At 29.7% G+C, this 118,216-nt stretch overlaps 10 protein-coding genes and 2 non-coding genes across 13 annotated transcripts; 7 read left to right on the plus strand and 5 right to left on the minus strand.

Annotated features, from left to right (window-relative positions):
- Positions 1-3,108: 3,108 nt before the first annotated feature.
- LOC112940846 (U1 spliceosomal RNA) lies at positions 3,109-3,269 on the minus strand. The gene has a single exon (XR_003245086.1). It is a non-coding gene; the product is annotated as a U1 spliceosomal RNA (small nuclear RNA).
- Positions 3,270-4,828: 1,559 nt separating this feature from the next.
- On the plus strand, positions 4,829-5,050 carry LOC112940814 (small nucleolar RNA U3). The gene has a single exon (XR_003245079.1). It is a non-coding gene; the product is annotated as a small nucleolar RNA U3 (small nucleolar RNA).
- Positions 5,051-11,214: 6,164 nt separating this feature from the next.
- On the minus strand, positions 11,215-13,002 carry LOC101267940 (probable carbohydrate esterase At4g34215). Its single transcript, XM_004230322.4, has 2 exons — positions 12,065-13,002; positions 11,215-11,635 (listed from the first exon to the last, which is right to left on the minus strand). Exons 1-2 carry the CDS (start codon positions 12,677-12,679, stop codon positions 11,444-11,446), a joined length of 807 nt encoding a protein of 268 aa, XP_004230370.1. The 5' UTR covers positions 12,680-13,002; the 3' UTR covers positions 11,215-11,443.
- A 19,202-nt stretch (positions 13,003-32,204) lies between these two features.
- LOC101268231 (transcription factor MYB61) lies at positions 32,205-34,323 on the plus strand. The gene is made up of 3 exons (XM_004230323.4): positions 32,205-32,616; positions 32,777-32,906; positions 33,001-34,323. Exons 1-3 carry the CDS (start codon positions 32,484-32,486, stop codon positions 34,016-34,018), a joined length of 1,281 nt encoding a protein of 426 aa, XP_004230371.1. The 5' UTR covers positions 32,205-32,483; the 3' UTR covers positions 34,019-34,323.
- Positions 34,324-48,090: 13,767 nt separating this feature from the next.
- Positions 48,091-53,220, minus strand: LOC101268518 (pectin acetylesterase 12). The gene is made up of 12 exons (XM_004230324.3): positions 52,742-53,220; positions 51,933-52,015; positions 51,344-51,473; positions 51,186-51,259; positions 49,950-50,036; positions 49,747-49,868; positions 49,570-49,630; positions 49,249-49,302; positions 49,081-49,158; positions 48,833-48,938; positions 48,603-48,748; positions 48,091-48,490 (listed from the first exon to the last, which is right to left on the minus strand). The coding sequence occupies exons 1-12, from the start codon at positions 52,938-52,940 to the stop codon at positions 48,383-48,385; spliced, it is 1,248 nt and encodes a 415-aa protein (XP_004230372.1). The 5' UTR covers positions 52,941-53,220; the 3' UTR covers positions 48,091-48,382.
- Positions 53,221-62,222: 9,002 nt separating this feature from the next.
- Positions 62,223-64,569, minus strand: LOC101252031 (protein NRT1/ PTR FAMILY 4.5-like). Its single transcript, XM_026028963.2, has 4 exons — positions 64,372-64,569; positions 63,868-64,287; positions 63,660-63,784; positions 62,223-63,287 (listed from the first exon to the last, which is right to left on the minus strand). Exons 1-4 carry the CDS (start codon positions 64,567-64,569, stop codon positions 62,312-62,314), a joined length of 1,719 nt encoding a protein of 572 aa, XP_025884748.1. The 3' UTR covers positions 62,223-62,311.
- Positions 64,570-67,611: 3,042 nt separating this feature from the next.
- Positions 67,612-75,876, plus strand: LOC101268807 (flap endonuclease 1). 2 transcript variants are annotated; one of them, XM_069288953.1, is made up of 19 exons: positions 67,612-67,754; positions 67,841-67,957; positions 68,059-68,117; positions 68,364-68,423; positions 68,517-68,570; positions 68,661-68,709; positions 68,906-68,953; positions 69,912-69,977; positions 70,144-70,194; positions 70,853-70,972; positions 71,044-71,128; positions 71,420-71,501; positions 72,448-72,562; positions 72,654-72,710; positions 72,800-72,846; positions 73,044-73,095; positions 73,900-74,065; positions 74,922-75,048; positions 75,584-75,876. In XM_069288953.1, exons 1-17 carry the CDS (start codon positions 67,743-67,745, stop codon positions 74,059-74,061), a joined length of 1,236 nt encoding a protein of 411 aa, XP_069145054.1. In that variant the 5' UTR covers positions 67,612-67,742; the 3' UTR covers positions 74,062-74,065; positions 74,922-75,048; positions 75,584-75,876. The 2 variants fall into 2 exon arrangements, with proteins under 2 accessions (XP_069145054.1, XP_004230373.1); XM_004230325.5 differs by lacking the exon at positions 73,900-74,065.
- A 3,951-nt stretch (positions 75,877-79,827) lies between these two features.
- Positions 79,828-80,805, plus strand: Mdip1 (germin-like protein). The gene is made up of 2 exons (NM_001246932.2): positions 79,828-79,992; positions 80,073-80,805. Exons 1-2 carry the CDS (start codon positions 79,863-79,865, stop codon positions 80,615-80,617), a joined length of 675 nt encoding a protein of 224 aa, NP_001233861.1. The 5' UTR covers positions 79,828-79,862; the 3' UTR covers positions 80,618-80,805.
- A 2,790-nt stretch (positions 80,806-83,595) lies between these two features.
- LOC101243830 (germin-like protein 5-1) lies at positions 83,596-85,628 on the plus strand. The gene is made up of 2 exons (XM_004230326.5): positions 83,596-83,948; positions 84,908-85,628. Exons 1-2 carry the CDS (start codon positions 83,636-83,638, stop codon positions 85,444-85,446), a joined length of 852 nt encoding a protein of 283 aa, XP_004230374.3. The 5' UTR covers positions 83,596-83,635; the 3' UTR covers positions 85,447-85,628.
- A 3,111-nt stretch (positions 85,629-88,739) lies between these two features.
- LOC101244124 (germin-like protein 5-1) lies at positions 88,740-91,376 on the plus strand. The gene is made up of 2 exons (XM_004230327.4): positions 88,740-89,325; positions 90,631-91,376. The coding sequence occupies exons 1-2, from the start codon at positions 89,202-89,204 to the stop codon at positions 91,167-91,169; spliced, it is 663 nt and encodes a 220-aa protein (XP_004230375.1). The 5' UTR covers positions 88,740-89,201; the 3' UTR covers positions 91,170-91,376.
- A 1,825-nt stretch (positions 91,377-93,201) lies between these two features.
- Positions 93,202-102,118, minus strand: LOC101244420 (glutamate--tRNA ligase, cytoplasmic). The gene is made up of 6 exons (XM_004230328.5): positions 101,710-102,118; positions 100,623-100,719; positions 100,300-100,453; positions 96,560-97,680; positions 95,680-96,147; positions 93,202-93,766 (listed from the first exon to the last, which is right to left on the minus strand). The coding sequence occupies exons 1-6, from the start codon at positions 101,844-101,846 to the stop codon at positions 93,521-93,523; spliced, it is 2,223 nt and encodes a 740-aa protein (XP_004230376.1). The 5' UTR covers positions 101,847-102,118; the 3' UTR covers positions 93,202-93,520.
- A 7,206-nt stretch (positions 102,119-109,324) lies between these two features.
- LOC109119809 (uncharacterized) lies at positions 109,325-109,630 on the plus strand. The gene has a single exon (XM_019212824.1). The coding sequence runs from the start codon at positions 109,325-109,327 to the stop codon at positions 109,628-109,630; it is 306 nt and encodes a 101-aa protein (XP_019068369.1).
- The last annotated feature ends 8,586 nt before the right edge of the window (positions 109,631-118,216 follow it).

Below are 118,216 nucleotides of genomic sequence, written 5' to 3' on the forward strand. Positions count from 1 at the left end.
TTATGATTATAAAAATTAAATGCTCTTTAAAGGACATTCCTAACAATCGAGAAACTAATTATATGGGTCTTACATCTTCTAATCTTGTATGTTATTACAAGAAATTTTCCTCATTCACATAAGAAGAGGTGAATCGAGAATTTAGGGCATGAGGCACCTTTAGTATGTCAATTACTAGCTGTAAAGTTTTGCATAAAAATATAACATTTTTTCGTATTTGAACTCCACATGTTTTCATATTTTGAAAATGATCGATAATAGTATCATTGATAGAAAGAAATTAATTTACGAATTAGAATCAGAAAAAAAAACTTTTCTTTCTTCTATTAGTGTTAACGTAGGGGAAGAACATAGAAGAGTAGATTTTGGTTTTTCTTTTTTTGGTGGGTGTGGTTACGGACTCAAGAATTAAAAGAGGGAGAAATAAAATAAAGCAATAAAATAAAACCAATTATAACTTACACCGCCTTTCATGTTTTTAAAAGGACCAGTTCTCGAATACGTGCAATGCACGTGTATTTCACATTAAGTAATTTCTTTTAAGAAAATAATATCACTTATATGAATTTGAGAGGAAGATTATTAAAATCAATGTTTTTCATGCATTGCAACACCACATTAAACTAATAACTTCAAATCTTGTATTAAACCTCATATAATCTCATATATAACATTTTTTTTCTATAGTAATACATGCAATTACGTATATTAAAGTGTAAGATAAATTAAAGAATAAAAAAATAAAGACACAATAATTTTACTAATTAATCAACATCACTTGATAGGTAAACTACCACGAAATGGTTCTTTGACATTGTTGCCTCAAATATGCAATCGGCTATAAGAATCTCAAGTTTTCAATTGTATGATATAATTTGAATAGTAATACACTTATCAAAATTATTGTGCAAATCAATTGGAACTATATTCTTTTTTAAAAAGAAAATGTTATGTGTATTTATATAAAACTTAATAGAGTACATGAAAAGTTTTCCAACGGATGAAAATTAAAAGAAATAACAAATTTAAAATTAATGGGATAAATGCATATATAATTAATTATATAGTAAAAGATAAACTATATTAAGGGCTTGACAGATTCATGAACTTCACATTAATGTTTCATAATTTCAGGAAGTTGAAACGGAATCAAAATATTGAATAGAGGACAATTTTAAAAAGATGAAAAAGCTAGCAATTTCAAAACATTGAATATAGGTTGTTGTAATTTGAGTGATAATTAAAATATTACTCCTATTTAATTAGCTTGTGTAACAATTTGAATAATACTACTAATTAGATTAGTTATTTTTATTTATTAAATATTTTTATTAAGTAAAAGGCAAAAAAGTAATTCAACTTTGATAATCAAAATTCATTGAATTTCGAAATAAATATTAAACGAAAAAATAATATATTAAATAATTTCAAGAAAATAAATTAAATTTGATTTTTTAATTAAAAATTATTCTAAAGAAGTGGAAAAGTCATTAACATTTTTGATTAAAATAATATAATTTAATATTTAAATTAAGCAATTAAATATTTTTATAATATTTTAATTTATAATATGGATTAATCGTAATTTAACTTTTAACTTTTTTTATTCTCTCGTAATAATATATGATGAATATTAAAGTGGTGACTTTGAGTCGTCAAAAAAGATGTATTAGAGTTTTGATTGGAGGTTTACTTTGACTGTTCTCTATTCGCAGTTTGTAGTTATTATGAGTCTTGAAAACATTAATTAATTGTTGGATTATGTACTTTTATTAGTTCAAAAGTAACTAAAAAAGAAGTTAGAAATGACTTGCAGTAGGGTAGTCAATCTACTAGTTCAAGTAGAACGGTAGGCAGATAAAATAGGTGAGAATAGTTTAATTATAGCAAATGGTTGGTACGTTAACTGCTAGAGGTGTTTCGACAAAAATATTGAGCCTGTTACATTGGGTTTTGACAAATATATTCCCTATGGTGATATTTTAAATTTAAAATTGATTTCGATATATCCAAAGTTAAAATATCGAAGTCACATATATTGTGATCAAGTTGGACGCATCCAATTATCCTTATCAGTGAGCTGGAATTTGGTGGACTTATTTTATATATAGTATCTGTTTTAGTTTTCTTATTACAAGTAGGCCGGTGTATTTGGTGTGTCAAAAAATATTTTCAAAAAAATAATTGAAGGAGATAGTATTTGATAACAAAAGGTATTTACAATTATCATCACTATTAATTTCAATCTTCATACCGCTGCTCTCTGCAACACTTTAGCCACTATCATCAACGCAAAAATAAACAAAAATAACTTTCTTAGTTGTTATTTTCCTTCTTGCTTTATATGGCACGAGTCAGAAGTACTAAAGAATAAACTATATATTTTTCGCGTTGAATTCTGATATACAATCTTTAAGTTTTTTGAAACAAAATTAACATGTCTTAAAACTAGTTAAAATATAAAACCTACAATAATCGACTATTCAAAACATTTGATAATTATAGGCATATGAAAAAACTGCCATAAAAAAAATACTTATTTCATCCAATTGTGGCAGTTTGGGAACTCATGTAGAATTAAGTTCAGGCAAGGGAATGTGGTGTGTGAGGGAATGTGATGTCCTTCATCACTATATTTTTGTTCAGACAAGAACACTGATTTATACGTAAGTTGATATTCAAATTTTAAGTATCAATATCAAGTGACGGATCTAGTATTTCGAGGTTCTAGGTGCCACACGACCATACCCTTTGAACAGTAGTACAGTTCCAATACTTGCATTAAACAAGTTTCATAATGGAGCTTTGTCAATGTCAATAGCTTTGGCTGATTGGTTTTTCTGAGTCTAGTTCAGTAACTAGAATAAGTATATTTTTACAGCATCCCCAACATTTATCGTCCCTTTTTCCTTCCAGGTAAACCTTAGTACCTGTGCTTGACTTATTATATTTACCAAAGAAGCAGAAAGTCATGTCCCAACAAGAGCAGAAGCACTACTAGAGACCAGCTAAGTAGAATTTGAACCCCAAATTGATGCTTAACCCCCTCGAGCACTTAAATATTCAGAGCTAACACGCAAAAAAGAAAAATTTTGAGCTAAGATTTGGGCAGGGGCTGCGCGTACGCAGGCCCCCACAGCAACAAATTATGACGTAGGCTCGACCACTTGGGCCGACCTTAGGCAGGCACCCCTCCAAAGTGCAATGGAGGTCACAAGCCTAGACCATGGGCCTTATTGATCGCCCATTGACCCCGTCCAGGTAAGTATGTTATCATGTAAGCTCAGTCCATTACTAATACTACCTGTTTTTGCTACACCTTTCTCTTAGATGCCAATGTGGGAGGATTATAATCAAAATGGGAACCTTTTCTGTTTGGAAATAGAAAAGGAAAATTAACAAAGCCTATACATAATACTCTTTGAATACAAGAAGAAATATGAAAGAATATTTTTCTTATAATTATAAAATTGTGCTTCAACATCTAAATCGATTGCACATGAAAAATATGCATGAATGAGACCCTCACATATAATCCTTTTCAACATTGGGAATTCACATGGAAGTGCAGCCACCTCTGCTTAACTTACTGAATGGTTTTGGCAAAAACAGAGCAACTAACTTCTCCGAGTAATTTTGATCAAGTAAGTTCTCAGAGTTATTATGACATACAAGTGGCAGCAAAACGGCACCCGTTGATGATAATTGTAAGGTTCATTCAAAGAGGCATAAACATAGTTCCATGTGAGTTGCAACACAAAGAGTTCTATACATACGAACCACATGATATTTATCGTTTTCGTGCACATTAACATGTACAGAGGATGTATAAACAAGGCTGAACATAAAAGCTGTAGATTAGGCCATTGAAGATTGAAAGGAAAAATTATTTTTCCGCTCTACAGGTATACAAGCAAAATAAGTGTCTTGCTCTTCTTTCCCAACAAGGATTGAAGCATACAACAGAAGAGCTGACAAAGGCTGAATTTTGTGAGGCATGAGAGACGCTATAATGACTTTGAACATTGTAATACTCAAGCTCACATTCAGAAGCCAACAAAGAACAAGATAGATACAAGAAGCATCAAAATCAAGTTCACAAACAACAGCAAGTCTGGAGAAATAATTTATCCTTGTGCCTTTGATCAAAATCACAATTGACCCTCATTGCACATTCTTACAGTTCAAGCAAACATACACTGTGACGCTCGATAAGCAGGATACCCTGTTTATAGTGATAGTTATAACCTTAGTTTACATCCTACTCCAATACCTTCTCTTACCCTTCCACCACCACTCAATTAGCAAGATACCATGCTAAGTGAAAGTTATTCGCACAACACCTTACACTGGATGACAAGAATATACAAGCACGGTTACAGGATTTTTCTTTGTCTCTAGAAAACACTATATAAATGTGAAAGATTCTACTATGAATGGTAAAAGTAGCTAGACCAAGTACCTTGCTTTCAAGGAGAGCTTAATTCTGTCTCTCTTCTTCTTTTCTTTTTTGCTATTCAACCATTTTCTTCATCTCATCGATAAAATTGCAAACTAATAAAGCAACAAGAACAACATTCAAAGCTAACTCTTCCAATTTCACACAAACAAATACATAGAGAATTCTTTCCGGCATTTCATTTACAATTCAGAAAACCCATTTAACACCAGACTTCTCCTCTTTCCCATCACTGGGAATTACTCAAATTTTCAACAGGATAAATAAATTTATAACATCAACGGTTAACTTTACTTCAAATTTATCCCATATCGACAGCACAGTGAGGGTGAGAATACTACTTAATCAAGTGAGATGAGAAGTATGGGCACGACCTTACTTGAACAGGATCTGTTCTATAGGCTCGTACCATTGCATCCTTGATTTCTAAGGAGACAGGAAACCAAGTCTGGTGGATGAATCATTGCCATTAGACTAGAGCGTGATTAAACAGCACCAGTGCCCCGTTGGGGCTCATGGGTGCGGTAGATGATCGTTCTCAGCTACTACAATCATGGTGCCTGAGATGGTCTAATGGTTATCTGACAGACTCTTCCAAAACCTTTTTTTCTTCTTTTTGTTGGTGTTTTGGCATTACCCTGCTCTGGTTTTTGAAGATAAGCAAGGCTCCCCATGGCTTCTGGGCTCAGAGCTGCGATAATCGCTACAATTCTTTTCTTGCAGCTGAACCTATGAAATTTCAGATCTTCCCTTCTCCCTTACTTTTCTTAATTTCAAAGAATCAATTTTGCTTTATTGTATTTGTTCTTTTCTTTTTTCTTTTTATATAGCCCAAATGAATTGTCGATTTAGCCAAATTGAATTTTTACTAAGGAATTCGGCTAAAATATAGATAAGACGAATTAATATAATTTATTAATAATCTTATTAATCTTTAAAAAAAAAATTAATTTAAATATAAACTAGTGATTCAAAAATAAAACTATAACTTAAACTAAACTAATTTAATTAAATACTTACTAAAATTAAAATCTGCTTGAGATGATTTTCAAATATTTACGAAATATACCAATTATATTTATAAACTATATAAAAACATATTTACTAATTATAAATTATAAAAAATCGATTAAGATTACTTAAAATGACTTTAAGAAGTATTTGAATTTTATAAAATAAATTATTCTAAATTGTTTGGAAATTAAGAAGCTGAATAACTTTCACGTTTTCACAAGTGGGTTCATTCAAATTCTTTGAGATTGCATCTACCAAACGCATTTTACAGTGTCGAAAATAATTTTTATTGTCTCTTGCTAAATGTTTGTTGTCTAAACAAGGATTCAAAAATATAGCATTCAAAACATTTATCTTTGTTGGATCAGTTTGTTCCACTTCATAACATTCTAATATTCTACGATGAAATCTGTTAAGACAATATATTTTGAAAGCTCTTATTATCCCAGTATATTTTGTACTTTATGTATAATATTTTGTACTTTACGTATAATATTTTTTAATTTTTATGTGAAATCTATAAAATGATACATAAATTAATAATAATATATAATGATTTTAATATAATCAAAAATTAACTTTCATTAAATCTCAAATCATTCTTTAAATAAATAAATATAATAAATATTAATTTAGCGATTAAATAATATCTCTATAAAATAATAAAATTTCATGATTCTCATTCTTTAAATTAATAAATATTAATTTAGCGATTAAATAATATTTCTATAAAATAATAAAATTTCATGATTCCACCTATATTAATTTATAGAGGTTTTAGCGAGCGTACTCATAAAAGGCGACGATGGTGAGGTTTTAATCAGATAAAATGTATTCAAAACTTTCTGCAAAGCGAGCTTCATCCCATTATATCATTATGCATCAATTTTTGGTCAATTTTGTATATACATCTTTCAAATCATTAAGGTCATTCTTATATATTTCTCTGTTAATGAAAGAAAACATTTCATCAAAATTATTTTAGGAATACAAAGAATAAATCGCTGAAATAATAGAGCCTGTGGTTGTGGTGTATTAATACGTTTGTGGTAACAGGAAGCATATGTTTGTTGTTTAAACAAGGAAATACAAATAATCTACTCTACTCAAATTCAACTCAACTGAGCAGTATTTATGATCATAACGAAGTAAAGAAATACTATTAGTTTATGTAGAGAGGTGAAATGAAAACGAACTAAATGTGCGGAGTATTCATAATTTTTGGTATACCTTTGAAAGTAAATGTGGTTTTGTTATGAATGAGAGCATGGGCTCCTCTGAGGCCATCCAGGACTCGTAACGTTCTTCGCTGAAGATGGTAAGCCAATACTCCTCTCCGCAGCCAACTTATTATCAATTCCCCGTTTAACATGCCAACCACTCTTACCGCTAAATTGAAAGAACCATTCAAGTGATATAGCTTAGTATCAAGAATGATTGTCTCACTACTTGAACTCCATCTGTATTCATCTTCCAGATCCCACAATTCCAACTTTACTATTTCTTCAGCGTCAAAAGTCATCACACAGAATGACAGCACCTTTTCCTTTTCTATGAGATCCATCCGAACATTCTCTTGTTCTAAAACTTGGCAACAATATCTCTCTCCCGGATGTGATATCACATGAAATTCTTCCTTTTTAATGTCAAATACGATCACATACACTCCGCAACAACCATCATTTCCCGACGGATGCATTTGCTCAGCCATCCAATAAATAGCATCTGTTTTCACAATAGGAGCAGGGCAAGTTGGCGTAGGAAATAACATATAATTAAGCTTTCTCCATCCCCTTTCAAAATCCACCTCATTCGATAAAACCGACCTAATTCTAAGTAATATGAATTCTTGATCGGTTGTTCCCAAATATCTACCCCCAATGCCGTAATATTCCTTGTGGACTGGATGGTAATAGAGTGCAATCACAGTAGTATGTGGGATTTGAAAACTAAGTTGTACTCCAGTTATAGGGTTGAAGATTACATGCCTCATTTGGGAGCCGTAATATATAACTAGGAGCAAACCATGATACGAAAAGATATCACTCAACGAACAATTCAATACTTCACAAGTGCAAGTACGTCTCAATTTTTTCTTCCTTTTAAAAATCCCTCGACTCTTTTTATACCAATCATCGATAAACAGTATGTTTATGCCCCACTCCTCTTTACCGTATTGGCGCACAATAACTCTACGGACGGCAGCACCGCCATTTAAATACATGTCGTTGAATTGTGGCGTCGAGATTAAACAATTCCATTTTTTGCACACTAGTTGGCAACGGAGCAAGTCTTCTGCAGAGAGTCCGCACAGAATTTTAACCAATATATCATCAGGAAGAAAAAGACTCTTATTTACTTGAAAACAAAACAAGCAAGACGAAAACATCATGTATCATTAAACTGTTACATCTTATTATTTCTTGGGCGTTATATAAGAAAATGGCATATAATCGATAAATTATAAGGGCATTAGGTGTAAAATAGAATTGGAGTAGGACTCTACTACTTTGTAGTTATCTATAAAGAGAAAAATGAACTTTAGATAATTATAGCTCTTACCTCATAAGCTCTACTCTTTCTACGGATTCATCAACTTTGTTACCGATCTCATAGGCACTTCAACAGGTCAAAAACAATTTACCACCTTATTTTTAGGAAAATCAAACTTGTCAAAATAGTTTACCACCTTATTTTTAGGAAAATCATTTGTAAGTGTAAACTATCTTTATGATTTAAAAGGTGGGTAAGATTCTCCATAAGAATTTTATTTAGGAAAAACTATATAACTATCCTAAGTACTATATTTACCTCTAGTTTGAACAATTACATCATTTTAAATATTTATATCATATATTTCAAAAAATTTAATAGATATACAAATCTCTTAAATATAATAATTAAAAAATTATCTTAAATTTAAACTTCTTAATTAATGATCCAAATGAACAAGTCAAATTTTTTATCTTCACATAAATCGCATCTCAGGATGTCGTTCCCCACCCAACTCGTCCACCAACCCTTTTCTTCCTTCATCTTCTCTCTTTCTTCCTTCATCCTCTGAATACATTTTTGCATCTTCAAATCAATATTATACCTAATGTTCAAATCAATAGTATACCTAATGTATCTTGGTTTTATATTTGAGTTAAAGTTTATAATGTTCTTATGTTCAATTTTAAAAAGCTATTCAAATTCAATTTTATATTTTATATTTTATGATTTCTGAAATACTTTAAATGGTTGGCTATTCTCAAAATCAGATTATTGTTATTAAGGGGGCGTTTGGTAGGCTGTATTAAAAAAAAAAAATCTATGTATTAGAAGTGTAATAATTTAATACTGTGTTTGGTAGGAATGTGAGACTATGTATAACTAACCCATGGATTAGTTAATACATCTTACATGCATTAGCTCTAATACCATGGGACTATTCTAGGTAAAGACAAAAATACCCTCAAATTCTTTTAATATTTTATTTATTATTTTTTGATTTTATATTTTATATTTATACTAATAAAGATATTTAAATAAATTAGCTTACAAATTTTATTATTTAGATATAATTTTTTGTTTCTAAAATATGAATTACTTAATCTATTTATTATTAATATAAATATTATAATTCGACTAATATGTTAATGTTGATGTATGAATTTAAGAACAATTCATAAGTAAAATATTGTCTTTTAATGAAAGTTCATTAAACATTACACAAGTAGTCTATGAATTTAAGAACAATTCATAAGTAAAATATTGTCTCTTAATGAAAGTTCATTAAACATTACACAAGTAGTCTAAAACAAGAGTGTATACATACACACACATCTGAGTATAAAAATAGTTTAATTTATTCTTCTATATTTATTTTATATTTTTATTTTGTTTTATGATAAAGAGTTTTTTAAAATTTATTGATACAAAACAAAGTTCAATAAATTTTCTCTATAATCATTATAGTTGTGTGACCTTTTTGAGTTATTAACTCTAATTTATTAAGATGACAATTATTTACTCTCAAATAATTTAAGTGACAAAATAGTGAACATGACAATAAAATTTTTATTCTCCTAACTAGTTGAAAATGTTATAAAAAAATAATATTCTCCGTTAAGTATCTACTTTGACTCAATTACATGAAATACAAAATCTCTTAATAACTTTAGGGTATAATTGGAAAGTTTTTTTAAAAATTTTTTTTAAACCACACAAAATTAGATAAGAAACAATGAACCAAACACTTGATAAAAATAATCCCTGCATTACTAATTCTTGCATTGTTAATCCCTGCATTATTCATTTTTGTACCAAACGACCTCTAAAGGTACTACACATTAACAATACTATACTAATTCAAACAATTTTATTTGTTATTTTCACTCATAAGTTTCTCATTGCAAGACAGACTCTTCATCCGTTAGTAATTAAGTCGAGAATAGATCTAAGTATTGAAACTGCTTAATCAGGGAAGAATTACGTCAAGCTTTACTTAACATAACACATACATCATATGATATGCAACAATGTTGGATACACATCATGTATCTAGTTAAGAGTTGATGTATCTGAGATACATGTTTTTGAATATATGTATGAAATTGATGTTTGATACATTAAATTAATACTAGATACATGAAATTAAAATTAGATCATATAAATAGATACATAGAATTAATAAAAGACATATATAACAAATACACGAAATTAATACTAGATACTTCTATAATATATATGATGTACTTGTAATAAAAATAAAATCAATAAATTTATTATTTCAAAGAATGATACATAAATAATAAATGAAATTAATGAGACATAAATACTCTCCTTGATTTCTTCCCTATATTAAGAGATTTGATTAATTTGATATCGAGAATTAATTGTCATGTACTCTAAAAATCATCAATTACTCCTTTAATTAAGTAAATTAGTTATAAGTAATTAATTTATATTAAAAAAATCGACAGATACATGTATGTGGCGGATTCAAAATCATGTTCCTAAGCTTAAAATATGATATGAAAAGTAATATTTGAAACTATCGAGAGTATTTAGAACCTAAACTAGTGTAATTTATGTAATTTGCCTTTACATAATTTAGTGACTTTAGTAAGATAAAATTATATCAATTTACTGATTATTATTGCTATAACTGTTAAAGTTTAATGACCACACATGAAATAAATCCGATGAATATATTTCATCATAATTATAAGAAAATTAAAAGAGACGTCTTCCTTCCTGAATAGCAACTGAATTTGTTTAATTATATTAATCAAATCTGTGAGGATTAAATACATTCTATTTTCATGGATAACTTTTTAAATCATAATTATTGCTTATAAGAAAATGAAAAGAGATGTCTTCCTTCCTAAATAACAACTGAATTTGTTTAGTTCTAATAATCAAATCTGCGTGGATTAAATAAATTCTATTTTCATGGACAACTTTTTAAATTCCCTCTTTCTGTGCTACCAACAATTAGCTTTTGACATAAGTAGAGCGGCTGATTTGTTAAAACAAAGGATATGATCATATAAAGTTCGGTATTACTAGAAAGGATGGTAGTAAATCTCCTTATTGCAAAATTGTTTATATGTTAAAACCAATAAATATATAATTCACATATTTTGCTCATTATGTAACGATATTTCAAAAGATTCACCAATAGACAAACTTGGGAAAAGTTGACTTGCATGTTACTGGTGTGTGTGAAAGGAAAAAAAACAATAGAAATAATATAAGATGAGGTAAACCAATTATATATTATATTCGTTTTGTGAATGAACGAAAACAATAAGCATACGCTCACTGCGTGTAAATAGAGTTGTTCACTCTTTTTTAATAATGTTACATGCGGGGAGAAAATGTGAAGTAAAAGAGTAACAACATTCTTCTATCCCTCTAATTTCTTTGCAATTTTTCAATCGCAATCTGGAATTACACTATTTTTAGGTGAACCAACAGCATCTAATTGGGGCGGAGGAAGGCATCAGCGAGCATCTGTCCAAGCTGAATTTGTGCAGCAGTAGTAAGGTGCGTGTAATCTGGTCCGATCTGCAGGCCTTTGGCATCCACATATTTCAAATTCCCAATATTTATCTCACGCTGAGCTTCCCTCACCAGCTCCATGTATGGCCCTAGTGCTGTTGCAATTCCCACCTGCACCATCCAAAAAAAAAATATCCCACCTTATCTCTTCGATCACACGTTTATGAGTCACTGCACCGACATTTGTTTTTTGAATTTTCCTTTAGATAAATTCAATTATGTTTATCATCATCTAATAAAAGTCATTCAAATCATAAGAAATGAAACTGGGCTAGCTAGTTGTGATGAGGAAAAAAAAAAGGGTTAATGGGACCTTACGCATTCTCATATTTTATTTCAGACCCGAATCCACGATCTTCAGATTTATTTCAACTCCAAAAACACTAGTCAATTTTTTTTAATGAAAAAACTCGTCAACTTCAAATGGCCAAAAGATTGTTAAAGGAAAACAGAGCAAACGTTCTAGGCCACAGCTAGGAACAAAGATGGTAAACTCATAGTATTTGCATATATCCAATAATTTCCTCAAAGAAGACATACCTGAATCACAGTTAAGTTAGGCATTCCCAGATCGTGGCGCACATGGTTGAAGAATCTCTCCAATCTGACCTTATACATTTTGGCATCTTCAAGTGTCTTTGTATCACTCTCACCTTGGAACCACAACAATGCCCTGATCTTTCCGCCGCCTCGAGTGGCCGCTTTTGTCCTCTTTATCATACTCCTGTAAAGGAAGCCGCCTGGAGCCCATTCAGTAATACTCGTTCCTCCAACAGCACAAGGAACCAACCCAATTACTCCAATACTTGGATCTTTTTTCAAAACAGTATTGGCAAATGGCATCCCTGGACCAATCCCACAAGTGTTGTTCACATCTATGTCCTTATGAAGGGGTTCATGAGCCTCAACCCATTTAAGTCCTCCACTTAGTCGGAGGATTGATGGGTTGGACTCGCACTCACGTGGGATGACACCATCCCATGACTCATTAACTACTCCGGGACGGAGTGAGTGATTAATCACTCCGCCTCGACCGGAAATGTTGCTCTGCCCTGCTAAAATGAATATGTTTTTAACTAGTGAATAATTTCCTAGATCTGCTGTCGTTACCCAACCAGCGTGTGCTAAAATCAGCAATAACAGATAAGGAAGCATTGTTTTTCTGTGATAAAAGGAATTCAAAATAATCTTTTATAGATTAGATCTAGAAAACTATGGGCTGAGAGTGGGGTGTTGGGAATAGAGGGCGAGCTATTAAGCAAAAGTGATTGGATCCTTTATTGAAAGGACTACTTTATGCAGCCCCACCACTAACATACAAATTTCAAAGCGGTACCACTGCACTGTACAGCGTTTTTTCAGTAATCATTTTCATTTTTATAAACTTATCAGCGGTACTGAGGAGCCCGTGATAGATAAGCAACTTTGATTTATTAGGCCGTCTAAAAAAGTACAACTCTGATTCATAGATAATAGATTGATATAATAATAAAGTTCTGTCAAGCAGCGTTATATTACATAAAATAGTAAAAAGAAAAAGTGAAAGGGTTAAATTAAGAGTGACTTAATAAGGTTAAAATATGTATTTTAATTAACGGAGTGACTTAATAAGGTGAAAATATGTATTAATTGATGATAATTAGTTGAGAAATGAGAGCCTCATGACAAGCATTTCCTCTTAAATGGTGCTCAGAGTATCCATCCACATATGTCCTCCGGAAGAGGTTTACAAAGCTCAGTTTTGGAATATAAGGCAACAAAGAATGAACCGTACTCATCATCTTGTCTATATCTAAAATCTCAACTTATCTTCTGTTTTTACTTCTCATTGTAAATGCATACATGTTGTTTCTCCTTTCTACAACTTATATTTGATTAAAACTTATATTTTGCACACTTGTTGGCAACGGAGTAAGTCTTCTGCTGCACAAAATTTTAACCAATAGATCATCTGGAAGAAATTCACAGTGATTTTTTGGAAAACAAAACAGGCAAGAACAAAACATTTTATCTAATTTCTTGCCTATTATAACATAAGAAAATGCCATAAATTATATGTTTAATTTGAATAGGTGTAGGAGTATGTAGTTATCAAGAAAATGCACTTAATTAGGGTAATTTGTATAGCTCTTACTTAGATAGCCCTTAAACTTTACATGTTCTATGAGATAGAAGACACAAACTTTGTTACCGATCACAAAGGCACTTAAGAGGTCAAAATAGGTTACCACCTAATCTTTAGGAAAATCATTTGCAAGTAAAAACTATGTTTATGATTTATTTTTTTTGCCCTTTCTTTATTTTATTTTTTATTTTTTACAATTTTTTCCTGAAACATACAAAAGAGAATATTTTTTGTGCTTTCTTTTGTTATAATTTTTATGTTAACAGTTTTATCGCGAAACATACTAATGAAAAAAAAGTTTAGTTAAATTTTGATATTGGTAAATGGGTATCACGAATTGCGTTTTTGTGGAGTCCTACGATCAAACAATTTTTGAGTTTTTCGTTATTATTACCTTAATAAGGCTCATGCTTAATTTTTTCATACGTATCTTTTATTCTTAAAACACATAAAGCATTAAACTTCAAATAATATTATTATTGTAAAGATTGATTTGAATTAATAAAATGTTAGTCATGTGTTTGTAAAAAAGTACTAAATATAAAAGTACAATTGATGGTCAAATTTATTAGGTTTAACTAATTTTCTTGTATAATTTATTAAAATGCCCAAATTCTTTTACAAATAAAAACTAAATTACAATATAGCGAAAAATAATTGTTTTAAATTACAATAGTCATGATAATCAGTTTTGAATTCTTTTCTCTATCGGGAAGAATGAAAGAAAAAACAAAAATGAGAATAAAAAATTCTAATAATGATAATCTAAAAATTCAAGAAATTATTTTATGTATAAAAAAGAATAAAATATACTTTGAATCTTGCTAGGTGGATATTATATATTCGTACATGATTATTTACAAAATTAAAAGTCAGACTCCGTTACATGAAGGATATATGTGAGCACCTTTTGTAACAATAGAGATATAGTGAGTCATTTGTATAATAATAAGTATATATTAACTTCAAATGACAAATTTGAGTGTATGTCATACCTTTTTCCCCTTGTGAAATAAACCATAATAATATATACCTCGGACCTTGTTTCAAAGATAACTTTAAATAGGCAAACAAGTTGGGTCTAGCCAGCCCAAATTTGCTGCCCAGAAAATGGATTTGAGGCTACAAAATAATTTTGGACTTCTACATCATCTTTTCAAAAACTAACTTAAGCAATTTGGACAAAATTGAGAAAGGGGGGCCTTTTGTAACTAAAGTTTAAAAACTTTTCAATTGGTTTTTTATTCACATAAAAATCTGCATTATTATTCTTAAATAATGATGACCACGAGCTAGTTCTAAAGGGAAGAGAGAAAGTCGTCAATTATTTATAATCATCCTTGAATTTAAGCAAAAGTCATACACACATGAAGTCAGTAACAATAATCACAAAAATTATAAGTATTTTTATGAATGAAGAAACAAAAAAATGGAGTCCAATACCTAATACTAGGCCACTTAGGCTATGAACTTACATGGACCAAATGTGTTTGTAAGCCCAAATGTGCTTTTAAACCAAAATTGAATTTCAAGTGCAACTCTAACTCACATGTGTACATAAAAGATAAAAGAAAAAATAATAATCAAATATCTCACTTTTTAAAAACTTAATAGCGACTAAATACTGTGAACGGTATAAACCAAAAATGCAATTAAACATTGACCAATTTATCGCATAGAAAAAATTACAAGTCAGGTTAAGTCAATAATTTCGAATGTTAACCAAAAAAATAAAAAATTCCAATGTAGTTTGGTGCTCTTGCATACTAACGGATTTCTCTAAAAATCTTTAACAACAACATGGTTGAACATTTGGGATTAGTATACAATATAATACATTTAAATGAGTATTAGTGGTAAGCATCGATCAAATCCTATTCTAATTTATTTCTTAAATATAGTCTAATTATAATTAATAAAAGGGATTAGTTATTTCAATAATTATTTGTCGAAACGCAGTGTTAAAAGGAAAGTGATTTGAATATAATTTGGATCTGAAAGGAGTTATATATACATGAGAGCAAATTACTTACAATCATGTCCTTTGATTAGCCAAATCAGCCATTCTACTAATTAAGTCAAATGTTGATGCAACAGAAAAACTGTGTATGATAGATAGAACTAATTTGGTAAGAAATAACATGACAAGCTGATCGACATGAAATGAAAATACTTTTATTGTGGGAATAGAATATGAAGTGTATTCAGATTTATCTAAAGCCTATATTAACTGAGGAAACATAAATAAATAAATTTGACCATTAAAATAATAAATATTCTGATAATAAATATAAAATTGTAAACAAAACAGCTGATGGCCCAATTGTGATTTTTGGGCCAAAGTTGAGTTTCAAGAGAAACTCCAACTCTCCAAGTGTGTGCATAAAACAAAAAAAGAGAAAAAAAAAAGAAGATAAAATATCTCATACTTTTTAAAACATAGACCAATTTATGCATTTGATGAGTGCATAGAATTTCTTTTTAAGTTATGTTAAGTTAAATACCTTGAGTTTAATGTCCGGAGTATTTTGACACTATTGTAGTAACGAATTTTGTATGTATTACTAGGAAAATGAATTTGCCCATTTTTCCGGGTCTCAAAGGAACGCGTAAATGCATAAGAACTCTTGAATGGAAAAGAGATGCAATTCTAGTTCCTCCGAAATCGGTAGTCAAGCCTATTTTCGATAGGGACAATTTACAATTTATCCGTTATTTTTGTACTGGTAATAATACGAAAAGAAGATTCAACTCCAAGTTGTTCTATAATAGTGACATTGAGTTTCTCGACTCTTTGACCTAGGATTAGTCAAATCTATTTCTTAATGACCCGGGGAGGGGATATAACTCAGCAATAGAGTGTCACCTTGACGTGGTGGAAATCATCACTTTGAGTCTAATTTTCTCTAAGCCCGATATAAGTTTTTCTAGTTGAATTTGCTCTCCGCGGTCGTTCAATGAGAATGGTAAGAGGTTGAACATTTGAAATTAATGTACAAGTCATTTAAATGAGTTTTACCCACTCTGGTCATCCCTAACACCTAGTGAGTAACGGCTATGCTAAATTTTAATACAATACTTTAGAATATTAACTTCGGATTTGCTTGGACTGTTACGTATACACCTTTGAAGATAAATATTTTTCCCAATATATACATTTTCGAGAGTAGATTATGAATAAAATAATAAATATTAATGTGGAGGATCATGAAATGGTAAACAATTTCCGCATTTAAAAGCAAAAATGTTTCTTCAACAAACTATAGTTAAAAAGTTATTTATTTGATGAGATGGATATTGAATATAAATATTGCAACTGCCTATTTTTATAGCGAATTAATGAAATCCGTTGTTAATAACTTATAGAAAAAGATTATTAAGGTATGATAAAAATACGTACTTAATTTCATATTATTGTAACAATTATAAGTTACAATAACTGCAAAGAAAAAAAGATGTTCTATGAAATTTGGTGTGATCTCATTTTGATTTGATTTTTGTGATTTTTTTTATGTTTACCATTTTTTTGTATTTTAAATTGAAATAAAGAAAAAAATGTTCTATGAAAAAAAAATTTAATATTCAACTAAGGTTTTATAATTAACTTATTTATTATAAATACAATAAGATTTACTTCAATTTTGTATGGGTATGACAACCAAATAGTTTCTTCCAAGAGCAAACATCTATATTAATCTAGTCCTATTAGTATGTTTGTAAATTTGAGCTATTTTCTGAAAAATCTATTTGCACAATCTGTACAGATACGATTTTACCTCATATTGTTAAAGCTAAACTATTAAAAAATAAATGTTCATTTGTCTCAACATTCTAACTATATAACATACAAGGTTACATTTTTAATATATAGTTTATTTACTATAACTAATCTGATTATCAACTTAATATAACTCATATGTAATTTTTACATATTATTTTTAGTATAGATTTCTTAAAACAATCATAAAACATTTTACTTTAAATAGTAAAATTATTATTGTAAAGATTAATTTGAATTAATAAAATGTCAGTTATGTGTTTGTGATAATTATCTTAGATGTTGTTATAAAAACTTTCTATATTAATATAAAAGTTTGAATAGTGTAATCTAGAGTTCTAAAATAAGTCAATTTTTTAAAAAAACACACATATATATATGTGTGTGTGTTTTATAGCATACAACTTAAATTTTATATAACTCCAATTTTGTGTTATAGCACATGGATAGAGGTTTTTATATTCAATTTTCACCATACTATTATTACGTGTTTGACTCATTTAAGAATAAAATAAAACCCATATATATATATATATATGAGTGTGTTGAGTAAGATAATTAACTAAAGTGTGATCAATACAAGAGAAAAAGAAATAGAAGACTAACATAGAAACATTCATGTTGTTTTCACAAATCAACGTCCACACACGACGTATTTCTGCTCCGCTATTCTTTGTTCTTTTATCTATTTAAATTATCATAACCGAAATATTAAAAGTGAGAGGCTTCTAAATGAAGGAGAATGAAGAAAAAGGGCTATGAAATAAAACAGAAGAGAGGGTTTAAGAGAAATTTTATACACTACTAAGCTTAATCATTTTTGTGGTGTATTTTAATAAGTATCTAAATAGTAATAACAACAAATAGTTGTATGTTAATTCTTAAAATAATAATATTTCCGATGGAGAAAAAAGAAAAAGAAGAGAAGGGAATAAATAATAAAAGAATAAAACGAAAACAAGAGTGTAATGGAGTAGTTGGGACATAGAGAAGAAAATAAATTATGAGGAGGTACATTTTATTAGACTTTGATGAGAGATGGATTAGATATATTGCTTAGGTAATTATAGTAGTTTTCTATTAAAACTCTTTAATTTCACCCCTCTAATAAGTGTTTATCAAGACTAATGAGAAATCGACATCCCTCTAAACATATTTTTTCTATTGACAAGACTCAACTCAAAGAGAGTCTTCCCCACCCCAATTAGAATCTTTAATAGTTCATTATGGGCAATAAACTCACTACCAAAAAAATTTAAAAGTTAATCATGTAAATGTGAGAAGAAAGTCCTTCATCATTTGTCCACTACAAAGGGAAAAAAAACCCATATATTTATGTAATTATTTAAGATAAGAAAGGGGGCAGCCCTTGGCATTTCAACGACAAAGCTTTGGGTAATTGATGAAAGTTAATTAAAGTCCTTATAATTAATAAGCTTTTTTTAGATAACGGAATCTATTAAAAGGAGTGTTTTAGACACATTATTATATTAAAAGTGTAACACAAATAACAATAACAATGATTAATCTAACTTGCCTTCTTCTTAAGGCTAATTTTTTTATTTTATTTTTCCTGTTAGCTTCTATCACATCTTTTTCAACTTACAACTGCAAAAAGGTTAGTTAAAACTCCTTTTGTTTATATTTATTTGGCGGGTTAGTTAAGTCTATTAAATTGACTAATTAAAGTGATGGATAAAGCAGTGTATTAGCACTAATTAATCATTTAATATGATTTTAAGTTTCCATTTATGGTAAGAAAACCTTGTGTTATTATGCCTTGTTGCTCTAATGGTTTGAACTTTGACATGACATGACATGAGATAATTAAGATTTTAGTTATTAAATAACTAATCTTATAAGGATAAGCATGTGATTATGTTTCCTAAAAATGTGAAATGTCCTGTATATAGGCTGGATTAACGTCATCTCATCTTCAAAATGGACCCCCTTACAGTAAATAAATTCTTTTCATTTAAATGCTCTACATGACCGACATGGAATGTTTTTTTTTATATCATAAAAAAATTTAAGTGGTGTTAAAGTAACAATTTAATCCACAAAACTTGTATGATCAGAATTTCACCTCGTCACGAGAAATAAATATTTTACATTTTTAGATGAAAAAGTGCAGTCACTTCCAAAAAGAGAGATTAGATGAATATCTTTATTGTCATCATTAATTATAACTAATTACAATCAAGAAAAATAGTAACAATAGTAAAAGAATCATATTTCTTCTAGAGGATCCTTCTTTTAAATGATACAACTTTTTTTTAAAAAAAAGGGATAATCTTGAAATTGTAGATGTGTGTGTCTTAATGAAAATTTTCTTTGAGGGTTTGTATTATTAAATTATTCTTATTTACAATACTTAAAATTTTAATTAAAAACTTTTCTTTATTAATTTTTTTTAATTATTTTTATGGCTTGAGAAACTAACTCTAATTTCTTCTCAACCCTTCTTCTTGAAAGGTGGGGAAAATAAATTTAAAAAAAAGATTTTAAAAAAATAAAATAAAATCAAAGGGTGAAAAGGTGATTAAGAAAGAAGGGCAGAAGGGAGGATGAAATAGACATTGACAACTGTTTAGTAATAATCGAATTAATGAATTTAATGGAAAAAATTATCTTAAAAAGTAAACATATCGAAAGCAATTAAGTACACTAATTAAGATTTAAACATAAAGTGGAATCCCATTATATGTGTTATTGTTGTTCTTTCTTGTCAATTAGTTGTCCTTCATTGTATGTAAATAGTGTTTAATTAGTAAAGATAACTCAAAAAAGCATCACTTCCATTTATTCAAGGACACAAAGATTATGTCCCCTTACTGCTATAGCCTTTTTAATATCTTTCTTATAATAATCTTCATCAGTTTCACTTCATATATATACTTTCACATCACCACTTATAACTTCCTTGTAAAGCTCTTTGATTTTCCCAAAACTTTAGTTTTATCTTCAACCATCATTTCTTGTCCTCCTTTTTTTAAAAATTAATAATAATTAGAGAAGAAAAAGAGAAAGAAATTATGAGGCGGAAAATTAAATGTTTAACCGATAAAACAAATATTTATATAATCAATCAATTGAGCTATTCAAATTTTCTTATTTCTTACCTATTGTCCTTTTCACGGTTTTCATCGATAACTATTTTCTTTCACTATTAATGAAGATTATATCTACTTATTCTTAAGCTATCTACTCATTGTTTAGTGGAGATGCACGCTTACCTTTAATTAGATTTTTAAGCATGTGCAACTATGTAAATTAATATTTTTTTATACCTTGATGTATAATAAGAGATTAATTAGTATCATTTGTCAATGTAATTAATTGTTAACAAGAGATTAACAATCAAAAAAATTATTTGTTAAAATATTAATAGTAAGAATCTATCATCATTATCCTCCTAAAATTATGTGTGACATTTTCTCTACATAGGCTTGCAATTTACTGAATCACAAAACATATATATTAGATTTGTAACTTATTTTTTCTTTTTGCATTGCATGATGACAAGTTGACAAGTGAGAGAGGGGAAGGTGGAGAATAGATAGAAAAAGGGAAGGGTACATTAATCATCGGCAAGTGTGTTTCAATCAAATCAAAGTTTTATCATAATTAATCACACATGATATTTAATATTCTATTACATAATTTTAATTTTAAGTATCTCAAATTAAACTTTGACAAGTCATATCGCTTAGACATAGTTGAGTGATTACAAAATGAAATCACATCTTGTACTCATTGATTTCATAGAAACATGGAGTGTAGCTAAATAATTTCAATTCTATTTCTTATAGCAGCACATCTTATTAGAAAACAAGAATTACATAATTAGTGGGTTGGTAGGGAAGGGGCCAATTTCACACAATTAAACGTTAGAGAGCAACTGCTGTTACAGAATTAAGGGTGTTTCCAAAATTATGAATTTGGCTTCTCTCTATTTTCATCAAGTTTTTATTTAAGTTTCAGAAATTACAAAAATAAAACATAAGAAAGTTCTATAGTTATAATTTTAATAATTGTGCTCCATATAGCTAATAGTTCTGTTTGCTATGGTCTATGGAGATTGTATGTATATTTCTTGCTCGTTCGTAGATTTTGTTTGCAAAAATATAAACATGGTAAGTATATACAAATTATATATTTGTATATTTAGAAAATTTTCAAGACTCCATTTATATATTGCATTTGGCAATATATAAACATAGTAATCTATTATGAATTTTTCATAAATCATATACAAATAACTAATGTAAGCATATATTAGTTATGAATTTATACAACTAGAAAATCGATTAGTGAAATTTTGCAAAGATATAGCTACAAATTAAACATAATCAAAATTATACTTATATTACATAATATACTCTAGATGACTGTCATTTCCGTAATTTTTCCAAAAATTAATTGTTAAGATTAAATTAAAAGAAGGCCCTAACCATGATTTAGATGTTTGATATTTCATAAATTTCTTTCAATTTCTTAGTAATTCCACAATTATGGAGATATATATTATAGCTCTATTACCAACTCAGAATCCATAAAAGAACTTTATTAGTGATATAGGTAAAAGGTGTTATTGCCTAAATTAATTTTTTTGCAAAAGAGAGAAGGTAAAAATTGATTTTTTTATAAAAAAGAAATAATTAAATTATCTAAACCACTACTAGGGCTTTGTTTTTTGGTAAATTAAATCTTAATATTAATATTAACTTATGTCATGTGTTCTCAATCTGCCAGGAAAATGAAAAAAAAAAAAACTTGAATTTAAGAATCTAGACCAAAAGTATTACCTACGTATTATCCGGTATATCTAAAAATTTCAGAATCCTAATTTATTACATTTTCTTCGCCAAAATCTAAAAATTTGGATACTCTTTTTTTTTATTATTATTATTTCGCAATGTTACGTTAAAAAGGTGATTTGGATGAAACGTCGTGTTGTTTAATTGACGCGTAGCACAGCAACGATGGGGCAAAGGCATGTTCGAAAGGGGCAAAATAATTTGATTTGGAATTTGGATGCGTCTTGGATTTCCCTTTCTATTCTCGTACATTGTACAGCTATACTTCAATCATGTAATAACACACATAAAAATTTGACTTATATATATGTGGTCACTTTTTAAATAATTCTTAGCCACACGCTGAAAATGACATTCTGATCTTGCTTCTTTGAAAGCTATATGGACTACCCCATATTCACATGTCACACTTCAATTCTACATCTACTACAATTACTTCTTGCCCCTCCCATATCTTTAAATATATATAGGCTCATAAGCCTACCAATCAAACTTAAGGCTAATTTAATTTATTCGTTAATTACAAAGGGCAGGTGAGTTTAATATATAGTATTTTTGGTGTAAACAAGCTCTCGACTTACCTAACACTTTATCAGTAGTCGTTTGATCATAAATTTTATAAAAAAAAAATCATTTTATTTGAATTTTATGAAGTTGTACAAGATGAATTCAGGCGATGGCTCCTCTGTTGCAACGAGGAGTACTAGACAACAATTTTTAAAATATTGTGTCAACTTAATTGAGAAGCAAAACAAGTCGACTCAAAATGATAACACTAAGAGGAAAACAGTCGAGTTGGAAGAAAGAAAATTCTTCAAACGAATTTAATTTAAGTGTTTTACAACTATAAATAATAATGGGAGTAAAGTTATAGAAAATAAAAATAGAATTAAAATTTAGTTATAGTGTTACATAGTAGGATAATCAGTATAAACTTTTTATGCGAAAGATTTTGGGTTTATTCAATCTAGGGAATGAAAACTAAATTACAACTTTGTGGAAGATGGAAGACTACTTTTATGGGTTTTCTTCACCTCCGTTGGTTGGTTGGTCATTAAACATGCTTAATTCATACTTCCTCGGTTTCAATAGGAGTGATTAAGTTTTGTTTGGCACGAAGTTTAGAAAAATAAAAAAGATTTTTAAATTTTTATGTTTCTAAATTAAAGTTATGTTAAATATATCAAAATATCTTTTAATTTTGTGACTCTTAAACATTTCATTTGAAAAGGATAAATTAAATTGTTGCCAAAAAATGAAAGATATAATCTTTTTTTTATTAGACTAAAAAGGATACTAGATAAAAAATGAATTGAGTTATGACTAGTCGAATTTAACTCGTTTAATCTCGATATTTTTAATAAATTATTGTTTATATTTTATAATCATGAATTTAAATTTCAACTCAAGAAAATAACTTTAAAAAAATTTCAAATATAAATAAATCCTAAAAGATATAAGATAGATAAAAATTTGTACGCTCAAGATAGGGACATACATACAAATAAGGAGTTTTAAAACAGATAGAAATTAGACAATAAATGTCACGTCCCGAGTCTACACCCTGAGCGGGACTGACACTAAAGAACCATTGTTGTCCCCAAGCGACCTCTTGGCCTGACTTACTTAGCAAGAGACTTTAAAACACAAGTAATACTCTCAAACCAGAACTTATGAAATAACTTAGAATGTCTTAAAAGAAACATTCAAACTAGCCAAGATGACAACTCAAGTGTCAAAACACAAGTCAATAATAAAATAGTGACAAACGAAATAACCGAATATTTATAAAGCCTCTAATAACTAAGATGGATGTCGGGACAAGATCCACGATATCCTAATGAACTAAATATTGAAAGCAATAAAAGGGATCCTTTAGAAGCAAGAAGGCTCACCAACAACGCTGGAGCTCAACTAAAACTAATGATGCCCTGGATGCTAATCTTGATTACCTGTATCTGTATCATTAGAAGATTAAGTCCAAATGGTATCAGTACATTGAATGTATTAGCGATGGACAAACTAAAACAAGACATAAGTTTGAAAGGAACTGAAACAAACAAACTTGGTCTTAACTCAATTGAACTGAACTAAACTAATTTCAATATAAAAAAAGTACAATACGTATAGTATAAAGAAAAGTTTTTTTAAACACAATTATTAACTTTGTGTATTTAGAAATACATTAATACTATGTGTAAGCAAAGATATAATTTTCAGATTTTTCATTCTTTACAAATAACTCTGTCTAATTCTAGCTCTTCTTGTTAGGGGGGTGTTACATTGAATTAACCTCAATTGAAATTGAGTTAGAGTCTCAAAAGTTGTGATTAATGAATCACCTATATTTGGTCCCGTAGTGTAAAGTAGCTTCGAGAGCTGAGAGCTTTTGCCGTACAACTTTAGTAAATGTTAAAGGTTGATTAGAAAATGCCATACCTCTAATACAAATAATTAGGTCGCTATTAATAAAGGCATTGGGTCTATTTATGTATGGATTCGACCAATTTTTCATTTTGGGTTAATTAGGTCCCTATTAATAAAGGCATTTGGTCTCTTTATAGATGAATTCAACCAATTTTTTTGTTTTGGGTTAATTAACTTTTAGGTCTAAGTTAAATTTAGATTTATTTCTTTTTATATTATCGGCTCAAACCAACAATATAAACCTTAGATGCTTTCGTAATTGGGTTGCCTTTGCCAGTCTTGCTCTTGTTGTATACGGCTGCATCATTCGTCCAGCTACTAAGACCGTTTCTATGAAATAAATTATATGAGTTAACTTAACTCAAATCTCTATTAAAAAATTGCAGAATCATTCATTCTGTATCGATGTGAGAGCCTTTAAAGCCCTACGTTATGATAGATATAGAATAAATCTTACTCAGTTTTAAAAAATAACCTATTAAAGGAGAATTAATCAAATTTATATAACGAAACCAAAGGACCCATCCTCGATGTGGGATATTAAACCGTTTTCACCCTATTTCCTTTATAGATTACATTATTAGAAACACGGACATATATTCATATTAATTTACCATTTTAAAGTTAAATCAAATCGTCATTGGATGTACTATAACAGTAAAGAGTCAATTGAAGTTGAAAGGAAGTGAAAAACTTTTAATCTTTAAGAGAATGATGTTAATAAAGAAAATCAGTTAATAATTAAACCCCACAAAAGCTAATAAAAAATTATAACAATAAGGAAGGACCGACATAGAGTCTATTAAGAAGAAACCCCACAGAGGGCCAAAGCCTCTCCTTTTTAATGTAATCTTCAATCGTTGTCTAAATAAATTTTATTTGTGATTATGTCTTTTGGTTTATAGGGACCACAAGCTTTTAATGTCAAATTAATTAAGGACCTCTTTGTAAATGTTCATCCTCCCTAAAAAATCGAATCCACAGCTAAGCAATTTGCATTACAAATATATACTGCTTGTATATAATGAGGACTAAAACCCAAAATTATTATGTACTATTTTATTTATTTATTTATTTATATGGATTGCATTGGATATATCCCCACATCACCCATCTGCCTTGTAGACCTTCCTTTTGACCTCTTTTGTTGTACTTCTTGTCGTTGGCCTTATTCACATTTAATGCACAAATTATTATTATTATAGTCATAATAAAAATAGAGGGAGGAAAAGAAATGTTAATGAACATTGTCATCAGTGACCTATCCCTCCTCAATTATGTTTTTTCAAAGAAATAGACTTCTTTTTTGGCATAACTCAATTTTAAAAGTCACTTCATGAAGTGTTGATTGTCCAAACCAACTCTTCATAGCCCTTCTCGTATATAATATAATATGGAGGAAATTGACATTGAAAATGAGAATTAATCAATCGGATCATGCTTTAATATCAACATAAACGAAGAATGTATTGTCTAAGTTATAATTAAAAAAAATACTGTTCTAACATTTCGTGAGAAGAAAATTTTTTGAAATTAATTCAATGAAATATCTAGTTTAAAGAGTAAAAATTATTCGAGTCATATAAAAAGACAATTGATTACTTCATTGACGTGATGTGGAACTTTTCACAATGCACTACTGGAATAAGAACAGGAGAAATGTACTATATGTGTGAAAAATGTTCAAAATTTTAATTTAACTTCCAGAGTATATTTCCTCACTAATTAGTGTCTAAAGCACAGTAGCTTCTTCTATTTGTGTAAAAATATATAAATTTAAGAAGTGACAAAAATTAGCTGAAATTAATAGACACATCCTTGAATTATCTAAAAGGTTACAGCATATGTATAAAATTAAAAAAAAAAAAAAGAGGGAAAAAGTTTAAAATGTCAAAATAATTAATGGAATTAAATAAAGAAAGATATCCTCTGCAAGGCGGCTAAAGCATGGAAGTACAAATATTCTCTTTTGAAATGGAACTTAGAATTAATCAAATTTGTCAGAGAGATCGAATAAGTGGATTTATATGAAGCACAAATTAAATACAAACGACAATGCACCATTCATGCACTTCAACTTGGTTTAAATATTTTAAATTAATCAATTAAATCCTATAGTTTTATTTGAAACATCTAGTACGGGGGTAATATTATTAAGTTACAGCAAAGCAAAATTGAGAATTAAAACTTTGTCGAGCAATAAAAAACAAAGGGAATAAGCATTGTACCCCATAAATAGTTGACTTGATAAATAATGATAGAAACAGCTCATACAGTACTCTTCTCTAGAAATTATTAAGAGATAAGCTCAGATGGAAGATTACAACTATCTCCCTTGTGGGATCCTTTTTTATTTTTTATTACATACTTTGTTTAATTATGTATTTCGTTCATTATTGTTTATAACAAGAATGGAGTATATTTTAATTAAGTAAAAAGTAAATGAAGATAGCTTAAAATAATCTCGTGAAAATATTTTAAATTAGGACATGGCTAAGGTCAAGGAAATTTCGTGTTATTATAACATAAGACAAACTATTAAAGAAAAATAAACCTTATTGTACTTATCATTATATATAGTTCATCTTGATATATTTCAATTTTTATTTTGTTATTTCAAAAGTCAAGAACGTGCTTAAAGTAAAAGAAGGATTAAAGAAAGGTTGTGAAGTATTAGACGTGTCTACACACGTAGCTTTCATGGAATATCTATCCATTAAATTAATTAATTGATATTAAAGAAAGATGCTTATAATTAAGAAATTATTAAGGGATGCTTTATACTAAAGAAACCAATTATGGATGCTACAATTTTTTACTTGACATATCTCTAAGTCTTTTATGTGTTGTCTCTTTGTCAAAGCTTAGCCCATGTTATATTTAAATGAAGTCTCGAGCCAGACGGCAAGTAAAAGACAGTTTTAATAACCCCACATGTTGAATTTAATTTAATTTGCTAAAAGCGAGGGACAACATAATTTGTAAAAAAAAAAAAACTTAAATAATTGTTAGTAATATCAGTAGTTGTTTTTGTTATATAGTTTTGACCGATTTTCACCTTAAAAACTTTTTGAGGTTGAATTTGACATGAAATATGATATTTGAATAATAATTACTTACATTTATATTGCGATCGGGACGTATTATTGGTCATACAAATGACAAAGAAATTAACGCAAGACGATGCCTTAAAAAAGAGTTGTTTTGTCATGAAATACGTATGATTGGAAATACACAATTGTTTTGGTGATGAAAAAGTCTCCTAAAAGTGGGGAGAGGGGAGTTGGGACGTGCGGTTTTAAGACTGTTGGTTGTGGCTTCCCCTAAATAGAAAGAGCCACATTTTGTATTTGACCCTACTCGACCTATCAACATATGAAAACGAATGAAAAACTGGCCACAACTTAAATATTATAATTTTAAAAATTACAAAGATCTTTTTTCGTCTAATTTAACATTTTAATTAATTTAATTTGGTGTAACGCAAAAATAAGGATCATGTACGACTACCTTTTGGGGCTATATAATTGCGTAAAAGAAATTTCCATTTACACACACAGTATATATGCATGAAAGTTGTTTAAATGTCTGCGCCGACTATAACTGTGGAGCTTTTCACGAATGACTTTGCTAGATGTAATAAAGTCAATAAAAACAAGAAGCCATAAATAAAAGAACACAAAGATTCTACTGGAAATTTGAAAGGTAATAAATTGTATAAATAAATTCTATTTTTATGAGGACGTGTGCATATACAGCTGTTGGAAAGTATTCCATTGACCAGAAATGGTATCAAACAATTAATACTAACTTTGTCACCTTTTATATGAAATTTTTATTAGAAAAAATAGTGTATAATAGCAAATTAATAATCTAAAATAAATGGAGTAGGTAGAGTTGATTTAATTGTACTTCATAGTAAATGTTTGATAGTGTATAATAGCAAACTAATAATCTAAAATAAATGGAGTAGGTAGAGTTGATTTAATTGTACTTCATAGTAAATGTTTGTGAAAAATTGTCAAGCGCTTTTTTTTCAAATATCTTGCTCGCCACTCTTTTCCAATTTATCGCTCGCTTCCTCACTTTTTATACAAATATAAGTGTACAAAAATTAGTTCTAATTGTATAAAGCAGAGAAAATTGTATAAATAAATATATTTTCGTTCCCCTCTTTCAGATCTCGCTCGCCACTCTCAAATCTCGCCTGCCACCCTCGCCTTTCTCACTTATACAAATAGAAATGCAATGTATAAATTGCATTTCTGTCTGTATAAAGCGTGAGAAAATTATATATACACATGTAAGTACATATATTTTCGTCTTATTCACTTATAATTATAAAATAAAAATACTCCCCTGCTCATTTTCTTTTGTCTTTCTCTCTTTCTCGTTTTATACAATTTTCAAATTGTATCTAATTTCTCTCTTTCTCGTTTTATACAATTCGATTCAATTGTATATTCCTTGTTCAAGTCTCTTTTGTCTTTCTCTCTTTCTCATTTTATACAAATTCAAATTGTATATAATCGTTCGATACACTTATAATAATACAATTCGTTTTTATTTAGTTTTCTGCCCAAGGTCTTTCTCTTTCTTATTTTATACACTTCGTTTTATACAATTTTCTTCAACTGTATATATATAACGAATTATACAGTTTCTATGTTTGCTATAGAGCACAATTATGCAAACTTTACTATAGCATACAAATATAAATTTTTTATTTGGTATGTGTGAAAGTTGCCCTTTTTATTAATACTCACTTTGTCACCTTTTATATATTTTTTTTTTGAAAGTTAAACAGTCTTGATCGAATATTTATATATTAAATTTTTAATATTTTTGAACTAAAGTTTATATATTTACAAATTATTTAAAATCTATTATACATTATAATAATTAATAAATTAAAATATATAAAAAGTTTATAATTAAAAATACAATTTATAATTTGAAAAGTGATACATATATTGAGACTGAGACGGAGGGAGTTGTAGTATTATGTGAATTGATAGACGGAAGAAGAGAAAGCAGCCACATTTGGTGTAAATTTAAAACAAGTCCCATCAAGAAGTGGCCTATTGAATTAAATGTAGGATAAAGGGTTGTAGTTATTAGTACAAGTAGTAGTATCTTTGTGGTGCAGGGTGCTATCATATTGGGTCACCACGTATATGCAACTTTGCATGCTTTAACATATACATAAGTATTAATTAATATTATCTCCAATCTCATTCTCAACTATCTCGTACAAATTATCTTCTCCAAATTGAATATTTAAAGTTTATAAGTTTTTAACAATTTAATACTAATAAATTCATATAAAATTTTAATTTTACAATTAAAAAAAAAACATTTTATTGTTTCAATTAACGCAACGCACTTTGTTATATAAGAATTCGATTAATTTAGTTAATAACCGACTTTAATCCAATTTACTGGGTTCAGTTATTGGGGCCAGCCTAATTAACACTGTAGTTTCATCCTGTACAACTCATTTCATAGTTTGCCTTTTCTTTTATAAGTTTCTTTTCCAATAATTTGTTCCTGTTCCTTAATTATATGCAATGATAGAAAAGAAATTTGTGATTGCTTAATGCATTTTTTATTTGAAAAACATATTATATTGAAATATTGATCCATTATATCTTCTTAATCTATTTTATTCGAGCATAGTTATTATTCCCTTTGTCTAACTACCCTAATACTTTTATATAGTGTCTACACTATAAGATCAAAAGCATGCTGTCTAAGGGAAATAAAAATCAAGGCTTTTTCTTAATTACCCTTTTTCGGAAGCTCTCACCGCTTCAATTTCTTGATAATTTAAATTTTTAATTTTAAAATTAAAAATGAAAGATTCTAATCATCGATACAATTCTCAAAATCGGAGAATTTCTTTTTTGAGTAAATTCTAAAGAAAAATAATGTGTAATTCAACAGAGTTTTTCCGTACTCAAGTGTTGGGCATTCTGAAAATTCAGAGTTAGGACAGCTATATCATTGTCATTGTCGGCTATATTTAGATGAAAAACACACCGTTTACTACTTTAAATAATTTTGATTTAGTCACACAAATGATTAGAGGACAAAATTACTTCTTTTTTTTCTTTATATTCTAACAAATGGGAAAAAAAATAATCTTCGAATAAACAATATTGAGAAGGAAAAAAAATCACAATCAATCATGGGAAATTTTATAGTATTATTTGTTTTCTTTATCTCATTTGATTCTGTCTACAAAAAAAAATAAATTAAAAATGATAGGGGAGTTGGTGGAATAAGATGATAGGGGAAGATACCATACATGTTCCTAGAAAAAATAAATACTTATAAACTATTTGCATATTTTTAAATTATTCATTAAACTATAATGACGTTATGGAAAAAGATTATAATCAGTTCACAAAAATAATTCACGGACCAATACTGCAAAACAAAGAAAATAGAAAAGACAATTTCATTATTTGAATTCCACCTGGCCAATATCCATATAAAATTATGTGATAAGAGTTTAGGGAATTTTATATTGTGTCAATAATGAAAGACAAGGGAATGTATGATGACAGAAAGTTTTTTCTTACCATTAATTAATTTAGTTTACCCTAATTGCTAGCTTTTACTAATCATTGAGATTTCTAGTCTGCAAACCCCTTTAATCTTATTCAAATGTTCTAACCCTTTTTTAATGCTTTGGAATCTTTAAAATTAAATTAATTCAAAATCAATACTTTTTCCGTCACAAATTATTAATCATATTTTGATATACATGTTTGCTAACAAAACAATAATTAAAAGAGATTTTTGATGATTTTATTCTAATTTATATTTTAAGATATATAATCTATTGAAATGATTATTATCTCTAAAAATAATTATTATTAAAAATATATTTGAATTCATTAAGTTTTTCTTGAACTTTAAAAATGGAATAGTTTATTTGAACCCACAATATCAAACTCAATAAATTTCTTATCTTAAACAAGTTCATTTAAATTACAACTTGTCTCAAATTTTAGTTGAATTTCTACAAATCTTTTCGAGTAATAGTTATTGCTAAAATCATATTGTGGCCATGAAATAAATATCTGTCTTGGTGACCCACACAAGTGCTGTCAAACTCATTAATTTCTCATAACCCTTTGATAGGACAAATGCATGTCAGAATATTGGAGCTCCATTTCCTAATTTCAAATGTAGCATAGGTAAAATGGGATTTTAAAGGGAATAAAATATACAAGGAATAAGAAAAAAAACTCATGCCATTAAATTTTATATCACATACTTTCTTCTCAATTTATCTTATAAAAATCACATCCTAATGTTAAAAGATTACATAATTAAATTTTTTTAACCTATATTAAAGTACTAATAATAATATATAGGTATATAGATGTTTGCGATTTGTTGAATATTATTATTTTTTATCTGAGAAATCTTTATTTTTATAAATAAAATATCTAATAATCTATTGTGCTTCAATTTTTTTAATATCAATTTAAATAGTATCACATAATTTGAAACGATGAGAGTATTATTGAACAAATAAACCTCAAAAATGGAATCATCTGCTGAATACGACCTTCTTTATAAGTCTCCTCCAACCTCCTATCCATTTCATTTTCCACAGCTTCCACTCTCCTTCCTTACATCTTTCTTTTTCTCTCTCTCTCTCTTTTCTTTGCATCTTAGCAAGAGAAAAATAATATAATCAACAAGCTTCACTTAACATATTCAACTTTAAAAAAATCACAAACTTTGCCCTTTTTGTTTTTTTTTTTGGTTTTCCAGCATTGCAAGTATCACATGGGGAGGCATTCTTGTTGCTACAAACAGAAGTTAAGGAAAGGCCTTTGGTCTCCTGAAGAAGATGAGAAACTTATAAAGCATATTACTAAATTTGGTCATGGCTGTTGGAGCTCTGTCCCTAAACTAGCAGGTCCACTATCACTACAACAAATAATATTTCGCAAAAATTGCATGATCAAATTGAAAAAAATAATATATTTTATAGTCGACATTAACTTGCTTGAATTGAGACATAATTGTTGTTATTTTAATTTTGTTTTTATGATTTTATTTATTTTCAATGGTGACAGGTCTCCAGAGGTGTGGAAAAAGTTGTAGACTGAGGTGGATTAACTACTTGAGGCCTGATTTGAAAAGAGGAACATTCTCACAGGATGAAGAAAATTTGATCATTGAACTTCATGCAGTTCTTGGGAACAAGTAATACATTTATCCATCACCAAAACAGTATAATTTGATTCATTCCATAATGACAATACTTATTAAACTTTTTTTTTGTGTGTGTACTTGTCAGGTGGTCGCAAATTGCAGCTAGATTACCTGGAAGAACAGATAACGAGATAAAGAATCTGTGGAACTCTTCAATTAAGAAAAAGCTTAGGCAAAGAGGAATTGATCCTAATACACACAAGCCACTTTCCGAACTAGAGAACGAAGAGAAAGCGTCGGCAAACAGTAACACTAAGAACAATGACAAAGTTTCAGAAAGTTCAAATAATGAATTCAATTTTGTTGAGAATGGATTTTCAACAGAAAAACCAATTAAGCCGGCCGTATCTTCAATGATAAATACTTTGGAGCGTTATCCACTTATTCATGAGCCAAATAATATTGCCCCACCAACTCATGAATTTTTCACCACCAATTGCAAGTCTCCTGATTTGTCTAATTATCTCTCTTTTCACAATTATTCTCCCAACACGAATATTCTCTTCAATACCAAAACCTCTTCTTCATCTGCTGCTGACAATATTATATCTGATCATCAGTTCAATTGTAGCACTTTGACAAATGCTACTTTTTCTACTATGTCGAATTCGATTCTCAGTACTACCATATCGCCGTTGGCGCGTAATTTTAATATCAACAAGTTTCAGAATTGGGAAGCGTGTACGATCAGCAGCAATGGCAGCAACAATAGTAATGGTACTAGTAACAGTATCGAATTACAAAGTAACTGTTCATTCTTCGATAACAATGCTGCAGCCGCTTTCGCTTGGGGATCAGCGGGCGCAACTGCAGCAGCAGACTGTACGGGAAAATCGGAGAGGGAAGAAATCAAATGGTCTGAATATTTACAAACACCGTTTTCACTAGGTGTTAACAATAACACAATCGACACTCATCATCAACATCAAATTCCTTCGCATCATGAATTGTACGACGGGGAAACAAAATCAAAGACACAATTTATGACCCAAGGTTCATGGCTTCAGAATCAAACGCCGCAGACTTCTTCTCTACAGACTGCAGAATTATACAGTAACAACAATTTCCAAAGGCTTCCAGCCGTTTACGGACAATTTTCTTAGCCGATTTTCAATGGCTAATTATCTCACTTATTATGATGGATGGTGTTACTTAATTTCCTACAGGTGTGTGCTATAGAGTTTTCGTTTTATTTTTCTTAATCTGTAAATAGGTCTTACACATATTTCCTTCCTTTGTCTAAAAAACACTTTGATGATAAAAATATTGGATCATCCTCCTTTTGTGGATGGTATATGATAGTATATGTACTTTTTCTTTTCTTTTGCTTTTGTGGTTTGTAGATCTTTTTATTTACAGGTTGTAATTTTGGTTTGTTGATTAAGCATTCAATCAAAAAGTTTTATCACTTTTCTAGTTTTTACCGTTGTAGCCACTTATGTATTCCTATTTAGAGCCTGTTTGGTTCAGCTTAAAAGCTGGTTTTTGATTTATTTAGCTGTTTGGCAAAGCTTATTTTAAGCTAAAAAAAATTTATTTTAAGCCAAAAGTTAAAAGCTGGGGTAGGGGTGCTTTTTTTTTTAGCTTATAAGCTGTTTTAAGTTGACCACATTTTTATCTTTTTGTGCTTACTATTTTTGTACAATCTCCAAATTACTCATATAACCCTAACATTTCTTTCTTCCATTTTTTCCTTTTCACGTTTGACATAACAACTTCAGCACTTTTATCCAAACGCATAACTGCTTATTTTAAAAATAAGTTTCAGCACTTTTAAAAGTATTTTTTTAAAGCTATTTTTATTAAGCCCATCATCCAAACGGACCCCTAAACAAAAAAGAATCCTTTGCAGAAAGCGACTATCAGCTAAGATATATAGCCTAAATGGGTGTCTATCCTTGTCTCCTACGGATGGAGATAGTTTTTACTTTTAACACTCTTCAAAGTCAATTCCACACTCCTTAATTATTTTTTCGTCACTTATTTTAATCGATCAAGGATCGTGATAGAGTTATAAATATTCATTTCTCTTTAATTAGATCTGTGGTGTTCAAAGCTCTCTGAGGTGAGGAATAATCTTTGTGAGAGAGTGTTTTAATCCCAATATAGGTTATTCCGGCACGAATTTAAATGTTGTCGGACCCCAATGTGAGTACCGTATACCGCGTGAAAAACTAAAAAATCTCCTGTGATTTTAGTACCAATTACTTAAACTTTCTCTTTGTCATTGAGGGTTCGATTTCTCACTTTGTAATCTCCTTCCATGTTTTTTCCTTCCCCGGCCTACATCTATGTAACAAAAGATAAAAAAGAAAAAGTATCTTCACTCTTTTATATATTTTAAAAGGATGAACATATTTTTATATTCAGATTTTTTTAAATTTGATTTTATCCTAATTAACTAACTGTTAATAGCCATAAAAATGTCATGGCAAATTTTCTAAGAGTACATTTAACATGTAACAAAACTTGTATATTTTCTAAATTCCATGTCCAGACATCCCATTATAAAAACATAGTTGTACTTTCCCCCCAAAAAAAAAAGGAAAGGAAAAATGGTGATAAATTTCACGAGTTTAAACACTATAGCTATTTAGTCAAATAAAAAGGATTAAAGTAGTGTAATGGAAAACATAATTTCAATGTGTTATATATGATATAATACTTGAGGTTCAAGCACTAGTGAGAATCACCAAGAGAATCAACAAAATTTCCAACTCATATCTTTGGGAGGTGAAAGATATCCATCTAATTGCTTAATGACTTGGAAAGCCACAAATAAAATGCAATTTGAAGAATATGGACACTAATAATACATCCTCTATGGTAACTTAACTTTATCTATTTTTGGGAATAGGAGAAAGAAATCAGAGGGTCCCACACCTATGATAGAATCAGATAAATCAAAGACTCAAAACTGATAAATAGAGTAAAAAGAAAAAAAAATCATATCTTTCTTACAACATAAAAGATATGCTAGAGTAGAAAACAGTATAAGAGAGGAAAAAACCTCCTTATTAAGTGAAATTTTCTAAAGAGACACCATTTGCTTCTACTGAAAAAAGATAGCTATATACCTTACTTCTATCAAGTTATTTTTTTCCCCATTACAAGTCCCAATTTTCACTTATAGCAAATGGGCCTAGTTTGCATGTGAGCAAGCAATATCTATCTTTCATATTCAACCTTCACTATCACCATAAAACTCCATGAATTAAAGTCTTCTCATTACATGTACTGATCAACAAACGGTCCCTCCATCAACTTTTTCATATCTCATCCGTTCTAATTTAAGTGTCTTAGTTTTACTGAATATTAAGATTTAAAAAAATAAATAAAAATTCTTAAACTTTGTGATCATCAATTAATGATATGTATAACCAACCTTTAACTCACATGATTTTAAATTTAAGACACTTAAATTGAGACGAACAAATTTATCTTTATTCTCATATTTTACATAATAATATTCATGTACAATCTAGTCATCTAATATCTGTACGTAAGAAACTGACAAGTTATCTTTACGTATAGAAACAAATACTCCAATAATTTGCTGATGAAAAAAATAATTTTCAATGATGAATAGCTTAAGGATATTAAAAGAATCAAAAAAGAGAGGCCCATCCAGATATATATATATGAATGAACCACATGAACATGTATGGTAGGCCCTATAACCAGAGTCTCCTTCCCACGTGCACCCAACGAAAAATTATACATAATCTTAATATTAATTGAATATATTTTTTCTTCTAGCTGGCCCTGGTTTATTTTATTTTTGTTAAAATAATTTAATTACGTAGAAACTAGAAAGTATTGTCTATGAAGTAGTATATTAATTGGGAGGTCACTTTGAATGCATGTGAACCTAATTATTGAGTTTTTTTCTTGGACCTACATTCTTTCTTCTACACAGAACAGAACAAAAATAAAGGAATTGACATCTTAAAATAATTTATCAGCATTAAACAGGATCGGTGAGAGACAGACGAATTTAAGATTTTATTTATTTTATGATATTGAATTTACAGTATACCAATATGTAGGTTTATTTAATAAAGTCTCAATACATGTACAAAATATAAATCAAAATTATTAAATTTTACAGAATTCGTATTCTTCTGGTGTGATTGCCCTAAGCAATTATTAATGATTTATTTTTTTTCAAGAACTTAAAAGAAAAAAGTAAAAGAAGGGAGACATAAAAAGATAAAGGAATAAGAACCATATGTTGACTAATAAGAAGAAAAATGGAAAACAATGATGAAGGTGATAATTGGGGACTGTGACAAATGATAATAAAGGTGATAAAAGAATGTTCAATGTAGTACTTTAGTACGTAATATTTTTTAGATTAGAATTTTATTGGAAAGGAACATACTATAGCTATATATTTTTTTTTAAAAAAATAATATGATTTTATAGTGTATTAAAAAGAACCTTTATTACTAAAGAATTAACTTGTTGGGTGTTGAGGAGCAATTGTTTTAGAAGTAAAAAAAGTTAACTCAATCCACAAGAAAAACAGTTCTATTTTATTAGTATATGTTTGGTTAAGAGTAACAAATTGTTGTACAACTAGAAAAGATTGTTATGATCAATGTCTTAATGGAAATAATTAGAGGGACAAAGTGTGAAAAAGTAGAAGAGTAGAAAATTGTTTCCACCAACTTTCACAACTGTCATTCTCTTTTTTCTTTATCAAAATGTCCTAAGTTTTAACTTTTAAAATATAACTATATAAAAGATCACTGCACATAGTTAGTAGAATGAGTGTCTTGAAAATCTGTTTTAATAGATTAATGAATTACACTGATAATATAAATTAAATACATTTATGTTATATGCATTAATAACAATAATATTTCAGGTGTACTATTATCACAAAAATAGAAATATTGTGTTTGATAGATTTTTAGTTTAACTATGTATCCTTAGATAGGGTGACGCGCTGACGATCAATAAACTACGAATGAATCATGTTCATAGTTCAAAGAATTCTTCGATCTATTTCTAATTTTGTTTATATCGATTCTATATAGTCAACCTCTAACACTTATTCACTTAAATATATATATATTTTTTTTTTCTTTCACAGACGTTAATCATCTTAGTTTTGTTTTTCTCAACTCATTCATACGGAAGTTACTCTTTATCTTGTCTTGAATAACTTTGATTTATATAAGTTAAATCAGTCCTTTTCTCCATTTAATTACCAAACTGACTATCACAAGTGCAGACATTCCTCCCCATTGACGTTGTACGTAATTAAGTTATTTATTTTGATTTTTAACCAAACTGATTGTCACAAGTGCATGCAGACATGCTTTGCCCATTCTTAATTTCCATTTGCATCCGTCAAAATAGAAGGAAAAAAAAAGAGAGCGGTGGGCAAATATTGCAGTACACTAATAATTAATACATATATTGGCTCTTCATAGGTTGACTAGACAACAAAGGGATCCACTTCTCTTTTTCCCTTTTGAAAATAATTTCGGTGAAAAATTAAATTTTTATTGTTGAGATAAAAATTAAAATCGTTGATCAATTTATCTCATATGTCGGCAATGATTTGATTTTTTTTCTCTGATATATGAAATCGACACTTTCTAGCTCTCTAATTCAATAAAGATAAAGAAATGTGAAACACATATTAGACCCCCTTATTTTTCTCTTTTTTTTAAAAAATAAAAATAAATTGTAATTAGGGATATCAAAGTGCACGAATTGAAATGAACTTGGACGAATGAATTCAATAAGCTGATTAATAAATAAATGAGCAAATAATTGATTTTGAATTTTATAATATGGGACAAATAATAATCAAATCGGATTTAACAAGTCTCATAGCAAAAGTATACACGTGTAATGTGTCGAGAGACTATTACGGTATTTTTATCAACATTATTTTTTTTAGTATATTTCTTTGAAGAGTATATATATATGCCAAGAATCATATTGAGTTGTGTGATCCTACTAGCTTTCAGTACATTGACCCAATGACACATTGTTTGTCTTTTGTATTGATGAGCCTCGTAGCACTAACTTGGATCCAGGCTAAGTTGTCGTAGGGACACAACAGGACCCTCTCAAGCTATCTAATAAGATTCATTAACAGATACTCGACCTAAAACAAAACACAGTTTGCTCGTCTTAGATTTAAATTTATTCATTTCTAAAAAAATATTATCAAGATATAAGATTTGCTTATTTATATATATAATATTTTTATTAAATTTTTGTATAAATAAGCAGGTTTACATTCTAGCGATATGTTAAATCGTACCAATATAAGGGATTGAAATATCTCTTTTATTTCGGGAATCCAACTCATATATTTTGAATTCTCTAATTTCAAAACAAAATAAAAATAAAAAGTATCACGCCCCCACCTAAAGTACTTTCTTTACATATGAAAAACAAAATATATTTTTCCTTCCGCAACTCATAAATTGAATGGGACTCAGGGACGAGTGGATGGTAAAGAGAGTGACAATCAACGTCAAAAATTATTTATGAAATTACAATTTTATAAAAAATAAAAAATTGACCCATCAAACGTGTAAAAAATTTATTAAAACTATGTTTCTATATTAAAGTAAAAACAAAAATCAAACGATACCTTTGGCTTGAAAGAGACAAATATACGTTGGTGAAAAATAAAAATTACAACTTTTGTCGGTTGAGGAAATAAAATAAACAGACAGCTGGATAATATCTTGGCTTTGGAAGTTACACGTCAATAATGGGATTCAAAGTAAAAATGATCAGTCAACTAGATTGGTACCATACAAATGTTTATATACTTTCTTGCTTCACTTAAAAAGATACATATTATTCTTTAAAGCAAATAACTTTTCTTGTTTGAATCTAAAAATATAAATAAAAAATACAAGTATTTTCAAGATATATTTTCTTTTTTTACGTTTAGAGAACATCTTGATTTAGTAGTCATCTCATAAAATATGTTATACTCTTGGTTCACTTTCAATTGTAATATTATATTTATTAAAAATTAATTTGATTCATTTCTAAAATTAAATTATATTATATAAATTTAATATCTTAAATAAAAATATATATTTAAAAATTACATAAAAATATTATAAATTTTAATTTTTAATATATTAATATGATAAAAAATATACAGCGTTAATATTACACAAAAAAAATTGTTGTCATTTGACTTGAGAGAAGGAAATTGTGACACGAAGATGATAGTAATGATTAGGAAGGAATTAAATAGACATCCAAAACACAACATTTGCTGCTTTTAATAAGTACTAATCAATGATGATAAAAAAAAAGAGTTCTCAATGAAAACGTGTAGCCCCTCAATCTCCAAATGAAACTGGAAGTTTCTCCCTTAAATATTTTCATAATATTTATATTAATTAATGTTAAAAGTTTTAAATTTTAAAAAATAATTTGAAGAAAAAATAAAAACAACATTTTGTTGATACGTTAAAAATTACAAATATAATAAGAAATTATTTTTAAAATATTGAATAAGAAAGGATTAACTAAGGGAGTAAGTACTTAATGATTCTAGAGGGATAAAAGTTATAATTGTGTCGAGAAAAGGAAAAGAAATAGTACTACTATTGAGTATTCACCATGTGCGAAATAATGAAATTATCAGTGTGATTTAAAAGTTATGATGGATCATAGCAACAAGTTACTTTGTCATTTATTTTAGATTGTCACTTCATACAATACCACTTAAATTGATTTACTCTCAATTTAAGTGACTTGATTGTAAAAATTTACTTAAGGTATGTATCATTCGATTAATTTCGTATAAAACTTAAATTTTATATCAAATTAACTGTATAATAATCTAAACAATAATTTGAACCTCTATTTTAGGTAGGGACCTCAGCAGAAAATTAGGCTGTGGTTGAAAGTTGAAAGTATTATTTGCCAAAAAGTACTAGTGCAATAGTACTTCAATTATGAAGGATTCTGTAAAGATGTTAGTACAATATTTTGTTGTTTATTTACAGAGAAAAACGTACATGTCCCCTATTTACTTCTTCATACTGTATGTTTTTTATTCTGTTTTATCTACCCTCAAACAACTAGTGCCGACTCAGTCAATAATGGATCATTGGTTCGTGCATAATCAAAGCTAGCGTTTGATCATAATTATTCTAGATTGAATAATATTTATTGTCATTATTATTACAAATCGTAATATTATAAATAGGTAAATTTGACACAACATTATAATGTTTATAATGAATTATTATGTATTTATACTGATTAACTACATCATACATTATCAAATAATTATAATCATGATATTTTTAAAGAAACTGCTTATAATCAATTAATGTCTATTATAATTCGTTAAATTAAAATTAGTTAAAGAAGATTTATTAGTGTGAAAAAAGAATAATAACAACAAAGGGAGATGATAAATCTCATAAATTAGCAAGGGTTTACGAGCCTAAAAAGAGTTATGCATTACAAACCAATTTTATTTAATGTAGGAGATGAAAAACCTCATATATTGGCAAGGATTTACAAATTTAAAGAAAAATTTATATAAATCAAGCAAAACAAATTTAAAGTAATAGCTAATCTTTTTTTTTTTCTAGAATATGTAAGTTTGGTGCAAGTTTGAAAATTTTAAAAGAAAACAATGGTTATAACTTGGTCAAAAAATAGGTTTGAAGTAGATCATGGGATTTGGAAACTAGTCTCTGGAAAATTACATAATTTTGATAGCCAAATATATATTTGACGAAAAAAAATATTATTTTTAAAGTTCTTTCAAATTTATGGCCAAACAAGTCATAATGTAATGAGAATGAATCCTATATATGTGTTTAAAACTTAAACATAAGATTGGAACATGCTTAAAATCTTCTTTTTTGAGGCGAGAGTATCTAAACTAGTTTTTTTAACCTCATAAAAAATAGAGATAAGGTTAACGTATATATTGTCATCTTCAGCTATTCTTATTAGATGATCACATTAGATATGTTATCGTTGTGTATAAATATACTTTGGAACTCATCCTCTCACATAAACAAGAACCTATAATATCTCTTATTTATCACTAAAAATAAATGATAATTTTACTCGTAAATACGTACGCTTGGTGAATGTGAAAATACAAAAACTAACGCCAATAGTGATGCAGAATTAGCCATCTAACTGTATTTTTTTAAAAATACTTTTGCTTAATTGAATTTGGCTTGTTATGTTCAGAAGTACTGTTAATTTGTCCTTTGATTGATGTGAGAAACTTTTATTTTGGGTTCTACTTGATTAAGAAATGTGAAATAGAGGTTCTAAAAAGTTATTAATTGTATTTTGTGTACAAAGTAATCAACTTAAATTTAAGCTTAAGCTAGTACATATTATTTCATTTTAAATCAAATCATTTCAAACTCAAGCTTTTCCAAATCAATATGTCACACGCTAATTAATTCCTACACGGACCGTTTAACTTTAGCTAAACGTGATTTATTTTAAAATCTTGTTAAGAATACAATTTCAGACTGCTTAATTTGTCGTCATATTAAGCTTATTATGACAATAATAATAAATAATTCCATCATCAAGAATATTAATTAATATGACGATTATGATTTAGACTTTTGCATCTGTCGCCTAGACAAAGCACAAACCCTTAATTTTTATTTATTTTTTAATTAATAAACGGTAAATTTTTTTTATCAAAGATTATTAAACCTCTCAAACCCCTAATTAGTTTTAATGAATAAATTAATAGAGAAATTTCATAATTGAAGTGTGGGGAGAGACTATCAAGCAAACCAGTCTACTAGTAATTATTTATTAATTATGAAGAAACTGAAAACAATATTTTTTTTTTCTAAATGTTTTTTTTCTTTTAAATGTTATAGTAATGTTATAGAGATTTTAATGCAAGTCTTCTTCTGTGTAAGAGAAGACTTTGATAAAAAGAGATTCGATTTCAGTAGGGACCACAAATATTTTATTTTTTTAAAAATAGTTAATTAAGGTGCATGATTAAGTAGTGAATTGATAATAATGAACAACTAGCATTATTAGCAAACAAGTTTAAGAAAAAACAATTTAGTTTAATTGAAATTTGTTTGTCAGCGATCAATTACAACATTTCATAAGGGAATCGCAGTTTCCAGCAAAAAAAGCATATTATTTCCAAAATTTCCGTCATATCATGAGGCACAGCCGCCTGATTATTTTTTTTAATTATTATACATAGAAATTATAAAAACTAATCTTAGAATTTTATTTTAGTGGATTTGTTTGTTTTTTTTAATAAAAAACACTTCTACTCCTTTAATCATCCATTATTATAAAAGCATTTCTTTAGAGATTTTTTTTCTTGTTTATTTTTAAAGCTTGAAATTGAGATCAATCATTTAAGAGATATTATCACTCTCACATCTATTGATTATTCGAAGGCTTTCTTCCAAACTTGGTTCTGCTCGTTTGTCTGTATTCGGGTACAATAATACGTTAATTTTGAAATGAGGGTTCCTTACTTATATTAAAATTTTAAAATTAAATTCGCAAATTAGTTATTTATCATAAATTTTTGTGTAAATATAAGATATTATATAAATTTAAGTGTCTTGTAAGGTCAAAGTATAGGGATTAAGAAAAAAAATTAAAATAAAATAATTTCTCTCTTTTAAATACGATAAAAATGAGAGTGTATACACATTGTCCTCTAGTTCACTCATAAAATAAAAAATTATTAATTATGTTCCTTTTCTTTGGTGTCCAGCCCATTTACGTTTGGCCCAAGTTTCTTCCATTCAAGTGTCCAAAGTTCGTGATTTTGTAAAATATATGTAATCAAATGAATCTATGCATATAGTTTTATACAAACAAATATGACATGGTAAAACAAACGAAAATGTCCATTGATTTTACATGTTGAAACCGTCTAACTCAACTATATTAATTTCAATGTCATACTCTTAAGCTAAGTGTACTAAAGTTTCTTTAGAAAGTTATCTCATTATACATGTTCTATAAAAAAAATTGTTTATTTTTTTAACTCACGACTTGATTCTTCGGTTACAGATGAAGTTTAATTAAATTTTACAATAAATATAAAAGAAAAGAAAAATGTTAACTTGACAAAATAAATAAAATTTCAAAAGAAACCGGAAAAAGTGTACATGAATATGATGAATACGATAAAAATGAGTAAGTGTACATTATTTGATAGAAATGACCCATGACTTTATTCTAAAAATGTCTACCTATTTATATTTATATTCTATTAAAAATACAAAAAAAACTCAAAAAAATATTTATACAGGCTATTCGGCTCATTCTATAATTAGTCTATACAAAAGCTAATAAACCAATTTACAAGTTCTTCTATACAAAAATATAAAATAGGTTCAATTTTTCTCGATTTGCTATTAATATTGAATCGTTTTAACTAAAAGAAAACATAAGGAATATGTTAGACTCATATAAACTCTAAATAAGAGGGATGCACTAACTTGTTATCCTATATAAATTCCAAATAAAAGAGATATTTATTATTTATAAGTTCTAATTTTAGAATTTTATAACATTGTTAGTTTTTAACGTTGTAATTCATTTTTATATGTATAAGTGGTGTTCGAAATTTTGAATGTATCTTTAATTTGAACATGATAACTTTGTTCCATCTCAATTCTTAACCAAAACTAATTTGAAAATTAACTACACTAACCTCTATAGCAATGTGTACATATATAAAGTTTAGCCGATTCAAGGTTTACGTCAAATCACGGAGGAAATCCTTTAACATTTAGTATACATTTGTCACCAAATTATGACTATTTATATGTAAAATTTTACTATTTTAATATTTACAGAAGGTTATAAGAACTTAAGTTGGATTCTAAATTTCTAATTGTAAACTAAATTTTGAATTCATGTAAATACAACAAACTTACTAAAGAAAGTATAATTGTTATTAGAGTTAATATCCTCCAATGGTAACTCAACTATGAGGTTTTATCACATAAAGTCACTAAACTTTTATTTTCACTCTAAAAATCACTCGCTTTTTATTTTTAAAAAATCGTTCAACTATAAATGTTTTACTTACGAAACTTTGATTTTTACTTCAAAAGTCACTCAACTATAAATGTTTTACTTACAAGAATTAATCAATCTATTTAATTATGTTTCCACCTAAATTTGTTCATATGAAATTTTTACATAAAATCAAATTTTAAAAAATAAAATAATATACATTTAAACGATTTAAAGTCATCGATTGATTTTAATATTTATTTGATGAAAAACACTACTAAATAGCGTATTTTGATTATTAAGTAATTTTATTTAAATGAAACGCAATATTTTCTGGTAATCAATTTTTTAAATAGGAAACAACTGCAAACATACGGTAAAAAATTTAAAAGAGGCTTAAATGAATTATTTTTTAAATTGTAAACATTTTAAAGAGGTTTGGTATTTTATTTTATATTTAAGAATTTGATTTTAAATAAAAACTTCATACAAATAAATTTCAATGAGAAAAATAATCGAATAGGGTTGACTTAATTTGTGACTAAAACATTTAAAATTAACTAATTAAGTAACTTTTGAAATAAAAATAAAAGTTGAGTTAATTTTCGAGTTTTTGGAATAAAAAATAAAGTCAAGTGACTTATGAATTGTCGGTATACCAGATATAAACTACCAATGTCTTCTACATCATAAATAATTTTCCTAAATGTTTTCTTGGCATTATAACTTGTAAGGTATTGTTACAATAGTTACGTAGTGTTTATATTTATATAATATTTTTAAGTCATAAAGTGCGTGTGATACACTCCAGATGACATGACAAAATATTTAATGAAAAAATAACACGTGATAAGTGGACCCCAAAAAATTATAAAAAATAATTTTTAAACTTTAAAAAATAAAATTTATTTCAAATACATTTCAATCTTTTTTCCTTATATATAAAAATATTTAAAATAATAATCCATGCTACCCACCCCACCGCATGCTACCCCATCCCCATTTCTTCTTCATCTTCTTCCCAAATCCCTGCAACATTTCCTTTTTAAATCATAATAAAATTTAATATCTGATCAAATATTTACCGATTTAGTAAAATCATAGTCCATGTCCACATTTCAAAATTCAAATATGCAAAGGCATTCAAAGATCTACTTATATCTGAATTTGAATTTTATTGCAACAGAAAATTTTCATAAATAGATATTATACTAAATCCTAGCTTAGCAATAATACAAAAGTGTTGGTCAATATTTATAGCTAAAGCAATTATATTGGAATAGATTTACTCAAAGTAGACTCTTTTTGGGGGAACATCTAACCAAAGAAGGCAAATGAAATAATTGGACAAACCCACCTTATGATACACTTTACAGAGTATTTAACGATGTGAAAAGATTGACAAAATAAATATCATTGAGAAGATTAAACTATGTACAACCAATAATAACAAAGAAATTTTATATATTAAAATATGAATGAAGAATGTAAAAATAAGTTATTATTGGAAGATGAAAGATACATGAATCTACTTTAATTTCTTGTCTTTAAGGAATAATTACTCATTTGTATTTTTTTAAAATTTGCGTGAGAAATTTGAAATGTCAAGATTTTCGGAACGTGCTTTGCACGTATGTTCCATACAATTACTATAAAGTTGAATTATTAGATAGAAAATGTTAAATTTAAAAATATTAATTTTACTAATTTATATTTTACGTTAAATAAAATTCATAATAATTGAATTATACATTGACCATCAAGCAAGAATATGGAAACATAATAATATTAATATATATAGCATCTAATAATATGAATATATCTATATGGTTTATCCTTAATAATCTCTGATTATGCTCCATATAGTAAGTCTACAAGTAAGTATCTACTTAAAAGAAACTACATCAGTAAGGAAAGGATAAAAAAAAAAAAATTATACAAGTATATTTAAAAACCAATATAAAAGTCATAAATTTGTAATTTCAGCACTAATGAAAATATACTTATAACATGCATAATTTAATAGAGATTAAATTAAAGAAGTATAAATCGATAAAGAATACAAAAAAATTAAACAGAAAGGAACAAATACAACATTCATATCCTTCTTAAGACTTTAATTATAACAATATATAGTAAAAAGAAATACATTAGGAGTAGAGTTCTTGATGATACCTTCTCCGGTAACCGAAAAAAACAATCCAAAATGGTAAAGATAAAATTATGATACAAAATATCATTCTAATTAGAATCAAACAAATATTAATATTTATAACAAAAGTACATGAAAATTGCCTAATGATTTACATCAACAAGAGGCAAGTGGTAAAAAAAAAAAATTCATGATACACATATATAGCTAAAAATTTATTGGATAAGATGAAAGCGTAGTTTAAGTTAATTTTTAGAAGTTAGAGATCTTAAACATGAGGGAGAGGAAAGGTTAGTTGTTTTCACTAATAATTCAAGACATGTAATTATACTAATTATAATGAAAGGATAACAAATTTAATCTATTTAACCACACTAATTATAGAGAATGAATAGAGAAATTTTTGTCAAAAAAAAAAAGTAATTCCTAACAATTTTCTATGAAATATTTTTGTCTTTCAAAGTTTGAGTTTACAACTTCTTATTTTTAGTATTTAGTATAATATCATATAATTATCCCTTATATTAGTATCTAAATAATTAGAATTTGAACCACTGTGTCTAGATCCATGTATTTAAATATGATTATTTAATATTAAATTAATTATATATTAATATTTAATTTAGTTTAAGAATAAAATAAGAATAACTTTTAAAATTAGATGCTTCCCACATGTAATAATATATGATATGATGATTAATAATGTTTTAGGCGTGATAGAAGGCATACACGAGAATTTTATGGGGCTTGCGACTTTCAATTGCATTTGATTCCTTTATAGTTAGAAGCACTCAACAAGAGCTTTTATTCATTTTGTTGGCACAAACGTCCAACTTGAAAGATTGCAACTTGGAGAAGCAAGTAACCTTATATATACGTTCATCTGCTTGAACGAATGGATCAATGTCGAACAAAAGAATGAAATGAATTGATAACTAGAAATTAGCTTCAAGCCACACAATGGCTGCAACTTAGCATGAACTATTAACTACAACAGTTAAAAGTAGCTGAAAGTGAAACAAACCACATTGTTGGGCTTCATTGAGTTGATTTGTTTTACAATAATCCAATAAATTTGGGATACATACATAATATGGTAAATGAAAAGCTCTTACACTATTAAGGGACACATATGGATTTTTACTGAACTAAACTTAGTAGGAGATAAATCACTTTACTTTATTGTCTACAGTGAACTTTGTTACACTGCAAAACATCTTAAGCTACTTGGGAAGGGTATATGACTATCAAGATGATAACATATTTCTGCTAAGTTTGAAGCAGGAAAAGAATTTGATTATATGGCTCACTTAAAGACCAGGTTGTGACATGTTCTGTCACATGGATATGCACAGTCAATCGCCTTCACACCACTACGATCAAAGTACCAATCTCCAACTGCAAGTGCAATCGGCTGCATATTGATGGTTCCAAGTTCAAGTTACAATGATATGCTTATACAGATGTGTATATATAAATCTTTAACATAACGAGAAGAACAGAAAATAAAGAGAGAAAGGAAGCACCTTGTTATTAATAGTTGGGGAATTATCCGAGAACCATGTATCTTGCCTCTCAGATTGGCAGTGGGCAAAGCATGAGTTTATAAACAAACCATTTTGTCTTGAAGCAGCAAATCTTTTAACCGTATTAAGCATATGAATCCTAAAACCTGTTCAATGTGTAGTTGTTAGCAACAGTGAGTTCCTGATCTCCAAATATTTGAAAAATGGTTAACACATTGAGTAAGGCATACCTTGCAAAAATTGAATTTGAGAAGGAGAACATCTTTCATTGTTGAGTGTACAGTCATGCCATAAGCCGTGAGGATCAGCTGTATGAGGAGCTAAGCTTTCCTGAAGCTGTATAAGTGAAAAAGAAAGAATTTCCATCACTATAAGGACAGTCCGAGAACAACTGCAGTGTATCAAACAGGAACTAAAAACCCTCGAAAATCGTTTTCATATAGAAGAGCAGCGAAAATAGATAGAGTTAATAACTTACTTGCCAGGAATCATAGGCAGCATTCAGTAGAAAAAGAGGAGTCCTGATGTTGTTGATCAAATTCTGAGGAAAGAAACACTGGAAAGGAAAAAAAGACGCAACTTTTATTCAGTAAAAAAGGAAGAAGCTTTCCAGATGTTAAGAGAAAATTACTAATGAGGGACTTACCGAGGTTGCATCAAGGTGGTTGGTGCAAGTTCTTGGTAGCGTATTCTGAAGACCCTGTTCCAAAAAATGCATATGTCAGCTGCACATAAGAGTTCTCTTCTAACAGATAGATATCTTTCATTTAATGATCCATTTAGGTATAAAAGATACATTATTGTCGTGGAACAAATAAAATTCCTGTTCAGGAATGACATTTGACTACATTGTATCCATCTTCTCTAACAAACAAATGCTTCAGATGTTTACAGCATTCCATAATTGAAACCAGCCAAGTTGACGTGCTGAAATTGACAAATAACGAACATGATGTTGGCTCATTACCTGTGTCTTAACCACACCCCCAAAGAAATCTCTGATGGCATGTCCTCCAGATACATCATTTCTGTAAGAAAAGGTCATTATATCAATTCACTAATCACTAATTAGCAAAAGAGTCAAAGTGCAGGCAGGATTTTTAGTTCAAAAAGTACTTGAAGGATTTATAGAATAGGAAATTACGCGTCCATAAATAATCCAGCATCACTCAGGCACTTCACTTTAGTATGTGGGAGCGAATTGCTGAAATCATCACAATGCATTATTGAAGCTAGACCACCAGCAGAACATCCAGAGAGAAGAGCCTAAAAAAAGCAGAATCTGAGATCACAACACGAACGACAAAAGCAAATGAGATGAGAAGTGTGAATTGTGATTCCTTCTACCTGCTTGGCGTATCGCATTCCTTTTGACCTTAACTCCTCCATTGCAGCTTGATATATGCGCTTGCCTCTATATTGCAACCCTGCAGCCTGGGGAGAAATGCATCGAGTCAAACACAACTATTGCAGACAAACAGATAGCCAACAATCTCTTCCTTGAAACCATGTAATGCATTACATGCAGTCAAATCTCCTAATAACTCCACATGAAAATCCTCTCATTCTTTCTCAGTTTTAAATTTGTAATTACTACACAAAAAATGATTTTTAGCAGCAATGAATTAACGAAAATAGCTTAATTGTAGCTAAATATGTTCTTTTAGTGGCAATTAGCACTACTTATAAATGTCCCTGAAGCCTATAATGTCAATTAACTAATGCTGGTAAAGACTTTAGCACTCTTTGTTAATGTGCATATTTATTACCGCTAAAAGCTATTTTGTTGTAGTGAATGTATGGGGGCAACAACTTCTGGTGATTAGCCTACTTAGATGAACTTGTTGAAATCATCATGTTATAAAGTAAAACAAAAATAAGGAAATTGTGAGATGTCATCATCAAGCAGACGTATATTTCTTTAGTCTCTTAAATTTTTATAAGCATAAGATTAGTCAGATGATATAGCAGGAGATACAACAAGGATGTTATCACCATTGCACAGAATCTCTAGTTTAAGATTATTTTCATACTTCAACCAGGATTTGTAAATGGTCCAGAAAGTTTAACATTGTAATCTGAAGCATCAAAATGGGAAGGTCTAAAGTAGAAACATGTACACCACCTTGACAAAAGGCTTCTACTCTTTCACTTTCACAGAGGAACCATGTAGTACGGGAAAAGTTAAGTAGGAATATAAAAAAGTTCACGGACATTCATTTCATTTCCGGTTAAAAAGATAAAAGGGAGCCAGCCAAAAGACAACTATCTCTTTTCCTAACCTCAGGGAAAAAGAAGAGTATTACTTTTATGTCATTTTCCTCCACTAACTCTCCAAATCAAAAAGGGAAGGAATAAAATTGCAAGAACATGAAGAATGTGAAGATGCAAAAAGATAAAGTAAGCCTATATCAAGAAGTGCGCAAGCACAACAGTGCGGAGCCATCATGATGGTTGCAAATTGAGAAAGCAACATATTACAGCTTTTATTAAACTGTCCACTCACTTACTTTTTCGGACCAATAGCACATTTGCATGATAAGTGAAATCTAAAAGGAGAAATGGGCAAATGATCTGACAAACCTTATCTTCACTATCCCCGGTAAATGAGGCACCATCACAGTAGCGAACTTTTACTCTATTCCAGTTATAAAAATCTGCAAACAGAAAAATGTAAGGAAATCTCCGCAATATGCTTAAACTCGTAGAAGAAATGGTGTCATATCATCAACTAAACGGACCTGGATTTTCTTCAGCCCTGTTACTCAAAATCCCAACAAAAGGAATCTGTTTTTCCATGTAATTTGATGATCCTCGTCTTGTTTTTTTGCGATAAACACAGCTTCTAACACTGTTGCACCATCCTCCACCCTGCCACAAGAAGACACTGAGTTTATAATCTGAAGCAATTAGAACAATAGCAAGCTGCAAACTTTTCTTCAAAAGCTTCACGCCACAATTCCGTTCCCAACACATTTGAAAAGCATGCATACCAGAGAGGGAAAAAAAAAGTCAAATTCCACAATCATGTTAAAAAGCAGGCCATAAGTACCTAACATAATCATCAAATACAACTTGTCTCCAATATCTATTTAAACAACAGAACAGAACCACTCTGCTACGGACAAGAACAAGTAAACATAAAAAATTAGGAAAAGGAAAAGAAAATAACGAACATCACAAAAAAGCAGAAACTCAACAAGTAAAAATATTTACTAAATATATACAAACAATTCAAAAAGTTGACTACTGAGACAATTAAAATTGGCAACATTAAAATATTAGTCCTAAAAATGTTTTAAGTTAATTAAGAAAAGTTAATTGGCATACCTCCAATTGAATAAGCCAACTGTTTGCCCCAGACCCATAACCTCTATGGATATGGTAACCTGGTAGTGTTCCATCCAGACACACTGTAGAAAAAAGTTTAAACAAAAAAGTCAAAAACAACTTAATCACTTTTTCAGAAATAATTTTTAAAATTGCAAAACCTTATTAAGCTAATTAGCCAGAGCGAGAGAATTAAGCAAATCTCTTCATCAACCACTTGGCCTTATCATTCTCACACAGATCACAAATAAAACACATTACAAGTTGTTGTCAAATTTGGCTAATTCTGTAAGCAACTTGTTAAAATTTGTTGACAAGAGTCAATTATGAGTGGACTAGATTAATTAGTTTTTTTTAATATAGAAGTTCAATAACAACACTAAAAATAACTCTCCTAGAAGTTCACATTTTGTGACATAATAAGTAAAAACAAAGTTCACACTAGTAACAAAACCAAAATAATGAAGGACAAAAATTAAATAACAGGTCACAAAAATATCAAATCGCCCCTAATAGAAAATTGCAGATGCTTAATACTACCAATATATAATACAAATTGACAAAAGGGGTAAGTCAGATGCTATAAACACTCTCCACTTCCAAACTCAAGAAATTTAAGATTGTGAATAAAAAAATAATATATAAATTAGAAGCAAGAAAATCTAATGCAAGATCTCTAACTGGGTTGTTGCAAAATCATCAAAATACAAGAAACTAAAATAGAAAAACAATTAAAAGATATCCAAATCAAATACAAAAATAACTTTTCATGAATTTTTTTTTAAAAAAAAATGAACAATGTAGCTAACCAGCTCCTCTAGCAGCAGCACCATGGATGATTGTAAGACCAATCATAAGTGGAGGAGGAGCAGCAGCAGAAGCTCCATACACACTTTCCAAGAATGCCCCTTCAGTTTTATTGTAAAAAAACTCTTCAAATTCATAACAATCAACTAATTTTGTAAACACAAAAAACACACCCAAAAACCACATCAATAGCTTCGCCATAGCTCTCTCTCTGTTTCTCTTTGTGGGTGTGGCCACACAAATTTGGGGAAGAGAGAAAGCAAGGAGTATTGATGGAGTTTTTGTAAATGTGAAGGTTTTTGTTCTTTTTTTAATTGGTGTAATGTTTTTAGCTTTATGGGAATAATAACACGGAAAACACGAACAAATGTTTAAGTAACAATTTTGTCCCTCGGACAGAGATTTTCATGAAACGGTGTTTTTCTTCAAAAGAATATGGGTGGGGGGGTGGGGGGTAAATTCAAATATGCAAATGTTACATGGGAATGATGTAATGATACGACTATTTGAAGAAAATTGTACTACGAATGTCATTTTTTAATAAAATTTATATTTATATTTTAAATGTGAATTTTGAATATTGAATAAAAAAATGAGACTTTATTAAAAAGTACATTAATTTACTAAAGAGAAGCATATCAGTAAATATGAAAAGCAAAATGAAACATTATGACTCACAGTCGTTAAGTGATTACGTTCACTTTATTAAGGGTACATAATTTACTAGATGGATAGACTGGTTATTTCTTCTTCTGACATTAAGGATGGTGTCCCTCTATTTCAAAATAAATATTTTTTGGGTGTGATTAGTGATATATTCCTTAAAAATATTAATTAAACAATAATTTATTAATATTTTTCTGAAAAATTTTCTTAAAGTTAAACTTAAAAAGTCAATAAAACCACTACTAAAGAAAGGAATAATTATAAAAAAAAATAATTAGATACATTTTTGGACTTAAAAAATGTTAGAAATTTGTTTATTTTAAAATGCATGGTGTAGGACAATTATTAATTTTAATTTTGATTATTTAAAGTAATCTAATTTAAGTTTAAGTGACTGCTAATTTTGACGGAAGAGGTAGTACTTGTCAAAGTTTAAAAATTAACATAACACAACATGCATTTAAATATTTTACTAAAGTGGCAATTAAATTAAAATAAAATAAAAGATATGCAAAAGTTAATTTGGATACCAAAAGTAGTGAGAGAGGCACACGCATAGAATCTTAACAAAAGTAGGGCAAATACTAGAATGACTTGCAGTGTGCAAATTGTTGTGATCGACAAAATTTTGGGTCACACTTTCCCACATGACCTTGTTTTGGGTCAGCTGATTCACCAAAACAATTGAGATTGTTGATTCAATATAAAACAAGATTTATCGAATCCGTAGTGTTATAAATAAATATTAGAAATTATATATAGTAGTGTTATGTTTGTGAAAACAAATAAATAAATATAGAACTGTAACCTCATGCACAAAATATCATATAATATAAATATACGATGGTGAATGGGTGTACCTCTTTTTAAAAATTAGGTAATGCCTCTCTAGTTAGTATTAATAGAACCGTTGGCTTCGAAATTTTCAAGTCAATCACATTGAAAAATCTTAAATTTTTAGTAGTGCAATTTTTTTTATATAATTAATTAAATTATAAAAATATGTAGATTGAAACTAGTAGTATCAGATAATATGGCATATATAATCAATTGATTCAACCTATCTCAAGACTTCTGAAAATATTTGGATCTATAATTATAAAAAAAAAACTAGTTTAATGAGAAAAATATAAATATTAAATCGATTAAAATTATATTTTATATGTATTTTTTAGTAATAGTACATTCACACTCTTAAAATCTTGAATACGTCTCGTCTCTGTTAATTACTAACAAATGTTAATACATAAATAATTAATTAATCAATCATTTTTTATTTTTCTCTATCGATGAAATTAAATTAATTTACAATTGTACAATGTTGGATATATATACAAAATATACAGTCCAATAAATTTATATCTAAGTTGCACAGTTTAGTATACATCTACTAGTATTTTAAGAAAATTGATTCAAACTACACCTCACAAAAGAATGTTGGTCATTATATATATATATAAAAAAATTAAACATTTTAAATTGTCTCTTTAGTGTAATTAAATTACGACATATGTAACGTCAAATTGAATTGGTTAGTTCTAATCAACTACAATTACAGTATTATTATTAATAATAGAGAAGTTAAAATATTTATTAAGTACTATTAAATTTGTATGTGATAAATAAAAATAGATCACCTAAAAAAATTTAAGTCAAACACCCCCAACAACAGTACATGGAAACCAATGAGCGCGTGCAATCCACTAATCCTACGGTGATAGTTGAAGACAGCTATTTTCTTGGATTGAAGGGCTGATCAAATCAAGGCCGTTGAATTTAATTGATATTATAATAAAAGTGGTCCCGTGACGGTGTTTATTTGTTCCTATTGTTATACTCCATTATTTTATATTATATGATCTAATGTGCGGTGACCGTGTTCTACGCTGATCGCGCCAAATTCATCAAATTTTCAATTTCCTTCTTCTTTTCTTTTAATTTATTATTTTCTTCATTTGAATGGTGATATTACGTTTTTTAAATTTAAATTAAATTATATTAATTTAATTTTTTTTAAATAAAAAATGAATATTTAAAAGCTATATGGAATTTTAATATTTTATTTCCTTTGTTCGAAATTTATATGATACATTTTAAACTTTAATAATCAAATTATTTAAGTATGATCGTAATTTATATACAATTTTTAATTTTTGTAAAAAAAATATATGTGAAAAATAGTATAAATATTTGAAAACTATAAAAAAATTACGATGAAAACTAGATTCGTTTGTATTTCCAAATTTGAAACGTATCAAAGATTGAAAAATAATAAATTTTGATTTTTTTTTTCTTTTTCTTTTGAGTTTACAATGGGTAAAGTGCATGGCATGCGTCACAAGTCAACGCATTTACGTATCAGTCAATATCATGACCATTGTGTTGTTACCTTAGCCAAATAATAATAATAAAATTATACTTATTCTCAAAAAAAACAATTGAGACAAGAAGGAATAGAAATTTCTCAAGTCTCGGATTTTCATGGCACACAGCGTATCTATAGTGGGTTATTGTGTTCGATTGTGCTGCATTAATCTTTTTAAAAGTATTTGCGTACCGAACTAATAATAGCTAGGTGTGTGCAATGGTCAGAACGATTTGATTTTATATATTATTAATTTTTTTATTTTTAAATATGTTAATTTGATAATAAATTAATAAGATATTTTTTATTGATTTTGATAGTTATTTATCCGGTTTTTGATTTACCTAATAAAAAATTACCCGTAAAATATTATATGAGTTCTTACCTATCTAAATACGTACGAAGGTCATAATTACATTCCACCACCAAAACATAGTATGAGATTTTTTATGGTAATCAAATTACGAATCTTTACAAACTTATAAATGTTATAACCTACAATTTACAAACTAAAACTAAAATCAAATATTCCAACAAGGCTAAAACTAAAATTAAAAGCTACAATTTTTTAAACGCTTATATTAGTCTTTAGATTTTTAGTAAACAATAAAAACTAATAAAACGACCTAGTGTAAAACAATAGCACTTTATCTATTCGATTTATCGATCGATTCAGTTTTTAAACATCCCTAATAAAAGCTCATATAACATTAGTAATGGTAAATATTTAACGTTATATTAAAAACATATTTTTTTTTTCATTTCAAATTATTTGTTATGCTTCTCTTTAAAATGTTTTATCATTTTTTCTTTTTTATACATCCATTATACGTCCATTAAGCAAATATTAATTAGGAGTTTTTTACTAAAAAAAATGTTTTGCACTTATTTATGTCTTAAGATATACTCCATTAATTTTCAAGAACAATTACTGTTGCAAGTAGCTAGAATTGGAAAAATAATTAACTTTATCTTAATATTTTAAGATGAAAAATAATTTTGAGATAATTACTTTTAATCACGATAATTGTTGATAATAACTTGGATAGAGTACAGGTTTGTTGATACTGTTCCCTTTTACTCGTCTAATTTAACTACTTTTTAGATTAAATTAAATTATATTAATTTAATATTTTAAATTTTAAATTTTAAATTTAAATTTTCAAAACTATACAAAATAATATTATAAGTTTCAATTCTTTCTCATAATAATATAATAAAAAATACATTTAAAAATATTAAAAGTTCATATATTATCTTTGGTCAAAATATAACTAGTTAATCACTCTAAGTGTCTTATTCCTTTTTTTGGCTTTCTTTTCTTTTATTTTATTTTCTCTTTAGCAAATGGAAATCTAAAAACACACAGAATCGGATACTATAGTTTGTCAATTATACTAAAAAAAAAATTAAAAAAATTGTCAATTACTTTAAAAAGAACCAAGAGATATAAAAAAACATTATTAGAAAAGATAAAAGTGGAAACAATAAAGAGATTTCTGAAAAAGGAAATTCAAAAGGGAACAATGTGATGAGGCTTAAGTGGGATAATTAATATTATACTACTTTATAAAGTACAGACGATATAAACAATGTTGGATTTATAGTTGGAAGTTAGTATGAAACCGGACTTATCACTTATTATAAAAGAAATCTCACATAATTTCAAAACTAGTAAACTTTATTATAAAACTTGCAAAGTGTCATCATGTTACATTAATATTCCTCAATTTTAACTATGCCAAATTGTATATCTATATCACTTTCATATTCTATAAACTCAAAGTCGCTGAATATTTTGAACTATGTTTAATTTAGGTTTGTAAAGTAAAGTAGCAAACCCATTTATTCACCAATAAATCGACTTGAGTAATGTAATTAGGAAAAATGTGGATGGAATGGTTTGGTGTCTTATTCAAGGAAATTATCTTATTAATTATCTACTAACGCTTGATTTAGCTCGACATATTAATATTAAAAAATTAAACACCGATCGAAGAATTTAAAGATGTCTAATTCCATAGGACTAAAATAGTCGGTTTTAATATATTTGTGTGCTCTCAAAAAATAAATTATAATCGATAGATAAATATATATTAGAAAATGTGTAGTAAGTACTAATTATAGAGTTAATACCTCAGATGGTCACTCAATTATGCATTCTTATTCAAAGTTAAGTGACTTTCTGAGAAAGAAAGCAATAGTTGAGTGACTTTTGAGTGAAAATTGAAAGTTGAGTGACTTTCTGTGAAAGAAAGCAATAGTTGAGTGACTTTTGAGTGAAAATTAAAAGTTGAGTGACTTTCTGAGAGAAGAGTGCATAGTTGAGTGACCATCTGAGGTATTAACTCACTAATTATATACAAAAGATACAAAAACACACATGTTTGGCAGCTATTATTTTGAAAGACATTTTTATATACATACGTATGTATACCGTAAAAACAAAAGAAGTATGAAATATATTTAATTTTTTATCGAAAATTGTTATAACATTCAAATTTTAGGCAGAATCTATTACCTTTCGACATAATTTAATAATGTATTTTAAATATATATCAGTGTCCAACTGTTCGATACTACAACAAAAATAACTTTTAGTGGCATTAAATATTGACATTAATAAAGGTTGCTAAAATCGTTACCAGCATTAGTTAATTGTCATTAGAATCAATGTCGCTAAAGGTTTTAGAGACATATACAAAGAGTGACAGTTGCCGCTAAAAATACATATTTAGCGGCAATTAAGAATTAAATGTCGCTAATGGTCATTTTTATTGTAGTGTAAGTAACTATTTATAATAATGCAATATTTATGATGTTCATGTGGACACCTACGTATCTTTAAAATACGTTATTAAAAAACGCATAGAGTCATAGGTCCTATCCAAAATTTGGAATTATTATAACAATTTTGGATATATTTAAAAAATATTTTTTTAAAAACATTATTATGAATTTAAAAGCAGGTGATCCAAACCGTGAATTAGAAAAATTGTAAGACAATTGAATAAGACAATAATAATCCGTATGAATTTATTTGTTTAATATAAACACCATGCAATAAGATGGCCAGCTATATATATACTAGTGGAACATGGAAATTAAAATGGGTACACATCTGAGGTCTTAGATATGGGTGTTTTTTGTATGTACATTTTAAGACAAATGATTCTCTCCTACGTGGGTTACCTTCCATCTGCCTAATTTTTAATTATCTAATATTAAAACTCCACATTAATTGTCAGAAGCTCATCATGGAAATATATTCAATATTTTAACGAAAACAAAAATAGATTAACAAGTATAGAATATGAGATTTATACGCAACATAACTCTATATTTGCGTGTTGCATTTGAGTTTGCAACTCTACGCATCATGAATAATTGGAGCTTCGACATTAATCAAATGAGACACGAGATGTGACATGGGAAGTTTTATATTTTTTTCCTTACAAAAAATACAACATAGATGGCAATATAGCATCATAGTTTGTTTAACGTTATTCATTGCGACTTTAAAATCATGTCTCTCATAAGCAATAGCACATCCAAAATTGTCATCGGAATAAAAATATAATTATGAGTTTTTGATGGTTGTAGTAAAAAAATATAGTCCTACTAGCTAAGACTAGAACACAACTTCAAGGAGTACTTTTCACAGCACCTTAACCATTAGATTAAGCCTTTAACTTGTATTGAGTATTGACATGCGTAAATGCTTGTATAGATACTCTCTCCATTTCATTGAGTATTGACATGCGTAAATGCTTGTATAGATACTCTCTCCATTTCACCTGAATAATGACCTGGTTTGACTTAATACGGGGTTTAAAAATATAAAGAAGACTTTTGATTCTTTGTGATTTTAAATTAAAATTAGGTCAAATTTATAAAATTATCTCTTTAATTTGTGGCCGTAAATATGTCACGTGAAAAACTGAAATTTAAATATTACCAAGAAAAAAGAGATCATTTTTTTAAACACACTGGAAAAAAGGAGGTCATTATTTTTGAAATAGAGGAAATATTTATTAAATCAAAAGTTAAATAATGTTATTTTCCAATGAAGATATGTCGTTTTTTTTTTTTTTAATATGGGTGGATCCGCCCCTGCTTGCGTGACGTGCGTGGATACATAAGTACCTCTGGCCGATCCCTTCAATTTTAGATTGATGATGATTATATCATCCTCTTCTTTGAAGCAATGTTTATCTGATCAATCGTAAATTATTCAAATATATTTTTGAATTAAAAAGTTAAATTAATAATCCTTCTTTGAAAATGATTATTCACACTGATAATTTAAAATTAATCTTCTCAATATTTTATAAATCAAGCATGTCACGCTAAAACTTGCTTAATACAGTTCACTCCCATTATTTGCATGTTTCATATTTTAAAACAAAAGGGTAAATATGAGTAGTTATTTTGGGAGTAGTCGTGCCGACAAATGAAGTTTCTCTTCTCATAAACTCCTTTTTGGTATAAGGGGGTCTACTATGGGGACTCATCACAAACTCCTTTTTGATGACTTTTTCCACTATTCAGTATTTAATTCATGATTCATATAATACAAAAATATTCTCCTTTTTATAATCCCTACAAACTTTATGAGCTGTGTAACACCTTTATTCCTATTTCTTCCCCCTTAATAATTAATCTGCTTAATTATCACGCAAATGGCGGAAATTAATTGTCGAATTATATTTTGTAATTAACAAATATTGTATCAAACGTACATCCTTTATACAGTAATAAATTGGTGCAGGATGATATGATTGAGGCAAATATAATATAATGCTCTGCATCATTTATTTTTGGGGCAAAGAACGAGAATTTCATGAATAAGTCAACAAATTTCACAATTGTGATAATAGCAGACAGCATATAGCGGAATACTAATATTTATGAAAATAATCCCACGTTTTTCCTTTTTTCACATTGAACAATTAAATTTTTTAACCTATTGATAGCTGGTCACAAATATTATGGAGAATTTAAATTAGAGAAACTAACAAAAATAACGTTACATACAAGCTCTGGGTTTGTGATAACAAGTATAATGTGTTGAATCATCATTTAAAGTGGCGAGTTTTAATTAATACTATGTGAACATTAGGAATGGGAATCTTTTTTAAAATGAAACTCCATATACATAATATATAAAATTTTAGTCATGTCACGTTATTATTATGAGCTACACTAGATAATAATGGCTAGCTGCAAAATAGCAGTACTAAATTCATTTCCAATTATTAGGCAGCTGAGATTTCAAAATCAAAGATGTATAATTATGAAACAACAGCTAATCAACCTTCAAAAATTGAAATGATTAAGTTTATAGTTACCATTAAATGTGGTCATGGTTTGATCACGTGAAATTTGACATATAATTAATTTTTAAAAAAAGAAAAAGAAAGCCTCAATTCACCTCATGAAGTGTTAATGTAGTGGGGAACACACATGAGGTTTTGGTCCCAGACATCACATGTACCAATACCTTAATCACTTATGTTTGAATTTTCGAACTTGCTAGTTTATGATTTGGTTAAAGCTATTTGTCAAACATCCTGACATCTGTTTCACTCATTTAATGGACAATTTACTCTCTTAAGATGTGGTGTTGTCTTCTTACATTGGACTTCCTATCAAATATTGACAAGTAGCTTTCACGTATATCAAACTTAAAAATTATATTTGTACGATATAGCTATACTTTATATAATTGTGCTTCATAATAAATATAAATATGTTATTTTGCTATATATATACAAAAAAAGAAATCAGTTGTATAATTCGTTATGCATATACAAAAGATCAATTGTATAATTTGTGTACGTATAAAATGAGAAAGATAGAAAGATAAAAAAAAACTGGGCAGAGAATATTTGTATTGTATAATTATAAGTGTATAGGACGAAGATATATGTATTTGCATGTGTATATACAATTTTCTCTCGCTTTATACAAACAGAAACACAATTTATACATTCCATTTCTGTTTGTATTAGCGAGAGAGACGATGGTGGCGAGTGAGACATGGGTTAGTGGTGAGCGAGATTGGGAGAGGGGGGAGACGGGGAAAAAATATGTATATATATATACAATTTTCACTCGCTTTATTCAAACAAATTTTTTTTTTATACATTTGTGTTTATATAAAAGCGAGAGAAGAAGGGTGGTGAGAGAGAGTTTGAGGGAGAGAGGTGACTGACAAACAGTTTGCTACATGACACAATTAATTCAAAGTGTGGTTATAACATTTAATTTGAATTATTAGTTTACTATTATATACAATTTTCTCAATATTGATATAGCTTGGTTGTAGTTATTTTGTTAATAGGATACATAATAATAATTCTATTAACGAGATATCTTCTTCTCAAATGTAATTAATTACTTAATTTGTAGATAAATGAAACATTCTTTAATCTTGAACACAGACAAGAAGCAACCAATTTTATTAATTTTTATCATGTGACTCATGAAAATACAATTTAATTTGTTTTATTCTATTAAATGTTTTACATTATTATCCTCAGCTTGCTGCTGCTGAATTTTCATTAGCTTCCTCAGTTGGCCCATTTGATGATTCTTCAATTGTAGGCATTGCATTTGTACTTTCACTGGGCTTCAGCAATGGTACTCCACTCACTGACACTGATTTGGACAAGCTGATGGAATCACCTAAATTGGGCTTGGTCTTGGGCTCAACAATCTCATCTGTTTTATACTTATACCAAGAGGCCCAATAGAGGTAGTTCAAAAAGTTAAGCCCACTAAGAATTGCCAAGAACCAATAGAAGAGGTGCAAATTATTCTGATCCAAATCTAAGCCCACTAACCATCCTTTTTTGCTTGGTGCTCTTTTTTTAGTCACTGAATTGATAATGTCAACAAGTACACTACTCAAGAAAAAGCCCAAAGAAATTGATATCCATGTAAATGAAGTGGATAAAGACCTCATTCCAACAGGTGCTTCTTTGTAGAAAAATTCAAGCAAGCCCACTAAGGTAAACATGTCCGCTATACCAAAAATAGAATATTGAAATCCTAGCCAAGCTAGATGAATAGGGTGCAATGGATCTTTCAATGAATGATGCTTTCTTTTGATCTCAACTAGGGCCGCAACAGCCATGGACACGATCGATAGGACTAGCCCGACCCCAACGCGTTGGAGTTGAGTGATCCCTGAGGGGTGTTTGGTGATTTTTCGAGCAAAGGGGACGAAAACCATGTCATAAATTGGAATGAGAATACACATGAAGATCAGTGGGATCGCGGGCACAGAGGGTGCGGGTACCTCGAATTTATTAATGAAACGGTTCATTCGATAGCCTTGTGCTACGGAAAATGTTTGGAGTTGGGCCATACATGTGTTCATTATAATGGTACTAGCTATGATAGGTAACATTCTTGTTAATACTTTAACTTCTTCAACTTGTGTCACAGTGCAAACTGTCCATGGTGCAGGCTCACCTGTTTTAGGATGGATTGCAGCTTTGTCTAAAAACCTGATTCACGATATAGCAAAAGTTACTATATGTCAAATAACTAGATAGCGTTAACAAACTGCAAAATTTTTTTGGATGACCTAATTATGTAAATTATTTTTATCCGCTAACAAATGTTTAAATTTATAATTCATTTTATTTAAACTTAATTCATTAACATATGTTTTATTTCATTAAATCACATAATAATAAAAATTACATTAGTTTGATGTAAACACCCGATACGAGTATATTTTTTTCCATTGACAACTGTTCTAGGATTCCCTTTTTCATCTTCCCTCTTGCTTTTGTTTCGTTTAATTTTAAACTAAGTGTGCTTTTATTTGTGAAAATTAATTAAGAATCAACACACATATGCAAGAATAACATCACCTGAATTGTTTAGTATGTGCAAGTTTTGATTGTGATGAGTCTGATTCTTTCTCACTAATCTCATACAGCTCTTCACTGTTTTCTGGTAATTGCAGCTTTCCATTATTTATTGCCACGACGATAACCTGGAAAATTTTTAAAATATCATTTTATTTTTATTTGAAACAGCATAAACACAAAGAAGAAAGAGGAGGATAAATTAATTAACCTGAAAAATTCTAGTAAGTGGACTGCCAGCAGGTTGTTGAAGTCGAAAAAAAGGCTTTCCAAAGGCAAAGAAAATAAAACCAAGAGTGACAGAAACCAAACTTATGAGAAAACCTTTCCACCAAGCTTTAACTGTACTAACATAGACAACAAATGTGACCCCAAATGCTCCACCAATCACTGAACTAAACATAAGGAAATTGAAATATCTTCCAAGAGCTTTAGCCTCCTTTGGATCCTTTTGATCAAATTGGTCAGCACCTAATGCTGGCAATGCTCCTTTAACCGCACCACCACCCAATGCAAAACAACAAAGTGATGCATAGAAGAACATAGCTTTCTTTCCTGATATGCAATTTGGTTCCAAACATATTGGCTGTAAACTCTTATAATGAGCTTGGATTGTTATCAATGCAAACGCCTACAATAATCACCATAAATTCATCACTTCTTCGAAAAAAAATTACTTTTGTCTTACCAAATTACTAATACCGAGAGAACTTACTATAATTTCAAAGGGTCCAAAAATGAGGACAGTGTGGAATCTGTTGATGTAAGTATCAGAAATGAAGCCACCAAGAATGGATAGCAAGAATGTTGAGCCCATCAAGTTGGTCAGAGTATTCGCTGATCCACTCAGATCAAAACCCATCACAAAACTGAAGTACAAACCAAAACTCACCATCACTGCCACAAAGCCCATGTTCTCCAATCCCAACAAACCTACAAATTAATTTCACAAGTAAGATCTACATATAGTACAATATCTATACGTAAACCTTACCCCTATCGAGGTTGTTTGGGAAACACCAAATACTTATTAATGAACAAGTTCATATATTGCTAGAACTTGAAAAATATTCCTTACCAAATATAAAGGAGGTAGCTCTAAATCCACCTTTTCGTTGAACTTTCGATGAACTCACAGAATTATATTCTGTGATTTTACCCTCCTCCTAATTAGTAACACACAAAACAAATTAATTAGCATAATTACTTTATGTTGCTTTTTTTTAATCAATTAAGCAATAACTTAATTACCATGACTGCAGAGGGTTGAGAGGATTGCCAATAAAGGCTGCCAAAGTTTTTTTTTCTGAGACTTTGGTTTTGCTAGACGAAGAATTAAGAGTTATATAATGCGAAGAATATATAAAGCATCAAAAGAGTTAAGAGTGGGAACGTTGCATGTAACGTTAGTGGCATAAAATTTATCGATTTCCTGTTGGTGTCATTTTCATTTCTCTTTCTCATTGTTCATCAATAAGAAGATGTGGCTGTCTGGCGCCTAAGTTGGGTATAACAAGTGACACAATGGCCATTAATAAATTATACTAAGTACATATAGGTATTTTTATTCACTCATTACTCCTCATTTCAGCCAAATAATTCTTGTTTTCTCAGTTGAAATATTGTATCTTTATCTTTCTTTCTCTTTTTTTTGTTTTTTGGGTGTTATTTAGGGGCTTGGATTGTGGTTACCAAAAATTAGCTCTTCTACTATGCTAGAAGTGGCTGGAGAAAGTTGGGCACAGGCGGAGCTCCGAGCTAGAAAGGATTAGGCTAAATTCAACTGTTATAAAGTATGTTAAGAATATATACAAAAATTGAATTTAGAACTCGCATATATTGATATATGTTTGACCAAGCTCTCTTTGCCTTAACATCAATCTGGATTAAATAATTTTTTTTGCTTCTTTAACCAATTGCAGGCGGAACAAATAATAAATAGTAGTTGAATAGATTTGAACATTTGTTATTTTTGTCTCTATTTAAAAAATATAGAAAGCAAAACCCGAAGAAAATATCATATTATTATATGCTATTTTTTATTAAGATTAATATGCATTTATATTACAATAATAATAATAATAATACTAGAAGAGTGATGAAGTAGTGTCGAGAGTTTGTAGTGGCCATATATATGAAAACATCTTTTGTCGGTATTTCTTTAATATATCAATTTGTTTGTTTTATTTTTTAAAAAATTAGTTTTAAAAATATTCCTTTTTTATTGTTAATTTTTTACTTTTAACTTTTCACTTGTGTTATGCATGACATATTTAAAATCACAAATTAAAAGATATTTTTATTATGTTTTATATATTTTTTTATTTAAGATAAAAGCCTTTTTTAAATTATATATTAAGTCAAAATCAAACATACAAATTGAAATAAAAAATACGAGATAAATACCGTAATTGAAAAAAATAGAAACAAAGAAAAAATGAGCTATGCTGAAATAAATTAGAGTAGAAACAATTCAAAGAAAATGTACATTTAGGTAAAACTAATAAAATGTTTCTAATTAATTTCAGAACGTGAATATTCCTCGTGAACAACTAACACGCTTCAAAGTGGAACGCAACATCACAACACACCTGAATATTTGAGGATTATGTACACAATATTAGATCCCATTAATGAGTATGATATAAGGTTCTTGTTATCTAGGATTCACTATTTTAGTCTCTCTGCAATTTTATCTAAATCAAGAGCAATGTGAAGCTACATACATATCCGGAAAAGGCCAAAGCAAATCAGCCAACATGCCATCTCTGTTAAAAAAAAATATCACATTTGCCAGTTACGTTTATGAATATATGAAAACTTTTCATCAAGTTATGTGCATGCACCTGATATATGCTTTGGACATACTACGACCTTATAAAAATATTTTTCTTCCTACTAAATACTCTAAGAGGAGAAAAAATAAAAGCAAAAAAATCTTGTAGTACTAATTTAGAGTTAATACCTCATATGGTCACTCAATTATGTACTCTTCTTTCAGAAAGTCACTCAACTTTCAATTTTCACTCAAAAGTCATTCAACTATTGATTTCTTTCTCAGAAAGTCACTCAACTTTGAATTTTAACTCAAAAATCACTCAACTATCCACTCTTTCCTCAAAAAGTCACTCAATCTATTAAATTATTTTTTAATTAAAAATTGTCGATATTAATTATTTCTATAAAAAATTAAAAATTAAATTTTAAAAATAAATAAAACCATTTAGTGATTCATCCACCTAACCCGACCCATTAAAAAATATGATATGACCCATTTTATTTTGTCTTTAATCCTAAATTAATCCCTCTCTTTAAACCTTGAATTAGGATTAAAGACAAAATAAAATGGGTTCTATCATATTTTTTAATGGGTCGGGTTAGGTGGGTGGATCACTAAATGTTTTAAATGGTATTTTTATTTTTTAAAAATTTTGGTTTGTTATATAAATAATTAATATCAATAAATTTTAATTAAAAAAGTAATTTAATAAATTGAGTGACTTTTTGAGGAAAGAGTGAATAGTTGAGTGACTTTTGAATTAAAATTCAAAGTTGAGTGACTTTCTGAGAAAGAAATACATAATTGGTGACTTTTGAGTGAAAATTGAAAGTTGAGTGCTTTCTAAGAGAAAAGTGTATAGTTTAGTGACCATATGAGATATTAACTCTACTAATTTACATAGTAAGAAGTAATAAAAATATGAATATTATCTTTTGACTTTACGTTTACCCATTTTTATTCGTATAAATATGTATTAAATCAAATATTTTGTTTATTTTCACTTAATTCACTTTGGACAAATTGATATTAAACTCGACCAATTCGCTATCCTTACTTTCCACTCAAAATGTGTTTTAATTAAGTGGGACGCGTGCTATTCACGAACCGGTTTGTGGGCATAACTAGAAATGGGCTCCACAGCTCTTACGTGTCGAGTCATTTGACCAAGTGGAAAATGTGAGAATTAAACTCGAAACATTGGAGCAAACCAAGCGTATAATACCAAAGAGGCGGGAAAACTTAAACCCTAGTACCCAACCTTCAAGAAATTGGCTGAAGCTTTCTGAGTTCGTTCTATCCAAAAAATGGGAATCAAGGTACGTCGACGCAGAAATCAACTGTTTAATCTATCAATTTTACTCTTTCATTTTCATATACTGAACTGTTTCTTTGTGAATTCTAGGGTTTAATGAAGCTGTTGGCTGACAATGCTCCAAGTGGAATGAAGGAGCAGAAGTTCGAGAGCTATTTCGGCCGTAAAATAGCCATCGACGCTAGTATGAGCATTTATCAGTTCCTGGTTTGTACATTTACCTTAGATGCATTCATGTTTAGAATACGTTATATCTTAATACCTGTGGAGTTGTAAGGATAATTCAATGGTGAATTGTTGTGGTGTAGATTGTAGTAGGACGAAGCGGTACGGAAATGCTCACTAACGAAGCTGGGGAAACTACTAGGTATATTATGTTTTTTTGGAACTCCACGACTAGTAGTACTATTGTACTCTATATAATACGAAAAGGAGCAACATGTTGTGGGCTATTTGTTGCTTTAAAGAGTAAAGCAAAACATACTTGTGTACGTGCTGTTATGGTTCATTTAGATTATTGCTTATGCTAGGTTTGCTTTACTTGGTACTACTTTGAATTTTGCATTAAAAAACTGTAGTTTTTATTGATTATAATGGCTATGTGTGTTTTTAGTCATTTGGTCGGGATGTTTTCGCGGACGATTAGGCTTTTGGAAGCTGGAATCAAGCCAGTGTAATTTATTGCTTTAAACTTTTGTGGTTGCTGTTCCTTTTGTCCCTTTCTTGCCTTGTTCCTATTCAGTAATTTCCATGTCTTTATTTACAGTTATGTTTTTGATGGCAAGCCCCCTGATTTGAAGAAACAAGAACTTGCAAAACGGTACATATGAGCTCCCTTATATGTTCTTTGTATTATATCCATGAAGTGCTGCCTGTTTGTTCATGTTTTCACACTGTCTCGTCTTTGCAGTTACTCTAGAAGGGAAGATGCCACAGATGACTTGGCTAAGGCTACAGAGGTTTGATAGTTATATATCTCTATGATTCAGTATCTCTTTTGGGCTTATTATTTACTGAATTTAATTTCCTGTACCCTCCACCACTAGAAAAGGGTTGAGAGAAGTGTATGACAAGTTCTATGTTTTTGTTCCAACTCTTATTTTTCCTCATATATGTGTTCTTCACATAAGTGATATAGTTGCATTTTGATTGCAGAGTGGCAACAAGGAGGATATTGAGAAATTCAGCAAGAGAACAGTAAAGGTGGGTTTGTATAATTGTTATTCTAGGTATATTAGTTATATAAGAGAAGAAATGGTGTTTGTTTGCTGCTCTGTTAATCTCATTGCGTAGTAGATGGTTAAAAACCCCTATTGCTCTGTTATAGTTAAATTTACAACCAGTTTCACAATTCGAGTTGGAAGCTTCTAGAACAAAGAGAAACTGAAGACATTGTGGAGATAATATTGAATTTGTATTGAGAGAAGAAGTGCTTACAATCCCTAATCTAAATGTCAACAAGCTGTACAGATGATTATATAGCAATCCTATCTGATAACTACCTTACCTAACTGGTTAACTTAAGTATCCAAATGTCTAACTAACTCACTGCATGCTAACTATAAATGTGAAATGTGAAAATATCTTGAACCAACTTTAACCAACTCTAACCAACTTGTATCTTGTATCAATTCTCAAATTCTCAATAATCTACAAATACAAGATCTGTAAATCCTTACTGGAAAAATCCAACAGTTTGAGATGCAGAGAGAACTAATAATGTCAAGAAAAGGAAGTGCCTCTGTTTTGCCCATAATCTGTTCAGCGTCACTCTTCAATATTATTTTGTACAGATAGAAGTTTAAGAAGCAGGTTGTGTCTATGCTCAAACTCCTAAAATTGTACGATCAATTTTCTGCTATTAATTGTGATTTACAACCTTGTTCAACACAGATTTGCAGGTTTTGAGTAGAAAGAAGTTTTAGAATAACTCTTTAATACTCTTGTACAATAGGCAGGGGTGTGCATCAATTGTAGCTACTAATACCAATGAAGTGTTTGAGACGTTGAAGAAAATGACTTCTTGTGAAATATGGCATTTCGTTGTATAACATGCTTTGGCTTGTAAACCTCTTGAAATGTTTAGGTTCTACCCCTTCTTTTACATTGTAAATAGCCAAAACCTGTGGATATATATGAATGACACATACCCAATTTTCAGGTTACATCACAACACAATGATGACTGCAAAAAACTTCTCAGACTAATGGGGGTACCTGCTGTTGAGGTGAGTTGGAAGTATAGTCATTCTGGTAGTAGGGTGTCTTTTAGATGGTTAGTGGCATTCAGTGTACCTTATTTCACGTAATGCACATACAATGGCATCTCTTCAAAGTACAATTTTTGCCCCTGATTCAAGAAAGTCTGAGTTTTTTCCTTGATGGTTTCCTTAGGCTCCTTCTGAAGCAGAGGCTCAGTGTGCTGCACTTTGCAAGGCAGAAAAGGCATGTATACCCTGTCAATTAATTAATAGCTTAGAACTATGTGTGATCTGTGTACGATGTGGTCAACCGATTTTGGGTACTTTGACCAAAATCGATTGGGAAGTCTGGACAGTTTTAATGATTTCTGTAATCAATACAAAAGTTAAGGTGAATTGAAGAAAATGGAATACCTTTTATATAGGGATTTTTATGTCACTCCTTTTTCTTTGATCTCCTACCAGGATCTCCTCAAGTTCTCCACATAATATCTCATAAATGTGGTTTTATAACTCTATTTTAGGCGAATCCCCTCACCCATAACCAAAAATACATCCATATCCTGGAATCTTAAAAATTAGATCATGAAAGACCCGACCTCTAAATCCGCACCCATATCAGACACATGCACCCCAGTCTGAGCAACTTAGGTTGGATGTCTAATCTATTTGATTGTAAAGGATATATTTAAGGCCTACATTTGCAGAATTGAGTTTCTTCATGGTATGTATAGTTGTTTGCACATATGGTATAATAAAAACTTCGGAGGTTGGGGTGGGCTTGACAATGAAATGTTTTCTCTGACGAATCATGATGTGTAATTGTGTTCGATTTTCCAGTTCCAAGTCACTCATTGGGCATCATTACAGATAAGTATTGAAAGAGTTCCTCTACTTGTCAGGTTTATGCTGTGGCCTCAGAAGATATGGATTCCTTAACTTTTGGAGCTCCAAAGTTTCTTCGCCATTTAATGGATCCTAGCTCCAAAAAGATACCAGTGATGGAATTTGACATCTCCAAGGTAAAATGGGCCTGAGCACTTTTTTTAGTTGATGTCAAGTATATTATCTCTTGATTTATGTCTTATTGAAGGTATTGGAGGGACTTGAACTTAGTATGGATCAGTTCATAGACTTGTGCATTCTTTGTGGATGTGATTACTGTGATAGCATCCGAGGTACCATACTTTTCAGTTAGATCACTGTTTAAAAATCATTTGACTATGCATATGCTACCTCGTGTTTTTTCTGCACTATCCGTAATCAGTAATGCTACAGTTAGTGTCATTTTCGTGGGTTGCACACGTTTTACCTTGGTCCTGACTTCTTATAATCAATCTTACATTGGCATCTAGGAGCTGTTTAAATTTCATGTGCTTATGCTACATGCTTTACTTATGTTGCAACTGATATGGTTTGAGTGATTGGAGCAATATTTCTTGGTATCTAATCATCAATCTATGCAATAGGCATAGGGCCCCAGACGGCTTTGAAGCTTGTACGCCAACATGGGTCAATGGAGAGCATATTAGAGAATATTAACAAAGAGAGGTACTTCATTTGATGTTTTATGGAACTGAGTTCGTTGAGTATGTATGCATGCATTCATTGGGTGTTAAGTAGCTCTTCTTTGCCAAGAGTCATCAATTATCCTGAATACTCCCAGAAGCTAGTTGATTTCCCTTGATTCTCAAAGCAGAAAGAGCGAGGAGATGTTGAAAATTTAGAAATTCATTCTAAAGGAGCTTGTCGTATTTGTAAAGGGCCACTTTTACTGCAATTACTCCTGGAGACTTTATGGGTCAGCACTATTTGATGGACTGTACACTTCCTTCAGACAATAAACAATGTTCTAAAACATTTTGGCATACTTTCTTGGGAATGATTTTGAAATTTTAAGTTCATGAGGGTCCATATGTTGTTGGATAAATCATTAAAGAAACGGCAGTCTGGTTAAGCTTCCACTACTTGTGGAGTCCTAGAAGAGCTGGATCACGTTGGATCTATTGTACACAGCCTAGACCCTGTTGCCATTTAAGTATAGTTTATCTCAAAATGTACGGTCTGTTGTGAAATTAAATTTTCAGAAGCATCTAGAGCTTTGATCTAGTAATAGAAGTGCAGCTCGTGATGTGTAGGTTAGGTGTACGCCATGGGTTTGCCGCAAACATAAGCCTAGTTGTAAGTGGAAAAAGGGTAGTGGGACTGGCCTTATCTACTGAGTTTAGAACCAGACAGTTCTAGCCCTCGAGGATTTCTTTTGTTATTAAAAGAAAAAGTTACTTTCCAAAGAAAGAATCAAGAGAAAAATATGCCTACTTATTGACTTACTTGAGAACACTCCCTCCTCTCTATCTCTTCTGTCTCCATCTCACCTTTCCTTTTGGTTGTGGTTGGAGAGTGGGTGGACTTGACCGCAATGTTTTTGGTAAATTATGTGGGCAGTTTAATTAATCATATGTTGCTCGGAGTATTTTCATTGCTGATCCTATTGTAGATATCAAATACCTGATGATTGGCCTTATGAAGAGGCTAGGCGGCTCTTCAAGGAACCATTAGTTGTTACAGATGATGAGCAAACTGAACTAAAATGGGCTGCTCCTGATGAAGAAGTGATTGTCTTACCTGAGAAACTTTTGATTTTTTGGTTGGTTGTTAATGAATTTTAACAGAATCTTCATTTTTATATTCTATTCTTATTAGGGGTTGGTTAACTTTCTGGTAAAGGAAAATGGATTCAACATTGATAGAGTTACAAAGGTATCATTCCTTTTGCCACTATTTGACAGAGATTTCTTCTAGATTTTTTGAAGGATAGAATTAACTACTTTGCATCTTGCTTTGTTCAGGCAATAGAAAAGATCAAGACAGCCAAGAACAAATCTTCTCAGGGGCGGTATGAATTACTTAGAATAAATCTGTTGATGGTTGATAGTGTCGGAAAAAAATGTCATTCCCTTAACCTCTTAAAAGTGGTTGATTGGCCATTGAATATTATTTCACCTTGTAAAAGCCTTTAATTTTATAATTCTTGCAGTATTTTCTAACCATGATCTTTTGCATTGTGATTTGTGTTGTGTCATTTTTGAACAGGTTAGAATCATTCTTTAAACCAGTTAGCACGTCTGCTCCAGTTAAAAGAAAGGTACTACCATTCATGAACTATGCCCCCCCCCCCCCCCCCAAAAAAAAAAAAACATTCAACTGAAAAATCTTTATTTAAGATTGCCAACATCATTGCGTTGCTTACTCTTTTTGGTGATAGAAGAATTGGATGAAGTTATCATTTATATGTTATATATGAGTAAGTCAGTTCACTTGATTAACAGCAAATTATGTGGTTAGAAGTAAGAGCAACACTTGGCTATGTTGTTTCTTCTTTCAATTCAATCATATCTTATGTTAATTGTTCTTGAAGTCAGCTATATCTCTTGGGATTGAATATAAATTTAGTTCATCTTTCATGTGTAATGCTTTTCTAAAATCCAAAGATTTCTTTCTTTTAGAACACAAATGTGGATTGTCTTAAAAGTTGGTCAAACCTACTTTTAAGTTATTTAGCCTTTGGGAGTGTTTGGCAAAGTTAATATAACTCAAAAATAAGTTTAAAATGACTTTAAAAAAAAGTCAAAAGTAGGTGCTCCCCTACTTTTCATTTTTTAATCTAAAAGTTACTTCAGTTCGACTTTTTAAAAACTACTTTTAAAACACTACTTTTTTTAAAGTCAACCCAAATGGGCTCATACTCTTGTCCTGAAAAGTATGCCCATTCTAGATATTGAATTTGTCAATGTTTGTTTCAAATTCTAACTGGTTGCCACCATTACTTTTTGTACGTTAGCTCACAAGGAATCCAAAAGGCATGCCCATGCTTAATGTAGAATTTGTTAATATATGTTCCAAAATTATGACTGGTTGCCCCCATAACTTTTGGTACGTTGGCTCACAGGGGACTAAATGTGTTCTTGTATCTCCGAGTCCTGTTACCAAGTTTAAGACACTCTCTTTACGATCCAGACCTGGTGTCCTTGGAAGGCTAATCTTCCCATCTTTAGAATTGGGGTCAAATTACTCCATGCCATTATTCAGACACTTCTGCTTCGGCATATGATGCTGTAAACCCCTCATGAACTCTTGCCTTTCATAATACAAAATGCTCTAATTGCTAACATTGTTGTGCTGAATACTGAATTCTGAACCTGTGGTGCTGAATAGTGAATTCTGAACCTGTGGAAAAGAAATTGATTGATTAAGGTTTGGAATAATTGTTAATTCATGAAAATACAGGTGGTGCAGCTAATAAAATCCTCCTAAAAATTTTATCCCATTAACTAATTTTTGAACACAAACATTAATTTTAAAAGTAACGACTACATGAGTTGAGTTGGGGAGTAGGGTATGGTGTTGAGAACTGATACTTCAAAATTTCTTCCGTCTGTGCTGGAAGTTGTTTATCAAGGCCTAATACCTAATTGTGCCCTTTAACTTGGCCTCAACTCATATCTATGTTCTCCAACTTTGAGTGTGTACAAGTAGACAATTAAGTTTTGTCTAAAGTTGAACTTGTAGAAACACATGCATACTTTTACATGGCATAATAAAACTCTATCTGAGTGTGTCTTATGGAATTGCCATGTAGGACGTGTTTTTCTGCTTGTTCAACTTTATAAGCACAACTTTATGTAAGTTGAAGTGCTTGCTTGTGCACATCCAAAGTTGGAGGACATAAATGTTACTTGAAATCAAGTTAAAGGACATATTTATGTATTATGCCTTTAGTCAACATTTACTTTTTGGTTTCGAAAGAACAATTACTATATTTTAAGCTAAGTATTCTTTGTACTATTTTTCTATTTGTGATGTCGGTTTTTTGTGAAGAAAGAAAATCTAGAGGAATTTTGCTCCTAAATGATATGCATCTTTGGCCAAAGATTGGATCTCGTTAAAATATGATGCCTTATCTGGTCACAGGAAACATCTCACACCACTGAGAAAGGAGCTGCTAACAAGAAATCAAAGGCTGGTGGTAGTAAGAAGAAAAAGTAGTTAGCATCAAGTTAAAGCTTGCAGTGAAGTGATGGTTTCGTACCTTGGTCAGGTTAGATTCCTTGATCATTATCTATGTTGACTTTGTCTGCAATACAGATTCTGATGCCACTTTATAATTTTTCCCATGTACCATTGTAAACTCATCTAGACTAATTGGAGTATAAGATGTCAACTGAATAAAAGTGGCTAATGTGTTTGCTTTGGACTTCTTCTCGACTTCAGAAGTAGTTTTAGAAATCTTTTTGGTTTCTGCATAGTAATTTGGTGTCCTTCCAATGTACCACTAGGATGTGTAGTTTCCAAGATCTAGCTAAACCAGGAAATTGGAGTTTGTGTTTGAAAAAAGTAACACTGATTCGTAGTTGGAAATCATGGAAAATATTTTAAGGCTGTTTTTCTTTTCCCTATTTACAAGTGAAGAAAAGAAGACGAATTGGACTATCTATCAGAGCTTGATGTGCGTTTCACTAATTATTAACCTGCTTTAACTTGATGTTGGCTTAACCTTCATCTCTTTAGTTTTTGTTCATCAAAAGGATACACTAATGCATTGTGGGTTTTTTTTTCACTGTTTGAAAGAACAGTCAGAGTGCCCAGTCACATTGCTGCTTGTGGAGTCTTTGGTAGCTGGCGCCTCAAATTTGTTTGGTCTTCTGGAAGAAAATACACCGATTAGTCAGGCTTTGTTTCAAGTGTCTCGTTTATTTTCTTTTCTTCTGTATCTCTCCACCCTGCCCTCTTTTTCAATCAATGAGTGTATAAATCTGGATTATCCTGGGTTCTCATCCTATGTGAATTTGGCATTTCTGTAGGTTACATGTACACCATTTAATGCATAAAACCGCTCTTAATCTAGAAATTGGCACAGTTGTTGCAATGGTTTCGTTCTCTCGAGGAAAGAACTCGTAATTTTGTATCTGCCAGGGCTTCCAAGTTTAAACGCATCGTGGGCCGTGAAGCGTCAAGTCCAAACGATTTCTTAGACTTTTGTTCAGACCTTTGTTTCGAAACATCCGTTTTAGCTTCACAAATGTTCATTAGCTCGGAAACATGTCTACACAATAAACACACTTAATGAGCACAAATTGATAATGTTATTGCTCATACATAATTTAAGTGTTGTAAGTAACATTAAAAAAATATAGGTGTCTATAGAGCCTATCAACAGCTACCTATAGTAGATTTTAGGAGAGGTAGATGTAAGTCATAGAAATGACGTGAGATGATTAAATAAGATATGACACATTTTTAGTTTATTGAGGACATGATCCTGAATAAAAATATATAGAGGTGGGGGATTTTAGAGTAAAAAGATAGTAGTAGGTAATCGAGTATTATAATACTTTAATGTGGAAGAGGTCGGGGTAGTTCCCTTTTCTCATCTTCTCCTTATTTGGTAATATTAGTTTGTATTCATGTAGTATCTTTCTTCAATTAAATTTTACTTCTTTAGGTGCTTCATTAACTTTTATTTATTATCGTTATTTTTCTTTCAGTTCTATTTTGATTACACCTTTTAGAACAAAGATTTATATTAAAGAGACTCTCTACTTCCACAAAGATAAGAATAATGTGTTTGTGTACATCTAATCTTTTCCGGACTACCATTTTGAATCCTAATCTTTTGTCGTTCCCTTCAGATTTGACTTTATTCGTTCCTTTGAAATGTCTTCCAATCATCTTTGCACAATGATCCATCTATGATCTATAGGAAGTGCAATTAAGTTGTTTACCGCTAATCACTTAATTCTTGATAAATTAGGCATATTTTAACATCTCTATTTATAATATATCTATGATCTATCTATATCTATCCTTCTATATACTACTAATAATAACTACTCTAAAAGTGAAAACCTCAAAATGTCAATACTAAATAGTGAATTACCAAATTACTCATTATAAAATTAGTGATTTTTTAATCCTTTAGGTCAACATTATTCCTGTAAAGACTCAAAAATATCCGCTTAAACTATTCAAAATAGCTGAAATTTACTCTTAATTTATATTTTGGCTCAAAATTACTCTTCCCGTCTAACTATAGGGTTAAAATTGCAAATGCTATATGAACGCTACATGGAACGCTAATAGAGTTTCACTGCCACATAGGCAAAAAGGAAAAGGGTAAAAAATATCCTAAAACTATCCGAAATAGCTCATTTATACACCTAAACTATATTTCAGCTCAAAACTATCTTTTTCGTCAAACTATTGGGTCAAAAGTGACTTTCTTATTAGCGAAGTTGTTAAATGCCACATGAATGCTACATTGACTAAATTCCTAAATCTTACTTGTTTCCCCTCATTTTTGTATTTTTTATAAACAATTTCATCCCTTCTCCCTCGTTTTGCGGCTAGGGTTTCACAATTTTCTCCATCGCTAGGTTTGTAAGTGATATTCGTGGTTGTAGATTAGTAACACTTTTTTCTTATTTTATTGTGTTTACAATCACGAAATCCACTTTGAAGCTCAGCTCGGAAGAAAGTTATGAAACCTTAGCCGCGAAATAAGGGGAAAATTGTGAAATCCTAACTATCATACGTCGAAATGGTAAACATAATAAAATAAGAAAAAATATTTACTAACCAACAACCATGAATATCCACTTTGAAACTCAACCTCGAAGAAAGTTACGAAATCCTACTTGCGAAATATGGGAAAAGTTGTGAAATCCTAACTATCATACTTTGAAATCATATACATAATAAATAATAAAAAAAGAAAAAAGATTTACTAACCTACAACCATGAATATCAACTTTGAAACCCAGCTATGGAAAAAACTGTGAAAGCTTAGCCGTGAAATAAAGGAGAACGAGTGAATCGTTTCGGGAAAATAATGAAATTGGGGGGGGGGGGGGAGTAATTAGGATTTAGGGATTTAGTCTATGTGGCAGTGGAACCTTTTTTGGTATGCAATGTGACATTCACATGACATTTAACAACTTCCGTTAATAAAAAGGGTACTTTTGACCCAATAGTTTGACGGAAAGGATAGTTTTGAACCGAAATATAATTTATGGATAAATTTCAGATATTTCGAATAGTTTAAAAATATTTTTTATCCTTTTCTGTATTTTTTATAAAGTTAGCTTTTATTCAACTAATAATTTTGTATTCAATGAAATAATAATGCTGGAATTGATTTCGTATTCCAATGATTTCTAATAAATTTGGCTTCTTTCCATTTCTATTACCCTCATTTCTCAAATAAACAAACATATTTGTTTTAACTCATTCTATATTATATGCTCAGTAATAACAAACATATAAATTTTTTCTTCTTATGTTTTCTTTCGTATCTTTTCTGTAGCTACCAACTAAAAATTTAATTATTTCTATGGGCATCTGGACTCCCCTATTCACTCTCATTAATTTTTTTTTTTTATATATATATATATATTTTATATATATATATATATATATATATATATATATATATATATAGAGTAGAGTCCGGAGCGATTTTCTAAAAAAAAAAATGATAATCGCTGCCTAAAATCTAATTTCACAAAGTCATACTCATAATCACATTTCACAACATCGGTGGTTAATGAGATGGGTGGACTCGTTATAAGGCTTGGACAATCCTCCTTCTTTGAACTAGCTTTTGGGTGTGAGCTGGCCTAAGACCTAATTTCACAAAGTCATACTCATAATTAACTAGGAGAGAACACCGAGTCAAATAAATAAATAAAGTTGTTTTCCCGCAACAAACACGGATCTAAGAATTGATAATATTTGTATAACATATGATTGATATTTATGAGATTAAATGTTCACTTAATTAGCTTGATATGTCCTCAGTTCCAAACAACTGTAATTCTTTGAGTAAATTTTGTTATTAAGTAAGTATGTTGAATTATTATCTTAATTGTACTATTATGATTTAGACTTGGACGTAGTCCATTTCGAGGCCCTACTGTTATCTTTGTATAACGATTAACGATCCAGTGTTATCTGTATAGTAAGTGCAAGTTGTTTCGAAAAATTAGGCATTAACTAATTATATATAAACACTATATACTGTAAACAATTTATTAAGTGCTGAGAAGAATAATGTATATACAAATCTTATCTCAACGTTATTAAAAACAAATAAACTGTTTTGAAAGATATTCGACTCGAAAAAATTTCTGCTACATATAATTTGTACCTCTAATTTTCTCATTCCAATCAAAGTTCAAGTTAAAGGAAAATTTAAGGGACCTCTAATTAAATAAAATATACCTATAGCTATGCTAGTAATAATTTTTCAAAATCAGGTCAAAAATTACGCACTATTTACTGGATGTCGAAAGAGTTATGTCATACCGTTTAATTTTTAGGATAATTAAGAAGCATATTTTATATCTTCATTCTTAATGGACCATTTCATATATTATATGCTAAGTAATAATTAACCAACATAATTCTTTGTTTTTCTTTTGAAGTTTTCATTTCTAGGTTACCGACTAGACCTTTAATTATTCCTATGAGCTCCCGCATAAACTTATTCACACTTGTTAATTATATATATAGTACCATTTCAATTTTGTGAAAGTCAACTTGTGGTTATAGCTTGTTAGAACATGTCAAATTGTGATATATAATGAAGACTATTTCCTATTTTTGATTTCCTTTTAGTAAAGAAGAAATCAATAGCACAATGAGGATAAAAGTTGATAACAACTTGAATAGATTATAGTGAAATTATTAACAATTAGCAAATGGCATGTTTCGTGCTCAAACACACAAATTATCTTATGTCAACTAATTAACATCAATTTTATTAATTCGGCTTCTAATTCTCACCCTATAAATAAACTGCCTAAATTTTCATTATCCATAAATCAACATTCAATCTTCATTGTTCAATTCCAAATGGCTGTCTTTAGAAAAATGTTTCCTTTAATTATGGTAATTATGACATTATTAGCTATTAACTCAGATAAAGCTTGTGCTGGAGATCCAGATATGCTACAAGATGTTTGCGTTGCTGATCTCACCTCAAGTAAGTTAAAAGCTAAGACGCGGTTCTAATAATATCTATACGTAATTAATTATCTTACAAGTGATCTGATTGTGAAACAGCTTTGAAATTAAACGGATTTACATGCAAGAACATGTTCTCCGCGGCTGATTTCTCTTCGATGGTTATTTCAAAGCCAGGAGCCACAAACAACATGTTTGGTTCCCTTGTTACTGGAGCTAACGTTATGGCTATTCCTGGGCTTAACACCTTAGGTGTGTCCATGGCTCGAATCGACTATGCTCCAGGTGGCATTAACCCACCCCACCTCCACCCACGAGCCACGGAGATGATTTACGTTTTACAAGGTGAATTAGATGTTGGTTTTATTACTACAGCTAATGTATTGGTCTCTAAGCATATTGTACAAGGAGAAGTGTTTGTTTTTCCAAGAGGACTTGTTCATTTTCAGAAGAATAATGGTCACATGCCAGCAGCTGTTATTGCTGGGTTCAATAGTCAGTTAGCTGGTACACAGTCGATTGCGACAACGTTGTTTGCAGCAACACCAGCACCTGGTGTTCCTAATGATATCTTGGCTCAAGCATTCCAAATTGGTACCATGCAAGTTCAGCAAATTAAGGCTAAATTTGCACCCAGGAATTAAGTAGTAAAATCTTTATTTCTCAACAGATTTGTTTAATTCATGTTGTTCTGTTGACAAGTGGATGATGTTTTGATTTTTGTTTGTAATGTTAATAAGAGAGAATTCTCCTTAGATTTCTCATTATGTGTTTGTTGTTACTATATATATGTTTGGAAATTGGATTTTGAGTGCTTTGTGTTTCGATTAAAGAATGTTTTTTTTTCCTTAACCAAAATAGTACTCCTTGTTATCATGAAGTCAATGGCTGGTAAGTCCAGTACAAGTAAGGATGAGAGAAGATTCTTTGACTTTGTTTCGTTCCAAAAATATGCATTTTCATCCAGAAATTTTAGGTTCGAGTCTAAGTATATGCAGTGTTATATCATTAAAATCAAACTTTTCGACACGAATTAGAATAATTAGAAATATATGTGTCAAAGTCAATCAAGTCATCGTATAAAATAAGCTACCCAATCCTCACAACAACAATATACCTACACACCCAATGATGTCCTACCAAAGTGAGATGTAGCAGCTAGGCAATCGTCAACAAATTAAAATTTAAAGATTGAATCTTAAAAATTTAATATATACAGAATTTCTTTTTTACCTTTGTCAATTGTCACATGTCTTTTTCTCCTCATTTGAGATCATATGGTCCAAAGCTCTTCGTCAAAGCTCGAAATTTCAATATATATAATTTGAGTATTATTTGATTATGATTTAGTGACATATAAATTCTATTGAGGAAGTCCAAACCCCAAATTAATGCTGTCTTCAACAGAATTTTACCATAATTTTGAACAGTAGTAATCCCTGTAATTTCTTCATATATTATAGTCCAGTACTTGAGGGTAACAGGAAAATGACACCAAAACAGACGTCTTTATTTACGTTTAACACTACTCTACGTAACGTTAAAGTAAAAGTTTTCCAATCTGTAACATTGAAGTCCTACACCGCAATCAACGATCAACATTGACACGCACACTATTTTTAGTTTTCAAATATTACGAAAATAACAACATTACCCAATGACTATTCAATATTGTACATTACTTACCAGATGAAATATTCAAAAGGGCATTTGCTTGCTGATTAGAGAGGACTTATTTATGTATTTAAACTAGCATAACTTTATACTGGTTACAAAAATGGGGAAAATGTAATTCAGATAAAATCCGACATAAGTTATACAAAATTTGGGTTTTCAGATAAACCATAACATTGCTAATATAACGATTGGTTCTTATTATTTTCTTTTCACATAACTAATGCATGTATAAAACATGATAAAATAAAAATGAAATAACTTATATACGAATAGTTAATCTTGCAAAAGTATCTTGCATTTACTTGCATAATTGATTCATAAATAACTAATATCCGCTTAACTTCAATCATCAATCATATTACTTAGTATCTTGATTCAATAACTAATTACTCCTTCCGTTTAAAAAAGAATGACCTAATAGAGTGTAATAAAATAAAGAAGACTTTTTAATTTTATGGTTCTAAATTAAAATTACGTCAAATGTATCAAAGTGCTCTTTAATCTTGTGGTCTTAAATATGTCACGTGGAAAGTTAAAGTTAAATTATTGCCAAAAAAAAGAATTTTTTTTAAAAATAAACTAAAAAAAAAATAAAAATATATTTTTTTTAAATGGAGAAAGTATTTAACTGTGCTTGGTATTAATTTGGGTCAGTGTAGGAAGTACATGCATTGTTAATTTTTATAATCTTCATAGTCAACGTATGTCAGGATAAAAAAAGGGACAAAATAACCATCAAAATCAAGTTAGGAGATGGAAAAAAAAAAGACAAAAGGTATAACATTTTTACCCAATTTAAGAAGTACGCTACAAGTATACATATATATTTTTTCACTTCGAGTGGGTAAACAATTCTCTGATCTTTGACTAGTTGAAATCGAAAGTAATAAAATAATAATTAATTAAGTTTAATGTGTGGATTAATTTGAGTGTACTATCAATTTGATCGATCTTGTACTTCTATTTGCAAATATTAAAGACTTTTATATATGACTAATTGACTATACATTTATTTAATTAACGTAATTTTTATTTCTCAAATAGGTATCTCATCCATGACATTTGCGATGCCGCGTCGAGTCTAATTTATATGAAGAGATCATTTCTAAAATAATTAGTCAATACAGTTATTTTTATAAAAGTCATTAAAATCATTGAACTTATCAATTATTCTCTGAAAATCACTAAATCATTTTTTATCACATTAGAATTGTTCCAGTTCTGTATTGTTCTAGAAGTTAGCTAAAGTAATTTTAATCATTTTGAATTCATTAAACTTATTATGACTGGTTACTCAAGGATGATTAATAATCATACTCCCCCCGTTAATTTTTATTTCTTCTCTATAAATAATAATTAACATCACAATTTATCACGATATTTTTATTTACTGATATTAGTTTTAGATTTTTAAAAATTAATTTGAGAAATAATTAATTGATATTGAGAAAAAAAATTTAATCTTTATTTATTATATACAAGTGATGACTAAAAACGTCAAGGATATCTTAAATTAATATTTCTATCTTCACGAGGTAAGGAACACTTTACTCTATTCTGACCTCATATAAGCGGAGTATTTTATTGTTGTCGTAAACTCTACATATAAATTACGCTATATATTGTACAATCACATAGCGTTAAAAATTAATCACAGTTTATCTCTACTCTTTTTTAAATTATAATAGTCTATTAATTATGGTGGAACCCAAATACATTCTAAAGTGTTCCGATACATTACAACTTCACTTTAGATTCACCGTTTAACGTTTTGATACTATCATGTAAACTGATAAATTCAAAAATAAAAAAGAGTAAAAATTTGTGCGATTTTTTGAAATAATCAAAAAATTTAAATAATTTTCGTATTAATTGGTGTCGTCAACGGCAAGAAGTCAAAAGTCCGTATAAGCCCAAAACTGAGGCCTGATATAGGACCCCAATTTCCTTATGTCTTCGCTTTGGGTGGAAGAGAAAAAAACAGCATGGTTCTTGCGTTTACACTCCGCACGCTTTCCTCACGTGACTTCAAAGTATACTCCTTTATAAATAAAAAGCCCATCCTATTTTGTCTCTCAATCGCACTACTTCTCTTCTACCACATTCCTCTATTTCTGTGCCTAAATCAAAATAAGAAATTATTTCTTCTCAATACTTTTCATCTTAATTCCACCATGTCTGCCTTTGGAAAATTTGTTGTAGTTATGGCTGTTGTTATGTTAGCCATTAGCTTAGATAAAGCTTCTGCTGGAGATCCAGATATGCTTCAAGATGTTTGTGTTGCTGATCTTACCAACAGTAAGTTTCATTTTACAGTTTAGTGTTTGTTAAAAGAACTCTTTTTGAGTAAGAGAAAGGTAGACTTTTCATATGTTGTGATTTGAGTTGGGGGTTTTGGGTCTCTCACATTTACCTTAATTAATTAATTTCTCATTAGTAATACATGTTGACTTTTCTACTTGTCCAAATTATTGCTTCTTCTTGCTTTCTAGCTTGTTATAGGATTTGTTACGAGTGTTGGATCAAGATCCAACTGTATATGAGCTGGCAAAATGTAGATGATTGACCCTATTAAATTAAATTTGCACATATTTAATATAAGAGCTTTGAATCACAAGTACAATTATTAGGGAGGAAATGATCTCCTATTATCATAGTGAATTAAATAAAGGGAAACGATATTTTTTAATTATTGTGTGAGCAATATCAACATATTCATTATGATTTTATAATAATATCTTTGAACTTTGAACAATTTATTTAATTTGAAAAATAAATACCTTCTTCGTCCGGTATTATTTGTCATGGTTTTTATTTTAAGAGTCAAACTATAAAAACTCTGATTAATATTTTAAAATGTATTTTTTCATCATATTAATATGAAAAAATTGTAATTTATTGTACTTTTCATATAATATTAGAATATTTAATTTTTTTTGTTCAAAATATCAAATTAATCTAATTTACCTTTAAAACTTAATTAAATTGACTTTTAATAAGCACAATATAACAAATATTTCTGTCGTGTACCTCTTTTTTTGGGCTAAAGTGACCAACAATGAGTACCTACCCAACATTAACATTATTCATCTTCGTCCAAGCTCGGAAAAAGAGGTAGCCTTTTTCAGGGGGTCCAATGTCTTGTTGGACTATTTAAAAAAAAAATAGACTCACACCTGGCCATATTAATAACATAATGATCTAATCATTATCGTTTCGATTAAAGTAACACATGCTGATTATGTACATGAAAACAGGTTTAACCGTAAACGGTTATCTTTGCAAGAAGAACTTTTCAGAAATAGACTTTTCATCAATGGCCATAGCAAAGGCAGGAGCAACAAACAATACATTTGGTTCTTTAGTCACAGGTGCAAATGTCATGAAAGTCCCTGGCCTTAACACACTTGGTGTGTCCATGGCTCGTATCGACTATGCCCCTGGTGGAATTAACCCACCTCACACTCACCCTCGTGCCACTGAAATGATCTTTGTATTAGAGGGTGAATTAGACGTTGGCTTTATTACAACTTCAAATGTTTTGATTACAAAACATATTGTTAAAGGTGAAGTGTTTGCTTTCCCTAGAGGACTTGTACATTTCCAACAGAACAATGGGGATGTTCCGGCAGCCGTCGTCGCGGGGTTCAACAGCCAGTTGCCTGGAACTCAATCGATCGCTACAACGTTGTTCGCTTCATCACCAACTGTTCCTGATAGTGTCTTGACTAAAACATTCCAAGTTGGTACTAAGGAAATTCAGAAAATTAAGTCAAGGCTGGCACCCAAGAAATAGATTATTCGTTAATTAATTGATCGTGTGACAATTAATTCGTTTGGTGAGAGCTTGTTAATTGATAGGGATTTGTGGGTTTATATACGACGGGGAATGGATTGTATATCTTTTGTTTCAAATAATGTTGTAAACATTCTATTGTTTCTCTGTTGGTAATAAATGTGATCGTTCTGTTTCTACAACTCATAGATACATGAGTGAAACATACTACAAAAGATAGCCATAATTCATAAACATAAGAGATCACGAAAAAAAGTGGAACATAATAAAAAGAAGTGCTAAACTCTCTCTCCTTCTGTTTAATAAAGGATGACCTAATTTGATTTGAAACGGAGTTTAAGACTTTTTAAAATGTTTCAAAATGTCTTTTAATATTGTGATCTTAAACATGTCATGTGAAAAGTTAAAATTATAGTGTTACCAAAAAAAAGGAATCATTCTTTTTCAAAACAAACTATAAAGAAAATAGAAACATTCTTTTAGAAACGGAAGGTGTATTTTTTTCTTCTTTGTTTACTCAAATCTACGAATTTAATGTTAAAGATGGGCCGGGTTGTATCAAGCAACCCCCAACCTCCTTGTCCGTCAATATCAAAACTATTTAAGAGTCAAGTCTTGCATTTTTTTTCCTTGTTTGTTTCCGTCTTATTTCATCACAATATGAGAGTTAATTCTATGCGATATGATGAAAGATAGCAAGAATGTGACATAATAAAGACGACTTTATTTACGTTTTACACTACGCCACCTACATACCGTAAAAGGAAATCAATTGTCTTCCCTGATATTAACGACGTTGTACTTGAAATTCTATTACCCCCATTAACATTGCTACTATTTTAGGGACCCTATTTTAGTTTCAAACAGTTGTTGGATCTTTACAAGCAATTAATTAACGATAGCAGTTTGATATATATCTATGATCCGTTAAAAATTTTCTTATAGTGTTTATATATATGATGCATGATTTGACTAACCAATCATTTATGATGCATAATTTACTTTTGCTAAACATAAATATTGAAATTTAACTAAATAAGATTTTTCTATAATACATTTATTGCTTAGGTGCAGGAACTTAATTATTTAATATTATTTCATTGTACATGCGTAATAGATTTTTGATTCTTCAAGACATTAAAAATTAATCAAGGTCAAGCATATATCACGCTAAAAATAGACAAAAAAATGACCATCAGAATCAAGTTAGCCCAGGCGACTAAAAAGTAAGACAGAAGGAATAATATAATTTAACAAGTACGCTATATATATATGATATAAGTAATTAAGTAGATTGCTAAGTATTTGTTTTCATTTTGAGTAGGTGAGCGAACTCTTTGTGACGAGTTGAAAATGAAAGTGAAACAATAATTAAGTTCGATGTATGGATTAATTTTGAACTATACTATTAACGCACTTGATCTATTATCTGTATTCGAAAATAAAAAATTAGATAAACAGCTACAATGTTTAATTTTTACAAAAAGCATATTTTTATGTTACAAAGAGATAAATATACATAAAATATTGATTATGAAAATATCTAACAATATAAAAGTATTTGTTATTAATGAGATTTTTATATCCCAAATAGATGTCATCCGTGACGTTTGCGATGTTGTATTTCCTTATTTTTTTGGATATAAGCTGTATAAGATAAACTTTGTATATTACATTGATTAACGTGAACTTATACTATTTACTTACCTTTAAAGGCAGGATTCATCGAAATCATAATACGGAGAGATCATTTTTCAAATTATTACTTTTTTTTTATAAAAGTCAAATATAATATAGGGTCTAATTTGTGTCATTGTAAAATCATTTAACTTATCAATTATTCCGTGAAAGCCAATAAATTACTTTTTATTCACATTAGAATTGTCCAACTCATGAATTGTTCAAAAAATTGCTAAAGTAATTTTTAATTATTTTGAATCCATTAAACTTTATGACTGCTTACTCATAAGATAGAGGAAATTTCAAGGATGGTTATCCAATCTTATTATACGAGATGTCTTTTGTTACATAATTATATTTTACTTTCACTATAATTTTCTCAAAAATTGTTTTCATTAGGCTTGAGGAGGCAGTTTATTTGGTATGTTTGAACAAATAAATGAAAGAAAATTAAAGGTTGAACAGAAGAATGAACAACAATGAAAAGAATCAAAAAATTAAGTTTATAATTATCCTAGAACTCTTTTCTTTTACGGTTTGGATCATTGCTATTTATAGTATCAAAAATATTATTTTATATTATATTTATCTATTATATTGTATAATATGGTAGATATAATGTTTGGTTAAACTATATTATTTGGTGTTGTTTAATAACATTTCTATTATTTGTACTAAATATCTTCAATTATTCTAGGATAAGAAAAATATAAGGTAAAATAGTATTATGTAAGGATATATTTAGAGAAAGAATAAATTAATTAACAACGAGAATATACCAAATCAGTTATTCCATAAAATAAGAATTTTCATTGTTAAATAACAACGAAATTTAACAATAAAATATAATACAATATAATTTTAACTAACAATCGAATCAAATATTATTTATATGATAATGATACAATACAATATAATAAATATAATGATATAAACAAAGCAATAGTTATGACAAGTTTTAGACCATTCACGTTATCGAAATTAATTAATTAATTAATTAAGATTAAGACAATTTTTGTCATAACCTGATCAAAATAAGATGATTTTTTTTTGATAAAAAATAGATAAAATAAATACCTAATACTTCGCTTTGGGTCAAAGAGGATATAAACAGCATGGTTCTTGCGTTTGCACCGCACGCTTTCTTCACGTGACTTCAAAGTCTACTCAAGTTTTTTTTTGAAGAGTTTGATATGGTTTTAATTTGAAAGTTGACCAAATTGATTATTTTAAATTAATTTTTAGCTTTTGAGTGTTTGATAAATTTAAATAAATTTAAAAAAAGTTAAAGGTCACAAAAAAATCATTTATATTTTTAATTTTTAACTTAAAAATTATTTAAGTTTGACCATTTTTTAAAAGCTACTACATGTTTTTCAACAATAGTTGTGCACTATTTACTTGACACATTTCTTAAGAAATAATAATAGCAGGATAATATTACTCTCTCCGTCCACAATTGTTTGACAGATATATACTAGAAATAGATGTCCAAGATTAATTATCAATTTAAACATTTAAGAAATAATTAGTCATTTTTTTTTTTCAATTCTATCCTTAATAATTACTCCATTTTGTTCAATTAAAAAGCCATGTAGACTTTTCACATTCTTGATATAATAGACTTATATTACTCAAATTACACATTGTATAAAATTTCTCTTAAAAGGAAGGCATGATCTTATTCAGACAAATAATTATAGACAAAGGGAGTACTATTTTATCTTTTTGAGTTTATTAAATTTAATGCTCTGAAAAATCTATTAATAAATAGTATTTAATAATAAAAAATAAATAATCTAAAAGAAAAATTATATTATTGAACAAGTATTTTTTATATAGCGAACGCTATTGTTAGATGGAGGGTGTATTTTTCTTTTAAAAAGCAAATCGAAATAGACTCTGTGTCTATTCTCCTCTTATAAATAAAGCTCATTCAATTTTCTCTCTCCATTGTCCCAAAAGTACTACCTGTTATTTAATTCAAAGCTCTCTCTAAAATAAATTCCTCTCTTTTTTGCCTAAATCAAAATAAGAAATTATTTCTTATCAATACTTTTCATCTTAATTCCACCATGTCTGCCTTTGGAAAATTTGTTGTAATTATGGCTGTTGTTATGTTAGCCATTAGTTTAGATAAAGCTTCTGCTGGAGATCCAGATATGCTTCAAGATGTTTGTGTTGCTGATCTTACAAACAGTAAGTTTAATTTAACTTCCTCCGTTTTAAAAAGAACTATTTTTCTTTTTAGACGTTTGAAAATAAATGATCATTTCTCTCTTTTTTTCGATAATATTTTAATTTTAATTTTTTATTTGTTATAGATACACTTAACATAAATTAAATTGAGGGTCACATATTGAAAAGTTTTCTTTAATTTTTTAAATTTTATTTCAAATCAAACTAGTTAACGCGATATTTTTGTTTTGTGGTTTTGTTTGCCTTAATTAATTTCTCATTTTGTAGTAGATCTTGACTTTTCTACTTGTCCAAATTGCTTCTACTTGCTTGCTTACTTGTTTTAGATTTATTATGAGTGTTGAATCAACATCCAACTATATGAATTAGCTGGCAAAAGTTAAAAAGAAGAAAATTGACTATATCAATGATAGAAAATTGTCCCAAATTATCTGTTTTGATTTAAACCAATAATTGTTTCAATAATATAATTTGTTCTAAACACTACAAATGCCTCAAAAACGTAGATACTTATTAAAAGTGATTATAATTTATATTTTTAAAGATATATAATTAAAGGTAAAATAATTTTTAAAAATACTCCTCCGAATTAATGGGTTTTTATTGAACTTGTAAATAAATGAGTATTGGTTAGCAGCGGTGACAATGGTCACCAAATATAATCAATTCCCTTTTTTGTCGTAAAGAGCAGTTTGGTACACCCACTTTTGAAATCTATCATAAAAGATATACTTAATCACTTTCTCAAATAAGTATATCTTCTTAGAGTAGTAAGATATTAAAAATAAATTGATGTTTTCTTTGTTTTTAAGTGAAAGATTTTGGTACACTTTTTTTTGAGAAAATGCAAAGTATTCCTCAATTTATGGCCGAAATTTCATGAACATACTTATACTTTACTAAGGTCTTATTACTCCCTCAAACTTATTTCATAAATAATTTTCTACCTCTTTTCGACCTACGTGGCACTATCATTGAAAAAACGTTGGGCACAGAAGATAGTGTCAAGTAAGCCGAAAAAAGTAGAAAATTATTTATAAAATAAATTCAAAAATAATAGTACATTAATATTGTATAAGTGTGTCTCTGAGATTTCGAGCATAGTTCAAGATACATTATACATTTTTTCCTCTCTTTTTTTTACTAAAGTAAAAATATAAAAAGGACAAAAAGATAAAGTACTACTTAGCTAACATTTCGTACTATATATGCAATAGGAAAATGTCTTCCACATTATTATTATCTAATCATTTATTTTATACAACACTACTTATGCAATTTTCTGTTTTATGTACACGAAAACAGGCTTAACAGTAAATGGTTATTTTTGTAAGAAGAACTTTTCAGAAATAGACTTTTCATCAATGGCCATAGCAAAGGCAGGAGCAACAAACAATACATTTGGTTCTTTAGTCACAGGTGCAAATGTCATGAAAGTCCCTGGCCTTAACACACTTGGTGTGTCCATGGCTCGTATCGACTATGCCCCTGGTGGAATTAACCCACCTCACACTCACCCTCGTGCCACTGAAATGATTTTTGTTTTAGAGGGTGAACTAGACGTTGGTTTTATTACAACATCAAATGTTTTGATTACAAAACATATTGTCAAAGGTGAAGTGTTTGCTTTTCCCAGAGGACTTGTACATTTCCAACAGAACAATGGGGATGTTCCGGCAGCCGTCGTCGCGGGGTTCAACAGCCAGTTGCCTGGAACTCAATCGATTGCTACAACGTTGTTTGCTTCATCACCAACTGTTCCTGATCATGTCTTGACTAAAACATTCCAAGTTGGTACTAAGCAAATTCAGAAAATTAAGTCAAGGCTTGCACCTAAGAAATAAATATTGTTTCGTTAATTAATTTGTTCTTTGTGACAATAATTTGCTTTCGTGAGTTTGTTAATTGACAAACATTTGTGTGTTCATATACGATGGGGTTGGATTTTTTTTAAAATTCTTTTTTGTGTCCTTTTTTAAATTTATCATCAATAATGTTGTAACAGCCTATTGTTTCTCTGTCGATCAAGAATAAATGTAATCGATTTCTAATTTTACGCTCTAATTACCTGGAAAAAAAGGTAAAACAACTTGTTTCTAAAAAAATTCATTAGACGATTTGTATGTATCTCACGTGAATTTGTATATATGGACGTCAAATAATAAACTAGTCAACATATTAATCTTAAAAAATGAATTACGTAATGTGTATCTTTAAAAGGTGTTTTTGAAATAATAATGAATTACCTACTTGTCTAATTTTCATTACGCAACTAAGTAATTAGTGCGTTAAACTAAGCTAAACAAATTGCCCGTATTGATGTCACTTGTGTTTAAAGCAATTTTGATTTAAAAAAAAAAGTAATTCAACAAAAGAGGGTCAAGAATGATGATTCTACCATCAGACAAAAATTGGATAATTATGGGATGTTAGTAGTGAAGAACAACTGTACCAATTATGGATTTTCAAGTATGTTATGATATGGATGATGATGAGAGTGTAAAAAGCAGTAAAGGTTCTAACACATAAACAGGTTAGGTGAATTATTAATTGAGGAAATTTTAGAAATACCTAATATTTAATCAAAATTAAAACTCATTATTCTTATTTAGCATATGTTTCTCGAGAACTGACCACTATCAAGAAGTAATTCTTTAATATAATAATATAATTGGAAATAATTACTATCTTTCATCTTGAATTTCTTAAGTGACATTTATTTTGAGACAGAAAGAATAACACTTATTGTCATATTGTGCAAAGTCACTTACGACTAATATTTGAGTAAAATCTAGTTTACGTCTTATTGCGGAGATAGAACGAAACATTTGCCCTTCGAGAAAAAAAAAACATTTAAAAAGGATACGTATGTAGTTGTTAAGTTTGTAAAGTTTAGACAGCAGAAGGAGATCAAAATAAAAGGGGGTTAGGTGATCTTCTTTTATAAAGGTTCGGTTGACCTACCAGATCTATTATTATATGTCTGTCTTTCGAGTGAGTGAACAAGGTTTGCTTCTTCAGTAATTTAATGACTCAAACTGATAATAAGAATTAAACAAATATGTAAAATTTCTACAGATTTCAGGCCAAAGATACATACAGTAAATTATTTCATTTAATAATACAATTATCCATTCATGATTGCTGATCTTTTGTATATCAATATTGGTTATGCTGTAGTGAACAGTGATGAGATGATATGAGCAAATTGAATTGATCAGTATTTTAATTCGAACACATGATGAGGAAACGGTAAAAAGAAAATCTTTAGTATGATCCGTAATTCTAAACTTGAAAGAAAATGCAATATAGTAAAGCATTTGCAACCGCGATGAAACAAATGAGCATGGTCTTTCTAATTTTTAATGGAAAAAGTTACATAGCATTTCATATGGAAAGATACTATACATAAGGCTGTTATATATCTTATGGGCCAATAGATTGCTGAGTTCTTGATAATTGATAGCATGTTTTGATTATAATAAGTACTCCCAACTCTGTTTGGTCCATATTTTTAAGTAATATTTTTGTACTACTCTGTTAAACGCCTCATTTAATTAAATGGACACATACTTCTTATTATTCTAAAGTGGTCAAATAAAACAATTAGCACTCTAGTATTTATAACGGGAAGAAATACATAATCTTGTAATAAGTAGGTTTCATACTTTCCTTTGCTTATGAGGATTGGGGAGTATAAAGAATCTTTGTAACGTTAAACAAACTTGGTACAAGTTTTAATGTTTTATCCACGACTCGCAAACTTGAGTTGCACCTAGTTGATTTCATATTATACTTTCCATCATCAATTAATAAGACAAAAAACAATAATAAGTGAAGTAGCCCTTAAAAACAAATCTATGAGCTTGAATCATCTTTAGAAACACATATCACCAATTTGCTGCATTTAAGTGTCTCCTGAAAACAACCTCTCAAAACTCCACTTATGAAATATCAGTGATATGTTAATACATTTTTTTTTGAACATTTGAGTATTTGTTTTTAAGTGTTTTAAGAAAATATTACAGTCGAATAGTAGAATAATACTCCAAATAGGAAATTACACCTAATGATCTTGGAAAAACGAATGGTCTTGCACATTTCGCCCTAACTTAGGTTTCAAAAAAGGAGACAATCAGATCACACCCTGTGATTCTTCTTCAAGCATGAATACTGGTTGCAATCTGATATGTCTTCATTTTGTTTTGCCATCTGGGACTGCAAACCGCAACACTGGTTGCTGTTTACCATCAGGGATGGCAAAAAGAACAATGCGTTTTTGAGGTCGTAGGAAGGGAACATCGCATCTGAAGTAGCCCTTCCTCTCCAGCTGCAACACGTCTCCACGTTGCAGATTCCTCATGTTAGAATCACCAAGCGCTGGAGTCTCCTTCCTTGTGCAAGGATTAACAACATCGACAAAGTTCTCGTCTTCCTCGAGCTGCAACACCAAAAATTACCAATTTAGTACGTGATCAACCCACTAATAGCAAAAACTTTGTTGCAGTAAACATCTTCACAGGTACTCTGTGAACTACCAAGTTCAGGTGGACAACAAATACAATTCCAAATCAGAACATTATAAAAATTGAAAGGCATTCTATTACTTCAATGTACATTGTCAATGAGAAAGGCCCAATGAGTACTAGTCCGTTTCATTACGCTGAAATGGATTATAAACAGAATTCATTGTACTTTGCTTTTATTACTTTTTGTTTTCCATACCATCCCCTTCCTATCATCTATACTTCCCAAAACTTGTACAAAAGCTCTACTAAGAAAGTTCACAACTCTAAATCAATCTTAGTATGGAGAAGGGCCACTCTTGATCAATGTATGCAGAAAATATTATTTCACCACTACTTAAATCGAGAAGGGCACTCTTTACCAATGTATGCAAAAAAAAATCGGTTCACAACTCTTAAATGCTTGACAAACATCAACAGTAATAACATGCTCAACATTCACTAAGTTCTAATATTTTCATATAGACAACCCAATCTCTACCCATCATTTAAATGTTTGACATCCCTCAACAGTAATATCAACTCAGCATTCATAAGTTCTAATATTTCTCACCTAGACAACCCAAATAATTCATCATCAATATTTTCAATATTTCCCACTCAAGCTCCATCGAAACCACATAAAATGCACTCATCTCTAGTCAATCAATCTTATTACTAAATCAAAAGTTCTTACCAATATATGGGGAATCATATCATCTTAAATAAAAAAAATCCTAAAGGGAAGAGTTACAAGTTGCACCTTAAAGTTGTCCAGAAAAGTCACTTTACACACTCAACCTTTACGAACGACCTATTACCTCCCTATTCTTATTTTTAATCAAACTAATAACACCCACATGGCAAAAAGTTATATATATATATATATATATATATATAAAAGAAAATAGTCGCATTTAATTCTTCAAAATACTGTGGCAATATATACGATGTGGCACGTGTAATACACCTCCCGACATGCAACTGGTTTTATATTTTCATGGAGTGATTAATTCCACTAAAAATAAGAATAGGAGGGGAATAGGTTCGCCCATAAAGTACGAGTTGTAAATGACTTTTCTGGACAATCTTAAGGTGCAACTTGTGTCTTTTCCCTATGCTTGACAGAGTTGAGCAATATTGTATATTATATATTGTATATCATAAGACACTCAAAAGTTTTAAGTGTTCAACTGACCATGTGGAGGAAAGAAAGACTAGAGTTAGTTTACTAAAAGCCTAAAAGGATAAGCTAGAATTTTGCAGTAACAGTATGTGAACACTGAAGACTAGTCTAACAGAGCTATACACGAATAGGATACTTATCATTTCCAAGTTCGAAGTCATTTGAGAGAAAAACTAAAATATTCCCTACTTCCAAATACATCTCAAAACTCTATCCAAACATAGAAAGGCACACTTCCATTTATTTGTATCAATCTTATTATTTAAGACTTTTGAGCTGAGGGTCTATCCAAAACAGCCTTCTCTACCCCACAGAGGTCCCGGGATAAGGTCCACGTAGATCCTAGCCTCCCCATGGTATGATGTTGTTGTTGCTGTTGTAATATTATTACCCGAGAAATAATAGCCCCTTCTTACCCATCCAAAAAACAGAAAAGGCAATAGCCTCTTGTTATTACTACATGGGAATAATATTATTTGCAGTTTCCTAACTTCACATAACCATAAAACAGTCACAGGTTCTAAGGATTTGATTACATTAGAACTCAAAATTTAATAGGGGATGTGGAGGAGAAGAGGACTAGAGATAAGTTTACTAAAAGGATAGGCTGGACTTTGAAACCCCACCTGAATATAGAACATATTGAAGTGAAAAGAGCCATACCTTCTTCTTTGTAATTAAATAGTCAAAATCAACCACAGAGAGTTTAACAAGTTCATCACTCTCTGGCAGCCAAGTCAGCTTTAACTTTGTTGTTTTAACTGACCCTTCAAGATGCAGAATCCCAGACAGATGAGTAACATTACCCTCTTGGTCCTTCCGTATCTCTTTCACTATTGCATTGCCCCAGTCCATCAATGTTACTTCCTCGTTGACAGAGATTGATACAGCATCATCATAGTCTATCCAGATTCTCTTGGTGTAAGTTGTTGCTTTTTCCCCAGCACCTGCATACTTTTTATGCTTGGGTACAATTCGGACAAAAGGATCATCTGGTCCATTACTCAAAGTCAATAAGACTCGTCTTTCTTCAATAACAGCGGTATGCCTAGGACATACAGGATCAACGATCTTCTTATTAGTGGCCCATAGCTTGTCCCACTCCATAAGATTGAGATTCTTTGATGCTCCCTATAAATTTTGTGAAGTTCTTTAGGTTTCGAAATACAATATCAAACATATAAAAGAATGCTTCCTAATACAGAATCTCAGATTAGTCATGGACTTGCTTTACAATGCTTCAGACTACAAATGTAAGTCCAGTAAGCAATAAATGAAATGATGTTTCTCCCCCCTTCACCCAAAAAAGAAAAAAGGGAGGATGAAAAACAAAAACAACAAACCATCTCTCATTTGATATTTCAGGCTTATCACAGAAAATACAGAGGTGGTTTTGCTTAATTAGATTATGAATTAGCAGTTGTTCAAAAGGATGCCTTCCCAGATGCACAATAATTTTCTGAATGATTTTAAAAACATGTATTTGTGTTGATGATGTTAATTGTATCAAATTACCAATAAAGCAACACCCTTAGTATCTTACTTGTTCAAGAATGAACTGTATCAGCGCCTCAATCTTCAGCCCTCTGCGCACAATTCCTTGTACAGTCGGAAAACGAGGATCATCCCACCCTTCGACCAGTCCATTTTGCACAAACCACAGCAACTTACGCTTGCTAAGAAGTGTATAGACCAAATTCAGCCGACTAAATTCATAAATATGTACTTTACTGAAACCCATATCAGTTTGAATCCAGTAATACTGATCATTCCTATCATGATATTCACTAGATCGAAGTGCATGTGTAATACCCTCAAAAGCATCTACAAATGGGCATGCAAAGTCATAAGTAGGGTATACTTTATATTTAGCACCAATCCTGTGGTGAGGAGTCTGATTGCAACGGTAATATACTGGGTCCCTAACTGACTTGTTAGGATCCTGCATATCCAATTTCCCTCTAACACAACACATTGTTCCCCTCTCTGAACCAGCAATCATCTCCTTCCATAATTTCAAATTCTCCTCAACACTATTGTTCCTACACCTTGATTCTATTCCATCCATTCTTTCTTTTTGCATTTGCTCCCTTGGGGTATCATCCACATAGGCTTTACCCTCACGAATCAATTTCTCTGCCATCTCCATTAATTGTGGAAAGTAATCAGATGTATATGTCACAGTCCTATACTTAATTCCAAGAGTTTCAATATCTTTCAGTAGATTATCCACAAATTCATTGCTTTCCTTATCAGGATTTGTATCATCAAATCGAATAATAACTTCCCCTTGATATCTTTCAGCAAAATACTGGTTCAGTAATGCTGCTTTTGAGTGACCAATATGGAGATAACCACTGGGTTCTGGTGCAAACCTCAACCGCACTTTTCCAACTTCTGCCTCAGGAAGATCTACCTCAGATGTCGGTTTCCTACCTTCTTTTTCCTTGTCAGCGGCATCACCATTTACTTTGGCCAGATTAGCATTTGAGCCTTGTTGCTCTTTCACTTTGGATGCAGTTGGCTTTCCCGGGCCTTTCTTTCCCACATATGTTGCTGTGACTTCATTTAGAACACCATATTCAGTTAATATTGAGTTGAACCACCTTGCCAGATTTTGGTACTTCTTAGATGATCGTAGGCTTTCCCATCTCTTCCCAGTACCTATTGCACAAGGAAGTTTTAAGCATTCAAAATAATAAACTAAAGTAGGCCAACTCATTTAATTATAAAATAAACATATATTCACATCAGATTTGGTCTAACTAAGAGTCTGTTTACAGACAAAAGATAGGTCTAGGTGTCGTCAAAAATGCAACCTTATGAATCAAAGAGAAAACACAACCTTTTCAATCTATCATCATTAATGAGACCACTAACAAGAAATTCATATGTTACTCACAGGGGTCTAAATTTATGATTTGGTCTTGTGGTGTCCCAAAAAGTGGAGCAAAAAACAAAGAGAACTTTTTTTCCAAACACAAAGCAAAAGTATGTTTCAAATTAAGATTAAGAATCCAAGTGTTGATATATTAGTGCCTTCTTTAAAAAAACTCACCACACTGCTTTTTTCAGGCATCTTACCCTCTTACTTTATTGCAAGAAACCTTTCCCCTAATGTATTTGAAAAATCACCAAGCATGGTACTAGCTCCAAATTTTAACTGACATTTCCAGCTCAAATAGAATGAGAGCTCTACCAACGTTTTAAAAGCGAAAAGCAACAAGCCACCTGGGGCTTTGAGGGAGAAAGTGAAAAATGAAGTCCATAATTCACTAAACATCAGAATCAGCTCGCATATTGGAATTTAGCACTTACAACATCGTTTAACAATTGAAATCGTTAATTTCAATATGCAACATATTGCTAGTAAAGATACCAATTGCTCAAATCAAATGCAATTTAAATAACTTCAATGAGCTGGAAAATATCTTCAACCCCAAAATTTATTTTAGGTTTCACTTAATAAACAATAAGAAAAAATAATCAATAACTTCATTTTTTATTTTTTTTAATTTTGATGACAACGAAACTCACCGCCACTACCATTTGTGTGCGCACAAGGTAAAACTCCTGCTCCTACTTGCAAACCACATAGGAGAGGTAGCCAGCACTGGGTGCGACAACATAGACCCAGAAGGCAAACCCCTTGCCCCTTGCCTTCGCTGGCAAGGGGTTTCAAACTTGAGACCTCCAACATGGAAGTCCCAAGCTCAAACCATTGATCCACCCCGAAGAGTTCAATAACTTCAATTTTTTTTGTAGTTGCTTTGAACTTCTTTAATAATTAAACTTCAATTTCTTTGAACTTGGTAGCTTCGTATTATATTACAACAGTACAACCATGTACTGAAACCTTATATACAGATGTACTCCAAATCTACTGCTCTATGTCTGTATTGTTAATAATTAAGCTTAATTATAAGAGCCACTCTAATATCCTAACAATAAAAAAGAAAACGAATTGAAGAATAAAATATGACATCTCGCAGACAAGGAAATGGGAAACAGTAGTAGAAGAAGATTTGTTGCAAACTAGAGAATAAACCAATAAGAACACAAAAGTGTACTAGGAGAGGAATGCTAGTATTAAATAGCAAAATGCCCTATAATCCTCCTTTTTCTCTTTATTTGTCAATAAAGACATGATAAGCAATAACTTTGTCAGCGACAACCCTTCACTTAGAATCCAAATATTTTTTGTTCCTAGGAGATATGTGCCTTGGAAGAAAAGGATAGGCTGATAGGAGTGTCTGATAAAAGATCAAATTGCCAAAAGAGAGTGCTTGATAAAAGTCTGGTTATTAGTATGAACAAGGACACATTGCCCCATAGGAGGAAGACATCATAAATCATGTTAGAAGGGACTAAGAAAATAAAAAGACCAAAGGCATTAGAGTCTCCTAGACTCTGCTACATTGAGCTATTTAGTAAACCTTTTCCATAACAGAACTTGCCTCAGAATTTAAAATTAACCCATTCACTCCTTCGAAATAGGATTTGACAGAGAATCAAACATCTAAGATGTTTTTGAACATGACTCGAACAAGAATGAAAAGCCATATATGAATACATCCACATACAGGGGAAATATTGAAACAAGAAAACGGTACTCAACAATCTAGATTCTAGCTATAGTTCGGAAGAAATCATTTATGCTCCAACAATTAATAAGTTAATATCTAACTTCTTTAATAACCAACTACCCGAGGGATCAATGGCCACATGGTTCGAAACTCCGCGGATAATGGAACCACCACGCTACCTTCTCTAAAGCTTTATGTGACTTTACTTCCCCTAGGCTAGGATAGAATCAAAAATTTCTCCTGCTATCCTTTTTCAAATCCACTACTAGCTACACATTCTATTTTTCTGCCCAAATGATTATTCACTTTCTTTTCCATAAGCAATCAAAAACCTCACTACCCCAGTGCTGATACTCATCAACCAATTCTTCTTCCGTAAATTCTATTTGGCTATAAAAAGGTCAAAATGCAACAAACCATGTAGATTCAAAAAATTTAAGCTGTACATAGTTCCTTCTACTTTTAAAGAATAAAAGCAGACCAGTGTTCATTTTAAACACCCATCGAGTTTGATAGTCAGACTGTGTTTAACTCATGCAGTACTCTGCCAGCCCTGGAAAATCTAGCCCACTCAGGAAGCTAATCTAATTGCAATTCCTAATAGCAGCCTCACAAATAAATGGAAGTACTTCTTAAAAAATACTTTATAAGTTTGACATAAAGGCACTCCACATTTTTTAATATTTGAATCAGCTACCTGCAAGGCCAGACCAAACTGCAATATCTGCAATTGAGAGGCTATGTCCAACAAGAAATGTGTGCTGCAGAAGATATCCATCCACGTAGCCACATGCTTCCTCAAATTGAGAGCCAGAGGCAAATATAGGAGCATACTCTAGCCATTCATCTATCTGCAACAACGATGGAGGAAGAAAAAAAAGGAGAGCAAAGTAAAAATCAAATATTAATTTTAAAAATGACAAAGAGCTCATTTGAATATTTTTCAAGGTTCTCATTTGCATATTTGAAATCAGAAAATAGATCTATCAATGCTTTGAGATGCAGAATTTAAAAGACCACCTGGCTAGACTCACAGGCATCACGCTGGTACAGATCGGGTATATTAGCAACCCGACTAATGTACCTCAGAAGAACAAAATTTCCCCGCAGCTTCAGTCTGAAAATTAGGTTGAGTTAAGATACTGTAGGGAAGTTGGAAGAAGGGAAGATAGATACGCTAAAGAAACAGTTTAACATCATGTTTTACATTTGATATTACTACAAACATTTCTAGCATAGCTAAATAGTGACCGTCAATTGGTTATTCTAAACACCATGATGTGCATAGAGAAATAACATCACGGGGCAATATCACTATTGACTATTGAGATTCATCGAATTAAACAATTAACAGAAATGAATTTCTTTTGCAGCCTTCAACCCCATATGTATTAGTGGAGGATGCCACATGCAACACGAAACTGAGCACACCCATAAGTTTTTAATCAGTCTGATACAATTTCATCCTAAAAATAGGGTTCATGGTTATTTTGTTCCGGACAATAGACCCTTAGCACAACAATTAACTTTCACATTTTTGTTTCAGACCAATTCCCGAACCCAACGACAGGTCAAAGCACGACGCAACCATAACAATGATCAAATATTTCACTTCAACTTAAGTTTACATACAATCACCATTCTCAAAAAGGAAGGAAACAGTTGTCTATAGCTGATCTAGCAAAGCTGCTTCCTTATTTTCATAATATGTTCAGACAACACCATTAAAACCTATCCCTAGATCAATAAAGACAATAATACTTTAATTATCTTGAAAACAATTCTCTTAGGGCTTGTCTGGTACGATGGATGAGTCAACTAATCCCGCGATTAGCAGGATAACTATTCCCGGGATTAGTTACCCGGAGATTGTAGTGTTATTTTTATCTCACATTGAGGGTGGATAAACAATCTTGAGATGACTAATGTGAGGATAATTAATTCCGAAATAAATTAGTTCCCCAACCAACCGAGCCCTAAGTCTTCTTTAAAAAAGACTACAAAACAATGGCGAGAAAATTACAAACGCAAGCAAAACCGTGCACGAAAAAGAAAACAAATCGATAGGCAAAAAGTTATGCAAATAGCGGACAAATTGATAAATTACCCATTATCTATATGCATAATAGGAGTAGAACCGGTAGTAAGAGTTGGATCAGTAGAGATTGGAACTCCGGCGATCTTCGCCGCCGCAATGACAGCCAAAGGCGGAGAATCCGCAGGGAATGATAGTTTCAGCTCCATCGTTCGCCGCCGCTACAATTACCTCAGCAGCTAAGGGAAAATGATGGATTAATACTACGTAAAAGAGAGAGGACACTAAACCAACGGCCGCCACTGGTAAAGAGAATATAAAGGCAAACGAATAAGAAAACAGGTTTCTGCGTAGACACTGCGACCCAGGGTTTTTACTTTATGGATAGAATAACCATTTTTCTTTTTCTTCTTCTAATTTTATTTTTTTGACTGGTTTTTGCTTGCCAAGTTTTGCTAAAAAATTAGGCTCCTTTCCTAATAAGTACTGTAGAAAATAATTTATCAATTATATTACGTTTGGTTAAGCTTTGGAAAAATACGTTAAAATGTATTTTTGACGACACCAGAAGCTAATGTATTTTTTTGAAAAAACACATGAAGCACTTTTATAAAATTTGGTCAATTATTAAATTATTTTTTCTCAAAATAATGCTTTTACTCAAAAACCCAAAATATCTTCTTTTTTTAGTGCACTTTTGAAAGAAAAATACATTTTTATGGTTAAAGACAAACAATTCTAATAGCATGTTATTTTTATCACTTCAAATTGAATCATAAAAAAAATATAATTTCAATATAAAATAACTAATATTTGTAATATCAATCTCAATATTTATTAATAATTCTCCTTATTCAACATTATACTATTGAGTTTTATAAATTGAATAAAGATAATATCATATTAAAATTTGAGATTAACCTTATTCTAACATTTAATTTGAAATATTAACTAATCACGTTATTACTTTATCCACATTTTAGTGTCCCATATAGAAAGTAGAATTAAACAGTTCCAAATTAGATACGAAATAATTTGCTAATCCGTTGAAATAGTTAATCCATAGAATATATTAATCCCACCTATACTTGATGAGCTGCTTTTGCAATGAGAAAACGATTTCAATTAGAACACTACATATTGTAAAGATTTTTATTTCATACACAAAAATTAATATGAGCCTTTATGTTAAGAAATGCAGCTTAAAAGGGGCCAAAACCATTCAATAAATTTTGGGTAAATAAAAACATTCGGAAGTAATAACAATAAAACAAAAATGTAATTGTTAAATCTCCATTTGTTCAATTTAGAGTCTGTTTGGCTCAGCTTAAAAGATGGTCAAACTGACTTAAAAGCTGGTTTTTGACTTATTTAGCTGTTTGACAATACTCAAAACAGCTTATTTTAAGTTAAAAAAAACTTATTTTAAACCAAAAGTTAAAAGCTGGGGTAGGGGTGCTTTTTTTAGCTTATAAGCTGTTTTAAGTTGACCACATTTTTATCTTTTTGTGCTTAATATTTTTATACAATCTCCAAATTACCCATATAACCCTAACATTTCTTTCTTCCATTTTTCTCTTTTCACGTTTGACATAATAACTTCAGCACTTTTATCCAAACGCATAACTGCTTATTTTAAAAATAAGTTTCAACACTTTTAAAAGTATTTTTTTAAAGCTGCTTTTATTAAGTCCATCCAAACGGGCCCTTAGTTTTATTAAGTTGAATTGCTATTTAATTGGGTCAAGTTAACTTATCCATTTCAGTTTTTACTTATTTCTAAACAACATAGAAAAAACTTATCGCTAGATCTAAAGAAAATGCCAATTAATATTTTATTTAATATAACGTGTCCGTAGACCTAAAGCAAATTCCTCAAAACATTTTGTTTAATAATAATTTTAATTTTTATACATTGCTAAACTCTTAAACTTGCTAACAAATTATGTGGATGTTATACAACAATTTATTTTAAGTCATCTACAACACCTTATAGTTGTCTGCATAATTCACTTAGACACTTCAACTAAGGGCCCGTTTAGTTATAAATTTTCCAAATAATATTTGGGAAAAATTTGGCAAATAATGTTTGTCCATACAATTTGTCATTATTTGGCAAATATTTTTGGCAAATATCCCAAATTTTCAAATACTAGTTTTTTCTAGTATTTGGGTCAAATATCATTATTTGGGATATTTTAAAAATTAAAATTTTACCCCAATCTTTTATCTTTTACAAAAACACCCTCTCTAGTATTTGTTTGCGTTGTATTACATCATTTTTTACGTGAACACCAAAATAGTGATGAAATATTTAGTAAATATTAAATAATGATATGATTGTTGATGAAAATTATTAAAAATTGGTTTTAGGTAACAAAGTCATGTACTTTATCTACTTCACGATGAATGGAATAATTTTTGTTGCACTCACTCCAAATTACCACATTGCTTCAGTGTCATGGACATTATTTGTTATTGTTGTAACTAACATTCAATTGACTTGTAATACAAACTTTTAGTTAGTTTTGATAATTTTTAAAACTTGTGTGTATAAATCATATTTTTCTAAAAAGGTGAAATATATTTTCCAAATTTTATGGCCAAACACATGGTGAAATTTCACCCAAATTTTCACTCAAATAATATTTGCCAAGAATATTTAGAAATCTATGGCCAAATGCTAACTAAGATTTTTATCTATTGAACACCTTTACCCTCCCAATTTGAACCATCTGAACATTTTTTGCTTACCTGGCACATTGTTTATGTTTCACCCCAAAGAGGCGCGTGAGAGGCCTTTAGGCAGGCTTTTTTTAGGAAAAAACTGTTCTTTTTCTTCCTCCCTCTTTACCCATCACTTCATCCACCACACTAGTCATTGCCACCATTATATATCCATCTTTTTCTTCATTTTTTCTCCGGATACTTCACTTCTATCTCCATCATTGTTTTTTGTTTCTCCATTGCCTTCTACCTCCATCTTTTTTTTTTGTTTTTTTATTACCATCGTACTAGGAGAGGATTGGTGGTACCTTCATTGCCGCCATGGCAGCCACCATCATTAAAGAGCTTGAAATTTGAAATTTTTTTCTTTGTTGTTAATGTAGTGTTTTGGTGTTAAACTGATGGAGATTTGTGTGAATTTTGTTAAAGGACTTTTCTATTTATTTTTTATTTTGCTCACATTTTTGTAGGGTGTTCTTCAATCGAAAAATATAATCACCTCTGGAACTCAAAAAGAAATCCACTATTCATCGAAAACTGATTAATTTTCCGACGAAGTTCATCTTTTCGTCAAAAATGAAACGAGGAAGACAAGTTAAATTTTATTTTATTTTTTTATCTATGGCCAACTCTTTCGTAACTCATCAAAAATAGCAATAAATCTTAATCCTTTTGCTTGAACTCTATGGTGCAGATGAACTAAGAAGATTAAAAAATAATAGAATATTTACAGAGAGGGTTGCCATGGGGGCTGGGGCACTATAGAAGGAGAGGAGTTTTGGACTCCATGGAATAGAAGGGTAGGTAAGCTATAGAATTTATATGATTTATTTTTTAACTTTTAACATAAAAATAATTTCTTTTTTTTTTTTACTTTATAATATATTTTATATTAAATTTTCTGGACTCTAAAATACCAAATGTCAGTATTTAATTCATCAAATTGCCATGTCATCGCTAGTGTATTTCACACACATTATACTTTTAGCTTATTGTCAAAAAAATATTTAAATGGTTCAAATTTGGGAGGGTAAAGGTGTTGAATTGGTACAAATCTTAGTTGAGGTGTTTAAATGAATTATGCGGACAACTTTAAGGGGCTATAGATGACTTAAGCCTTATTTCAGCAGAATACCTTAACAGATGATAAAATGTTCTTATTAATCAAATCAATGTTAAATTTGATTAGACTAGAAATTACCAAACATTGGTAAATTTCCTTTTTGCTTACTTTTTTATGTTGTTAAAAAAAAATGTTCAATGACAATTCTATCCCTTTTTTTCTTTTTTTTTCCTAATTGAAGGAACCACACATGAAATTCACTTGCTTTTAAACTTATTCATCAATCCGCATAATTAAGTTGCCAAATTTTTAAGCGCAACTTAAGTAACTTTTAGGGCATTGATTTATTTTATTTTGATCGAAAGAAAATTATGATCCGCTATGATTCTAATTATTAGTTGAAAACAATTGCTGAATATTCCATGCAAAGTTTGATTTATTTTTTCTTTATTTAAATATTATTATAATTTATACGTAACGGGAGTAATTAAACAATAGAGCAAAACTGGTTTGGTAGGTATGGGTCCATATAGGCTCGAAAGCGGTGGACCCTTGCTAAGTTTAGATGGGTCGGATAATGATTGTTGGGCCACATTTATATGGTATATTTCATATATAACAAACATAATTTATTAAATAACATTATATGGAGGTAGTTTATATAATTATATTTATGAGCATAGTTTAATTTGTTATGTATCTTTTAATTTGTATAAAATATTTTTTTATTTTTAATTTATTTAATATTTTAATAATATAACTAAATAAGGTAACAAACATTTACACAATTCCATTATTTAAGCTAACCATTCAAAATCAAATATTTTCTCAATTTTATTTAAAAATAAGTCATATGAAACACTTAGACGTTAATGATTTTATTTGTATACATATACATTAATTATATTGTATATATTTGAGAAATTGTAAATAATTTTTTATACAATTTCGTGTGTAGTTTATTATGTATATGTGATCATCATAATATGAAAATTGTATATATGACCATCATTTTTTTTTAAAAAAAAAGTGTCTTGTATTTGTTCTTAATTATTTTCTGTAGTCGATTTGTATACAATATTTTATTATGTTTATTTTTTTATAGTATATATCTACGGATTTGTATAATATACAATAATTTGGTATATTGATTATATTTGTATATGTGCATATGTAATTTCATGTTGTTTTTTTTTTTAAAAATAATGGTTAAAATGATTGTATAATATTCATTTGTCAATTGTATATATGGTAAGCTTGAAATATGTTTGTGTATTTAGTGTGTAATGTTTATATATACAATATTTTATCACGTTCATAATTTTTTATATATATTGACGAATTTGTATAATATATAATATTTTTATATATGTATTATACAATGATTAACAAATTTCTTTTTACAAAACTAAATATTTGTATACAAATAACAATTGCTCATAATACTTTGTATATATTACCTTAATACACAACCCACTATATATATAACTTTAGTAATTTGTATATAAATTACACAACCTGACGTTCTTCAGATTTGTCTAAATCTGTCCAGTTTTGACGAGATAGATCCAATCTCGTCTAAATTTATGTTTCTGACTTTTCTCTTACTTCAACCTTCAACAATCTTAATGTCACCAGATTTCGCGTTGTTGATGACCTTCTAAATTGTCATTGGGTCATTTTTTTCTTGAATAAAGATTCAAGATATTGTTCAACTTGAACTTGTTTATATTTTGTCATATACCCTATATTAACCTCAAAAACCTTAGATAACCCAATTGAAAACGAAGGTGGATTATCAACAATATTGACATGCAATGACATACCTCTAATAATCCTCATATATGGACATGAATCCTTTATTCTCATTTTAAAGAACTTTAAACTGATAAGAAAAAAGTATTTTTTTTCAAAAAAAATACGAACAAAACTAAGAAACATAATACATATATAATTATGTTGATGAAGGAAATTTTTTTTAAAAAATTGGATTAATTAAAGTAAGACAACATGGATATCGTGAAATTTTCCAAAATTTAAAATTCAAAATAGGAGTGGAGGAGTAATTTTAGGAGAAAGATATGGAATGAGTATAGGAGAGATAAAATTGATTTGATAAAATTATATCTAAAAGATAAAAAAATCTTTTATGGTTGGATATACAAAGAGGAGATGGGTCCCATTAATTATGACAAAAAAATGAAACTATAGTTTTTGAAAATAAATAAATTAAACTATACCCTTATTAACTAATTACTTAGAGATGTTTGTCATTCTACGAATTTTCTTATTTATATCAACAAATCATGACAAAATGGGCTTTTAACTCTAGTTTTTGTTTGGGTTTTGGTTGTAGTGCCAACACCAGTTATAGCGAAACAGCCCACTACATTTCAGGGAAAATACTCTTACGCAAATTGTTTCATTCTGTGGTCTGAGTTTCTCATCTCGTTCTTGTCTCAATCTTTTGATTACGTGTAAGTTCAGTATCTCCCTCATAATTCGATAGTTTGAGTATTCTTATTACAATCATAAAGCTATAATCGTGTTCCAGTTCTTACTAATATTTCGAGAATTATTACAGACCTCAAAAAGGCGAAGGTCATTTGTACAAATTCCTCTGATTAAAGAGATTGTAAAACTTGACGTTGACAATTTAGTGGTGGACTTGGTTAACAAAACAAAAAAAAAATAATTAGCCTCTCTAACGCTGATTTTAGAAAGTGTCTTTCTCGATACTCAAATCGGTACAATTCAAAATATAAATACTTTACAAATATTATATTGTTGGATAGATTCAACGAATTACCAAGTCTTAATAATATTGGACGAAGTTGAAGCTAGTCATAATTTTAACAATTAAAATATAATGCACGAAATATTATATTTTTTATTCAGGTTTGGTGGCTTCAATACCTAACACTCCAAGTTTATTGAAATATAAGTTTGTAATTAATGTACTACAATTATAAAAGAAGTTCAGTATATATATATATATATATATGAGAAAATTAATTTGTTTCCGTGTGTTTTGTCTTGACATCTTCAAATAGACATTAGTTTTCTAAATTTGACGTTTACTTCCATTTTGGATTGTAGATAAGACATTAAATTAAATTAACTTTAGAAAAGGAAAAGGAGAGGATATTTAAAAAGGAAGAAGGAAAAGTAGCAATCATACGTTGAGACATAAGTAATGCAGCATGATTTTGTCTCAGTTTAATTAAAAAAAAAGCAAATAGGCTTATTTGTGTTAATAAATTAAATACATCGACAATATTTTAAAAAAGATATCACTAAATAGAGGATTTTGTCGAAACTCACCCCTCATGTCTAGGGTTGGATGTCTGATGTATGAGAAATTTAATGTGTCCAAAATCAGAAAACATGAATTTGGACTAGTTATGTTGGGGTAATCATGTCTAGGGTTGGATGTCTGATGTATGAGAAATTTAATATGTGTCCAAAATCAAAAAACATGAATTTGGACGAGTAATGTTGGGGTAAAAGAAAGAATTTTAGATCTAATCCAATCTTAAAAGTTTGTCGAAATTATCCGGATCACCGTTGTGGGACTCTGCCCATCATCTTTGTCTGATGGTTATATATAACTAAACATTGTCACTAAAGAAAAACTAATATTTTTTGAGGTTAATGTGTTAAAGAACCCACTGTTATGATCACACCTAGTTGTAAAGATAATCAAGCCAGTAAACATTAGTTATTGAAATTTGAACTGGTCCCCTGTTTTTGCCTTGTGGCTACTTTTTCAACTAATAAAAAAACTTGACCACCTTCTGGTCTAGTTCCTTTTCCTTCTCATATAAAGAGAAAATCACTTAAAATTCATCAAAATTTGAGTTTAGAAAAGAATTGATGAGAAAAGGATCAAGAAAAATGTGGTGGGTGGTGCCATCGTGTACAAGCAGATCATCAAAGAACTTCAAGACTCAACCAGTAGTGGATATTGAAGAAATACTGAAGATGAAACTCGAAACGATTAAAGAAGAGCCAGAAATCTCTGAAGAAAATGTTAAGTTAACGAAGACGAATACTATGAGCAAGCAATTAGTGAAGAAGATTCAGCTCAAAGTCAAGAAGGGTCGTGTTTTTTCGCATAAATTTAGTCTGAAAGAATGTTATGTTATGTTCATGACTGGTTTGGCTACCAAAGGTGCGTTAAATGGTCTTCCTAGATATTAAGATTAGTATTGCTGTGTTTCGATGATCAATTAATATTCAAGATCAAACATGGATCTAGGTCAGGTTCTATGAAATTCAATTGGACCTGTTGATTTTTAATCGAGTTATTTATGCATATGCAAACAAATTAAAATGTATGCATAAACTGTAATAAGTTTACATTAATTCTGAATTCACTGACTTTAGATCCTGAATTTGTTTAGTCTAAAGCTATTGTTTCTAAGTCGATGGATACTTTAACGGTGTACATTAGTGTGTATACATGATCTTAAATTTGTAAATTGCCTGCTCCACTCATTAACATTGTGCAAACACGGAAGAGAAGACAGTATATGTAAATACTAGTACTATTTTCGCTGATGATGTTTTCAATTTTCAGATAAATGTTACTGCTGAGAGTTTTACGCATAATAGATGTGCATTCGATTCTTAATATTCTAATCTTTTTCTTTCTTGGCCGCGTACGTAATACTATAGATTTTGAGATAAAGAGAAGTGTTATTTGAACATCAAATGGATTTTTGGAATACGGATGAATATGTATTTCTGCAAAATCAGTTAATAAAATTCTAAACATTATCAAACTATTGTTGTATAGAGTTCATCTTCAAACAAAACTTTTAACTTCGCCACAAGCTTTTCTTTTCCAACTCTAATCAAGTGTTCTCCAAAAGCATAGAGATAATTGATTTTCCAATACATGAAAATCATGTAATATCAATTAAGTAATCAATCAACTACACAAATTCAATTCCATTCCATTCAAATATTTAATTACTTAAAACCATATGCATCAGTCAGAAAAATGTCCAACAACACTCAAAACTGGGGCATATTTGCAACCATGAAATAAGTGGCATAATAATTATAGAGGTCCATTGGTTCATACTGCTATGCTACTATGTTCCCCTTTCCATATCTCCAAAGGAAGGAGGAAAATTTAAATAATGAAAAATGGAGGGAGCAGGAAGACAACATGGGCCAAGTGAGAAGTGTCATTTATGATCCCTTTCAAAATCATTTCTTCTAATTTAACTTTGCCAAAGAAATTGGGAACACTAGAAAATGGCCTCACAATCACTTTGTCACTCAACTCATCTCAATTATTCATGTAAAAGCCCAATAACCTTAGTTTTTGAAAAATCCAATTGGATCATTGTAAGTTCCAACTCATAGGAAAAGAAAGAGAAAAAATAAACAATCTCAGGTAGAACAGGGCGTTGAAGTATAAAATTCATTCCACAGCTCTGGATTTACTAACGATCCTTCATCTCTTCGTTATATATATTGAGAATTGTGTATCACATTTATCCGTTAGCTATTGGCTAGTAGCAGAGTCAGGACTGTCATTTAAGGCTATCAATAGTTGTAGTAGAAATTTTAATTATGAATTTCACAATATCTTAACTACTATACTAAACCTTTAACTTGTGTCAAGAGGTGTCAATACTGGCACATATATTTATTAAACCTACATTTGACCTTTATTATATACCATGTAACATATAATATTCAACCGGTTTTCGCTTGATACTCCATGAATTTTATCCTTCTGCGTCCGCCACAGTTATTAAGTTGATGGTTAAGCCTGAGACAACTTGCATAATCCACTACTTATCATGCTCTCTCATTTCAGAGAACTCGACTGATTGAGACGTGAACCGCTAGCATCATTTACTCGAGAACGAAATAGAGGACAGTGTTAACATCCAAATCTTCATTAAAGATTCTTGGCGAAATTTATAATCTTGAAAATAAGACATATTATACAATAGGTAAAGTATAATATGATGATAGTATACAATAACTTTAAACGTATAGTTTCCAAATGAACTCTTCATTGAAGCTCTTGTGATTAAAATTAGGGTTTAATATCCCTATCAAAAGAAATTCTTTGGAGATTTTACAGGGGAATGAGACAGGACAGGGAGCCCCCATTGACAAGACAATACAAAAGCAGGACACACATCTTCCATATTCTTCATTCTTTTCACTATTTCCCCATAAATCCTAGCAACCCTCTTTGGCAATATTACAAAAGAAGAAAATGACTTCCAATTCAACTTTCTAGATTTTGATAACTTGAAACCTCTAAATCTTCCATTCATTTTCTTGATAAGCCAACACCTTCTTGGCCTTATTACAATTACCCTCTCTTCAACAAGTCTCTCATATCTTCCTTGAAACCCCATCTTTCAAAATTAGCTCTTAGTCTATACAAAAACTAACAGAGTATTTATAGGGGAAAAAAAGAGAAGTAATGCGCTATTAGTTAGCACATGGAGAATCTTGATCTTTGTATAACTTCAAAGATATAGAAATTTAACATAAAAGAACAGAGCAATGTATAAATACTAAGTAAGCTGCATTTATATATAAATAAGAAAAGATGCTCTTGTATTGATTTAGACACATGGGTAGCACAATGGATTTCAAGTTTTAAACTAACATAACAGCTCAATGGTCTGCATAGTCCCTCTTACAGAGTTTTTGTTTGTTTCATTTGGTAGTGTGAATAGCAGATGAAATGAATGGAATATCATTGTCATGTGCAATGATTAATCTGCTAAATTTCAAAAAAAAAAAAATTAATTAGACTGCCAATGATTTGTTTGGAAGATGTGGAATTTTAGCAGCTTTATATTCAGAACAAGACAAAGATTTAGTCCTTTTTTTAAAAAAAAAAAAGTATATGACAGAGTTTAGTTTGGTAAGTTTCAGTGTATAGACAGAGATTGGTCAAGGAGCTAATCAGTCTAAATTTGATAAGACATCTACATTTTAATTCTAAATGTTGATTAGTTTAAGGGATTCACTTCTAGTTAAGACTAATAATGTAATTTCAGGTCTAGATTATAAATGCAAAGTAGAGATTAAAAGGTCATTAAGAGGTTATTTGGTAGTTGATTTAGAGGTGAGTTAATGCAAGTATTAGATTAAGTAATACCGCTTTTAATTTATAGCTGCTTAGAATGTGTGTATTTCATTATAAAATTAGTAAGGTGTTTGGTTGGTATAACAAAAGTCTGTATAATTAATACAAGTATAAGTTATGAGAGAAATTATATACTTTAAGCGAGATATAAATTAAAATAACTAAATCGTACATAATTAATATATACATAAAAATAATACATAATTTCTCCGGTAACTAATTCTTGTAATTCTACTAAATGACCCCTAAGAATTAAAGCTTGGTAGGTAAATTTCAAAATTTATTTGGTAAATCGAGCTTTTACTTTTTGCTAGTCAGTGAAGTTTAGTTTGGCCTGATAGCTCATCCTGCTGCTACAAACATTTTTTGGTGTTTTTGATCGTAGAAATGACAGTGTCTTGGTCAATATAATATTTGCACCCATAAAATTAGAGCAAGTCAATAATTTAAATAGATATATTTTTATTTCTTTTTTCTTTTAAGTTAAAAAAATTCTATATGTATCAACAAATTTAATAAAAAAATCATTGAACTGATTAAGCGATTGACTTCATAGGTGAAACATTAAAAATTAAATAATTTAATTATAATAATATAAAAAATAACTTTAAATGCTACGTTTAGTTAAATGATCATCTAAGATATTCTCGTCACAATTTTAAATGTCACCATACTCATGAAAAATAAGTCCAATATTTATCCATAGACTTTTATTTTGCTTTAAGATTACCAGTCGTTATACTCTTCTTTTATTAATTTATTGAGAAGTAAAAAAGAAAAAGGACATGCAGCTAACTTTTGGCTAACGTAATTGACAATATTTTTCACACAGTCAAAAGATAGAAAAAAGCTTTAACACTGTATTACAGCTAGTTAATTATAGGTTTTTAATTAACACAACTTTGACCACAAGAAAACAAATACAACTCAATTAAGTTTTTACACTGTCCTTGTCCATAATGTACAATATAACGCTGCTTAATTAAACCTAGCTAGTGTAGAGTAGTTTCTATGCCTTTCAATTTTTTTTTTTAGTCAACTAGTTTGGTTTGATTAATATAAATACTATAGAATACTCTATATAATAGCTATATTTGGTCAAAGTTACACCCTGTACCATGCAATCTGGTAAATAAAATCTTGGTCTTTTAATAAATATATTATGGTTACCTTCTAATCTATTGCATTATGCCTCTGATAATTTTATCATTTTTGGAAATTGAATGATTTATCCGAAACTCTTTTATATTAGGAGAGTTTGCTCTATTATTACAGCTAATTGGTAATCTATCGTCAGATTAAGATAATTGAAGTTAGGAATAATGAATACGTGTCTATGGTTAGATGATTGATTATTGAGAGCTCTAAATAAATAATAAAATAATACTAGTATTGTACAATAAGTCATTTGAGACTGCATGCCTGCATTTTGTTAAAGTCTATACCAGCTGTATTAAATTTGAATGATTAATGAATTGATCCTTGTCACACTATAGTCACATGGACTGCTCACTCATCTCTTATGATAAAAAAAAAAAAAGATACTTCTGCTCTTAAAGTATCTTCCTTCTTTTAGAACATCTTAGTTCAAACATGTTTGATCCAATGAAATTACTCTATCCGTACATTTTAATTTGTTTGTATCGTTTTGAATTGATATACTTATTAAAAAGTAAAAATGATAGTTAAATTTAAAATTAACAATGTGTAAATTTTATAGTTTTAAATCTTCGATGTGAAAAGTTAAAATTAATTATAAAATGATGATAATATTTTTTTAGAATTAGATTAAAAAAAAAGTCAAATTAAAAATGAAATAATATATTAATAAATAACATAAAACAAACATCCTTAGCTCAGGGTAGAGGATTCGATCGAATTTGATAAGACTTTTTTTTATTTCAATTTGAAAGTTCAATCACAAAGAGTGTTGATGGATGATGAAATCTCTAAAACTAAATAAAGTTATTTTGTATTTAATATATTTTCAGAAAAAAAGATCACATGAAGTATAATTGATTCCGTTCAATTTACTAGTGCTAAGGATACAACATTTCACATTTCCATGTATGATTTGGAAGTATCGAACAATTACATATTATATACATCTATATGTGCGAAATTCAATTATGAGACATGATAATTTTCACTTTTTCGTATATCAAACAATAATTTTATTACTCCATCCGTTTCATAAAGAATGGTCTAGTTTAACTTGACACAAAGTTTAAAAAAATAAAGAAGACTTTTGATTATGTGGTACTAAATTAAAGTTATGTCAAATGTACAAAATTGTATTTTAATCTTGTGGTCTTAAACATGCAACGTGGAAAGTTGCTACCAAAAAAAAAGAAAAAGATTATTCTTTTTGAAACAAACTAAAAAGAAAAGGAGGTCATTTTTTTTTAAACGAAAAAATATATATTATGTGACGGAAATAGATTTCCCACAGTTTAAACAACAATCCCACCATACATGATAATAGGTAGGATTTTACATTGATTTGATTTTTGAATTTTGATACAATTTTTCTTCAACACTACTTCCTTCACCCTTAATTCTTAAACCAAATGTTTAGGAGTTTGATCTTTAAGGAAGGAGAAACTCATGGTACGAAATGTTTTTTTCTTTAATAAGGCTTATTCAGCATGAATTTGGATTAGTAAAGTCAACGAATACACAACAACAAATAGTTATATAAAAATAAGTAATATATGCCAAACGTCAATTTTATGTGATTAATTATTTGATTAACTTTGGAAATAAAGGTAAGAGCTAGTGACGTGAGTCTATATTTAATACTAGTAATCAATTTTTCACGTAAAGGACCTAAAATGTGGAAAGATCACACTGGATTCAGACTAATGATCAATCTTTCTTATTCATCTCACGTCACTTGTCTTAATTTAATCACATAATAATCAAATCGATCCCTAGAACCAAACCACTGTCTGATTAAAAAATTTAATTGCTGGCTGCAGGCCATGTATAGCTTCTATAGTAATATAGAAATAGAAATATATGAAAATAATTGTCATGTAACACAATGGAAAATTTGACACGAGAATGTCAACATTAAAGTCCCCTCAAGATTTTGTACGTGGAAAGGTTTGGTTTAAGCCATAAAAGTCTATGATCTTAGCCTTTAAGTAAATAATTAATAAGTACTACTAGTTATAATTGAGATAGGTCAAACCTTACGATATATAAAGTCATGTGTATGAATGATAATTACATGTACAATTTACTTATACTAAATAATTGTAATCTAAAGAGTGGTAGAAGTTCCGATTTAGTTCAAGTCGATCTGCTAAAAGATCAATCGTATATGTTCTATGCCTAATTATTTGTCCATCTTTAATTGACATACATATTAAGAAAATGATAATTGTCTTAGTGCATTTATCGTTTTATCCCTGTGAATTATGAAATTGATAAATTAAAAATTTAAGTTTTTCAAAAAGTTCTACTTTTTTCAAAGTAATTAATTGAGAGCAGGAGAGGGTGCACGTACACTCGCTAACTTCCGAAAAAAATAATACGTATATATGTACATCTATTTTGAAAAACTGATAGAAATTCGAATTTAGTCAATAGTATACCCATAAAATACATAGAATTGTCCTTGTTCAATTGGTAAAGCTTGAGATCTCGACTAAGATTTGAACCAAAATTTTTAAATCTTGAATTCGCCTAGAATTGAGAGTATAATACTCCGTCTGTCCCTATTTAGTTGTCAACTTTAGAAGTGACACACATATTAAGGCACCAATTATTATCATAGGTTAGTTACAATTTTACCATTAAGTTAGATAATGCAACTTCCCAAGTATAATAAATGTATTTTCTGATTCCAAAAGGCATGCATTACTAGAAATTTTTTAGAATTAAATAAGGGCACAAAATTATTGTCCTTTTTTCATTTGTTAAAATAGATGTAAATAGAGACATCTATAAAAGGAAATATGGACAAGTAAATAGGGACTGAGAGAATAATAAGTAACAAAATTATTTTTTTTAATTTTAAATTAAAACTACAAAAGAGTCACTATTTGCTTGGTAATTGTAATATCAAGTTTTCGCAGTAATTGTTTGATACACGAGATAAACATAAGTCAGACTAATCGTGTGGTTATACCAATTTTAAAGTGTGAAAAGTAACATTTAACAACTTCGTATCACTGTTGTAGAAAACTAAATTAAGGGTTTGTGAAGAAATATTTCTTTTTTCGGGTCAGTCAAATATTTTGAAAATTATTTCTTCTAAAAGATTAAGTTATTAAAAAATGAATAAAATAATATCAAATCGAATCAGTAGAAAAAAAAAAGGTTTCTCAAATGGCATAACACATAAATTGCTTCCTCTCTACCCTCCAACTTATCACATCTTCACCCGCTCTAGATTAGATATACCAGACAAGAAACTCAATTACGTATTGTTACTGAGCCGTCAAACTTATCCATCAAACCCTCATCTTATTTGTCTAACAAATGATTTTAGAATAATATTTTTTACTTATGTAATAAACACAAGCAAATAAATTAAAAACTCAGTTACTATTAATTTTTTTTTTTAAAAAAAAACAATTTTCTTTATACCAAACACTCCTTAATATTGGATTTCTTATCGTCTTAGGTACTGGTCAAATCAACCCTTAATAAGATGAGGTAAGATGGTTGAATTGGGTATGGAATTTTTTAAATATTTCAATACCATATCCAACCTAAAGTCACGCAAATATGTTTAATTTGGTCAAAACTATAAAGTAGAAGTAAAAGCAACAAATTCAGCACACGCAATTTGGATGAAAAAGAAGAAGCTAAATATAGACAAATGACACCACCTCACTAATTGTCCTTACAAATTACAAGCTCCTACACCTTTTTAAATAACTATAGTATTTGATTCAATTCAGCATATTATTTCATCAGATATTTATTATCTAGTCGATAGTAATACAAGCATCCGATTATTTTTTCAATCAAAACTATGAAAATAATATAATTACCCAACATCTTTTGTCTCTATATGTTGAATTGTTTGACCATGCTAGTTTATTTGTTCCTACCTACCTTGTTCAACATTGTATACTAGTTGTACTATTTTACTTCCCATAAACCCAATAGTGTTTAAATTTGGGACTTAAATTTTTCTTAAGAAAGTTCTTTTCAAATATGCATGCATCTTGTTTTCCTCTTTTCTCAACTTCCCAAGTGGAAAAAGTCGCATAAAAGAAGCTGGGGTTGTGTGATTAATGTCTCCTTTTTGGCTTCAACTATGGCAGCTTTCCCTAAAATTAGACTAAAAAATTTACAAAAAAAAGCCTAGATTCATGTGCAAACTTCCAAGAGTAATTAATACACACAACCTAACAGTTGGCATCAATCTTTTCTTGATTCTTCAGATTTTAACAATTAATTATTGACTTAAACAATTCTGCATAATGACATTCCATGCATGATTAAATAATCACTACAACCTGATTTTTATGGCAAACAATAACATTAACTGCATATATACTCGATAAGAGAAGTATTCAAAATACATACCTTATGTACAGCCTAATTTACAAACTTCCCATTCAAAATTATGTGATATTCACCAAAAAAAAAGGAACTTTATTAATGTTGATTTATCAAGAGATTACCTA

The sequence above is a fragment of the Solanum lycopersicum genome, chromosome 1, assembly GCF_036512215.1.
Source record: "Solanum lycopersicum chromosome 1, SLM_r2.1".
Classification (NCBI taxonomy): Eukaryota; Viridiplantae; Streptophyta; class Magnoliopsida; order Solanales; family Solanaceae; genus Solanum; species Solanum lycopersicum.

What these genes read in the sequence shown, in the direction of transcription:
- LOC101267940 (XM_004230322.4), bottom strand. Translation starts at nt 12,679, where the DNA reads ATGCTTCCTTATCTGTTATTGCTGATTTTAGCACACGCTGGTTGGGTA. An exon ending in CTAACTTAACTGTGATTCAG is followed by an intron (nt 11,636 to 12,064) that starts GTATGTCTTCTT and finishes TGGATGGTGCAG; the next exon opens with GTGGGAATTGCAACAGCACT.
- LOC101268231 (XM_004230323.4), top strand. Translation starts at nt 32,484, where the DNA reads ATGGGGAGGCATTCTTGTTGCTACAAACAGAAGTTAAGGAAAGGCCTT. An exon ending in CTCTGTCCCTAAACTAGCAG is followed by an intron (nt 32,617 to 32,776) that starts GTCCACTATCAC and finishes CAATGGTGACAG; the next exon opens with GTCTCCAGAGGTGTGGAAAA. An exon ending in CATGCAGTTCTTGGGAACAA is followed by an intron (nt 32,907 to 33,000) that starts GTAATACATTTA and finishes TGTACTTGTCAG; the next exon opens with GTGGTCGCAAATTGCAGCTA.
- LOC101268518 (XM_004230324.3), bottom strand. Translation starts at nt 52,940, where the DNA reads ATGGCGAAGCTATTGATGTGGTTTTTGGGTGTGTTTTTTGTGTTTACA. An exon ending in CCGGGGATAGTGAAGATAAG is followed by an intron (nt 50,037 to 51,185) that starts GTTTGTCAGATC and finishes ATTTCTCCCCAG; the next exon opens with GCTGCAGGGTTGCAATATAG. An exon ending in TCAAATTCAATTTTTGCAAG is followed by an intron (nt 48,749 to 48,832) that starts GTATGCCTTACT and finishes CACATTGAACAG; the next exon opens with GTTTTAGGATTCATATGCTT.
- LOC101252031 (XM_026028963.2), bottom strand. Translation starts at nt 64,569, where the DNA reads ATGGGCTTTGTGGCAGTGATGGTGAGTTTTGGTTTGTACTTCAGTTTT. An exon ending in CACTTACTAGAATTTTTCAG is followed by an intron (nt 63,785 to 63,867) that starts GTTAATTAATTT and finishes AAAATTTTCCAG; the next exon opens with GTTATCGTCGTGGCAATAAA. An exon ending in GCACATACTAAACAATTCAG is followed by an intron (nt 63,288 to 63,659) that starts GTGATGTTATTC and finishes ATCGTGAATCAG; the next exon opens with GTTTTTAGACAAAGCTGCAA.
- LOC101268807 (XM_069288953.1), top strand. An exon ending in ACTTGGCTAAGGCTACAGAG is followed by an intron (nt 68,710 to 68,905) that starts GTTTGATAGTTA and finishes TTTTGATTGCAG; the next exon opens with AGTGGCAACAAGGAGGATAT. An exon ending in TTACTGTGATAGCATCCGAG is followed by an intron (nt 71,129 to 71,419) that starts GTACCATACTTT and finishes TCTATGCAATAG; the next exon opens with GCATAGGGCCCCAGACGGCT.
- Mdip1 (NM_001246932.2), top strand. Translation starts at nt 79,863, where the DNA reads ATGGCTGTCTTTAGAAAAATGTTTCCTTTAATTATGGTAATTATGACA. An exon ending in CGTTGCTGATCTCACCTCAA is followed by an intron (nt 79,993 to 80,072) that starts GTAAGTTAAAAG and finishes ATTGTGAAACAG; the next exon opens with CTTTGAAATTAAACGGATTT.
- LOC101243830 (XM_004230326.5), top strand. Translation starts at nt 83,636, where the DNA reads ATGGTTCTTGCGTTTACACTCCGCACGCTTTCCTCACGTGACTTCAAA. An exon ending in TGTTGCTGATCTTACCAACA is followed by an intron (nt 83,949 to 84,907) that starts GTAAGTTTCATT and finishes ACATGAAAACAG; the next exon opens with GTTTAACCGTAAACGGTTAT.
- LOC101244124 (XM_004230327.4), top strand. Translation starts at nt 89,202, where the DNA reads ATGTCTGCCTTTGGAAAATTTGTTGTAATTATGGCTGTTGTTATGTTA. An exon ending in TGTTGCTGATCTTACAAACA is followed by an intron (nt 89,326 to 90,630) that starts GTAAGTTTAATT and finishes ACACGAAAACAG; the next exon opens with GCTTAACAGTAAATGGTTAT.
- LOC101244420 (XM_004230328.5), bottom strand. Translation starts at nt 101,846, where the DNA reads ATGGAGCTGAAACTATCATTCCCTGCGGATTCTCCGCCTTTGGCTGTC. An exon ending in ATTATGCATATAGATAATGG is followed by an intron (nt 100,720 to 101,709) that starts GTAATTTATCAA and finishes CCTAATTTTCAG; the next exon opens with ACTGAAGCTGCGGGGAAATT. An exon ending in TACAGTTCATTCTTGAACAA is followed by an intron (nt 96,148 to 96,559) that starts GTAAGATACTAA and finishes CAAAATTTATAG; the next exon opens with GGAGCATCAAAGAATCTCAA.
- LOC109119809 (XM_019212824.1), top strand. Translation starts at nt 109,325, where the DNA reads ATGTGGTGGGTGGTGCCATCGTGTACAAGCAGATCATCAAAGAACTTC.